Source organism: Leopardus geoffroyi, chromosome C1 (genome assembly GCF_018350155.1).
Source record: "Leopardus geoffroyi isolate Oge1 chromosome C1, O.geoffroyi_Oge1_pat1.0, whole genome shotgun sequence".
NCBI classification, from domain to species: domain Eukaryota; kingdom Metazoa; phylum Chordata; class Mammalia; order Carnivora; family Felidae; genus Leopardus; species Leopardus geoffroyi.
This window is the reverse complement of record NC_059328.1, coordinates 91,078,335-91,200,230: the sequence shown is the minus strand read 5'-3', so window position 1 is coordinate 91,200,230 and position 121,896 is coordinate 91,078,335. Positions and strand designations below refer to the sequence as shown.

Below are 121,896 nucleotides of genomic sequence, written 5' to 3'. Positions count from 1 at the left end.
TGGACCTCCACAATGGGAGGCTCCTGTCTTTGGAATGTTCTCTCTGCTCACTGTTCCCACAGGTGGAGCTATTTTATTTTATTTTATTATTTTATGATTTTTTAAAATGTTTATATATTTGTTTTGAGAAAGAGAGAGAGAGAGTGCGAGTGGAAGGACAGAGAGAGAGAGGGACAGAGAGAGAATCCCAAGCAGCCTCAGCTCTGTCAGTGCAGAGCCCCACGTGGGCTCATAAACTGTGAGATCATAACCTGAGCCAAGCTAACTACCCAGGCATCTCTAGGTAGAACCATTTTAAAAGGACAGAGCCTTGAGCAATGTGTTGCTGAAAGCATCTGGAGGGGACAGATGAAGAAACCCAGTTAAGGCCTCTATACAAATTTTCAGATTCTGGAAGGCAGGTAAGGAGATCTGTTCATTTCACAGCAACACAAGAAAAACCTTATAAGGTCTCTTGCTTATTCAACCTGCCATCTACCAATCTGGAGTGGCTGGCCTGTTTCTTCAGTCTTTCCTTGGGCTCTATGAATGGGGGCCATTGTCAGGTTTCCCCTGAGAAGCTGCCACAAGTGCAAACCAACAATACCAAGAACTCACTGTCCACTGTTCAGTTTTTTAACCCAGGCTCATCTATGGTTTGCAAATGATGCTGAGTGCCTTTTCAAAAAGGCGAGGATAATTCTTGTATTATCCAGATATCTTTCCTACATCTCTGCAGATATTTAATTGGCATTGAACCTTGTTGCTGTTTTGAGGAACTATTGTGCTACTCTTGTGATGAATACTGTTATGGGGTCTGCTTAGTTTTATATGCCTTAGGATATAATTGGATAGTGTAATGGCCGTACTTAAGAATTCACTTTTATGTATATTAAAGCCCTTTGTAAAGTGCTATGAAATGACAACATAATTGTTATTGTTGTTACTCCCAACAACTGTTGAGTTGATGCTTTCTCAGCATAGTCACCAGGAGGAAATACCTGGATGATTGAATCCATTCTTTGTTTTTAAAATGTCCATTGACTTGAAGACTTTTTCCAAGGACAGGAAGCAAAATTTAACACATGCTTCTAGGCTTCTCTTTATATTCTCAAGTATGGTTTACAGCCTCGAGCATGGTTGTCCTTTCTGACAGAACTATCTTTTATCTTCTTTTTACAAGATAAGATTGATCTATTTTTTAAGCTAATACACCACTGGCTTTATATCCTTGTTGTAGGCTTTGGGAATAGGTTAAAGCTTCTTTGTGTTGCATTATTTACTGTGCAGCTACATTCAAAAACACAATGAGTATACTGAAATTAATAACTCTAGAAGGGTGCAAAGTGATAGTATTCACAGTCAATTATAGAGATGATCTATTACATTAATATAATACTGATGCTATTTGAATGCAATATAGTGAAGAAAAATAAAGTGGCAGGCTAACAGAATTTCAGTTTTTGAGTTCAGAAAAAAAAAAGATAAATGGTTAGCGGGTGTGGTTTAATAGCTCAAATGCATATGCTATAAGCTCTTATTTCAATGTCAGCTCTTAGCAAAGGACACCAGGCAAATGAACTTGAATATCCATTTGATTTACTAGCTTCTTAAAAACTGAATAAGGTTTTATATACTTTGTAAAGACTTACTAGCAAAAAGGATAAGAGGGTGGGCTTTAATGGAGGTAATCCTCTAAGAAATTACTCCTTAGCGGTTAGAAATACAGAAAAGCAAGATAAACTTGAAATAAGCCTGATAAATCCTATCTTACTCATTGTCTTCACTTAATAGGTACCTTGGATCTGGATTAAGCTGTGCTCAGTAGTCACCCTGAGAAATTCTATTCTTTATGTATTCTCCTTCCACTCCTCCTCTTACTGAGCTAATGATTACTTTTCCACCTACAAGTTATGAATGAAGTTACTGAATGCAATTATTGGGTGGAGTTCTTGGTTTAAGATCACGGATCTTTAATGAGCCTTCATGGGTTCTATAAATGGTGATTCTCAGACCTGCCTGGGCACCAGAATCACCTATGTAGCTGGTTAGAAATACACATGCCTGGGTCTCCTTCCCATAGGATTGATTCTATATATCCGGGAGGACCCAGGATAGATGTAGTTTATGATACAGAAAGAGGATTGAGAACCCTTACCATTGTTGGTTCAAAGTACATTTTATTAAGAGGTGGGAATTGAAAAAAAATAAGTATGCTATAACATTAATTTGAATTTATATTATTTTATATATTTTATGCATATAAATTAATTTTTACTATGCAAGTATACCTGTATACTGTAGAAGCATAAGAAAATACAGAAGCACAAGGAGCAAAATAGTTTCAAATATGACCAGTTAATTTTTTAAAAATACAGATGGACACTGAGATTTTAACTATAGTAAGAGAGCATTTGCCTTTGAAATTAGAAATAGAAATCCAAGGGTGCTCCATAGAGTTGTTGTTCTTGTGTATTGGTTGATGTTCTTTACTGAAGGGAAGATCTTATCCACCCTTTCTTCCTCTACCCAAATATTTTTCTGTTTTTTTTTCTTCTTCAAGGAATTGGCATATATGAGTTTAATAAGGGGGTTCAGCAAAACTAATAATGGGCTTTTGGAATTATCAATTCTGGAGACAGACCAAGCTGGTGATGGCAGTTCACTCATTCATTCATTTATCTATTTGGCAGATATTTATTGAGCACCTACTAACATGCCAGACACTATGCTATGTGTTGGGAATATTCAATCCCTTCTCTGGAGAAACTTCAGACTCTAGTATAGGATATAGACAAACAGACAAACAGACTGTTTATGTGCTGTGAAAGATATGTATAGGATGTGTTTAGTACACAGATAAGAGATATCTAAATCAGAATGGAGAGTCAAGGGGGATGAATATAAAGAAGGGACATAAAAGCAGGGTATCAGAGGTAGAAGACACAGATGGCCATTTAGAGATTTTGGAAATCTTCATCAAGGGGTCTTCACTTACTCTATTTACTGGGAAAGCTCTTCTTTGTTCCCCGATACTATTATTATTTTTTGTAGTATTTTGGTTTCTTTTTCATAGATGCATTATCTTTTATTGTATTTCCAAACGTCTCAATAATATTTTGAAATTTTCTTTTCCTTGCAGAGTTTGTTTCTTCTGAGAAGCATTTTTAGTTTTGTTTGTTTTGGTTCCCATCTTTCACGGTAGAGGTCACATAGTTCTGAGAAGTCTCTTGCAATCTCCTGCCAGATGAATTATCTATCTGCCTGACTTTCAACTTCTGTGAAGGGCAGGGGGTAAGAACATTGGGGGTGCAGCACTCACAATGTAAACATTCACCAGGGAAAAGGGGTCACCTAGCTAATCTGGTTTTATAATGGTGGGATAACTGGTTCTTAAAAAGATTTTCCACCAATTTTCATATTTTGACTTTATTTTCACCTACACCTCAGGCAGGGGTGGGAGTGATGCAGTCACATGGTATAAATGAGGCTGCTTCTGAAAGCCCCCTTACCTGTTTTGCATTTTGCCTTCCTGTGCCTGCTGTCAGTTACCATTTGTCAGGTATTTACTTTCTGGCTTCAAAATGTTTGTTATTTTTCTCTAACTCTGCCGTTCTCTTTGTCTTTGTAGCTTTGTGTCTTAAAGCAAAGGAAAACAAATAAAACACCACCATTATGAGATGGTTTCAGGAAGGGGAGAAAGTGAATTCATGTATTCTGTTTGCCTTTTGACCTGCACCTAAGTACCTCGTTTTTGTAGGATACTGTGCTAAGAATTTAATTAATAATAATTCTAGGTAAAACAGGCATTATTATCGTATTACTTTTGCAGATTGGGGAACTGAATTTCAGAGTGATTAAGTGGCCAAAGAACAGACAAATGGCAGAGCTATGGCTAATAAGTGGCTCTCCAATCTGTGGAGTGGTTCACAAAGATGATAAGATTTTGGGCTAGCATTGCTTCACAGACAAGCTCTTTACCCTGTCCCTTATCAGGGTTAACCCTGATCCCAAACCCAGTTTTGGGGACTATGATAATGAGGGCCTGTGAAGAGAACATTGGGCGTGGTATGCCATGCGAGAGGCCCTGTTCCTTAAAGAGCTGACTTTTATCAGGTCTATCATTAGTATGGATCGGACTGTTTTCTGATACAAATTCTTTCTTTTAGGAACTTGACAAAGTTGCATTTTGATGATCTATTTTAGTATTTTGCTAATTATGAAACGCAGACCACCTGCTTTCAAAATAAGGTGCTGGAATGGAGAATAATAGAGATGTAAATATGGTGCCTTTTATGGGCAAAAGCAGATTTTTTAGCAGCATGTTTTAAAAAATTAGAAATTTAACAGCTGTTTTGCAAAATAAGTGAAATGCTTCCATCTTGCTAAAGAATATGCACAGGTAATTAATTTTAAAGAAAAACTTGTGACCTCATTTGACAGTATTAGCATCACTAAATTAATTAATAAACTAATTTTATCTGTCAAATTATCAACTAGATTCTGAACCTCTGTTCACTAAAAGCACTGCGTTTTTTTTTTAATGAGAAGTAAATATAAATTAATAAGACCAATTTTCTGATGGAGTTTGTGAAATTGATATCATAGTTTTATGCACGTAACTGGTATGGAGTGGAATATACATTACTTTTGTGGTAGGGGCACTTGGGTGGCTCCATCAGTTCAGTATCCAGCTCTTGGTTTCGGCTCAGGTCATGACCTCAAGGTTCGTGGGATTGAGCCTCACATCAGGCTATGTGCTAGGGGCCTGCTTGGGATTCTCTTTCTCTCTCTCTCTGTCCCTCCCCTGCTCACACACCCTTTCTCTTAAAATAATAAGCTTTTTAAAACAAATACGCTTTGTGTTAGATGATTTTTTCCAAGTGTAGGCTAATGTAAATGTTCTGAGCAAAATTGAGGTAGACTATATTAAGCTATGATGTGTGGTAGGTTAGATGTATTAAGTGCATTCTTAAAAATGTTTTTTTAAATGTTTATTTATTTGAGAGAGAGAGAGAGAGAGAGAGGGAGGGAGAGAGAGGGAGAGAGAGAGGGAGGGAGGGAGGACCAGGGGAAGGGCAGAGAGAAAGGGAGACACAGAATCTGAAGCAGGCTCTAGGCTCCCAACTGCCATCACAGAGCCCAATGCAGGGCTCAGACTCCCAAAACGTGAGATCATGACCTGAGCTGACATCAGTCGCTTAACCAACTGAGACACCCAGGCCCCCCAAATGCATTTTTGAAGTATATTTTCTACTTATGATGAGGTTATTAGGTTGCAATCCCATTGTAAGTAAAAGAAGATCTGTACACCAAATTTAAAATACGAAAGAGCAAAAAGAGATACTTGAAAAATCCTATCTCTTCCTACCAGCTTTCCATAATTTCCATGCAAGTTTCTTAGCCAGCAAGCAGTTTACCTTGGCCCCTTGTGTGGACAGAATGTTTTTGTCCTCACAAATTCACCTGTTGAAGCCTTACCCCATGATGCCATGGTGTTTGGAGATGGAGCCTTTCAGAGGTAATTAGGTTTAGATTAATTCATGAGTGGTGAAAGTCTTATGTTGGGCTTAGTGCCTTATAAGAAGGGAAAGACAGACACGAGACAGACAGAGACAGATTGCCATCTCTTGCTCATGTGAGTTGACAGAACAAAGAAGAGAGCTTTTACCAACACCTTATCATCCTGGTACCCTGATCTCAGACTTTCAGCCTCCAGAGCTGTGAAAAAATAAATTACTGTATTTAAGTCATCCAGTTCATGCTATTTTGTTATGACAACCCAAGCTGACTAATAGACCTCTCAACATTGCTTTTTGTCTTGTTCTAAGCTTCCTCTGTTCTCAGGGTAAAATATATCCCATGGAACCTGAAAAACTTCCTCTTCTCAACACTTGGTAAACCTCTATGTCCCAAATTTTGAGGAGAAGTTTTGAAAATCCAGATTTTTGTATATATTTTGAATATAGAAATATTATCCTATAATGTATTTCTATGCTGGTCTACCCACAAACAGCACGTTTACAAATTTTGTTTCATTGTGTATGTCTTATCTCCTAAGATCTTTGAAGGGAGTGTCTGTGTCTTATTTTTATTCTATCATTCCCAAAGGTCTAAAATGATTGGTAATCAAATACTATATATTCTAGTTGATGCTGAATCTACTTTCTCTTTCTCTGATCACTTTCTTCTTTAGGTAAATTATTCTCAATTACATGCATTCCTCCATTCTTGTCCAATTTTTTTTTTTTTTTAATTTCATTTGGTTCTCCTTTGATTTTTCAGATTTTGGTGAACTTCTATTTGGAAACATAGTGGGGGAAATCTGATTGTCCATACTCACCACTTTTTAACCATATATACACTTTTGGACCCAAAGGTGGGAGCATTGGCGTGGAGATCTGTTTTTACATGAGGGCCTTGAATTGTACATAGAAAGGAATTGACAGATACGAAATATAAGGAAGGTTTTCTCCAGTTCTACATTTTCTTTCTGTTTTCATCACGCACTATCTTGATTGATATTTCAACAATAGTGCTGTGCTACTGCTCCGTGGTCCAATTTCTCTCGCTCTCAGTGGGAAGGCTTCTCTTTTATTTATCTATTTGTTCCTATTATGTAGAAATTAAGCTTTAAGTGGCTATACACCTGTTTATTCATTCTGAAAGTGGTATTGCTCACTGTTACTGGTTGTTTTTGATGCTAATACTGCTTCTTGCCTTGTTTTATTTGGAGTCCTGACATGTTTGCAGGTCTACAGTAGCTAATAAATAACAATAATGAATTCTTTACCAGTTCCTGTTCCTCCCTCACCACAATCTTCCTGGAGTCAAAATGGAGAAATGTTTTTTCCTCTCTGGTTTCATATTTGTTATCTACAAACTGTTCAATCAGGGTGTTTATAAAATGAAGTTAGTTGGCATTTCAATGATGTAGTGCTGATATGATTTTCTTATGATCTATTTTTCTGCAACTGTTTTCCATCATTTGATTTTTAGGATACATAATATGTTTTCATAGTTCAAAATTATATAAAAATGCAAAAAGATACACAGTGAAAAGCTTTATTCCCACCTTTTCTTCCTGTTTCCCCAATCCCTACCTCCAAAGTCTACAGGTAACTACTTTTATTAATTTTTTTATGTATCCTGCCATGTTTATGTACATGTAAGTAAATACAAATATAAATATTCTTATTTCTCCTTTTCTTAAACACAAGTTACCATTGTTCTACTTCTTTTACTTTACACTTAACATTACATCTTAGAGCTTTTGCCATATCAAAATACAGAGTTCTGTATTGTTTTGTACAGTTGAACGGTATTTCAGTTGATGGAGATGCCATCCTTTATGTGACTAAGGTCTTACTGATGAACATCTGGTTTGTGTCCAGTGTTTTACTAGGACATGCTACCTCCCAACAAAAAAACCTCTAACAGAACTTATGTCATATGTATCCAAACAGATTTGTATATTATAAATCCCCAGAAGTGATAATAATGAGGTCCAAAGGTCTATGCATTTGTGATTTTGTCAGATTTTGGTAAATTGCCTTCCACAGAAGTTTTACCAGTTTATACTTTCAGCAGTAATGTGTGAGAGTGCTATTAGGATTCTCAATTTATCAAGCTTTTGGATTTTGTCAGTCTGACGTGTAAATGTGGTATCTCAGGAAAGATTTAATTTGCATTATGAGAGTAGTTGGACACCTTTTCCTATGGTTAAAGCCATGATTATTTCCATTTATCTATGAACTATATGTTGATAGCCCTTACCTATTTTTTCACTGGGTTGTTAGATTTGTTTGACAAGAATAAACATTTATCTGTACTATAAAAATAAAATTGCTTTTTGGTGATTTGAGATTTTTCTTGGCTTATGGTGTTTTTCTATGCTTTTTTTTTTTTTTTTTTTTTTTTTTAGTATTCATTCACATTTATTTATCTTTGTATGGATTTGGGGTTTTGAGATACAATTGAAAGCCCTTTCCTACAAAAGCCCTGTCTCCTGCCCCCAGCCTAAAGCACAATTTTCTTCCACCATTTTATAATTTAATTTTTTTAACATTTAAATTTGTGTTTGATTGGTTGATTCATTCATTAAACAGATGTTTATTGAGTGTCTCTCATGTACTAGGAACTATTTTAAGTACTTGGAATGTATCAGTGATCAAGACAGACAAATATCTTTGCCTTTATAGAGTTCACCTTCTAGTGGAAGGAGATAGATTAGAAACAACAACAACAATAACAACAACAATAACAACAACAACAAAATGAGTAAATTACATAACATGTCAGAAAGTGATGAATGCTGTTAAAATTAAAATAGGAATAATCCATTGAGAGGAACCAGAATACAAAGTGGTGGGTATAAGTTGCAATTTCAAATAAGGTAACTGGTACAGACCTTATTGAGAAGGTAACATCTGAGCAAAGGAAGGAAGGGAGGGACTTTCATGCAGACCTCAGGGAGATGAAAGTGCTAGGTTGAGGCTCTAGGTCAGGAACATTCCTGAGAAAGAGCAAGAAGCCAGTGGGACTGGAGTGAAATGAATGGGAAAGAGAATAGTTGAAGAGGAAATCAGAGCTTTCTAGACCCTTGTAAAGGCTTTAGCTTTTACTTGAGTGAAATGAGGAATCACTGAAGAGGTTTGAGCAGAATGATAAATAGGGCATATTTTAAAAGGATAACATCAGGGGATGTAATTATTGAGAAATTAGGGGAAATAATCCAGTTCATACAATAGGTCAGCAAAAATGAGGAGTAATTAGTGATGTAGTCTGATGACAATAGGTTCAAAACTGGGGTGTTTAAGGAAGGAACAGTCTGAAAGCAGCAATAAGGACTGAGGGTGACCTCTATCACTCAGCTCACTGATAGCCTGGTGGCACTAGAGTTATGGGTCAAAACCAGCCATCACTTGAGAGAGCTGTAGAGAATGCAGGGTCCACTGGGCAGAGCCAGGTTTCAGTTAAGTGAAGAAGGTGAAGGGAAGAGGATTTTGCTGTTAACAGAGCAAGGAATTTCAAAGGGTGGAGTAGAAGAGTTTTGGCCACTGGATGGCCTGGGAGAATGAGACAGAGAAGGGAATGTAGGGATTCTGTGACTGGAGTGTGGGTATTCTGAGTGTGGTGGTAGTCATAAATAGAGATGCTTCATGAAGTAAGTTGAGAATGTTTAAGGCAGGGAGCCCCTTCAGGACTTAAGAGTTTAAACTGGAGAGCAGGGGGGTGAGTGAGTTTCTGATCAAGGGGATAGAGGCCCTAGGAGGTATATTTTTAGACTCTTGACCTTGATTGGACTGAAGGTGGTCTTATATTCAGAATGTGCTATGTCTTGACTCCACGTGGATAGTCTTGAGGGCTTCTGGGGAAGCAGAGTGTTACACAATATATTGACTGCTTCACTTCTGATTATTAGGAAATTAATCCTGTTTTAATGTGTGTAGTGTGGAACCAACTTCATTTTGTTCTAGACAATTACCAAGTTGGCTCAAAACCTTTTTTTGGATAATCTATATTTCCCCCATGGATTTGAGATGGCATTTTAACATACAAATTCCTGTATGTATTCTGGATTTTGTGCATCAATGTATTAATGTATTTACAGTTATTATGATTGATAAAATAAATGTCCTTTAAGAAGTGTTTACATAAGTTATAGAACCCTTTTCTTAACGTGATTTTCTCAAAATGGAAGTCATAAAAAGGTACAACTGTTATTTATCGGAGGGACATGTTAAGTCATTAACATTTCTTTGTTATAAAAGAACTCTTATACCAAAATGTTATGAGAATAACCTCCTTCATTATTTTCCTTCACTGAGTTTATAAATCTGCAGATGGTTGGTCACTGTTTGTTCTGTGCTAGCATGGCCTTCACCATCAAATAATGATACAGCAACACAGCATAATTCCCAGGATTAATCTTATCACAAATTGCCATCTGCCATAAGGTCAGTTAATAATGCAAGGTTGAGCAGGTCTTTCTCTAAAGTATCCAGTAGACCCTGGCAGGGGCCAGTATTACAGTTTCACCTGGGGCATGGTCTTTTTGTGCTGCTATCAACAAAGTGAGACTTACAAGTGATTAGTAATAGTGACAAGGGTAGTAAAAACTTACGATAGTAAAAAATTACTACCACTACTACTACTACTTAAATAGGCATCATTTTTTGAGTGCCTTATTAGATGTTTGTTAATGTGCCATGGCTGTTGATGGCGTATGTTTAAAACAATAAGGACTTGTTATTTTGGTTTTACCAAAGAGTACTAAGGCTCAGGTAAGTTCGGTACCTTGTGGAAGTCACGTAGCTGGTAAGTGGCAAGCCAGAACTACATAATGTCTGTAGTCTATTCTGAAGCAGAATTTTTTTTGTCTCTTCTCACTTTACTACCAAATATTGTTAATTAATTTATTTTTTAAAATGTTTATTTACTTATTTTGAGAGAGAGGGAGAGAGAAGGGGAGGGACAGAGAGAGGGAGAGAGAGAATCTTAAGCAGGCTCTGCACCATCAGCACAGAGACATAGACGGGGCTCAATCTCATGAACTGTGAGATCATGACCTGAGCTAAAATCAACAGTAGGATGCTCAACGAACTGAGCCACTCAGGCAACCCCTAAATATTCTTTAGATGAGATAAATGATAGAGAAAATCTCATAAAAGACTTTCAAAGCAATTAACATAAGTACACTTTATTTTAGTTTTGCAAAAATAATTATGATTGCCATTTAATGTTCATAAAATCAATGTACGTATACTTTAATTCATCTGTCATCTATTTATCTATCACCTGTCCATCTGTCTATCCATCTGTCCATCCATCACCTATGATAGAATAAATTTGTATAAATGATTATAAAGATAGCAAACACATGAAGTAAAATATATTATTTTATTTTTTTATATTTTAATGTTTGAGAGAGAAAGAGTGCACAAGCAGCAGGGAAGGGCAGAGGGAGAGAGAGAGAAAATCCCAAGCAGGTTCCATACTCAGCGTGGAGCCTGATGTGGGGCTCGATGCCATGACCCTAGGATCATGACCTGAACTGAAATCGAGTCAGATGCTCAACTGACTGAGCCACCCAGGCAACCCTAAAGTAAAGTATTCTAAAAAATTGTTTTTAAAAGTGTTTTTTTTTTGGACCTTGTAAAAACCAAGATTATGGAAACCCCAATGTCAAAATATATAATTGAGTGTCTTTTACCTGGTTATTATAAAACACACACTCAAGAGACAGCAGCTGTATTAATAATGGTTAAGGGAGCTTAAGAATGAGTCTAGTTTTATCAGATTCTGAGGTCTGTATTCTGATTTCTCACAAGTAATGAGAGGATTTGTAAGAATTTTTTTTTCATTTCACATTAAATATAACTTGGATTTTAATTTTTCAGAGAAAATGCTTTCATTTTCTAAGGCATCAGAAAAAAAAAAGCAGTGCCTTTGTTTTTGTTTTATAAATCACAGTACTCTTTTTTCCTTGACGTAAATGTGTTCTGCATATTGTTCAGATTATTGATTTTTACTCAGTATGCTTATGCATTTTGTTCAAAGGCTTTTCTCTTTTTGCATTGTGTTGGGCAATAGGCATTTTTGCCCAGTGTGGGGCAATGTAACAGTCATGGCGACATGAATTCTAATAGAAGATGGATTCCCCTTTGTGTTCTAGTTACAAGTGCCTCAGTTCTGTTCCTTGAATATGTTAATCACTCTCTGGCTTTAGAGAATTTGTATTCGTTTCCTGGTCCAAGAATCCATCTACCCCAGATACCCACATCTCTCTTTCCCTTACTTCAGTCAGGATTTCTTTAATCTTTTAACTTTCTGGAGTCTTTTTTGACTGGACTTTCTAAGAGTGTCTCCTTACTCTGCAGCCCCGAATCTTGCTCTTCTTTGTGAACATAGTACTATCTCATGCTTTATTTAGTGTATTTATTTGTGTGTTGATGTCTTTTCCACTAGAATATAAATTACCTTCTCTCACAGGGTATTTTTTGTACACCAATGTATCTATAGGACCTAAAACAGTGTCTGACACCCAGTGGACACTCCCATTACACGAGTTAATTGTGTTCTTTTTGAAATGTACAAGCACTTGTGGGTTCTCTTCCTTTCGTTTCCATTTCCCAAATATATGATCCATGGAGAGCAGCTTTTGATTTCTTTTTTCTTTCCTTAAAACAAAGTACTCATATATTGTATCTTTCTTCAGTGGTTCTTCTGCAGTGACATATGGAATCAAATGATTTCCTGAAACAAATTGTCAGAATTTCTACCAATCCTTATGTTCTACCCAACTTGTAAAGAATTGTAAACATGTCATTGAAAAGAAATAAAGAGAATATTTATCTCTGCATAAGAATCTTTAAAGCATCTATATTCCACTATTTATTGAAACATTTGAGATTCATTAGGATGAGTAATGCTTATGAAAGCAGTTGAAGTTCTTTTTAGTTATAAGATATTATTGTTATTTAACATTTTGGCTGTAGTAATTTAGAAAATGCCTCTTGAGCCAATATTAGCATTTTATGTCTGTTTTTAACAGAACACTTTATACTGCTAAAAGCTCACTTCTAAATATTTAAACTTAAAATCATACAAAGTATGTTCTTAAGAGATTTGAAATTTCGGGGCGCCTGGGTGGCGCAGTCGGTTAAGCGTCCGACTTCAGCCAGGTCACGATCTCGTGGTCCGTGAGTTCGAGCCCCGCATCAGGCTCTGGGCTGATGGCTCAGAGCCTGGAGCCTGTTTCCGATTCTGTGTCTCCCTCTCTCTCTGCCCCTCCCCCGCTCATGCTCTGTCTCTCTCTGTCCCAAAAATAAATAAACATTGAAAAAAAAATTAAAAAAAAAAGAAATTTCACTGTGTAGGTTATTTGCTTGTTTTGGTGGTATATTCTAAATATTTGAACTTAAAATCATGGGGGAAAACATTCTGAGGTTAGTAGTCTTTTTTACTGATAGGTAGTCTGTCTCTGTTGGGAGTTGGTCTTTGTGCAAAGTCATTTAGAGCATTTAACAAGAGAGCAAACCCATTAAAAATATGGAAGCTCTTGGAAAACAAAATCCAGTATACTAATTAGACCTATTATGGCAACTACAGAGCACTATAAATGATGCAAAAGTTATGTTGGGCTCCTCATGGTACCAATGACAAAAAGGCAAGGAGTTCCTATTTTTTCTAGAGATAAAGAGTGTGGATGATTAATTTCAGCACCATTGAGTTAATTTGCAATGAGTCAACAGCAGAAGACATTTCCATGGGCATAGAATAATGGTAGAAGATGGTTTGTTTTTATCACTTGATGGTAATACAGCTATTTGTCAGAGAATGCTTTAGTAATGAAGGGAAAAGTAAAACCACCTATTGACAAGAAAGAAGAAATATAAAAAGTTTCCTGAAACTGTGGTTTTTAGTTGCAACCAAATCTCTGAGGTTTCCTTGACTAGCATGCACATTTGAGAAGATTGTTAAATGCTACCTTAATATCTTTTGATGGGTGATCAAAACATTATGATCTCTGTTTCAGAAGACAACTTCAGGCTGATGAACTAGTAATAGGAATTTTAAATCTGTTCCTTGAATGGCACTGATAATTTGTGTGGTGCTATGGAAAACCACTTCATTTAAGGAATATAAAAATGAGGTTGTGGTCAATAAAACTCTAAAGGAAATTTTATCCCTATAGACTTGTGAGAGACTTTTTGAGTACTTAAAAAAAAAAAAAAGGAGAACCTCAGTTAATGTGTATAAGCACTCTGAAGCAACTGACACAGGGGATTTAACTCTTCAGATGAACAATTGAGGCAGAGAAATTAAGAGATATCATTCCCTAGGAGCTTTCAGTAAGGGAAGAGAAATATTAGATCAGGACCTGGCCTTCCAAACACCTAGTCTGGCACAAGATGGCTAAGATGTCTGCAGTGAGGTGGTCCCTGATACCAGGTGATTGTTTCCCCAATCTCAGTTGCCTAAATGATTTTTTAGTTGAGTGTGCCTTGAAGCATCACACATTGCAGAAGTGTATTTATTATTATTCACCAAATTACAACAGATGTGCAAAGTCAGCTAGGGCCGAATAAGCGTGAAGGAAGGACGGCCAACAGCGTATGTGCAGATGTAATATCTATTAGAGTCCTCCTCAGTGTTTTTGCCAGGGTATGGAGTCCATCAGCAGATCTGCTTGAGGCTGCAAAATCTCATACAATGCCCCCCTCCACAGCCAATCACAGCAGAGCAACTTAGTTGTTTTGGTTTTGCATTAGTGATTGTCATTTCCTTTTAATGTGTTCATAAAAACAATGTGTATGCATTTTAATTGGTATATGCCCCATGACAGAATAAAGTGGTATAGGAAGATGAACCCAAACTGAACATAATTAATGGACTGTTTTAACCTCGTAAGATCCAGGACTTAAGAATCCCCGTTGCAAAAACATAGCTAATTGAATTGTTTTTTCCCAGTTGCTGCAGCACACATTCCTTGAGTGGATATTTCTTAACTGAGGTCTTATGAAACCTAACAACTTTGTTTTATTCTTCCAACAAGATGCAGATTAATAACGTCATAAAATGAATTCCTCAGCCTATGGACTAAACAGTTCAGTTCTTGGTCTATCTTCAAATTGCCTGTCCCACAGAGTTCATAATCTTAAAATGTACTGGCCATATAAGGCTTTTTGCTAAGTTTCCACTGGAACTTAGGCTGAGAATCCACTGAAAGCGGAAACTTTCTATTTCCTCTTTTTAACACTCTTGCTTAGTATCACACCACAGGTATTGAATAAATGGTGCATGAACCAAACAACTTTATATCAGATTGATTAACAGTCAAAATATTGAACAAGAGAGTGCTAAATGCAGTTCTGAAATGGCTAACTAGAAAGAGGACTATGTCTTTGGAGCAATTACACAGGAGACATGGTGAAAGTTGTAGAAGATTATTCTGATTTTACTATTTTTTTTTAATGTTTATTTATTTTTGAGAGAGACAGAGACAGAGTGCGAGCTAGGAAGGGGAAGAGAGAGAGGGAGGCACAGAATCTGAAGCAGGCTCCAGGCTCTGAGCTGTCAGCACAGAGCCTGACACTGGGCTAGAACTCACAGACTGCAAGAACATGACCTGAGCTGAAGTTGGATACTTAACTGAGCCACCCAGGTGCCCTTAATTTTACTATTTTTAAAGGATGAGTAAAACTGCTGAAAAAGACCTAGGGAGACTGTCTAGAGTCTATGAAGCTTTGGGTTCTTATTTCTCCATATAAGGTATAGGCTATGAAAGAGAAAGGAGGATATGTTCATTTAAGAACTTGATTGCCAGGGCGCCTGGGTTGCTCAATTGGTTAAGCCGCTGACTTTAGCTCAGGTCATGGATTTGAGCCCTGCATTGACCCCTGCACTGACATTGCGAAGCCTGCTTGGGATTCTCTCTCTACCCCTCCCTCACTTGTGCTTTCTCTTTCTCTCTCTCTGAAAATGAATAAATAATGATAATAATAATAATAATAATAATAATAATAAATCCAGCTTGGTTGCTAGATGACGTTATTGCTAGGGAATGGTTTAAGATTATCAAAATTATGTGCTCATAATGGAAAAGTGGAGCTCCAAAGATTGAGAAAATCCACTTATTTATTTATTTTGAGAGATTGGGGCAGGGGGAGAGAGAGAGAGAAAGAGAGAGAGAGAGAGAGAGTGAGCATATGTTTGAGGGAGCAGGGGGAGGGGCAAAGAGAGAAGGAGAAAGAGAGAAATCCAAGCAGGGCCTGCACTGTCAGCCCAGAGTCCGACATGGGGCTCGAACTCACAAACCATGAGATCATGACCTGAGCTGAAATCAAGAGCTGGACACCTAACTGACTGACCCACCCAGATGCCCAAGATAATTCATTTACTAAGAGATGTGCCAGCTGGATCAGTTGAAAATAGATGAGGGTTTTTTTTTTTTTTCTGGTTGGAAATTATTTTATTTATTTTATTTTTTTTTCAATATATGAAGTTTATTATCAAATTGGTTTCCATACAACACCCAGTGCTCATCCCAACAGGTGCCCTCCTCAATACCCATCACCCAACCTCCCCTCCCTCCCACCCCCCATCAACCCTCAGTTTGTTCTCAGTTTTTAAGAGTCTCTTATGCTTTGGCTCTCTCCCACTCTAACCTGTTTTTTTTTTTTCTTCCCCTCCCCCATGGGTTTCTGTTAAGTTTCTCAGGATCCACATAAGAGTGAAACCATATGGTATCAGTCTTTCTCTGTATGGCGTATTTCACTTAGCATCACACTCTCCAGTTCCATCCATGTTGCTACAAAGGCCCATATTTCATTCTTTCTCATTGCCACGTAGTACTCCATTGTGTATATAAACCACAATTTCTTTATCCATTCATCAGTTGATGGACGTTTAGGCTCTTTCCATAATTTGGCTATTGTTGAGAGTGCTGCTATAAACATTGGGGTACAAGTGCCCCTATGCATCAGTACTCCTGTATCCCTTGGGTAAATTCCTAGTAGTGCTATTTCTGGGTCATAGGGTAGGTTTATTTTTAATTTTTTGAGGAACCTCCACACTGTTTTCCAGAGTGGCTGCACCAATTTGCATTCCCACCAACAGTGCAAGAGGGTTCCTGTTTCTCCACATCCTCTCCAGCATCTATAGTCTCCTGATTTGTTCATTTTGGCCACTCTGACTGGCGTGAGGTGATATCTGAGTGTGGTTTTGATTTGTATTTCCCTGATGAGGAGCGACGTTGAGCATCTTTTCATGTGCCTGTTGGCCATCCGGATGTCTTCTTTAGAGAAGTGTCTATTCATGTTTTTGCCCATTTCTTCACTGGGTTATTTGTTTTTCGGGTGTGGAGTTTGGTGAGCTCTTTATAGATTTTGGATACTAGCCCTTTGTCCGATATGTCATTTGCAAATATCTTTTCCCATTCCGTTGGTTGCCTTTTAGTTTTGTTGGTTGTTTCCTTTGCTGTGCCGAAGCTTTTGATCTTCATAAGGTCCCAGTAGTTCATTTTTGCTTTTAATTCCCTTGCCTTTGGGGATGTGTCAAGTAAGAAATTGCTACAGCTGAGGTCAGAGAGGTCTTTTCCTGCTTTCTCCTCTAAGGTTTTGATGGTTTCCTGTCTCACATTCAGGTCCTTTATCCATTTTGAGTTTATTTTTGTGAATGGTGTGAGAAAGTGGTCTAGTTTCAATCTTCTGCATGTTGCTGTCCAGTTCTCCCAGCACCATTTGTTAAAGAGACTGTCTTTTTTCCATTGGATATTCTTTTTTTTTTTTTTTTTTTTTTTTTTAAATTTTTTTTTTTTCAACATTTATTTATTTTTGGGACAGAGAGAGACAGAGCATGAACGGGGGAGGGTCAGAGAGAGAGGGAAACACAGAATCAGAAACAGGCTCCAGGCTCTGAGCCATCAGCCCAGAGCCCGACGCGGGGCTCGAACTCACGGACCGCGAGATCGTGACCTGGCTGAAGTCGGACGCTTAACCGACTGCGCCACCCAGGCGCCCCATCCATTGGATATTCTTTCCTGCTTTGTCAAAGATTAGTTGGCCATACGTTTGTGTGTCTAGTTCTGGGGTTTCTATTCGATTCCATTGGTCTATGTGTCTGTTTTTGTGCCAATACCATGATGTCTTGATGATTACAGCTTTGTAGTAGAGGCTAAAGTCTGGGATTGTGATGCTTAGATAAGGGATTTTAAAACATGTGAATATATTGTTACCCTAAACTGACCTAGAAAGAGGAATAATATGGAGAATCTTCCCAACAGGTCATATTGGAAAGGAAAAAAAAGAAAAAAAGAAGAAGAGAGAGAGAAATATTTAAGATGACAGAAAATGGCATAATATGATTATATGAATCTAAAGATATTACTGAGATTTAGTATGATAGGATTGACTGCTAGAATTCTGGCTATAGAAAGATAAAGATAAGTATTATTTAATAGAACTATAATATGAGCCACATATCAAATTTAACATTTGCTAGTAGCCACATTGTATAGTAAAGAATTTGGCATGGCTCCAGGAGAAGATTTGTCCTTTCTTCTAGGACTAATCTATGTTATACCTGATAGGAGTATCTTTGTTTAGGGTGGGGGCCAGCCACTCCAGATATAAGGTGAGACCAGCCATACCCAGTAGTCTGAGAGTGGGGGCTGGCCCTGCCAGAAAGACCAACCAGGTAATTTAGGGTGGAGACTTTGGGTCACATGGTATTTGTTTACCTGAAGCCTGAGTTCAACCATGTAGGACATCAGTTAATAAATCTTGCCTTTGTAATGAAGCCTCCATAAAAAATTCTGGACACCAAAGCATGGGTGAGCTCCCCTGGTTGGCAAAACTCGGTGTGTATTGTCATACACTGATGCCAGGAGGTGGTAGTACATCCTGACATGAATGGAAACTTCATCTTTGGAACTTCCTAGATTCTGCCCTATGAGTCTCATCCCCATTGCTAATTTCACTTTATATCTTTTCCATATAATAAACCATAACTGTGAACATGATAGCTTTCAGTGAATGTGCAAACTCTTTTAGTGAATTACCAAAGCTGGGATTGGGTTTTGGAAACCCTACAGATTGTAGTTGATGCCTGAAGTGAAGGCTGTTTCCCCTCTAACATTTAGTTGGACTGTAACTCCTTGCAGTTGGTGTCAGAAGTCTTGGGCACATTTGTCAGTCTGGAGGATTGTGCCTTCAACTTGATAGTTTTGCTAATTCTGGGTACACATTAATAAAGTAAAAAAGATAGAGGTGAATTAATATCACCAATATATTTTATTTGTCAATATGCCCAAAACATTATCATTTCAACAGGTAATCAAGTAAAAATTATTAATTGGCATATATATACTATAGTGTACTAGCTAAGTGTATTGGCTACTGGCTTACCATGTCGGACCAGGAAGTTATAGATAATTCAAAAATCACAGAGCTTTAAGCCAGTGATATCAAGTACTGTCATATGTTAAGACAACATTTACCTACCATAAAAACTCATGGACAGTATTGAGGCTCTGAGTAAAAGGGAAATAGAATATAAGTAACAGAGGACTGAGATGCTAGGTCAAGTACATGGATTGTATATCCTTGAATCTGATTATAAATCTGGCATGCAGATTGGGGGACTTTAGCTATCAGATCATCTGCTGATACTATCATTTAGCTAAATGCAGTAAATAGGATAAATTCTTGCTCTTCACAGGAATCTTTCTACGTCTCTGCCTCTCTCTTTCATCCTTTTCTCCCATTTTCCCTCTTCCCTCTCCTTCCCTCCCTTCCTTCATCCTTCACTTTTTAAAAATTAATTTCCATCCTTTCAAAAACTATTTATTGACTTCTTATTTTTTTAAAAAAATTTTTTTTTCAACGTTTATTCATTTTTGGGACAGAGAGAGACAGAGCATGAACGGGGGAGGGGCAGAGAGAGAGGGAGACACAGAATCGGAAACAGGCTCCAGGCTCTGAGCCATCAGCCCAGAGCCTGATGCGGGGCTCAAACTCACGGACCGCGAGATCGTGACCTGGCTGAAGTCGGACGCCTAACCGACTGCGCCACCCAGGCGCCCCAATTGACTTCTTATTTATGTGTCATGTATTATTTTTGCCCTAACAATTTCAAGCCCTGAACCTAGTGGACATCTGACTATATCTGAAGACATTTTTAGCTGTTGTTACTTGGAGCAAGAGTGCCCCAGGAATATAGTGAGTAAAAGGCAAGGACGGTGCTAAATGTCCTTACAATGTACAGGACAGTGCCCCCCTCCCCCACAAAAATTGATCCAACCCCAAGTGTTAATAGTGCTGAAGTTGAGAAGTCCTGTCCTAGAATATTTTAGAGATAAAGGGAACCAGTTTTTCAGGCATAATTTTGATTAATAAGGAAAAAAGTAGAAGTTTAAAAAGTCTTTAGAGAAAGTAGTAATTAATAGTAATAACTTATAATAGCTAACACTAGTGTGTTTACCATTTTACAGGAACTATGATATACATGTTACTCATAGTAACCTCTTTAATCTTTGCAACCTAGTAAATATGTATTCCTATTATCCTCATTTAATGGAAGAGGATCCTGAACCCTTGCCCACTACCTGAAGCTGCAAGTGGCGACATTACCATATTAGAACAGTGGGAGAAAAGGACGATTGAATCACCTGAGTGTTTACCATGGACACTAGAGATATCAGTTTCAAAAAATGGAAGGAAAGATAGTGGGATTCTGTGATCCGAGGCTGTAACAGGGGATGTCTTGGAAGGATTTGGAATCTCTGAAAACACATTCTAACAATGATTTAGAAAATGATCTCATCCAAATAAAGAATGGCTGTTTTCTTTTAAAAAAAAAAAATTTTTTTTTAACATTTATTTATTTTTGAGACAGAGACAGAGCACGAACGGGGGAGGGGCAGAGAGAAAGGGAGACACAGAATCGGAAACAGGCTCCAGGCTCTGAGCCATCAGCCCAGAACCTGACGCGGGGCTGGAACTCACGGACCGCGAGATGGTGACCTGGCTGAAGTCGGACGCTTAACCGACTGCGCCACCCAGGCGCCTCTAGAATGGCTGTTTTCTAAAGAGACATATTAATCCATCTTAGCATGTTGTAGTAGATGGATTCAGTATCCTTGTTCCTGTCTATGGGACACATATAGGTCCTGTGCTTGCAGACCTGACTCAAGAGCTCTCTACTATAAACCCCTGAAACTCTTTGCTTGGGACTTTTCTCGGGAAAGTGGAGAGTTCTTAGCCTACAAGATGCAGCCTAGACATGTTTTTACAATCAGTTTCTTTGGCAGAGCCTTCACTGGTAGCTGACAAGAGTGTGCATCACACGTCTGCTTCCTTGGCCCTCTGAGGTGGCCTCTATGCAGTTTCCTAAGCTCCTCAGCAAAATCGAGCCTGTGCTGTCCACCCACAGTGGTATCCTGCTTTTTTTTTTTTTTTTAAACACATCTTACATTGAATTACATCCTTTCCCTGCCTCATTTACTCTGTCTTCCATGGCTGCTTCCCAGGATGACCTTGTACTCACAACCTTTCTTAAGGTCTTCTGGCAGAACCCAGCCTAAGATGGGTGTTGTCAGATTGGGTCAGACTTTGGAAGAACATGACAAAACAAAAAGTGAGGGACAGCCATGTAAGGATGAATATGAATAAACCAAAGAACTGTAAAATCTAGAATAAATTAAGTCTTATGAAAATTGCTGTAGACAACTGAAATGGCTGTCTTAGGAACTAAAGGAAGAATGATAAAGATTTGAGAAATATAAGTTCCAATGTCAAAGAAACAACTAATGTTGCTTCTAAGAAAAAAAATAGCTTTATTTTTAATAAAAAATGTAGGACAGGGGCACCTGGGTGGCTCAGTTGGTTGGGTGTCCGACTTTAGCTCAGGTCATGATCTCACACCTCGTGAGTTAGAGCCCCGTGTCAGGCTCTGTGCTGACAGCTCAGAGCCTGGATCCTGCACTGAATTCTGTGTCTCCCCCTCTCTCTCTATCCTCCTCCACTCATGCTGTGTCTCTCTCTGTCTCAAAAATAAATAAACACTAAAAAAAAATTAAAACAAATGTAGGACAAATATCAATGAAAGGAATTGAAACCCAAATTCCTTGGAGAGGTGTAGACTTCTCAGTCTGAATGGGGCATTCCAGACAAATTTGAGTTAATCTATTTGGGGAAAACCTTCAACTAATGATTGACAAGAGTTTGTGCATAATGGCCCAGCTTTCTTGCACCTCTGAAATGCCCTCTGTGCAATCTCTGAGTGAGTTAGCAGTCTAAATTCAGAGAAATTATTTTTCAGGAAATAGGAATTTGAAAACGATATTGTTGAATCTCTGTCAGATATCTTACAAGAATCATGAAAAATATGTACAAATAGATATAATGTATATTTTCATAAGGGTAAAGATATTTTATTGATCAACTGTATTTCCCCTAATGCATCTGATCAGGATTCTAAAATGAATTATTAAAAGAATAGTTTGTGAGCGTTTGTCAAATAAACCTATAATCTTTTGGAATCTATGTGGATTATTTGACAATTTCTATTTTACCTGGATTTATAGAAAGTAAAGAGAACCAGAACTCTCCCTATCCAGTGTCAAAAATTTGGTAACACCAATTATCACCCCATTACTGTTTTTAAATGATGAGAAAATTAGAAGTATATATTAAACCACAGACCTGACCTTTACCTCACAGAAAAATGGCAGTATAAAGGGTCTGAAGTAGATGGACATAAGTCACTTACTTTAAAAAAAACAAAACAAAACAAGCTTCAAAAGAATTAAAAGGAGTGCACTTTGAAACTTTATTTCATTTCATTTTTTCCCTGTTGATTGCTCAGAGTTATACCCTAAAAGAACAAAGGAAATAAATTAACCCGGCAATGAAAGAACTACATTAATTATAAAATAAACCATTTGAAGTGATTCTCATTGTATTATCTTAAATATTAGTATAATGATGCAACTTAGAATGATGATTAATGTTTTCCAACATAACATTAGTGACTGGAATGTCTGGTGACAGAAATCATAAATAATGGTATTCTACTGTTACTTTTGTGCCCTGAGTTTTAAACTCATTTAGTTTAGACATCTTTGCATTTCTTTTGAACTGTGTGGAAGGAAGTTTCTGTGTGCATATTTATGATTTCGTATGAGCCCTCTATACATATTAAATATTAATCTACTTAAAAGAACACACTGTTCTCACATCTTGTCAGACATATTCCAAAAGAGGGGATCGAAGGAGTACAAACAGCTATGCTTCTCATTGCTACATTGTTTTCCCTATGACTTCCATCACAGTTTACTCATCTCTAAATGTCTATATTTTAGTTTTTAAATGTCTGTATTTTTAGTATTTCCTGGTGGTGGTGGAGATAGGAAAGAATGAGGCATGGGTGCTGGTGCACGTGGCGGCAGTTAGAGCTATCAGTAATATGTCAGTAATTTAAAAAATCAGGTAGAGGAAATTAATAATTTAGCCACAAAGGGTTCAGAGATCTGCTTCTCGTCAGCACATAACTCAGAGTGGGGCTGCAGCCAAGTTGGTATTCTCCTTTAATGTTAAGTCTCTAGTGGCTGAAAATCATCATCTCATGATTGCCTGCTAGTGGTTTTTAGAGCTCCATATTCCTCTTTAAGCTCCTCCCAAGACAGAGTATATGTAGATAGAAACTGGTTGTAAGCAATCCAACAATTTACTATCTCAAGTCAGTGTTTTGTAGGATCTTCTTCAGAGGTAAAATTGTTGAGCCAACAGGAAGGTCTTACTTTGTCAACACATTTCAGCTAATTAAGTGTTATTTGCCCTGTGGACATATTAAACATTATGTGGGTCAGTTGTTTTCTGTTTCACTTTTCATAACCTTTGTCAAAGCTCAATCTCAGATCAGCCTGGTAGCAGCTTTCTCAGCAGTGTGAGAAAATGGGGGGTTGGATTACAGGAGGAGTCTCTCCAAATGAAATTAACTCAAGTATCGATTTCCAAGTAACACAAAGGTAGAACAAGGCTTCCTTCCTCCCTCCCTCCTTCCCTCCCTTCCTTCCTTCCTTTTTTTGGAAACTTCTTTCCTTCCTTCCTTCCTTCCTTCCTTCCTTCCTTCCTTCCTTCCTTCCTTCCTTCCTTCCTTTTTTTGTCAATGTTGCAGTTTTAAAATTTTAAGACAAATTTCAAATGTTGAAATGTTTCAAATGTTCATCAAATAATTAAATCACTTTAAGAATCAAACTAATTCAATAAATTAGATTTGACGTAGAAAGCATTAGTCTTCCTCCTCTTTCTCTTGTCCATTTTCCCCTTTTCAGAAATGTCACTTTCACATCTTATGTCTAGAAGATAGATATTATTAAGACTAGGGAATTTTATCCAGAGCTGGACTGTAAAGTAAACTGTGAGTTACTGGAACACTACTGTTGAGAATCCAAGGCTATTCTGATTCCTGTTCCTTTGAATAAGAACTCTTTCTTTTTATCCCCTCTCTGGAAGCTTTTAGGATTTTGTCTTAGTCCTTGGTGTTTAGAAATTTCATGGTGATGTTCTGTAGTGTGCCTATATTTTTACCATTTTTCTGGGACTTGGTGGCCTTCTTAAGAAGTTCTGAAAATTTTTCTTTTATTCTTCCTGGATGATTTTTCTCTATGTTCTTTTTTTCTTTTTTTTTTTTTTTTTTTAAATTTTTTTTTCAACGTTTATTTATTTTTGGGACAGAGACAGACAGAGCATGAATGGGGGAGGGGCAGAGAGAGAGGGAGACACAGAATCGGAAACAGGCTCCAGGCTCTGAGCCATCAGCCCAGAGCCCGACGCGGGGCTCGAACTCACGGACTGCGAGATCGTGACCTGGCTGAAGTCGGACGCTTAACCGACTGCGCCACCCAGGCGCCCTATGTTCTTTTTTTCTATCATTTGAAATTTGGATCATCTAGATTGATCTCATTTTTCTTATCTTTTTTATCCTGTTTCTTTCCTTCCTCTTCCTTCCTTCCTTCTGCCTTTCTTTCCTTCCTTCCTTCCTTCCTTCCTTCCTTCCTTCCTTCCTTCCTTCCTTCTTTTCCCTTTTCTTTCTTTCTTTCTTTCTTTCTTTCTTTCTTTCTTTCTTTCTTTCTTTCTTTCTTTCTTCCTCCTTCCTTTTCCTTCCTTCCATTTGTGGCATAGGTACTCAGTGTTAGCTATTAAGTTTTGAACATCACCTATCATATATATTTTTTTATCCTTAAGGATTCTCTTTTTGCTCTGTGATTCCCCCCCCCCCCCTTTTTTTCCCCCAAAATGATATTCTATTCTTGTTTCATGGTTGTAATACCTTCTTTTATCTCTCTGAGGATATTGATGATAGAGTGTTTTGTTGTTTTTTTTTTTTTTTTTATCCTCTTTCCACTCTGTAGTCCATTTTCCTTCAAATGGCTTTTCCTGTTTGATTATTTTTTTTTTTCAACGTTTATTTATTTTTGGGACAGAGAGAGACAGAGCATGAACGGGGGAGGGGCAGAGAGAGAGGGAGACACAGAATCGGAAACAGGCTCCAGGCTCTGAGCCATCAGCCCAGAGCCTGACGCGGGGCTCGAACTCGTGGACCGCGAGATCGTGACCCAGCTGAAGTCGGACGCTTAACCGACTGCGCCACCCAGGCGCCCCTGTTTGATTATTTTGATCTCAACTTCTTATGTAAGACATTTTCCTTAGGTACCTGCTCTCTGTTGTTTCTTATTCAAAAGTAGTGACTTGAAACTCTGATTGGGAGCTTTGAGACTATGAAGGGAGTTTACCATTTGTGAGCTTTGCTGTAAGATGACCTGACTGGACTGTTTAGTTATGAAGACCCTGATATATCCATCTTTAAGGCTTTTACCTTAGGTTGTTCAGATTCTGCAGAAAATGAGCCTCTAGTCATCTGTGTGGAGATGAAGGATGGCTGTTAGCATCCTGAGATTTGGAGTTTTCCATTCCTAAACTCTCTGGAGATTCAGAGATATAAATGGGGTGGGCTTTCAGCTTTGCCCAGTTCCCATTTAGGATTCAGTTGTATGCCACTCTTCCATCTGTTTCTGGCCTCCAAACCTTACAGCTATTGTCCTCTCTCCCATACTCCTGGTTACTATGGGAAAATACTTGGGAAAAAAAATCTAGTTACTGCTGCCTTGGTGGGTTTTGGAAGAAAAAAATTAGATAGGTGTGTGCAATTTGATATTTTTTTTTTCTGGGATCTTACTCTTTCTGGAGTTATTCTTTAGAGACTGAAGTTAGAAATCCAGAGATTATCCAGGCCATGTTCAGGCTTTCTGAGGAAGCTGTTCATAAATACATCCAGTCAGATAGCCATTACTCAAAATTAAAACATATTCAAAAAGCAAGATTGTCTTTGTGATGATAATGGTTGAAATTGGGTAATACATATATGTGGGTTCATTGTACATACTCTTTACTCTTGTATCTATTTGAAATTTCCCATAATAAAAGGTTAAAAAAAGGTTATTGTACAGTCCTCAGTAAAAGTGTTTCTAAATCCAAGAATCAAGTTTTCTTGGATTTAGAGAAAAATCAAAATTTTTCTCTAAATTTTACTTGTCATATATGTTATGTATTCAAAAGAATTTAAATTATGTGCCCTAGGCTTTTGGGATGAGCACTGGGTGTTGTATGGAAACCAATTTGACAACAAATTTCATATATTGAAAAAAAAAATAAATTATGTGCCCTAGGAAAGCTGTGGACTTCAATCAAAACATCACCAGTCTTTTTGAAATAAATGAACTTCCTAATAGTCTAGTGTGCCACTGTTATTGGCTTAAGTAGACAGTTAATTGCTTACCAGTTCATCTTTTTAAGAACTACTATTTCTTTTTCTTCTCTTCTGCTTGTAACTCTAACTTAAGATAGTCTCCTTTTCAACTCAGTCCAGTATATTTCTAGTAGTCCAATTTAGGTGATCGATTTTTTTGCCATTCACTGCTTGCCTTCCATGCCAACTGACATATGCAAAAAATGAGCTTGGAAAGGGTTTGATTGTACCTTAATAAAATAAATTCAAGGTCACTTTAAAAAAATCTGTGGAATTACAATTTGTCTAGGAAAAAAAATCCTCGTCATGGAACACAATTTTACTTTAATATTTTATAAAATTTGATTTTTTTAAAATATGGAAGTTTTAGTATTCTACTCAGAATAGTACCAAAATGTAGTTATGATATTCTGTAGCACTATTGCTAAAAGTAACTCTTTAGACAATAATGCACCTGACTAAAATATGTCATGGAGATTAGGAAATTTTGGCTATTTATAGCAATTGCTTTAGGACTTGGAAATTAGAGGCAATCAGGCAGAAATTCAAGATAATAACAGTAGAAAGAAATGTCAAATTTATGAAAATGCTCTTACCAATCACACTATGTCAACATTTATTAACAAACATTCAGTTCCACTGGCTGCACTTAGAACTTTAGTTATGATCTATTGTTTTGTCTCTCCAATTTAGTTTGGTTTAATTGATCAAAGCCCAAGTATATTTATAAAATGACATTTTTTCAACATGAGAAGTCTGAGAATATTGATGATTCTACTTCAGGAGCATGTCTTATTGAAATGGAAGAATCAGGACAGGCTTTTTATTTGTTTTTTGTTTTTTGTTTGTTTTGTTTTGTTTTTGTTTTGTTCTGTTGTTTGTTTTTTCATTTGGTATGTGGGAGATGAAAGAATCATAAGATTAGAACAAACCATTAAAACCACTTAGTCAACTGATTCAAAGCCAGGGTTATTTGAAATGTATTTGGGCATTTTTCATGGTTAATATGACTGAATGGAAGGGGCCCAATAGGCAGTTAGTAGGTAGGGATTCAGAGATGATAGAAATCTCACAATGTTTGGGATAGTTCAGGATAATCAGGAATTGTCTTTCCAATTTCTGATCAGATCAGTTACCACCTGATACTTGAATTCTTTCTACATCATGGGCTCACTTTAAGAATGATAAATAGGAGGGGCATCTGGGTGGCTCAGTTGGTTAAGCGACTGACTTTGGCTCAGGTCATGATCTCATGCTCCTGAGTTCAAGCTTAGCATCAGGCCCTGTGCTGACAGCTCAGAGCCTGGAGCCTGCTTCAGATTCTGTGTCTCCCTCTCTCTCTGCCCCTCCCCTGCTCGTGCTCTGTCTCTCTGTTTCTCTCTCTCAAAAATAAACATTAAAAAAAGAATGATAAATAGGAAATTCAGGTTTTAAAAAAATATTGTTGAAGCATAATTGACACAGGATATTCTATTATTTTCAGGTGTACAATGTACTGATTTGACAGTTCTGTACATTACTCAATGCTTACCATGATAAATGTATCATCAAATAGCCAAAGCCATCTTGAGAAAGAAGAACAAAGCTGGAAATATCATAATCCCAGGTTTCAAGATATATTGCAAAGCCATAGCAATCAAAACAGTATGGTACTGGCACAAAAATAGACACATAAATCAACGGAACAGGATAGAAAGCTCAGAAATAAACCCACACCTATAAGGTCAATTAATCTATAACAAGGGAGGTAAGAATGTACAATGCGGAAAAGACAGCCTTCAATAAATGATGTTGGGAAAACAGGAACTTTAGTTATAAAATTACAACAATGCAATTCTGAGAAGTTGGGGAATAGCTGTTATAGCAGAGAGCAGCACAAATTTACTAGAATTGAAAGGTCACATAATAGAACAATATCATCTATCTACCTATTCCCAAGGTTTTCTGAATATCTTTGATTTAAATTTATTCAAATAGATTAAATAATTATTTCTTTCAAATGGAATTTCCTTTACTCTGATTAATAAAAAACAAAACAAGCACCTAGTTTCTATAAATAATCCAGAATACAGAAAATCACAAAGAAGGGACAGCAATGACTATTAATTTTATTACTCAGAAACATTATTATTAACAATAGAGATGAAGGTTTCTCAACATTAGCACTATTTCAATTTTGAACTGGATAATTATTTGTTATGGAGGTTGTTCTGTGCATTGTAGGGTGGTTAGCAGCACTCCTGGCCTCTACTTACTAGATTCCAGGAGCACCCATACAGTTTTGGCAACCAAATATTTCTCAAGAAATTGCCAAATGTGCCCTGGGGGAGAAAATCACCCCAAGTTGAGAACTGCTAGTTAAATGTATAATCTTTCATCCATGTGTGTGTGTGTGTGTGTGAATGGCATCAAGAATTCCAATATTTAACCAAACTAAACAAACTAGCTAGATGCCATAGTATATTTTGAAACATTTTTCAGGGCTGTGACTTACTTAATGGGACCCCTGTTGCCCAGTGAATTACATGCATTCTTTTACATATGTGACAGGAGGGCCTTCCTACGGTTTATTCTTTATCAGTTTCCTCACATTTTAGACGTGAACTAAGTCGGCAAGGATGATGATCTGCATAGGTGAGCCAGCTGAACTAACCTCAGGGAACATCGTGTCACACTAGAGTAATTTAGTTGAACTGCTATTGTTTTTCCTTTTCTCTGCATATTCTCTCCATTCTAGGCTGGCGTCCATTTTAACTCAGGCTGAATATCATCCATTGGTGGTTCTGGGTGCTACCCACATGAAATGAAGATGTTTTTAATATAACAGCACACATTTCCTCCTGTACTGTATTGGCAATTTCATATTCAGTTTTGCTTAAGCTGGTCGCTAGGCTGGTTGATGAGAATTCATTCTCTGAAAGAGCATGATAACTATTTTCTACTTTTTCCAAGAGACTCAGACTGTGAATGCTGTTTTGTGATTTATTAAAACATGAAAAATATATGTTGGCAAGTAATAACACGTGGTAGATTTACAGTGGTGCATTCTAACAATGTGCATCAGGACTTTGTCTTTTTTAACTCTTTTGCGTCCGTAGAGCTAGACTTACATGACAAACTCTTTAGATAAATTAAAAGAACCCCTCCTGCCTGAGCCCCACATTTCATTTCCTTTGTCCATGAAAAAGGAGGCAGCCAGGCTTCAACTGACAAGCTACTCACCTCCACCCTGTCTTCAGCCTAACTCAAATTATCTTGACAAAAGTAAACTTTACTAAAAACTGTGTTACCAGGTTACTGGGAAATTCAACGGACTCTAAGAGTAAGAGATTCTAAGATTGTAATGAAGCCACACACACACACGCACACACACACACACAATGCTCTTTCACAGTGAACAAAACTGTAACATTAGGAAATCTCAGGTTAAGAGAGAAAGTGTGAACATATCTTCAGAAGTTCACTCTTGTATCAGATATGAGGAGTTTTAGGGGCACCTGGGTGGCTCAGTTAGTTAAGTGTCTGACTTCAGCTCAGGTCATGATCTCACAGTTTGGAAGTTCGAGCCCCACATCTGGTTCCTCACTGATAGTGGAGAGCCTGCTCAGAATTCTCTATCTCTTCCTCTCTCTCTGCCCCTCCCCCCCAACTCTCTCTCTCTCTCTCTCTCTCTCTCTCAAAACAAGCTTAAAAAAAAAAAAGAAATGATGAGCTCTCCACTACTACTCATGCACTCCTCTATCCTTCCCAGCCTCTCTGGCATGTACAATCCTAGCCAGTGAGAGGTGAGTGTACCCCTTGCAGGATGAAAAAGAGCCAGTGAGCTACCTCATCCTTATGATTTCCTGCTGTGGTAACCTTAGAACCTGCATGTTGTGGATTACATGGCTATAAGATGGAAGCAACCTATGGGGCGCCTGGGTGACTCAGTCGGTTGATTATCCGACTTTGGCTCAGGTCATGATCTCAATGGCTTGTGAGTTTGAGCCTTGCCTCGGGCTCTGTGCTGACAGCTCAGAGCCTGGAGCCTGCTTTGGATTCTCTCTCACTCTCTCTCTGTCCGTCCCGTGCTTGTGCTCTCTCTCTCTCTCTCAAAATATAAATAAACATCAAAAAATAATTAAAAAAAAAGATGGAAGCAACCTAGATCTTTGAGTACCACATGGAAGAAAACTATGCCAATCCTGACCTAATACTGGAATAAGAAATATTTGTAATTGTGGTCTGGCCTCTCCTAGCATAAGATATCAGTCAACCTTAAAGGATTAGAAAATGAGAAGGAGGACATATGATTCAGACACAGCCAAATAAGTGATGTAAAGCAGAGCAGCAATGACTCAGTTTGAGAACTACAGAAACGTTTTAGGCAACAATTGTTTTCCTTGGAAGCAGAAACACTGATTTTGTCTCAATCTATTGTTTGTGGATGGAAATAAAATTTCCCAGAAAATTTCTGGGAGAAGAACTTCACTGTGTTGGTATTTAATGCTTCTGTTTAAATTTTAAACAATTTTTTTTTTGTTTTGTTTAGCATATCTATGTGAAAGAGTCCTCAAACAGAATCACAATCTCATAATCAATGATGACCTTTTGTGTCTATTTTGTTATGATTCTGTTTCTGTGTGCTGGGAACTTAAAGCAATGATTTACTTTCAAAATTCAAATCAATCCTCACTCTTATTACAAATCACACAAGTTAGAAAAAAATAGCTTAAATTTTTTTTTAGTTTATACTTGGTTGGGCTCTTTCTTTTCAACTTTGTTGTATCTTACACATAAGTGAAACCTCCAAGACTAGCTCCATTGTTATTTTACAGTTTTGTCAGGGATTTACTGGTATTGTAGCACTTGATTTCAACTAATTACAGAGACAGTCAGAAGATTGACAGATAATTTAGAGATCCCAGATATTTTCACTTTGATCTTCTTTAAAAACAATCTTACAACATTTCCAAAGTTACAAGAAGGAAGGATTCCCCTACTTTGTCCTTCTCAAAAGTTGACAGAAAGAGTTGGCAAATGGATTAGGCCTGGGAAGAAGGCCACCTGGCATTTGTACATTAGGCAAGAAGGAATAAGTCAAGCCAAAGGGATTTCCCCAGAAGGAGACTGTGGTAGTGAGGAGGATTCTTGAGGATGGATAGGGATAGGGAATATAAGAAGCTGGAATCTAGCCTAGATCCACACACAGTTTGAAGAGTTTAATTTCACACCAAAATGAGCCAAGGATTATTGGAAGCCTTATACTTTAGAAAATGTCAATTGAGTTTCAGATTTCAGAAAAGAGCCTAAAAGAAAAAACAGAACATTGGCAATGATGGTGACTGGCTGGTAATGGCTGCAGATAAGTGATGGCCACAAAAATTGCATTACCCTTCCTTCATCACTGAGTCAGTCCAGTGACTCAGGGGTCCATGTTTAATTTGTGAAAGTGTGTAGCACTAGAGAACATCATGTGTTCTTAGCTCTTTGGATGGTCTTCATATTAAAAAGCAAAGACTCCATTAATGATTTAAGAAATATAGAGGAAACTGAAGGCTTTTTAGAAAGCATCTATTTAGTTATCCATTTATTTTATAAAAAATATCTTGCCATCCACAATCAAACAATTAAAGATTCAGTCAGCTCTTGGCCATCAGCTATAAAAATCTTTCCCTACAGCAGCTGTATTGTAATAAGGTAAATTGGCCATTTGAAGACTTTTCCTGGGCAATAAGCAGGTGTGTTAAATTCAAGAATTTGGGTGTGTAAGAGTAGGTATAGGCAGGGAAATGTCAAGTGCAGGCGAGTAGGCACATCCTCTACTGAGAGAGGGACCAAAGTTTTAAAGAGAGAAGCAACGCTTTTAGATTTAACTCCCGTGTCTCGGCAGAACCGTTAAAAATACACTGGCAGGGGTGCCTGGGTGGCTTAGTCAGTTAAGCATCTGATTCTTGATTTTGGCTCAGGTCATGATCTCACAGTTCTTGAGATAGAGCCCTGAGTTGGGCTCTGCATTGGCAACATGGAACCTGCTTGGGATTCTCTCTCCCCTCTCTGTCTTTCTCTCTCTGCTCCTCCCCAGCTTGTGCTTTCTCTCAAAATAAATAAACAAACTTAAAAATGCACTGTCAAACAGACAACTTCCTGTTTATCATCTGTAAAATATTTGCTGCTTGTAGCCTATGAGGTACATCTTTAAGAAAGTGACTGGGACAGAGGAAAAAAAGTAAGAAATAGTTGGAGTATTAGATTCCAATGGATGTTCCACATTTTTTTCTGTTGATTAGAGCAAATTGCTATTCTTCAGTGTAATAAACATTTAATATCACATTTTAGGTTTTAATTCCAGTGTTTTTTAGGTTCCAATGTGATGGACCTTCTGTTTAGCAGACACATAAATATTGGTCCCTTCTCTTATGTGGCTGTTTTGTGGGTTTTCAGAGACTCTTCTTCATGAGGGAACTCTTCCTCCTCATGCCCTAACATAGGAAATGCTCTTTCTACCACCAGAGAGATGTTATCTCTCTCTCTTCAGGCTCTGTCTTCTGGTAGTTCATCCTTCACAGATTTTCCTGTTGGGTTACTTTGCCCCTCTTGAACCTCTAGGGTAAGGGGGGGGTTTGCTTAAAAAACCACACGAGTTTGGCTTTCCACAGATCCATGAGGCCAAGTGACAACTTGCTGCGCCAAAGCCCAATCTATGTGCCCTGACATCAGGGTGGCTCCATGTAGCATCCGCCTTCAGACTTCTCAAGAGAGAGTCAGGTTCCAGCAGCTTCATGATCTGCAAACTCCAAGTGTAACAAATTAGTTTTCCAAGTGTTTGTGTAAGTGGCCCCTAATTCCAACTCACTTGGCTTGGTAAAGATGGGGCAAAGGGAAAGTGAACAGCACTGCAAAGACAACATCTTCCAATGAACTTTCCAATTCTGATCTACTGCTAATGAATCCCTGGACTTCTCTCATATGGCCTGGAGGTAGCCTATGTGGTAGCAGAACAGGTTTACAGATTCTTCATAGATGATCTAACATATCTGTTTTTAAATATGGAGGTACTTGCATCTATTGCACTTGCACAGATTGGTGGGAATGCAAATTGGTGCCGCCACTGTGGAAAATAGTATGGAGGTTCCTCAAAAAATTAAAAATAGAATTACCATATGATTCAGTAATTCCACTACTGGCTGTTTACCCAAGGAAAATGAAAACACAAATTCAAAAAGATGTATGCATCGTTATGTCTATTGCAGCATTATTTACAAGAGCCAAAATATGGAAGAAACCCAACTGTCCATCAATAGATAAATGGATAAAGAAGATGTGGCATATATATATATGTGTGTGTGTCTGTGTATACACACACACACACACACACACACACACATATATATATATATATATATATACACATATACATATATATATGGATATTACTCAGCCATAAAAAAGAATGAAATCTTACCATTTGCAACAATATGAATGGACCTAGAAGACATAACACTAAGTGAGATAAGTCAGAGAAAGACAAATACCATATGATTTCACTCATATGTGGAATTTAATAAACAAAACAAATGAACAGAGGAAGAGACAAAAAACAGACTGTTAACTATAGAGAGCAAATTGATGGTTGTCAGTGAGGAGGTGGATGGGGGGATAGGTGAAATAGATAAAGGAGTTTAAGAGTACTCTTATTTTGATAAGCACTGAGAAATGTACAGAATCTATTATGGAAGTACTTGTGTCTATTGGCTGTGGTCTTGGGGTTTTCTAAGCTGAAATTCTAAAGAGAGAATGACTCCCAATTTAATCATTGGTTACACAAGTCAAACTGCTTAAAGGAGATTATAAACATGAAAATAATAAAAATGGAGGGAACAACTCTCAAACCAGGTGGGGAAGGAAATGGAATAATAATAGCTATAATTGTAGTAAAAAATAAAATTGATGAATCCAAAAGAAGGTAGGAAATGCCAAATACCAAAGAATAGAAATAAGGCTAATAGAAGTAACAAAATGAGACAATGTCCAAATATAACTATGATCACAATAAATGTGACTAGATTAACCTGCCAGTTAAAAAAGTAGTCAAACTTGAATTTGAAAAAAAACCAACTATATGTTATTTGTTATTGAGAAAAACAACATACTTAAACAGAAAGACAAATATTGGAGGTGAAATAATAAAAATGTACAATAGACAAATATTAAAAAAATGAGGCTGCTATATTAAAATCAGACAAAGTAGACTTCAAGGTAAAATATTATCAAGCTATTAAGACATTTATGTGTGGTGCTGGAATAGACAAATAGAATAGAGACCTCAGAATCAGACTCAGAAACCTGATTTATGACAAAGGTGGCATTTCCTATCAGTAAGAAAAGGTTAGAAAAAATGGTACTCAAACAATGATTCACCCCTAAGGAATAAAATATATATTGGATTCCTACCTGCCATCATACCCAAGAGTTAATATGAGTAGATTAATAAAACCTACTGTACAAATTAAATCTTTAGATCTTTTAGATGTTATCAAGAACTACTCTGTTAGAAAAATCTCTTCTAATAATTCTAGGAGTGGTATATAATAAATAGGACCCCAAAAGAATACACTATAAAGAAAAAATTAAGTTTTATTATGTACAAATTAAAATGTTAAAAAGTATATCATAATAATAATAACAGAAAAGGAAAAGTGTAAGCCATATACTAGAAGATAATTTCAATGCATATAACCAGAAGAGAATTAGGAAGCAGGATTTACAAAGACTGCCTATAAATCATTATAATAAAGATTAACAACCCAATAGAAAAACATGATAAGATATCTCAACTTAAGAAGAAATTAAAATGCCCAAACATGTAAAAATATGTTCAGCCTAACAAGTAATTGCAAAATGCAAATTAAAACCAGAATGAGATGTAATTTTGCACCTATTAGATAGATAAAAACCCTCGAAGATACCATGTGTTGGAGAGGATGCTGAACCACAGGAGCAGTCATAACTAGTAGTTGAAATACATATTGATAAACCACATAGGGGATTGTTATGGACTGAATGTTTTCCTCCCAATTCATATGCTGCAGCTGTAACCCCCAATGTGATGGCATTTGGAGGTGAGCCCTTTAGGAAGTACTCAGGTTTAGATGAGATGTTGACAATGCCCTCCCCACCCCCACACCATGGGATTAGAGTCCTTGTAAGAAGAGGAAGAGATACAAGGACTCTGCCATATGAAATCACAGTAAGAAGGTGTCCATCTATAAGATAGGAAGACAGCTCTTACCAAGAACCAAAAGGCTGGCACCTTCATCTTTGACTTGGCAGCCTCCAGAGCGGTGAGAAATAAATTTCTGTAGTTAAAATCACCCAAACTATTGTATTTTGTTATGATAGCTCACATTGATTAAGACGGAGATCTATTTCACAATGTGTGATCAAGTTTAAGATGCACAGATACTATGTGGTGGAAATAATGAAGGCGCCGCAACATTCATTTCCACGTTGGTGCACTGTGCCATTCTGTTCTGTCAAAGTTTGAGAGCCGAAATCAACATTTCTCAGACTCTCATGAAGTTAGACATCTAGAAGCACATTAGGTTTTGTCAACTGATATAGTTGGGCAATCTATAAAGAGTAGAAATGATAGGGGGGCAGTTCCTGAAGTACTGTTTCGGATGGCAGGCAAAATCATGCAGACATTGGTTCAGTTTTCGTTTTTTATTTTGTTGCAGCAGCAAATGTCAAGTCACTAGGTTCATCAGAGTTAAGAGATAGCTGTAGTTCAGAGGTTATGGTTTCCTGATCCTGGGACAGTGACAGTGGTTTGTTTTCCAATTTAATGGTTCCAGTAGTGGCCTATTGATTTCCTATCTTCTTGGTTGTAGCCATGGTGAAATTCTTTGGATGGGTTCATTCGATGGCATGGTTCTGAGTCATTCCCAGAGGTCTGGGGCCTAGTCTTTCTGCTCCTTCAATGATTTTGCAATCACTTAATACTCTATATCCCATACTTCTCTCCTTAAATAATTGGAGTTGTTTCTGTTTCCTACAATGGAACACTGACCAATATACCTTCAACCTATGAATTCCACATTTAGATACATACCCTAAGGAAACTTTTGCATATATACCCAACTTCTCGATAAGGAAAATGTTGTGTATGTGCCCAAGGAGACATGATGGAAGAATATTCATAGAGGCATGGTTTATAAAAGCAAAATATACTTGACAAGAAAATAGATAAAAAAGTAGTATAATCATGCAACCCCTTGCATATTTTATAATAAATTAAAAATAATAATGAAACACAAACACACAAGACATAATATCTGTTCTTGGTTAACTTAACAAGATAGTGGCCATTTTTAAGTGCAAGACTTTGGAATCAGATGATTTAAAATGAGTTTTCTCCTCCTTAGTTCTTAGTTACATATTCTTGAGGGTTTTTTTGTTTGTTTGTTTTTTAATCAACTTTCTTCTTTCCATGCACACTCTTCCAGGCCTTCTCATTCACTCGTATGGTTTTAAGTACATTGTATGTGTTGATGATTGTCAAAGATATATCCCTGAGTTTCCAACTCGTATGTCTAGCTGACTGCTGGGTAGCTCTCTACTCATGTGTGTTGAAGACATTTCAAATTCAGTGTGGCTGCAAATGATCTTTGTTCCAAGATCAGCTCTTTATTCTCCATTCCTTATCTCAGTTTAAGAAAAATGCTACTCTTTATTACCATAAACTAGAAACTTTGGGATTATCCTTGTCTACATTTTTTCCTGAACCCCAAAGACCCTCACATACAATCACTAAGTCTTGCCAGTTCCTTCTATTTCATATTGTTAAAGTTTTCCTCGTCAACTGTACTGTCATTTTCTTCACATATGTACTCTTGAAAAGCCTTTTAACTCATTGTCCCCTTGTTTTAAATCTTACCCTACCTATCCATTCCACACAACACAGTTTAAGTGTCATTTCTAAAGCAGAAACATCATTATGTCCTCCTCCTGGTTAAAATCCTCCAGTGGTTACTGATATTAGTGGTGAAATGGAGGTTAAAATCCTCCATTATGTCCTCTCCCTGGTTAAAATCACCCCTAATCATAATATTTAAGGCCCTTTATGACACAGTTTCCAATTACTTCTCAGTGTTCCCACTTACCTCTTGCCTTTCAAGCTCTGCAATACAGTTATACTGTATCTTTTGGTTTCTTGGCTACACTGTGGTCTTTCTCATATTCACAGCTTCCCATGTGCTATTTCTTTCATGTGGAGAATGCTTCCTTTCCCTTCCTACCCAGTTAGTAGGTCTCAGGTAAGACATTAATAATTTTCAGTAGCATGTATCCCTGACATTCTCCTCCTTCCTCACATTACATTCCCTTTTCCACAGTCTGTATTATAATAGATAAGCCCTTTAAAAAATCATCACCATTATCACATCTACTGTATTTAACAATTATTTCTCAATATCATCTAATGCCCAGTCTGTGTACAAATTTCCCTGATTAACTCAAAATAGTGTATGGTTGATTTGCTTGAATTAGGATGAAACGAGGTTTACATGTTATAATAGGCTAGTATATCTTAACTATAATAGTTCCCTTTCTCATTTTAATGACATTTTTTTTTTTTTGGAAGAAACCCGTTGATTTTTCTGATGGAATTTTCATATACTATATTTCACTAATTTGTCTCAGGGTGACATTTAACAAGTTTCTCTACCCACCACATTTTTTATTAGCTAGTAGTTAAATCTAAAAGCTTGATTAGATTCCCGTTATAATTTTGGTAAGAATATTGAACAGATTGTGCTGTGCATTTCCTATTGAGTTCATCAGGATCCATGTATTAATTGGTTGTCTCTCTTTCAGGGCTATTAAGGTTATCAATGCAGTTCAGATGGCTCCAGCTCCATATATCTTTTACAAAGTTTCCCACCAACCTTTCATCCAATGGTTTTCACAGTCGTTGATGATTATCGTCTAAACCCAGTATGCCATGAGAGCTGCAGTATGATGTTGCTTCTCATTCTTTCATTTTTCTGCATTTTTGTTATTCTGGAATATAACTGATATAGGGAAATGAGCATGAATGTTTGATTCTTTCTCTTCATTTACTGATTTTAAGAATATTGGCTTGGTGCCAATCATGGTCATCCCATGGGAAATGGGCTGAACTCCCTACTCATAATTTGATTTAATGTTGAGACTGATAATGCCACAAATGTGTCAAGAGGGTATGAAGAGTTTGTTATTCACAGTCTTTCTGAGGAGAGCAGAGCAAGCTCTCAAGCAGGTCTGAAAATAGCTTTAGGGAGAGCAAGGAGGGCGTGACTGGCTTTGAGTTCTGTTGCGGTTTGGGAGTGGGGCTGAAGTGAGGTAAAGAGTGAGTAAAGAGGCTGGGGCTTGCCTGGTGTAAGCATTGCAGGAAGGGACACCTGGGCTTGCTCAGAAGCGGGACGAGAGAAGAAGGCATGTGTGGGGGGAAGAGTAGGATTTGAAAGCTGTCAATAATCAAAAATAAAAGAATGGAGTCAGACTCTTTACTACCATTCACCTTTGATATTTGACTGACAATTGAAATATATCATGTTTTATTTAATTACATTTGAACTTATTCCAGCCAGGTCTGGCATTTATGAGGTCTGAAACCTGAGACTGCTAAGGGAGGTGAAATTTCTACTGAATGCCTTATTCAAGAACCCAATATTGTATATTCTGAGAAGTGAAATGAGTGTCTTTACTTCTTTTCTAAATAGGTCTTGTATAATACATTTCAATCCTTGAAGGCTCTGTTTTAATTTACATTGGACCATATTAATTATTTCTGACCAGGGGGTACATGGAATCCAATTTTATCAAGCTGATTGTAAGTTCTAAAGATTAATTTTATTTAAATTTATCACTTGCTGGATCTGAGTGCCCATGCCCATCCTGAAATATTTTAGGGCAATGGGTGCTATGGCTACAGAGAATTTAGGCATGCAATACTTCTGATGGCCAAGGTGAATCTTACCTGTTTGTCCTGTATTCTATGTATGGTGACTACCCTGACTGTATACAGTATACATTATTGAAACTTATTGGGTTCTCAGGTATAACTATAATTTGAATCCCAGTATAAATTAAGGTATGAAGATTTGTCAACTTGTAAATTTCATCATATGTTACACTTAACCCAGAACCTATGCTATGAAGACACAAAAGCCAATCAACATGCTTTTATATTGGGAGGAGGAGGATTTTTTAAAAATGAACTTTATCTATTTATTTATTTGAGAGACAGGAGAGAGAGAGAGAGAGAGAGAGAGAGAGAGAGAGAGAGAGAGAATGCATGCAAGTGGGGGAGAGGGGCAGAGGGAGAGACAGAGAGAGTATTAAGTAGGCTCCATACTGTGGAGCCCAACATGAGGCTTGATCTTATGACTGTGAGATCATGACTTGAGCCAAAATCAAGAGATGGACACTTAACTCACTGAACCACCCAGGAGCCCCTATATAAACTTTATTTTAAAAATTTTTTAACATTTATTTATATTTGAGAGAAAGAGAGACAGAGCATGGGCAGGGGAGGGGCAGAGAGAGACAGAGACACAGAATCTGAAGCAGGCTCCAGGCTCTGAGCTGTCAGCACAGAGCCCAATGCGGAGCTCCAACTCACAAACCATGAGATCATGATCTTAGCTGAAGTCCAAGGCTTAACTGGCTGAGCCACCCAGGCACCCCTTAAGCTTTATTTTTTAAAGCAGAATTAAACATAAGCCACAAGATTTCCTACTTCTCCTCCCCCAACACATGCATAGCCTCCCCCATTATCAATATCCCCTACCAAAGTGGTGCATATGTTAAATGATGAACCTATATTGATACATCTTTATCATTCAAAGTCCGTAGTTTATGTTTAATGTTGTATATTCTATGGGCTTTGGCAAATGTCCAATGACATGTACTGCTATTATAGTATCATACAGACTAGTTTTACTACCCTAAAAATTATCTGTGCTCTGTCAGTTCTTTCCTACTCACCACCCAACTCCTAGCAAGCACTAACCTTTAAAACGTTTCCATATTTTTGCCTTTTCCAGAAGGTCTTATAGTTGGAATCATACAGCATGTCAGCCTTATCAGACTGGCTTCTTTCACTTAATAATATGCACTTAAGATTTCTCTATGTCTTTTCATGGCTTAATAGTTCATTTTTATCACTAAGTAATATTCTGTTGTTTGGATCTACCACAATTTATTTACCTTCTCACCTACTGAAGGACATCTTGATGGCTTCCAAGTTTTGGCAGTTATGAATAAAGCTGCTATAAACCTCCATTGCAAATTTTTATGGATAAGTTTTTAACTCCTGTAAATAAATACCAAGAATCACACTTGTTGCACAGTATGTTAAGAGCATGTTTAATTTTGTAAGAAATTGTCAAGCTATCTTTCAAAGTGGCTATACCATTTTGTATTCCCACCAGCAATGAGTGAGAGATCCTGTTCCTCCACATCCTCACCAGCATTGGTGTTGTCAGTGTTTTTGATTTTGGCCATTCTAATAGGTGGACTGCGGTATATCATTATTGTCTTAATTTTCAATTCCCTAAGGACATATTATGTTGAGCATATTTTTGTATGCTCTTCCTTGGTGAGGCACTGCTCGGAACTTTGGCCCATTTTTTTAGTTGGGTTGTTTATTTTCTTATTAAGTTTTAAGAGTTCTTGGTATATTTTGGATAATAGTCCTTTATCGGATGTGTCTTGAACAAATATGTTCTACGAATATGTAGCTTGCCTTCTCATTCTTCTGACAGTGTGTTTTGCATAGCAGAAGTTTTTGATATTAATGAAGTCCAGCTTATTTATTTTTTCTTTCATGCATCTAACATTTTTCCTTCATTTTTCAAAAAAGTCATCGCCATGCCCAGGTTTTCTTATCATTTTGAAGTTTTATAGTTTTATATTTCACATTTAGGTGTAAGATCCATTTTGACTTAATTTTAACAAAGAATAGAAGTTCTGTGCCTAAGCTTTTTTTATTTGTTTGTTTGTTTTGTTTTGCATATGGAGGTCCTGTTGTTTCAGCACCATTTATTGAAAAGACTGTCTTTGCTCCAATATATTGCCTTTGTTCCTTTGTCAAAGCTGACAGATATTAAGACTCTATTTGTGTGGGTCTATTTCTGTGCTCTCTATTCTGTTCCATTGATCTATGTTGGCAATTCTTTTGCTAAATCTTTTGCTAACAGTCTTATCTTGGTTACTGGGGTTTTATAGTAAATATTGAAGTTGGGTAGTGTCAGTCTTCCAACTTTGTTCTTCTCTTTCAAAATTGTGTTGGCTATTCTGGCTCTTTTGTCTCTCCATATAAACTTTGGAACCAGTTTGTTGATGTCCACAAAATAACTTGCTGTGATTCTGAGATTACATTTAATTTGTAGATTATGTGGGAAGACATCTTGACAGTATTGTCTTCTTACCTACGGATGTGGAATATCTCTCCATTTACTTAGTTCTTCTTTGATTTATTTTATCAGAGTTTTGTAGTTTTCCTCATATAGATTTTGTGCATAGTTTGAAATCTGTTTCATTTTGGGATGTTAATATAAATAGTATTGTGTCTATGTTGATGATCATGTTGATTGCTAATAAACAGTTTTACTTCTTCCTTTCTTATCTAGATGACATTTATTTCTTTTTCTTATCTTAATGCAGTGGATAGAACTTCTGATACAATCTTGAATAAAAGGGATGAGAGTGGACATTCTTGCCTTTCAGTGTTTCACCATTAACTGTGATGTTATCTGTAGGTGTTTTGTAGATGTTCTTTATCAGGCTGAGGAAGTTCCCTTCTATTCTCAATTTGCTGTCATTTTAAAAATCAGAAATAGATGGATTTTTGTCAAATGCTTTTTCTGCATCTATTGAGATGATGTTTTATTTATCTATTGCTATCTAACAATAACATCACAAACTTAGCAGCTTAGAACAACACATATTTATTATCTCACAATTTGGGTGAATCAGGAGTATGGACCCTGCTGACTTAGCTTAGTCTTTTGCTTCAGAGGCTCACAAGACTGCAGTCAAAGTATCGGCCTGGGCTACTCTGATGTGAGGCTACAATCAGAAAGGATTGTATTCAAATTCAAATACAAAGTCAAATGTTTGCTGGAAGTATTCAGTTGCTTGCAGGTTGGAGGACAGAGGCCCCCACTTTCTTGCTGGCTGTTAGCTGAAAGCTGCCATAAGCATCTCTCTGAGTGGCCCTCTCCCAATGGCAACAAACAAGACGACAGTTTCTTCTTTGAAGCCAGCAGCGAAGAGTGTCTGTTAACTGATATCACAATTTTATGTGATGTAATCATATACACATAATCACATACATCCTTTCATCTGTGCGACATTCTATACATTAGAATGAAGCCACAGATTCTGTTCACACTCAAAGGTAGGGAATTACACACAGGTGTGAAATGTCTTCTGGTCAGGATATTGGGAACCATCCTAGAATCTGCTCATCACAGATGGTCATATGGATGATTTTATTTTTAATCAGTTACTGTGATGAATTACACTGATTGCTCTCAAAAGTGAAATTAACCTTGTATTCCTGGGACTACTCTACTCCATTATGATTTATTATCCTTTTATGTATTATTATATTTGATTTGCTAAAATTGTGTTTAGAATTTGTACCTTGTGTAGTTTTTTCCGTATTTCTGGTGTTTCAGATGCATGTGTGGGTTTATAGTTTTAAAATAATTCGAAATTTTGGACTTGTTGGGGGGGATTTTTTAATAACTCTCTGTCTCTGTCCTCTGCTTTGGGAATCCTGTTATATGTATATCACATCATGTGAATTTTCCCCACAGTTTACTAACACTGTGCTTATTCTTTTTATTTCTTTCGTTCCTTTGTGTTTTTCATTTTGGATAGTTTTATTGCTATATCTCCATGTTCTGATCTGCTAATTATCCCTTCCAGTATTTTTCTTCTCAACACTGTATTTTCATCTCTAGATGTTTACTTTGAGTCATTTAAATATTTCCTATTTTTGTACTTAATTTTTGGAACAAATAGAATACAGTTATTATAATGATTTTAGTGTCCTTGTCCATTAATTCTAACATTTGTGTCTGTTCTGGATCAGTTTTGATTTATCAATTTTTCTCCTCATTGTGAGTTATTTTCCCTGACTTCTTTGCAAGCTTATTATTACTTTTTAAAAAATTAGACTCCGGACATTGTAGATCTTTCCTTGCTGTGCACTGGATATTTTTGTACTGCTCTAAATATTCTTGAGGTGTGTTCTGGAATGCGATAAAATCACTTGAAACAGTTTCATCTTTTGGTCTTGTCTTTAAGATTTGTTGTATGGAAACAGAGCAGCATTTAGTCCAGGACTAATTTCGCTTCACTACTGAGAAAAAATCTTTATGAGCACTCTGTTAAATGTGAAGTTGCCCAGCTTGACTGGTGGGAACAGGCACTATTCCCAGCCTTCTGTGAGCTTTGGTACTGTCCCTTCTAGGCTAGCTCTTTCTTAGGCGTTAGGGCCTCAGTTTCCTCACACATTGTGGATCTCTGGAGTTTCTGCTCTCTGTGGCTCTTTTTACAGTGTTCCATCCCGTGAATTTTAGCTTTTTTGGTGCCCTGGACTCACAAATCCATGATTTTACCTTAGGGAAACATTGTCTTCTGCCTGGGCTCCTCCCCACCACCCCTTGTCATGCCTTGGAAACTTCTCAAGATAGTAAGCTGGGACAATCTTCAGGATCATCTCATTTAAGTTCTATTCTTCAGGAATTTATATCCTTCATTGTCTGATGCCCATTGTCTTCAAAACCATTATTTTATGTATTTTATTCAGTTGTCTTATTGCTTCAGGCAGTAGGATAAATCCAATATGTTATTTGAACTTGGCTGGAAGCAGAAGCTTCATAGGTTGTTTTAATAACTAAATGAAATAGCATGTTAAAATATGTTTGAATATAAAGCTCTCTACATATACTCATTATTTATAGAACAATGTATAAAGTGCAAATATCATGTTATTACTCAAAAAGCAAGTATGAAATTCTATTTTATATCGTTTTTTATTATAAAACCCACAATATACATATTGTAGATTATTTGGAAAATAGAAGCACAAAAAGAAATATTAAAATCACCTATAATCATACCACCCAAAGTATAATCACTGGTGATATTTTGCAATGTATGCTTCTAATGTATATTTTGTATACATCGGGATCCTTCTCCCCATAATTATGTAATGATATTTCTTTTGGTGATATGAACTATTTTTCAAAACATGATTTTCAATGGGTGGATGAAAATCTATTTATAGATCCACAATTCTTTATGTAACCATTATACTTTTATGGGGTTATTTGGAGAATTTTGAAATTTTGTTATTATAAATAACATATTTTACATAAATTTTTGTTCATAATTCTGATTATTTCTTTAAAAATGATTTTTAGATAGATAATTAGCAATTCAGTTTTTGTTAGAAAGAAAGGAAACTGATAACTTTTGTTTGTAAAAGTTACTTCTGCCTCACCTTAGTAGATGGAATATTTTATCTTGTGGGGTTGGAGTTGATTGATGCTAAAGATCATTTTGCCATACTGCATTGTAACACTATAGGTATAAATAAACTTCATTTAGTCAAGACACTTCTCCGTATTCATGCTAGTTAATTGAAAAATCCTATAACCAGGAGGAAGATTCTGAAAGATTAATGAAGGTTGTCAAAGCAGCTAGCAGACAGTGATCCAGATGCTGAGATAATTTGTCCTGCTTCCTTTTCTACTTTCACCATATTAGAATAAGTACATCAGTGGAAAAGAGATGACTTCAGCAAAAAATACATATTAAAAGACTTGTGTGTCTATAATGAATGGAGTTATGATCTATGATCACACCATCGGTATTCAAATTCTGGCCTTTTCATTTATTAGTTATGCCAACTATTAATCTCTTTGGGTCCCAGTTTTTGTTTCTGTAAAATGGGGATAGTGTAATACCTCAAATGGTTTTTAGGATTTTACTTTTTTTTTTTTTTTGTCAATTAGGTGTTCTAAATGTATAGCACTCAGAACACTGCTTGGCAAGTAGTGAAGACTTAAGATTTAGTAGATATTATTAGTATCCATCCTTTGTAATACTTTTATAAATAATTCACTTTTCTTTAGTAAATAATTATGAAATCTATATGGATGAAGCAACTGATTATTTTCTAGTACTATAAAAAAGAGAGTATATGGGGCGCCTGGGTGGCGCAGTCGGTTAAGCGTCCGACTTCAGCCAGGTCACGATGTCGCGGTCCATGAGTTCGAGCCCCGCATCGGGCTCTGGGCTAATGGCTCAGAGCCTGGAGCCTGTTCCTTCTTGAAATGGTATGCTTCATTGTGGGGCCGTGTAGATTAGAACAAAATGTTGCTCATGCTATATATCCCTAATCTCTACTTTGGCCTTTAGGTTCCACTTTGAGCAAATCAATAACCTCAACTTTTATCTACACTATAGCTTAGTTTCCACTCTCCAAGCAATTCATTAGATTTACTTAATCCTTTTCTAATATGGATAAGATTTCCTTATCTATTACCACCATCTGGATCAACTTTTCCCTGAGAAAAGCAACCTAACTCCATAGATAGTTTTTAGCTTCATCATCAAGTAAAAATGACAGAAAACTTAAATTTAGCTACAAAAGGCTTAAAATTGATCTATTAAAGAGACATTCTATTAAAATTATATATTCTTCATGTAAGTGAAATAGAGACTTATCATGGGTATAGTTAGTTAATATTCATGCATTTGTATTTTTGAATAGTCATTTTCAATTCCATAGTGATATATTTTATCACTAAATCTATTTTTAAAACTGAATTTTGTTTCTTAGAAATTGTTTTTTCTTTCAACAACATAAAATACTGGAACAAAAATTTTCTTTAAAAGTCAAATTCTTGCTACACACACAAGATGTTATATACAAACCTAATGGTATCCACAAATCAAAAACCTATTATAGATACACAAAAAATAAAGAGAAATGAATCCAAGCATAACACTAAAGAAAGCCATCAAACCACAAGAGAAGAGAGCAAGCGAAGAAAGGAACAGAGAAAAAACCCACAAAAACAACCATAAAACAAGTAACAAGATAGCAACAAGTACATACCTATCAATAATTACTTTAAATGTAAATGGACTAAATGCTCTAATCAAAAGACAGAGGGTGACTGAATGGATATAGAAGAAAGACCCAGCTATAGGCTGCCTACAAGAGACTCACTTCCTTCCTATTCTTTAATCTATTTTCAAATATTTAATTACTTGACTTCAAGGTTCTTTTCCCACACATCTTTTATAATAAATGTTAGCCTCTTCAACTTCTACTTTTTATGGACTCAACATACTTACTCTGAACATTCAATTTCATTTCTACAAACTCGGAACCTTGTCATCACTTATATTTCTGCACCTTTCTTTAACCAACACCTATGGCTCACCTATTTCCTCTTTTCCATTAGACCTTTTTTTTTTTGTTTTCATTGCATCTACTATATCTCTGTTCATATTTTGCTCTGTACCATCTGAATTCCATAATAAGCCATAGTAAATGTATTCTAACCCCCTCAACCATCTACCTTCAGGACTTTCCTATTAAGTAATAAACCCCACATTCATTTTCTTTATCCCTAATCCCATTTGGTCAGACAATGAATGTTGAGAGGTTTTTGTTTTTGTTTTTGTTTTTTTGAGTGCAATATGTACTTATAATTTTACTCTCAATCTCAGCAATGAGATGAAGGACATATCATTTTTTCATATGCTTTATCTCCTACCCAGGAGGAGTGGGACATGACATTGAAAGGGTATGCCAATTGCCAGTCAAATATTTGACATTATTTACATGCAAAAATCTACCACTACAATGCAGATACAAGATAATACCAGTACCTACAATGTTCCGTTGTGCTCCTTTCTGGTCAGTCTCCATCATCGATGCTTGGCGCTTAAAAATCTGCTTTCTGTCCTGTGAAATACTATATTTTCCTTTTTCTACATAAAATTCCTTATAATTCCATATAAGTGGAATGTAGCCTTTGTGTATGGCTTCATTTACTTAGCACAAATGTTTGAGATTCATTCATATTGCTGCATGTGTCAGTGACTAATTCCTTGTTAGGAATTAGTGCTGAAAGGCATTCCATTGTATATATCACAATTTGTTTATCCGTTAACCAGTAACTACATGTTTGGATTGCTTCCAGTTTTTGACTCTTATAAATAAAGTTTCTGTGAATATCTACAAAAAGTCAATTTTAGAATATTTAGATACAGAATAATGTTATATGTCTTATACTCGGTGCCATGAAATTGTAATAGTAGATCTAGGAATAAACCAATTTGATTCTCTTATTTCTTATAGCATCTACCTATTTTGGTTTTCAAACAATTAGTATTAGTCTCTTTGTTCACTTGGAGTTGGAAAAAAATCATTGCAAATTTTTTAAATTATCTAAGCCAATCCATTCATTTTACAGATGAAAAAAATGGAGGCTCACAGGAGTTACATAACTTGTCCAATGCCATCCAGCTCTTTGGAAGCAGAACATAAATCAGAAATTAGATTTGACACATACAGTTATCACTAATATTTTAGAGAAGATTTTGTTTTCAAATAGCTTGTTTGTAGCTATTCCAAAATAATTTTAAATTATTTTCAAGTTAATGAATCTTAAGTACTACTAATTGCTCAGCCTTAAAGGGGTACTCCAAGAAAGCCTAAGGAATTGTTTCCCTACACATAATACTCTTTAACAGGGAAGAGAGATGCACAAGTAAAATAATTAAGAAGGACTTTGAGGTAAAATATAGTGGCAGATGGAACTGGGATGTGGTAGGTTGAAGTGAGGATTAGTTGTAGAGAAAGGTGAGGATGATAGAGCAATCAACTTGAATTAAAGCAGTTGTTAGAGAAACCTTTGGGAAAAAGTTTGAATATTAATGGATGCATCTAACCACCAGCCTTTTTCTTATCCTCCTGGTGCTATGGAATAGAGCTGGAGGAAAACACCAAATAGGAGAAATGAGGTAATTATTTACTCTTTGACTCTAAGCTCAGCTGTAGATCAAGTTCCCAGCAATCTTTTAGATTCCAATCAACTTTTTTCTGCAGGTGCAATCAGGTGCTTTTCCAAACTTTTCTACACTCAGACCCCCAATTTTACACACCTCTCACAGTTGATTGATGCTGAAGATTAGTTTTGCGGTTTGGATTGTTATAACTACAGGTGTAAATGCACTTCAGCTAGAAAGAACAACACTGTATTCACACTAGCTAATTGAAGCGTTCATAAGCATTAGGAAGAATCTGAAGGACTAAGAAGGAATATATTCCTTTCATTTAATCCCAAGTAGGTGACACCGCCAGGACAGAACTCTTCACTTGCTGCCTTTTTGCCCCATCACTACCATTTGTTTTCTTTAACTTCATCTGTCTCTTACACCTCCTCTCTCATTGCAGAGGATGAGGTAATCCTTTTTATCTAAAGTGAATCCATCTACTTGCTTTTGAAAGCTGCTTCAAGGATCCAGACCCATTAATTATTTTCTCTCTTTCCTATGTTTTTAATTTCTTATTCTTTACTGGCTTCTTTGTACTACATTTGCTCAATGCTTTCTCAGTTTTATAAGGGAAAATAAATCTCCATCAAGCCTGTTTGCTTTCTATCTAATGCTGAGCTCTTTCCTTCCATAGTCAATTTTCAAGTTACAAACTCTGCATCCTTAGCAAATAGTCACTGTGTTTTAAAATAACTTTATTAAGATATAATTTACAGGCCAGAAAATTTACCTATTTTAAGTATATGGTTCTGTGAGTTTTAGTAAGTATATTGAGATGTGCAACCATTATCACATTCTAGTTTTAGAACACTTCCATCATCCCCCACCCCCACAAATTTCTCTCATGCCTTTTAGAGTTAACCCCATTCTCACTCCCAACCCTAGACACCACTGATCTGATTCTGTTTTCATAGTTTTGTATTTTCTAGAAATTTCAAATAATTGGATTTGTATAATAAGTATTTTTGGTATCTAGGTTATCTTGGATAGCATAGTCTTGTGAGGTTCTTTTGTGTTTTTACATGTATCACTTTTGTGTTCCTTTTTATTTCTGGGTGGTGTTTTATTATACAGATACACCACAGTTTATTTGTTTATTTATTGATAGACATTAGATTGTTTCCAGGTTTTGGCTATGACAAATAATACTTCTATAATCATTCATGTACAAGTCTTTATCTGGTCATATGCTTTCATTTACTTTGGAAGATACCTAGGAGTGGAATTGCTGCATTGTATGCTAAGTGTATGCTAACTTTTTAAAGAAACTAACAAACTTTTTCCAAAGAGCTTGTAACATTTTTACATTCCTACTAGCGGGTATGAGAATTTCAGTGTCTCCACATTCTTTCTGACATTTAGAAAGCCCTTTTGATTATATCCATTCTAGTGGGTGTTTAGGTATTTTTTTTAGTGTGTGGTTTTAATTTGCATTTTCCTAATTACTAATAATGTTGAGAATTATTTCATGTGTATATCTGTCATTTGTATATCTAATTTGGAGAAGTAATTATTCAAATCTTTTGTCAGTTTTTGCTATTGGGTTGTCTTCTTTCTATTGAGTTGTAAGTTTTTAAGTTTTTATATACAGTAAAATCTTGGATTGCAAGTAACTTGTTCTGCAAGACAAGCAAACATTTCTAATAAGTTTTAACTTGATAAATGAGCAATGTCTTGCAATACGATTAGTATGTTATGCTGAACATCACATGATCACAACTGAGCCAATGGTCCTTGAAATTTGCTTTGATGTACAAGTGCTTTGGATTACAAGCATATTTCTGGAATGAATTATGCTCACAAACCAAGGTTTTTGTATCACGAACACAACACAGCTTTAACATTTCTATGATTTGCAAATACTTTCTCCAAATCTATGGCTTGCCTTTCAATTTTTTCAACATTATATTTAGAAAAACATAAGTTCTTAATTTGGATTTATAAAAATTATAAAATGTTTGTTTTAAAGATTGTGATTTTTGTTGTCACGTTTATGAAATTTTGCCTAACCCAATGTCACCAAGATTTTATCCTTTGTTTTGTTCTAAAAGTTTTCTAGTTTTAGGTTTTACATTCAAGTATATGATCCATTTTGAATTATTTTTTGTATATGGTGTAAGGAATGGACCAAAATTTATTTTAATGTATAGAATATCTAATTTGAAACAATTTATAGAAATCTGTATTTTTTCCCCTGACACCTGTACTTTGAGAGGAAGTTTCAGTGCACAGCTAATTCTTAAGGAGAAATTATGCTCCCTCTTCTTTAGGGTAAAATATCTATAAATTATTTGGAATTTTTCTGCATGAACATTTTATCTGTTTCCCCCATTACTAATTTATTTAATCATTCATTTATATCACTATAGACTCATGAATATTTATTTTATACCCTGGGTTACAATCCATTACTGTTTTATTTCCTTCTTTTAATATGCCAATTATGGACAAGTTACACTTTTGGAAATTGTCTTGTATTTCCTAGATGCCTGTTCTATTTTTTTTAAGTTCTTTTATTTTCTTTTCATTTCAGTTTGGAAAATTTCTGATGACTTATCACAGTCACTGATTCTTTCCTCATTTGTGTTGCATCTGCTGATGAGACAATCAAAATCATCCTTCTTTTTTGTTAAATGTTACTGATTTCTCACATTTTCTTTTGTTTTTTTCCTAATTTTTTAAAAAAAATTTTAAAAAATGTTTATTTATTTGTTTTTGAGAGAGAGAAAGACAGAACACAAGTGGAGGAGGAGCAGAGAGAGAAGGGGACACAGAATCTGAAGCAGGCTTCAGGCTCTGAGCTATCAGCACAGAGCCCAATGTAGGGCTCCAGCCCACAAACTGTGACATCATGACCTGAGCTGAAGTCAAACACTTAACTGAACGAACCACCCAGGCACCCCTGTTTTGGTTCTTTCCTGAGAGTTTTCGTCTCTTACATTGGCCAGATGTTTGTTTTCTTTTACCACTAGATTAACATATTACTCATTAAGTTCTCCTTGTGATGATTCCAATATCTGTATCATATCAAGCCTGGTTCTGATGACTGCTTTGTCTCTTCATTCTGTAGTTTTTATTGCATTTGCCATGCCTTGTACATTTTTGTTAAAAGCTGTCCATCTTGTATTAGGTAATAGGAATTGAAGCAACTAGGTCTTTCATATGAAGACATCTGGCTAGAAGTCTGGCTAGCTAGAAGCGGGTGTGTTAATGTTTTCTGTAACTGTAGATGTCATAGGCTTCACCTTCTCTAGTGTCCTGCTTTTGTCTCCCTTCTTGACTTTGGGATTTCCTAATATCTCCTCCTTACAGAGAGTTTGTGTCTTACAGTTCTTCCAGCTGTAATTCACTGTCATTATACTGGATCCCTGCTGGTATGATGTTGGAGTGTGGGGAGAGAGGCATTCCGTAATCTTCCAATTAAAGCTCAGGGTTGTAATGGATTTGTGTCTTAGGTTTATGACTTTTCCAAGTTATTTCTCCAGTGGTACAGTATTTTTTAATTTATTTTTCCTTTTGTTTCTATCTACTCTCTTGAAATCTTGACTCATGTTGAGTACCTTTTTCTCTTTTTTTTCTGAGATAGAAAGGCTAGAATAGGCCTGGGGTAGAAAAGTATCCTTCCTCCAACTGGGATAGGCTTTGGCCAAATATTTTCCTCTGGAGAGGAGTTTGTTCTGATGAGGTTCTGGACATAGTTCACGAAGATTATTAGTACCCCTGCCTGAGGTATAAGATCAAAAACTAATTTATGTCCTTTCTTAGCAACTGGCAAAATCAGGAGGGCCTTGAATGGCCTAACCCAATTCGCCCTCTCTTTAAAGGTAGCTGGGATTTGTTTTAATCAGACATGGTGAGACATGCTGTCACCAACATGAGTGTCCTTCAGGAAGAAGCCTGTATACTCACAGATCCCTAGAAACAGGAGGCACTGCACACAACTCTGCACTCATGTGGAAGCACTAGGGTTGATCAGCAGACAGAGGGAGCAAGGGGAGGAATGTAGACAAGGGAGAAACAGGCAGGGCAGGGTAAACAGGCTTAGATTTGACTAGTTGGAATAATTACAATAGGCTTGGGGGTATCGAGCCTATCCTTAGTTGTCTGGCACCTGATCCTGGGGTGACTAGAGCTAGAGAATAATGGCCTGAAGTATAAGAATTTAACAAATTCAGAGAGCTGTGGGCTTTGAATGTGTTGGTTTGCATATAAAAGGTACACTCCCAGGCAAGTCCTTTACTATCTGTAGGAATTGGCTAGCCCTAGGAGGGACAGTGTCTCCAGGATCAGCAGGGCCCAGGTGTCAAAGCATCCAGTACAGAAACTAGAAAACCTGATTATATCCTCCTCATTCTGCTCCCTTGGATAAAATCCCCTACCCAACAACCCTCCCTATCAAACGGATCACATGCTGTTCCTGTTTATCTGGAGTAGTGGGTTTCAGTTCCCTGACAGCTCACAGACTTACTGAAACAAGCCAATTACATCCTTATGTAGGAACTCAGGGTCACTGCACCCTTTTACTCCTACAAAGCTGCCTCCTACAGCCCTTGATTTTTCACTCTTTTCCCAAGTGAAACCCCCATGAATTTCCACATTGCATGTGGTGTTCTCTACTCTTGGATTGTGAGAATATGTGACTAATAAATTGCAGTAAAATTCATATGTCAAGTGTCAGCTGTTGTGTGTTTGGCTATCCCCATAATCCTAGAGTGGAATCTCTCCCTCACCATGACTGGTTCAGGGAGAAATCTTTTTTTTTAACGTTTATTTATTTTTGAGAGAGAGACAGAGTGCAAGAGGGACAGGGACAGAGAGAAAGGGAGACACAGAATCCAAAGCAGGCTCCAGGCTCTGAGCTGTCAGCACAGAACCCTACGTGGGGCTCGAACTCACGAACCGTGAGATCACGACCTGAGCTGAAGTCCGGGCTCAACCGACTGAGCCATGTAGCCACTCCTCAGGTAGAAATCTTTCCTGGACCATCACCTGGAAGGAGTGCCCATGATATTATGTGTTATGTCCAGAATTCGTGATCCCCAAAGACCACCAGAGAGCCGAGTCCGATGCAAAAGCAAAAGAGCCTTTATTCAAGCTAGCTCGAGCTCAATCCCCTACCTGCACCGACGCAGCGGTGAGATGCTGGGGAGAGAGAGCGAGTTTCAAAAGGACAAAGGTTTTATTGGGGCCTAGGGGCAGTTGGTGAGGTAATGGCTGTGGCCTCAGCCGATTGGCTGGGAAGGGTCCGAGTCCTGTTAGGCAGGTGAGCCAGAGGTTACTCAAGGGGAGGAGGCGTGGTCAAGGTGAAGGACACAGAACAAGATGGAGTCAGTGGGCGTAGGCCCGCCCTCTCATTATGGACGTTCCCAGGGGTTTCTCACACTCATGCTAGTCCATTGTCATCTTCCAGCAATTTTCCAAAATTACTTTTTAAGTGTTCCTATCAGTTTATGTCTCCAGTGGCTTCTACTTCAGATAAATATATCTGGTATCTGTCTTCCTAAATGATCCTTCTCTCCCAATTTTGAGGTAATGATTTTCCCTGAAACCTCAGTTCTCTGGTAAGTTCAACAAAAGTTATTTATTTTTAGTTTGTCCAATTTTTTGGTTGTAAGAATAAGAGTGATGAATTGTAAGCTTTTACATGTTGGAGCTGAAACCAGAAGTCCTAATTCATTCATTTTTTTCTCCTACTATAATCTCATTTGTTTGCCAATGAAATTTCTCTTAGCAAAGTTATAACTATCTTCATTTTTAAAGGTAATGGGCATATTTCTCTCCTTATATTAATCTCTTTGTGACATTTATTATTTCTTTTAAATTTTTTGTTTATTTAAGTAATCTCTACCTCCAATGTGGGGCTTGAACCCATGACCTTTAGATGAAGAGTCTTCTGACTAAGCCAGCCAGGTGCCCATCTTTGTGACATTTATAATTGTTGATTAATTCTTCCTTCTTGTAACGATTGCCTGGCTGAATTTTTAAAATACCATGATTATGTTTTTCCTCTTCCAGGTTCTGCCATTATCTATTCTTTAAATGTTGAGTGTTTTCCAGATTCCATCTTCAGTTTCTGTCCCTTCTTCTCAGATTCTCCTTGGGTGACGTCCACCTGTTTTTCTTTTTTTACTGAAGTATAATTAATATAGAATGTTAGTTTTGAGTGTATGACATAGTGATTTGACAGTTCTATATATTACAAACTGCCCACAATGACAGGTGTAGTCACCATTTGTCACCATACAATATTATTATAATATTATTGACTATATTCTCTATGTTGTACTTTTCATGCCTGTGACTTATTTATTTTATAACTGGAAGTTTTTACTTCTTAATCCCCTTTATCTATTTTTCTCATTCCTCCCCCCTCCCCCCAGCCTGCCTACTTTCTCTCTAGCAATCACCAGTTTGCTCTCTGTATTTATGAGTCTGTTTTTTTTTAATGTTTATTTGAGTATAGATGACATACATTGTTACATTAATTTCAGATGTACAACACAGTGATCCAACATCTCTATGTGTTATGCTATGCTCACCACAAGTCTCGCTACCATCTATCACCGCACAATGCTATTACAATATCATTGACTGTATTCCCTATCAGACAGACCTTTACTTCTGCTCAGATCTCTCTATTGTCCTGCTATTCTGAACATTTCCATGTAAATGTCCACCTTTTATTCCCATGACATATTCATTCCATAAATGGAAGCCTGTATCTCCCACTCCCCTTCTCCCATTTTGTCCATCCCTCTACCCCTCTTCCCACTGGCAATAGTTTGTTCTCTACATTTATAGATTTGATTCTGCATATTGTTTGTGTATTCACTTGTTTTGTTTTTAAGATTCCACATATGAGTGAAATCACATGATATTTGTCTTTCTCAGTCTGATTTATTTCAGATCTGTCCCAAGTGACAAGATCTCATCCCTTTTTTATGGTGCATAATATTCCATTGTATATCTATACCATGTCTTCTTTATTTATCCACCAATGGGCACTTAGGTTGCTTCCATATCTTGGCTATTATAAATAATGCTGCAACAAACAATTGGAGAAACTGGATATTTCTTTGGGTAAATATCCAGTAGTGGAATTATTGGATCATATAGTATTTCTATTTTTAATTTTTTGAGGAACCTCTATACTGGTTTCCACAGTGGCTACACCAATTTTCATTCCCATGAACATAAGGTTTCCTTTTCTCTACATCCTCGCCAACAGTTGTTATTTCTTGTGTTTTTGATTTTAGCCATTCTGCCAGGTGTAAGGTGGTACCTCATTATGGTTTGTGTTTATTGTTTGTCCACTTGTTTAGCTTACTAATATTCTACGTATAAGTGAAATCATATCTTCCTCCCTCCCTTTTTTTATTAGCTCTTCAACTTTAATCACTCCTAAGATCACCTTTCTCTTAATCCCTTTACTTCTGCTCAGATCTCTCTATTGTCCTGCTATTCTGGACATCTTCACTTAAATGTCCAATATGTCAGATTTGACACATCTCAACATGAAGCAACCATCTATTTTATATACTGACCACCCCAAACCTGATATTTTCTTATATTTCTATGTCTGTGAAAGGCTCCACTAGGCATTAATCACACAAATCATAAACCTCAAATGTTATTTCACTTTTTCCTTGTCATCTTCAGGTCAGTAACATCTGGAAAATGTGTTTTCTGCTCTCCAAATCCACAGCCACTAATCTTGTCTCCTACTATTCTTCTGCTAAGTCAGTGGTTCACAAACTTTAGTGTGCATCAATTGCACCACCATCTCCTGGAAGGCTTGCTACAGTGTAGACTTCTGGGATGGTGCCTGTGTTTTGTGATGTGGTAGGTCTGAAATGGGGCAGGAAATTTGCATTTCTAACAAGTTGCTAGGTGATTCTGATTTTGCTGATTTGGAGACCACACTTTGACAATCATTGTCCTAGATTATTGCAATAACCTCTAATGAAGCTCCATGTTTCTATTCAAGACTTATTTCAGGCTATATTTCACACCTGTAATACAATTCGCTTAAAGGTTATATTTGCCGTTCATTGCCCTATGGAACCTAGCAAGTGCCTGGCACATACTAAGTGTTCAGTGTTTGTGCAAACAAGATAGGCATTAGAGAATGATCAGGATTTGCACTGGACGAGTTAAGACACAGTTTGTGGTAGCACTGGAGTTGGGGGAAGGGTGGGACAGGGTATACAGCTTTAGTTGCAATAATATGTATAAGGAAGCAAAGCCTATCATGCAAATCAATTAATAAATAAGGAAAAAAGTTGTATATAGACCAGTGAAGAAATCAGCTAGATTAGAGCAAAAAATGATATTAGACTGATCTATTCAAGGACAGATAGGAACTCAGTCTCCTAAACATTTTATTTTACTTCACAGTGTTAAAGAAATCTGGGTTTACTTTTACACTTTCACCCATCTCACACAATTTGAGTATTTGTTCTAGCATTCCCCCATGTAGCTTTTTAGAGCTCAAGAAATATATATTTATAGAGTATGTCTACTTACTCAGTGTGTACGTGGAAACTTTTTCCATTAAAATTAGCTCAAGGACTTTATTTAGCTTGCCACCACAGTCGAGAATATATTTGTTATATCCCTAGAGTTTTCATATTATGATTTCTTTATGAAAAGAACTGTCGTTTGCTTGAAGCTTCCCCTTCAAAGATCTTTTTTATGTGCAGCATAGAAACTTGTTTCCTGAAATATTATTCCTCTTATTTAGGAAACTGCATTGCAAAATATTTGTCTCCTGTCCACAGAGGTGAATGCATTCAAGAAAAAGACAAAAGTAAAGAAGATATGGGTCTTCCAAGGATGATAGTTGATCATACTCTCCTGAGAACTGTGGATGTCAATTAGGGTCTGTATCAGAATCATATAAAAATACATATCTCCCTTCCTCTTCCTTCCACTTTCCTTTTGAGAGCTCACAACAGAAGGGGAGTGGCAGTGTCTATTTTGAAACTACTTCTAAGGGAATTCTGATTCACCTCTGGAAAAGGACTGATTTAGTTGCTGTATATGTGTGTGTGTATATATATATATATTGATTGGGGGAGAACATGGTGTTGTGGAGCCTTAATTTTGAGCAGTAAGGGCTTTGGAATGAAAAAATAAACTCTCATATGATATCACCATCTCTTCCAATTAAAGGATATTTTAATACAAAACAAAGCTAATAGAGCACACTCCCAGAATAAGGAATAATTCTTTAAATTAAAAAAAAAATACACATAATGAAGAAACTCACCACTTTGTCCTCACTTTGTGGGGAACCATCGAAAACATCATTATGTACCAGTGCTTATTCTAGCATCAGAGAGCCATTGCCCTAGATAAATTCGCAGCCTCCAGGAAAGAAAGTTAACGTCACCTTTACTTTCTTTGCCCTTTATTTTAATTTGTCATTTTAAAGCTTTGCTTTCCATGGGTATCATAGTAGACTCTTTTGGTTCAATTAAGCATTTCCTTTCCTGTTTTTCACTGTTCTGCTCCAGGGAACCATCCTCAGTGCTAAGAATTCATGGCATTAGATCAGATGGTCCTTTTTCTGTCCTTCATCCAGTGGCAGGTTTAAAACCCTTTGATGATTCAGCTCTATAATATTTAAAGTTCTATTTCAAATCCTTCAAACTTAGGGTTTTAGGAAATAGCTAGCTGCGTGGGAAGGCAAGAGAAGAGTCTATTAAAATCTACAATCCTCTTAGTGACCCATTCACTGAGTCTCTCAACAAATCTGTTCAAGTTTTTTCGTCTTCTGAAAACAAAAGAAAAAGCAAATGGGAAACTAAAACTCGACCAAGACAAATCTAAGAAAAGCCCACTCAGAAATAAGCCTTATTAAGAGACAATATTGCAAGTGCTAGCTTTTTGTACAGTATGAACACCAGAATCTCAGTTTAACAGCTGAGTGAGGTCCAACCTATTTGGGCGACTTTCTTTTACAACAGCTGAAAGGACTTTTAGATTTAAGATTCTGTGAATATGGACAATAACTAAGGCTACATTCTGCACTAAGAGCTATATACTGTTTATAAACAGATGATAAACTTAAAAAAGGTTTTTTCGCGTTTATATTTTTGAGAGAGAGAGAGAGAGAGAGCAAGTGGGAGAGGGGCGGAGAGAGAGGGAGACACAGAATCTGAAGCAGGTTCCAGGCTCCACGCTGTCAACATGGAGCCCGACATGAGGCTTGAATTCACGAACTGTGAGATCATGACCTGAGCTGAAGTCAGACGCTTAACTGACTAAGCCATCCAGGCACCCCCCCAAAATTTTTTTTAATGCTTATTTTTGAGAGAGACAGAGTGCGAGCAGGAGAGGGGCAGAGAGAGAGGGAGACACAGAATCCGAAGCAGGCTCCAGCCTCTGAGCTGTCAGCACAGAGCCCGATGAGGGGCTTGAGAGATCATGACCTGAGTGGAAGGCGGAAGCTTAACTGAGCCACCCAGGCGGTCCCAGATGACAAACTTTTAAGACTATATAAGATTTCTGAAATCAGGTTTCTCTTCTTCTTTGCTCATTGCTTTCCATAGGCTTTGACCAGGTGTGGCCAAGGGGATGCCTCTGTTCCAGTCTTCACCTCCTGCACATGACATTTTTCTCATCCTTCCAGGTCAGTCAGACCTCTGCCATTCAGTTTTAGTTTTTTGTTTATGTACTTGATCAAGACTAGTTATTAAATAATGACTCTTTAACAGCTAGTTTCTGTGGAAAGCTTTGCCTCCTTTTAACATTTTTATTTTTAGTTGGGCCTGTATAATCCCCAGCTGTGTGTATCTCTAAGCTGAACATTTTAAGTGTCTTTCTTCAGGCATCAATGTCCTTAACACTAGAGCAATGGTTTGTAAAGAAGGAAGATTAAATCCCTTTGACAAGAAGAATGACTTTCTATTTGAATGAAAGCTGGAAACACATTTACTTATTTCTGTGGGACCATAATTATATTAATGAAGTACCATCAAGCATCTCTTCTCTAACATGGCCATCCCAGGCCTCCTGAATAGTAGTAGTTATGATAAGTGTGTTAACAAGAAACATTTCTACAGTGCTTCCTATGTGCCAGGTACTATTCTAATGCTTTATTTATTTATTTATTTATTTTTTAAGTTTATTTTGAGAGAGCGAGAGAGAGAGAGAGAGAGAGCATGTGCATGCACACAAATTGGGGAGGGACAGAGAGAGAGCGGGAGAGAGAGAATCCTGAGGAGGATCCATGCTGTCAGCACATAGCCCAGTGCGGGGCTCCATCCCATAAACCATGAGATCCTGATCTGAGCTGAAATCAAGAGTTGGACGCTTAACTGATTGAACCACCCAGGCACTCCTCTAATGCTTTATTTTTCTTAATTAATTTAATATTTAAATAACCTTCCCCACGGTCATGCAGACAGTGGTAGTGCTGATATTGTGAACATAGGCAGTCTTGCTCTAGAATCTGGTTCTGCCATCCATATATTCTTTATTGTGAGAAGGCAAACATTTGCTTTTCAGTTACCTCATGCACAAAAATTATGCTTGTTACAATGAATTTAGAGCCAAGACATATTATAATAGGGTTGATAATCAGCTTGCAAAATCTCTAGGTACCTTGGGGAAGCAGAGTTGAGATAGCACAGATTTGAAATTGGACATATAAGGATTTAAATAGTGAGTGTTACTGATTAGCTGAGACTGTGGGCAAGTTTCTTAACTTCACTACTTCTTTTCCTCACAGTTATATAGAACAAACCCATTTGTTAGGGGTGTATGAGCTGGAGTACAAAGAGAGCACATCAGCTGAATACTGAATTAATAGAGAATTTGAGTTCATATGCTGTACTTTCTCACATGTGTTTATTTCACCAATACATGTATCACCTTTACTCTTCTGCACTGTTCTAGGTGCTTCATTTGTATCCACTGATCAAAGCCTCGTATAATAACTCCATGAGAAATTACCATTATCATCAAGCCTGTTTTACAGAGGAAGGTGAAGCACAGAGTGGTTAAATCATTTGCCCAGGGTCACACAGAGCTGGGATTAGCAGAGCTGGGATTCATGTTCAAGCACACAAATACCAGTCTGTTTTTAACTGCTATGCCATGCTGCTTAATACTAGTTAAGCCATGGAATGAGGCTGTTTGGTGTTCTAGCATTCATGCCTTTGCATAAAAAGGGGGGTAGGGACTGCAACCCAAAGTGCTTAAGAAACATTTTTGAGCACAAACTGAGTGGTATAGCTGGAACTAGAAGTGTTCTCTTATCCAGGGACAGCTTTTTGTTTTATAGTCAAGTAGTGACCTTAACTTTGGAACCTAAAGATAACATATAGAATTGATCAAGTAGGAATTTGGGAGTTTTCCAGAAAATGCAGGAACTAAGCTCACCATGATTATAGCATGCTGCAAATGATATAATCATTCCAATATCATATCACTGCACAATAACAGATAAGCTAAGCTCATATTGCACTGTATTCTTAGGTGGAGAGAGAGAGAGAGAGAGAGAGAGAGAGAGAGAGAGGCAGTGAATAAGACTGAAAGACTGAAATAAGATTTTCTGCTTGGTTTGTTAATGAAATATCTTGAAAGCACTTTCCGCAACAATAACGAAATGCTCCTGTTTTGGTAACGTAGACAAATTCCAGCTGAGTGATTACATTCCACCTAATTAAAAATTCTTTCTCTAATTTCAGATTCTCCATGTTTACGATGCTCTTTACCTTCTGTCCTAAATTGTTGTTTACTGTGTTTTCCTGCTGCTAAATTCCTTACTGCATTTCTCCCTGGAGGTAGTTGTATACTGACAATGGTTAAAATAATTCTATATGTAAAATATGCTCAGAATATGTAAATATTTGTACTTTAACGCTGGAATAAATCTAAATTAAAATGTATAAATATATTGTTTTCAGAAACCCTCTCAAATGCCTCACACAGTCAAAGCTCCTTTTGAATATGGAGCTAAAGATTGGACACATAGTTGTAATTATTTATTAATCATACATTTAATATTCCCCAAGCTGCCATAAAATGTCTGAGGAGACGTGCTGCTAAGAATAACTTGCTCAGCATTGCAGTACAATGCAGACAATTTTCCACAGGGAAAGAAAAAAAGAAACATATCTTTTCACCTATTGCCAAGCAAATTGCTAACGATTTTGCCCATTTGAGCTAAGAAGTAATTAGTGGTATGGGATAGAGGCCAAGCATATCAAGAAACTTGAAAATGTGTTCCTACTTATGTACTGATATGCCCATTTTGGATTTAGCTGTATTTCTGTACATTTTATGAATTTTATTTACTTCTGTCACAATGCTAATATTGATAACTTGCCTTTCCAAAATAGCAATTTAAAAATAATGGCCATATTTTCTATAGACACAAATTGTAATTGTATGAATAATAATAATAATAAACTAAGCCAATTAGGTGCACATGTTAATTTTGTGGGTCTGACAGCTTAATCTGACTTTTCTTTTTTCCATAGTAACTAAGCCCTGAACAGTACAGAGGCTCATATCAGCCTCAGAATATCATAATGCTTACAGCCAGTGGCAGTGGCTTAACAGGCTAATCCCTGGCATCAAAACCTTAGCAGTATTTTAAGGCTCTAAGTGGCTTCAAGGTCATTTGATTTCCTTTCCTGACGTGATATACAAGCATTCAAATAGTTCCTCAATCCAGTATTTCAAACCTCCAGTGTAATGTGTCTCCCTGGGCAATTTTTTTCTGGGGTTCAACTACTCTGAAAGTGGAATAAATATATAATTAAATGTATAATTTTGTCCTCTGTTTCAGGAAAGCTGACAAGTCGGCTCATGCCCACTTTTGTGCATTTGTGTAATGTGTTAACTGGCATGGGTCACCGGAGAATCGTGGAGTCTGAGAACCAGGGAGGGTAGAGAGCAACTATTCTGGACACTTGAACAGCAGTCATCTAACCTAAGGGAGGAGGGACAGGAACGTGATGGAGAAAGGTGGTCATGATCTCATCAGTCAGTCATGCTTGGACTTACTGCCATTTCATAAGTGTATGGTCTTGACCCTGTCTGCCACTAATGGTGAGTCATTCTTGCAAAAAAAAAAAAAAAAAAAAGGCATAAGTTTATACTTAACAACACACAATACACAAAACTTATGTGTGGAGTTTCAAGACAGCTAAATGGCATTCCAAGAAACAGCAAATTCTGAAAACAAAAGTTATTAAATTAGCAATTTTGACGTGTGATATTCTGTGTAGTGCTGTCGCTTTGCTAGGCCATCTGAATAATCTGGTACTTGAATACAGCTCAATAATCTTTACTGTCATTTCCCAGGGTTTGAATGTTCTCTGTAGGCCACAGTTCTTTTAAATACTTTATTATTAAAAAAAACTTTTTTTAAATGTTTACTTATTTTTGAGAGAGAGAGAGAAAGAGAGAGGCAGAGAGAGAGGGAGAGACAGAATCCAAAGCAGGCTCCAGGCTCTGAGCTGTCAGCACAGAGCCCGATGTGAGGCTTGAACCCACAAACCACGAGATCATGACCTGAGCCGAAGTTGGATACCCAACCGACTGAGCCACCCAGGTGCACCTTAAATACCTTAAAGGAGGACAGGTGAAGAGAAAAAGTTGTGAACATTGTGTGGAATTCTCTAAATGAAATCAGAAATTGATTTAAACTCTGAATTAGCAAAAGCAGTATTAACTTCAATGACAAAACCAAAATCAGAGCAAGGAGAAAAGAGATTTTCACTTTTACAAAAGGAAATAAACTTCTATGAAAGAATATATACTACAATGTCTAACTTGAAGATACTTTTAGAGCCACTCTTAAAAATCCAATCAAGAAAAATGCAAAATGAAACATGTTTTATGTCTGGAATATTTTTACATAAAACAAAGGTCAAGATTATCAAGGAATTACTGCTTTGTGTATTTTATTTTATTCTCTTATTTTTTTAAAGTTTATTTATTTTGAGAGACAGAGAGAGAGGGAGAGGGAACATGAGTGGGGGAGGGGCAGAGAGAGAGAGACAGAGAGAGAGAGAGAACCCCAAGAAGACTCCATGCTGTCAGCACAGAGTTTGACACAGGGCTGGAACTCACAAAACCATGAGCTCATGACCTGAGCTGAAATCAAGAGTTGAATGCTTCACCAACTGAGTCACCCAGATGCCCCTGCTTTGTGTATTTTAAAATTTCATTTTAAGAATAACAGCTTAAAGGAGCTTAAAGGATGACATCATCAAGATGTAATATAGGTCATTATACTAGTTCCTAACTTCAGTCCTTTTAATATGAAGACCAACTAGCCAGTATGCATAGAAAGGGCACCATTGTGAAACTGCAGCATCCAGGGATGGGGCTGTAGCACTCGCCTGTACCCCTGTACAATAGAGCCTGAGCCGGACTGCATTTGAAAGGTAAGAGGAATGGTTTCACTTTAATCACATTGCCCCTCCCCGGAAGGGCACAGTGCCATACTGGGAGGGCCTCCTTGGCCCTACAGTATCTCCAGGGGGAAAAAGAGGAACTAAGATGGACATCCAACTTCCCCAGCATTGTGGGATGCTTCCTAGGAGGCCCACTTGGGTCCTTCCTCACAGGGATCATGAGGAGAATCTGTGAAGCTCAGCTACTGGGGTTAAGGTAGAGGCAGATAAGCAGAATGTGGCTTAAAGCATCCAGCATTTACATCTTGGCAGGTTTCATTCCTGCTTGCAGCAGCACCTGAGCAGAGATCCCAGCCAGCAGCTCTGTGGATCAGCAGACTCAAGCCAGTGACCCTGTCAGGCCAGGAAGGTTGGTTGGCATTTCAGCCTAATTTGGTTCTCCAGCCACAGGGCCACATTGGCTGTGAAGCACATTTTATGGCCTCGCCTGAACAGAAGAATAAATTCAAAGTTCTGCTCAACCACTGAGCATAGCATCCAGACCCACTGCTCTGGGGATAGTGGCCACAACACCCTAAATCAGCAGAAGATATCTTAGGGCTCTGCCTGGCAGGGAGCCATGCCAACATCCCTGCCCAACTGTTGAACATAGCCTCTAACCCCACATAGGCAGGGAGCCTGAAATTCCCTGAGGAGCTTTGGAGCCCAGCTTATGGTAACCACCCAGCTGCCAGGCCCAACCTACAAGCCTACTCAGTATTAGAGACACAGTCTGCTGCCCTAATTGCAGAACACAAACTGAGGCCCATCTGACCATGAAGTCCATACCTGTGGCTGTGCCTAAATGCAGAGTCTAGGCAGCTATAACATCCAGGTTGGTGAGGACAGCCTGAGGTGCATTACCTGAACAGGGAGGATTGCAGAGTGTAGCCCAAAACCCTATCCCATTGCAAAATCTCACCAGTGGCACTGTCCTGTGGGGAACACAGCCTACAACCGTACCCAAATAGAGGTGACTGCAGACCCCAGAGAATGGCATCATCTAAACATGGAAAACAACCCAGAAGTCTTGCCCAACCAGGTAGTACCCATAGCAGCACTACTTGAATACAGAGTCCAGCCTGAAGGCCAACTCAACCAGCGACAAACTCTATCCCGCCAAGGGCAAGGGCAAGGGCAGTGGCCTCACTCAACTAGACCACAGTGGCAAGCTCCATTTGCTCACAGATGCTACGAGCTGATCCAGTACCCTAAGCTGAGCTGGTTGGTGAAGGCCTTTCCTGGATGAAACAAAACCTACAAAATCTGGATGAGGAGACTGTTTACTAATATGCAGATTGTAAGGGTTAAATTGTACTGTAGGGCTAACGCTTAGCTTGAAAGATAACAATTTTGTTCTGACACTGAAGGTCAAAAGATAACAACCTTGCTTTTACTCTTGTAAATCATACTTCATACTCTTGTGAATCAGGCTTTACCAATGAAGGAAACAAAAGCTCAAAAAAGAGCATCAGACACAAGGTCAAGGAGATCCACTGGTTGCAACTTAGCGGCAGAAAATCTAAAATAATCACCTCATTCGATAACTGTTTCTGACTCATCTGGCAACTGTTTCTAACTCATCTGGGAACTGTTGCTCTGTTCTGTTCCCAGATAATGATAAAACGATGTGCTCAGCTTTAAAAACTGTACCCCGGCTGTTCGGGGCCACACTCTTATCAAGAGTGTTGGTCCCGATCGGTCGGCCTTGCCTCTCATTGTAATAAACTTTGTTGCAACTGTCACTGGTGCCCGTAGCATTCTGTTTCAGGAGTCGCGTGGATGCAACACAGATGCCAACACAAGGATATGAGGTAAGAGTCAAGTAAATATGACGCCACCAATGAGAACTAATATCAAAACACCCCCAAAAGTTTCAATCCTAAAAGGGCTAAACTGAGACACATTATAATTAAATTGTCAAAAGTCAGATAAAAAGGAAAATTTGAAAGCAGCCATAGGAAAACAACTCATCACCTATGTGGGCACACCCAATAGGCCATGAGAGGATTTATCAGCATAAACTTTGCAGGCCAGGGTGGGTGAGATGATTTATTCAAAATATTGAAAGAAAAGAAATCCTATCAACCAAGAATGCTATGTCCAGCAAAGTTATCTTTCAGAAATGAAAGAGAGAAAAATACTTTCCCAGACAAATAAAACTGAGGGAGTTTATCACCATTAGACTTGCCATATAAGAAATACTGAGCAGTGTTCTGCTAGTTAAATTGAAGTGATGTTAATTAACATTGGAAAAACAAATGTATAAAAATCATCAGTAAAGGTAAATATAGTTAAATCAGATTCCCTAACATGGTAATGGTGGTGTGTAAATCACAACTCTAGTTTAAAAGTTAAAGAAAAATAAACACTAAAAATAGGTACAACTGCAATCATTCGTTATTGTATACAAAGGATGTAAACTGTAACATTAATAGCCTAAAATGTGATGAAAGGGACAGAAGTAAAAGTATATAGTTTTCATATGCTATAGAAATTAAGTTGTTATCAGGTTGAAATGGGTTGTTATAACTATAAGATATTTATATAAACCTCATGGTAACCACAGAAGAAAAACCTGTAGTAGATACACAAAAGACCACTCTCTAATAATGTTTCCAAGTCCCAAAGTGATATTAATCTTTGGGATTAAGGAACTAGAAATAATAATTCATGGTAATTTTCACAAAAATCCTAAATTATTCTGTATTTTTCATAACATGTTATTTTGTGTTTTTAAGTAATAATAAGTGACCATAATGGTAAATCAGTTTTCTGTGATAGGATTATACTAAAATTTTCATAGATTTTCTGTGGCAAGAAACTGTTATAATAAATACATGTTTATTATTATTATAAAGCAATAAGTTATGATAAGTTTATATAATTCAATCCCATGTAAAAATGGTCTCTACCATATAGACATTTGAGAACAGAGAACCTTAAATTAAAGCAATATTAATTTAAACAGTTATTTAGAAGGGTGCCTGGGTGGCTCAGTCGGTTAGGCGTCTGACTTTGTCTCAGGTCATGATTTCACGGTCCGTGAGTTCGAGTCCCGCGTCGGGCTCTGTGCTGACAGCTCAGAGCCTGGAGCCTGTTTCAGATTCTGTGTCTCCCTCTCTCTCTCTGCCCCTCCCCTACTCACACTCTGTTTCTGCCTATCAAAAAATGAGTAAATATTAAAAAATTAAAAAAAAATAAATTATTTAGATGTTGAAACATAGTGCCAGAAATATTTAAAATTAAAATTTATTATTTTTTCCAATTTTATTTAGATATAATTGACATATAACATTAAGTCTAACATGTACCAGAAAATTATTTAACATGCATATATTTTGTGAAATGATTACTACAATAAGGTCATATCTCAGTTATATTTTTGTATGTGTGACGAGAAATTTTAAAATTTATTCTCTTAGCAACTTCCAAAATACAATACACTATTGTTAAATATAGTCACCATACTGTATATTAGACTCCCAGAACTTACTGGTCATATAACAGAACATCGTACTTTGACCACCTTCACCCGTTTCCCACACACTTTTGCCCCAGCAACCACCAATCTACAATGTTTCTATGAATTTTATTTTTTAAATGACCATATATGAGGTCATACAGTATTTGCTTTTCTCTGACTTATTTCAGTTAGCATAATGCCCTGAAGTTTTGTCCATATTGTTACAACTGACAAGCATTTGACAAAATTGAATGCGCTTTGATGATAAAAATCCCAACAAATTGAGTACAGATGGAACATACTTCAACACAGTAAGGGCCCTGTATTATAAACCCACAGCTAACATCAGACTCAACAGTGAGTAGTTGAAAGCTTTCCTTCTAAGATCAAGACTAAGACAAGGGTGCCCGCTATCACCATCTCCATTCAACCCATCACTGGAAGTCCTGGCGAGAACAGTCAGACAAGACAAAGAAATAAACAACATCCAAACTGGAAAGGAAGAAGTAAAATTATCTCTGTCATATAAGGTACCTAGCCATAAGGACAAAGAGCAGAATAGAGGGTATTAGGGGTCCAGAAGAGGGAAAATGGTAGTTATTGTTTAATGGGCACAGAATTTCTGTTTGGAATGATGAAAAAGTATTGGATAATAGTTATGGTTGCAGAACATTGTGAATGTACTTAATGTCACTAAATTGATGGTTAAAAATAGTTAAATGGTAAATCCTATGTTGTGCACATTATGCCACAATAAGAATAACCTCCCATATTATTAGTTTACAAATGCTGGGCCAAAATATGATTTAACACATATAGCTATAGAAGGTACACTTATTTTTTTTTTTTTTTTTAAATTTTTTTTTTTTTCAACGTTTATTTATTTTTGGGACAGAGAGAGACAGAGCATGAACAGGGGAGGGGCAGAGAGAGAGGGAGACACAGAATCGGAAACAGGCTCCAGGCTCCGAGCCATCAGCCCAGAGCCCGACGCGGGGCTCGAACTCACGGACCGCGAGATCGTGACCTGGCTGAAGTCGGACGCTTAACCGACTGCGCCACCCAGGCGCCCCTAGAAGGTACACTTATGTGTCACTTTGAGACACATGAGTTTTCATCTAGATCACATGATTCTTGTAAATTAAGTTTGCTGTTGGGGACTCTGGGTGGCTCAGTCCATTAAGCATTTGTTTCTTGGTTTAACCTCAGGTTATGATCTCATGGTTCACAGAGCCCCATGTTGGGCTCTGTGCTGATGGTGCAGAGCCTGCTTGGGATTCTCTGTCTCCCTCTCTCGCTGCCCCCCTTTCTCTCTTGCTCTCAAAAATGAATAAATAAACTTAAAAAAAAAACTTTGCTGTGGAAATTCTAAGATTTCCTGTATGCCTATGAAATGTGCAGTGATAGCTGTTCCCATGTTGCTTTCATAGTAGAATTTCATTCCCATTTAAACAGACACAGATATTTCTATAGTAGAATAAGCTCGTATACATTTATATCAGTCATCAAATTTCAAATTTAGAAATCAGCTATATTCCGGGAATGGATTGATTCTTTTTCAATCCAATTCACAGAATTTAAGTAAAACTTCTGGAAGTTCATTATATTGAAAGTGAAATAACATTATTTCGAACATCTTTGTTAATTTATTTAACAAAAATTGTTTTGATGTCCATTTATTTTTGAGAGAGAGAGAGAGAGTGAGGGAAAGAGAGAGAGCGAGCAGGGGAGGGGCAGAGAGAGTGAGACACAGAATCCAAAGCAGGCCCCAGGCTCTGAGCTGTCAGCACGGGCCCTGACAAGGGCTTGAACTCACAGAGTTCATGACCTGAGTGGAAGTCAGATGCTTAACCGACTGAGCCACCCAGGCAGCCCACATCTTGTTAATTTATTTGTAAAGCTGAACACTGAAGAGGTATTTTTTCATGGAGATAATACGATTACAAATTTTGTGTAGTATAATTATATGGTAAAAAAAATGTTTCCCAATTAATTAAGAAATTTATGGAGGAGCTATATACAGGAAATCGTTATGGTACATTCATAATTTATAATTCAAATAAGCTATATAGCATTCTATTCTTTGAAATAAAGCAATAATTATCCAAATTTACAAATATTCTATACATACACAGGGAACTGAATTACAAAAATTTTTTGAATGGGGCTCCTGGGTGGCTCAGTCGGTTAGGCATCTGACTTCGGCTCAGGTCATGATCTCATGGTTTGTGAGTTTGAGCCCTGCGTTGGACTCTGTGCTACAGCTCAGAGTTTGGAACCTGCTTAGGACTCTGTGCCTCCCTCTCTCTGCCCCTCCCCTGCTCATGCTCTCTCTCTCTTTCTCAAAAATAAATAAACATTAAATAAAAAAAACCAAAAAAATTTTTTGAAAGAGTTGATACTGAACACACACACATCATGACAGTCTATATTTTCTCTTCCTATGACACATCACAAATTCAATTTCAGGTATGTTTGAGCTTAAATTGAATAATTTTGTAAATCATTCTAATTGTCCTTTAGTTATATTGCTTTTCTTGTAACCAATTTTTCTAATATTTCATGTTGTTAAAAAACAATTAGAAGTAGTTAACCACAGCATTAGAGTGGAATTGCAACTTTTGAAGCTTTGAAGGGAACTGCAATTTTTGAAGACAAAACATGAAAACAGGTAGTAATTGCATTTTATTCCTACGAAGGAAACAACTGGAAAGATTAAATGATGAGAATGTAAATGTTGTACATGATTTTGTTTTAAAATCCTATAATTGTATTTTAGAATATCTCATCTGGTGGGAAGAATCTTTTGACGGAGCTTCTAGTTTGTTTAAATTTATATTCTGTATCACAATAAAATGAGATTGAGAGGATCAGTGATTTTGGAGAATCCAAGTTTGGTGAAACAATCAAATGAATAATAAAAAGAGTCAACTTGTTGACTATTTTCAACTATTTGTTGAACTTGTTACTTTGTTTATTTTGTTGTTTAAAAAAAACCTTTTTTTAATGTTTATTTATTTTTTAGAGAGAGTGAGACAGAGCATGAGCAGGGAAGGGGCAGAGAGAGAGGGAGACACAGAATCCGAAGACAGGCTCCAGGCTCTGAGCTGTCAGCACAGAGCCCAATGTGGAGCTCAAACTCACAAACCATGAAATCATGACCTGAGCTGAAGTCAGATGCTTAACCAGCTGAGTCACCCCAGTGCCCCTGAACTTGTTACTTTGAATGGAGGCAAGAGATATTTGAGATGAAATATTTCCACACTTGAATATGAAAAAATAAAATTCAGACCATCCACATTTAGCAGAATTTGCTCTAAACAGACCATATCTCTTAGTGCTTATAGACAGAATATTTTCTCAAATATTATGTTCTACATAGAACAATCAATTAGAGGTATCAACAATTTCAAATTTATTGGCCAAAAAATGTAATTTTGAGGATGCTTCTAGGAGATACTATGAAAAAAACATTTTACTTTGGTTTAAAAACACAAATATATATTATTTAGTTTTAGAAATAATTTATTTTTATACTATTTTTGTACTGAACTATTTTCTAGGTCTACCATTATAAATGAAACTAATTTTAGTGAATATTTCATAACTCATATTATGTGAGTTATTTTGATGCCTTTTTTCATTCTCAAAACTATCCCAATTTGAACAAAAATTAATTTGGACAAAATGATTAGGCAGATAATAATATTATAATTGCTATTTTAGATAAATGGAAATGGAGCCTGGAGAGGTTAAGTAACCTCAAATTCTACAGCTAACAAGTGCCAAAGTGATAGTAAAAAAAACTTTTTAAGTGTAATAACAACTATTGCCTCTATTGGGCATCTCCTATGGACTGGGGACCATATTTGCTACATGATATGCACGACTTATTTCTCAAAGGAAGCCATAAAGTGGCTTATAATTATTGTTATTCTTGTTTTATGGACAAGGAAATTGAGGCTTATTGAAGTAAGATAATGTGCCTGAGATCAACAGCTGGTAAGTGAAGAAATTGGATTTCATGCTTCTATCTGACCACATGCTCATAGCTCACTCATTTCCTTTTTTTTTTTTCTTCCCAAGCTTTATTGAGATATAATTGACATATAACATTATGGAATTTTAAGTTGTACAGTGTGATGATATGATATATGCATGTAATGCAAGGTGTTTACCACATTCAAGTTAGTTAGCACATCATTTACCTCATATAATTACCATCTTGTTGTTGCTATTGTTAGTTAAACATACAGGGCAATGTTGGTTTCAGGAGTAGAATTCGGTGAGTCATCACTTACATACAACACCCAGTGCTCATCACAAGTGCCCTCCTTCGTGCCCATCACCTGTCTAGCCCATCTCTTACCCACCTCCCTCCATCAACCCTAAGTTTGTTCTCTATCATTAAGAGTCTCTTGCAGTTTGTTTCCCTCTATTCTCTTTTGTTCCCCATTCCCAACTATATGGTAAACTAATCTTTGACAAAGCAAGAAAGAATATCAGTGGAAAAAGTCTCTTCAACAAATGGTGTTGGAAGGCAACATGCAGAAGAATGATACTGGACTACACGCATTCTTAATGGAAGTTTTAAAAGATTCTTAAGAAAACGTGAGATGCACAGGAAAAGAACAATAATAACAAATGATAAACAAACAAAATCATTACCTTAAAAGTAAAGAAACTAAGGTTAGCTAATCAAAAAGGACAAAGGGTGGCCAACATAGTAACCCACCCCCTCCTTATCTCTGTTTCACACTTTGTGGCTACAGTTACTCACATTCAGCATCAACAGTGGGGTCCAGAAGCAGATGATCCTCCCCTTGAATGGTCAGAAAGTCAGTAGTCGCCTAATGCTACGTCACAATGTCTATGTCATTCATCTCACTTCATCTCATCTCGTAGGCATTTTATCATCTCACATCATCACAAGAAGAAGGGTGAGTATAGTATAAAGTTATTTTCAGAGAGAGACCAAGGTCACATAACTTTTATTTACAGAATATTGTTATAATTATTGTATTTTATTATCATCTCTTGCTCTGCTAATTAGGCACAGTAAGTTTAATTAATAAATTAAGCTTTATCATAGGTATGTCTATATGGGGAAAAAAAACAGTGTACATTGAGTCTGATACTGTATGCAGTTTCAGGCACCCACTGAGGGCCTTGGAACATATCCCCATGGCTAAGGACAGACTTCTGTGTTGCCAGCATGTAAAGAAAGTGAGTCTTAAGTAGATAAACATGAGTTAACATTTCAGCTCTACAACATACCAGCTGAGCAATTTTGAAACCCATTTTCATGATCCATGACTTTCAGTCTTTTTATAAACAAAATGGCAAAAATAATGTCTATCTTAAAGAGTCATTTGAGAATAAAATAAAATAGGGTTTAGAGAATAAAATAAGGTAGCACTTTAAGAAATCTAGAATAGTGCTTCGACCATTGTAAGTATTCAGTAAATGTTATCTATTACTATTATTGTTCACATTAACAATAAGGTAAAGCAGTAATTCTTTGAGAGATTACTCCATGTGAGCCCGTTTGCTAATACCACAAAACCTGTCTGCATCACTGTATAAATAAGACTTTGCTGCCTGTATGTGTACACTTGGAAAATAACTATCAAAATAAATATGTGGTTTACCTGATGAGTGGAGAAGTATGTAGAAGACGGTGTTTTAATAGATAGGCCAAACCAGCTACAATGCTTATCATACTTCCCCCTAAAAATTAAGGGGATTCCTCCTATAGCACATTATCCTATTTTAATGAGTGAATGGAAGCAGAGAATCAAGATGGTATACTTTGTCCCTAGATAGAATAATTTTAAATGTTTTTATTCTGATGCCAAGTTATTTGGTGGTGGGAGGGGGGTGTGGGGGCAAATTTGAAAATGTGATCTTATTACTGGTATCAAAGTTAATGTTTCTTGTGATTGTCTTTCAAGGGAATAAATGGCAAAGTTGTGCTTCTGCCCTATTTCTCTAAAGGTTTAAAGTTTATTTTTTTAATATTAAAATCTTTTTTTTGTTTATTTATTTTTGAGACAGAGAGAGAGCACAAACAGGAGAGGGGTAGAGAGAGAGGTAGACACAGAATCTGAAGCAGGCTCCAGGCTCCTAGCTATCAGCACAGAACCCAATGTGAGGCTCGAACTCATGAACCATGAGATCGTGACCTGAGCTGAAGTCAGATGCTTAAGCAACTAAGCCACCCAGGCACCCCAAAAATTTATTCTTGAAGCAATGTAATACAATGCAAGGAACACTAGGCATGAGAATCTGACTATCTGCTATCTTATTAGAAATATGAATTTTACTCATTTCTTAGGTTTCTTTTTTTATTTTTTAATTTTAATTTTTATTTGTTTTTTGATTTACATCCAAGTTAGTTAGCATATAGTGCAACAATGGTTTCAGGAGTAGATTCCTTAATGCCCCTTAGCCATTTAGCCCATCCCCCCTCCCACAACCCCTCCAGTAACCCTCTGTTTGTTCTCCATATTTTTTTTTAAATTTTTTTTTCAACGTTTATTTATTTTTGGGACAGAGAGAGACAGAGCATGAACGGGGGAGGGGCAGAGAGAGAGAGGGAGACACAGAATCGGAAACAGGCTCCAGGCTCTGAGCCATCAGCCCAGAGCCTGACGCGGGGCTCGAACTCACGGACCGCGAGATCGTGACCTGGCTGAAGTCGGACGCTTAACCGACTGCGCCACCCAGGCGCCCCTGTTCTCCATATTTAAGAGTCTCTTATGTTTTCTCCCCCTCCCTGTTTTTATATTATTTTTGTTTCCCTTCCCTTATGTTCACCTGTTTTGTGTCCTAAAGTCCTCATATGAGTTAAGTCATATGATTTTTGTCTTTCTCTGACTGACTAAATTCACTTAGCATAATACCCTCTAGTTCCATCCACGTAGTTGCAAATGACAAGATTTCATTCTTTTTGATTTGCCGAGTAATACTCCATTGTATTTCTTCAATATCCATTTATCCATCGATGAACATTTGGGCTCTTTCCCAACTTTGGCTATTGTTGATAGTGCTGCTATAAACATGGGAGTGCATGGGTCCCTTCGAAACAGCATACCTGTATCCCTTGGATAAATACCTAGTAGAGCAATTGCTGGGTCATAGGGTATTCTATTTTTAATTTTTTGAGGAACCTCCATACTGTTTTTCAGAGTGCTGCACCAGGTTGCATTCCCATCAGCAATGCAAAAGAGATTCTCTTTCTCTGCATCCTTGCCAACATTTGTTGTTTTCTGATTTGTTCATTTTAGCCACTCTGAACGGTGTAAAGTGGTATCTCAGTGTGGCTTTTATTTGTGTTTCCCTGATGATCAGTGATGTTGAGCATTTTTTCATGTGTTGGTTGGCCATCTGGATGTCTTCTTTGGAGAAGTGTCTATTCATGTCTTTTGCCCATTTCTTCATCGGATTCTTTGTTTTTTGAATGTTGAGTTTGATCAGTTCTTTATAGATTTTGGATACTAACCCTTTATCTGATATGTCGTTTGTAAATATCTTCTCCCATTCTGTCAGTTGCCTTTTAGTTTTGCTGATTGTTCCCTTTGCTGTGCAGAAGCTTTTTATTTTGATGAGGTCCCAATGGTCACTTTTGCTTAAGTTTCCTTTGCCTCCGGAGACATGTTGAGTAAGAAGTTGCTGCGGCTGAGGTCAAACAGGTTTCTGCCTGGTTTCTCGTCTAGGATTTTGGTGGCTTCCTGTCTTAATTTAGGTCTTTCATCCATTTTGAGTTTATTTGTGTGGATGGTGTCAGAAAGTGGTCCAAGTACATTTTTCTGCATGTCGCTGTCCAGTTTTCCCAGCACCACTTGCTGAAGAGACTATCTTTATTCCATTGGATATTCTTTCCTGCTTTGTCCAAGATTAGTTGGCCATACATTCGTGGGTCCATTTCTGGATTCTCTATTCTGTTCCATTGATCTGAGTGTCTGTTTTTGTGCGAGTACTATACTGTCTTGATGACTACAGCTTTGTGATACAGCTTGAAGTCTGGGATTGTGATGTCTCCTACTTTGGTTTCCTTTTTCAAGATTGCTCTGGCTATTCAGGGTCTTTGCTGGTTCCATACAAGTTTCAGGATTGTTTGTTCTGGTTCTGTGAAGAATGCTGGCATTATTTTGATAAGTATTGCAATGAATATGTAGATTGCTTTCGGTAGTATTGATATTTTAACAAAATTTGTTCTTTCTATCCAGGAACATGGAATCTTTTTCCATTTTTTTTGTATCTTCAATTTCTTTCATTAGCTTTCAATAGTTTACAGTGTATAGATTTTTCACCTCTTTGGTTAGATTTATTCTTAGGTATTTTATGGGTTTTGGTGTAATTGAAAATGGGACCAATGCCTTGATTTCTCTTTCTGTTGCTTCATTATTGGTGTATAAGGATGCAACCAATTTCTGTGCATTGATTTAAATCATGTAACTTTGCTGAATTCATGGATCAGTTCTAGCAGTTTTTGGTCAGAATCTTTTGGGTTTTCCATGTAGAGTATCATGTCATCTGCAAAGAGTTTAAGTTTGACTTCATCCTGGCTGACTTGGAGGACTTTTATTCCTTTGTGTTGTCTGATTGCTGACTAAGACTTCCAATACTATGCTGAATAACAGTGGCGAGAGTGGACCTCCCTGTCATGTACCTGACCTTAGCGAGAAAGCTCTCAGATTTTCCCCATTGAGGATGATATTAGCGGTGGGTCTTTCACATATGGCTTTTATGATCTTGAGGTATGATCCTTCTATCCCTACTTTGTTGAGAGTTTTTATCAAGAAAGGATGCTGTATTTTGTTAAATGCTTTCTCTGCATTTATTGAGAGGATCATGTGGTTCTTGTCCTTTCTTTTATTGATGTGATGGATCATATTGATTGTTTTGCAGATATTGAACCAGCCTCACATCCCAGGTATAAATCCTACTTGGTCGTGGTGAATAATTTTTTTAATGTATTGTTAGATCCAGTTGGCTAATATCTTGTTGAGGATTTTTACAGCCATGTTCATCAGGGAAATTGGTCTATAGTTCTCCTTTTTAGTAGGGTCTCTGTCTGGTTTTGGAATCAAGGTAATGTTGGCTTCATAGAAAGAGTTTGGAAGTTTTCCTTTTGTTTCTATTTTTTGGAACAGCTTCAAGAGAATAGGTGTTAACTCTTCCTTAAATGTTTGGTATAATTCCCCTGGAAAGCCATCTGACCCTGGACTCTTGTTTTTGGGGAGATTTTTGATTACTAATTCAATTTATTTACTGGTTATGGGTCTGTTCAAATTTTCTATTTCTTCCTGCTTCAGTTTTGGTAGTTTATATGTTTCTAGGAATTTGTCCATTTCTTCAGATTGCCCATTTTATTGATGTATAATTGCTCATAATATTCTCTTATTATTATTTTTATTTCTGCTGTGTTGGTTGTGATCTCTCCTCTTTAATTCTTGATTGTATTTATTTGGGCCTTTCCTTTTTCTTTTTGATCAAACTGGCTAGTGGTTTATCAATTTTGTTAATTCTTCAAAGAACCAGCTTCTGATTTCATTGATCTGTTCTACTGTTTTTTTTTTGGTTTCGATAGCACTAATTTCTGCTCTAATCTTTATGATTTCCTGTCTCTGCTGGTTTTGGGTTTTATTTGCTGTTCTTTTTCCAGCTCTTTAAGGTGTAAGGTTAGGTTGTGTATCTGAGATCTTCCTTCTTTAGGAAGGCTTGGATTGCTATATACTTCCCTTTCATGACCGCCTCTGCTGCATCCCAGAGGTTTTGGGCTGTGGTGTTATCATTTTCATTGCCTTCCATGTGCTTTTTAATTTCCTCTTTGACTTCTTGGTTAGCCCATTCATTCTTTAGTAGGATGTTCTTTAGTCTCCAAGTGTTTGTTATCTTTCCAAATTTTTCCTTTGGTTCATTTGGAGTTTCATGGCATTGTGGTCTGAAAATATGCATGGTATGATCTCCATTTTTTGTACTTGCTGAGGGCTGATTTGTGTCCCAGTATGTGATCTATTCTGGAGAATGTTCCATGTGCACTGGAGAAGAATGTATATTCTGCTGCTTTAGGATGAAATGTTCTGAATATATCCGTTAGGTCCATCTGGTCCAGTGTGTCATTCAAAGCCATGGTTTCCTTGTTGATATTTTGATTAGATGATCTGTCCATTGTTGTAAGTGGGGTGTTGATGTTTCCTACTATTAGCGTATTACCATCAATGAGTTTCTTTATATTTGTGTTTAATTGATTTACGTATTTGGGTTCTCCCACATTTGGCACATAGATGTTTACAATTGTTAGGTCTTCTTGGTGGATAGACCCCTTGATTATGATATAATGCCCTTCTTCATCTCTTGATACAGTCTTCATTTTAAAGTCTAGATTGTCTGATATAAGTATTATTGTGATTCCAAAGAAGGCGACTCCTTCTTTCTTTTTTTGACCATTAGCATGATAGATGCTTCTCCATCCCCTTACTTTCAATCTGAAGGTGTCTTTAGGTCTAAAGTGGGTCTCTTGTAAACAGCATCTAGATGGATCTTGTTTTCCTATCCATCTGTTACCCTATGCCTTTTGATTGGAGAATTTAGTCCGTTGACACTTAGAGTGAGTACTGAAAGATATGAATTTATTGCCATTATGTTGCTTGTAGAGTTGGAGTTTCTGGTGGTGTTCTCTGGTCCTTTCTGGTCTTTGTTGCTTTAGGTCTTTATTTATTTGTTTTTTTTTTTTTTTTTCATCTTTTCTCCCTTCAGAAAGTCCCCCTTAAAATTTCTTACAGGGCTGGTTTAGTGGTCACCAATTCCTTTACTTTTTGTTTGTCTGGGAAACTTTTAATCTCTCCTTTTATTTTGAATGACAGCCTTGCTGGGTAAAGAATTCTTGGCTGCATATTTTTCCAGAGCAGCACATGGCATATATCCTGCCACTCCTTCCTGGCCTGCTAAGTTTCTGTGGATAGGTCTGCTGCGAACCTGATCTCTCTTCCCTTGTAGGTTAAGGACTTTTCTTTTCCCCTTTCTGCTTTCATGATTCTATCCTTGCCCCAGTATTTTGTGAATTTAACTATGATATGCCTTGTTGATGGTCAGTTTTTGTTGAATCTAATGGGAGTCCTCTGTGCTCCCTGTATTTTGATGTCTGTGTCTTTCCCTAGGTTAGGAAAGTTTTCCACTATGATTTGCTCACATAACCCTTCTACCCCTTTAAAACTCTCTTCATCTTCTGGGACCCGTATGATTCTGATGTTCTTTTATAATGAGTCACTGATTTCTCTAATTCTTAAATCATGCTCTTTTGCCTTAGTCTCCCTCTTTTTTTTCTGCATCATTATTCTCCATAAGTTTATATACATGCTATAATCCTCTATATATGCTAATTTGCTGTTCTGCCTCATCCTTCGAATGCAATCCATTCTAGATTGTAGCTCAGTCATAGCATTTTTTATTTCATCCTGACTAGCTTTTACTTCTTTTATCTCTGCATAAAGGGATTCTAATCTATTTTCAACCACAGCAAGTATTATTATTATTGTGATTCCAAATTCTGGTTCAGACATCTCACTTGTATCTGTGTTGGTTAATTCCCTGGCTGTTGTTTCTTCCTGCTCTTTCTTTTGGGGTGAATTTCTTTGTTTCATCATTTTGAAGGGAGAAAAGGAATTAATGAGGTCAAAAAAATTAAAATAAAAAAATTATAAAGAACACACACACACACACACACACACACACACAAATCAAATAAATGATGCTAGATCCTAGGTGTGTTTTGGTCTGGGTGTTGAAATGGCTTGACATATTAGATAAAAAAAGGGGGGAAGGAAATCATTTGAAAATTTGAAAAAATGAATACACTGAAATAGAATAAAATGAAGTGATGGAAGTGAAATAGAATTTGAAAAAAATTACAAAAAAAGGAAAAAATATAGTAGAAAAAATTAAAGAAAATATTTTTAATAAAAATTGGAAATAAAAATAAATTTTTTCTCCTTCTGTATTGAAGAAAAAGAAAAGAAACAAACAAACAAAAATGAACCTTGACTAGAGGGACCAGCGAACAGACTGAAACATGATTGAAATTATTTCGTTTTCCCCAGGAAGTCAAACTATGTAGCACTTACAGCACAGTCTGTAAACTGAGCAGGTGGAGAGACTTCTGTTCCTGAAGATCAGATAGAGGTTGGGCCAGTTGGGCAGAGCTTAGTGTAACGGCTCCGTTTTCCACTAGATGGCGCTGCTTAGCCCACTGGGGTAGATTGTTGTGGTGCTTGTAGGTGTGTATGCGCATGTGTGGGAGGGGTGAAAATGCCGTCACCCAGATACCCGGTCTCAGAACCCTGTTCTCTCGGATCTACATCGGCACACCAGTCCTTTGTCTCTGGCTTCCGTCCACGCCCCCATTTTTACCCTGTCCGTGACCAGGCCCTAGGCAGCACCTCCCTCCTGAGTTTCAACTCAGATGTGGCTGTTTTTCCTGACCCCTTATTTCTGAGGGACTGTGGCTTTGACCGGTTCTGCTCCTCTTCAGGAGGGTCTCACCGAGCACTGCCGGGTGCCGACTGCACCCAGGAACGTTCACAGGACCGTGCTGCTGCAAATGCCCAGAGGCTGTTGCTGGGTGCTATCCCGCCCCAGAAAATGTTCACACAATCGTGTAGTAGCAGCGTTTCAGCGATTATGGAAAATCACAACACACATCTGGCACCAGGATTCATCCTTAAGGACCTTATTCCAACACCAGCAAATGTGGTTGTTCTCCAGGGTCCACTGGGGCCTTTGCCTGGGGCAGTGTCACACAGCCTCTACCAGATGTCCTCCCATCAGGGGAACTGCCTCTCCCGTGTGGCCTGAGGACCCCCACGGACTCACTCTGCTCCTGAGGATTCACCCTTCTCACCAGAGCATCGCCAGGTATCAAGCTGCAGAGTTTCAGACTCTGTGCTCCCTATGTATAGAGTCTTAATGGAATTTAAATCCTCTACTTTCTCCTTTCTCCCTTTTTATTTCAGTCCTGTAGCTGTTTCCACTTTCTCTCCAGCTACTTTAAGGGGGAGGGGTGCTTTTCCCAAACTTCCCCCCCCCAACCGCTGCCCGACTCTGTTCTCTCTATGCTCACAAAAATAGCTCCCTGTCCTCTGCGGCTTCTCTCTTCCCCAGTTCACCTTTCCGAGCCACGTACCTGATGAGTTCTGTGGTTCAGGTTGTGCAGATTGTTGTGTTAATCCTCAAATCAGTTTTCTGGGTATGCAGGATGGTTTAGTGTTGATCTGGCTGTATTTCATGGACGCGAGACCCCCCAAAAAAACTTCCGTGCTGTTCCACCATCTTGGCTCCTCCCCCTCCTCATCTCAGTTTTCTAAGCCTCAGCTGCATTATCGGCTAACAGAAATGATGTTTGGGAGTTCAAATGCAATAATTCAAATGGAGACTCTCTCTAGCCTGGAGAATGTAGTGAGGTAGTTATGCCATGTCACACACCTTGTGTAAATTTGGATATTATATGAGATACAAATACTAAATGTTTTATATTTCTAATACATGACCACCATTATGTACATCATTATGTACAATCATTACGAAGATGAAACGGCTTAATCTAAGTAGCTAATAATGAACTTTTATTCATTGGGTTCAGGAACTCACATATATTGAACCAGACAATTATGTTACTTTGGTAAATAAACAGAAAATGTCCCTGCTTTATGGTATTTGCCATCTACTAGAGAAGTTGGACATAAACAAACACGTAATTATATAATTAAACCTTGTGATAACTTCTATGAAGCAAATTAACTGGTTTCCAAGAGACAGAGTAACAGCTGGGGAGTGGGAGCTAAGTTGGATTGGAGAGTTAATGTGTATAATATTTTAACTGAATCTCAATAGATGAATTGATGTTAGCCAAGTGAAGACTGTTAATGGGTGGGTGAGAAGAAGTGAAGGAGCTGTCTGAATGGAGGAAATAACATATGCAAAACCTGAGGCAGGCAGAAAGTTTGGTGTTTTCCAGAAACCTTTCTAAAATTGGCTCAGTGAAATTGCCAGAGGAAGACATGACATGGAGTTTTAAGATCTGGACAGAGGCCAAATCCTGAATATCTTTGAGGGCCATGTTAAAGAGACTGGATTTTATTCTAACTGAAATGGAAATCCCATTGAAAGGGATAGAGGAGGGGAACTTGTTCATATTGGACAAGTTGTTTTGCAATGACCCTGAGGCATTTAAATAGCTGAGTCAAGTAGTTAATTGGGTATGAGTCTATCATTCTGGGGGGTTAGGACTGGCATATCAATTTGGGCATCATTAGCACAGACAGCATTTTTAAAATCATGAGAATGAATGAGACCGCCTAGGTAGAGAGTCTAAGAAAAGAACCCAGGGAACTTCAACATTGAGCTGTTGAAAAAAAGAGTAACTAGCAAAGGAGACTGAGCATTGACAGAGATGTAGGAGGAACTGTGGTATCAAGGAGTCGACGAAACCCATGTTTTTGAGAAATAGTGGCCATTTGGGTTAGATCTTAAAAATCCATTATGGAGGTCAGTGTCAACTTTAGCAAGAGTGAGTTGGAGTGTTGCAGGCAGATGACAGATTCAAGTGAGTTGAAAGGTAAACAGAAGGTGCAGAAGTAAAGCCAAGGCAAGAAGAAAGTTTTTTAAAGATTTGGATACAAACAGAGAAATTTAGAGCAGTAATTATGGGGAGATGAGATGCTTGAAAATTTTTTTAACGATCCAAAAATAATAGAAGACACTTACTTATATGTTTATAGAAATAATCCAATTGAGAGAAGTTTGAGATGACGGGGAAAGAATAACCAAAGAAGTAAATTCCTTGAGAAGGCAAGAAAGCCTAGGATTCAGAATAGAAGCAGAGGACTCTGTTAGCCCAAGAGGTTAATAATCATAAAAATATGGGGATATAAATTTACCCAGCTGTATAAATCTCTTCATTGATGCCCAGCCTCAAGGACAGCTTAGAGGCAGGTAACGAACTCCAATGTAGAGTTTTGCCAGAGCAGGTTCAAGAGATGGAGAGGGACCAACAATGGCAATTTACAAGGGAGTTCTTATGGCTGGTTGAACTTGGGACTTTCGATAGTAGACTGCTACAGACTTTGTGTAGCAGCATGTGGCCTAACTACTTTTGAGATGTGCTCTGTGATGTGTATTCAATTTGAGGGCTAATACCTGTTTCTTTATTGCTATTTCTGAGAAACACCTAGATATGAACATTTTAGTAGGTAAAAAGTTGTGCCAAGTTTTCTCCTTGCCATTCTTCTCTTCAGCAAAGTAAGTACTTTAAGTTGTAAGAATACGTGTTTTTATGGATCTATATAAACATTATTTTCACTTTGAATTCTAAAAGTGGGTCTTGTAAAAATCCTTTAAAAATTTTATTCTGAGGGGTCCCTGGGTGGCTCAGTTGGTTAAGCGTCCAGCTCTTGATTTCAGACCAGGTCTTGATCTCACTGGGTTCATGGGATTGAGCCCCCCGACAGCGACAGCTCCATGCTGTCAACGTGGGGCCTGCTCAGGGTTCTCTCTTTCTCTGCTCCTCCCCCGCTTGTGCACACAGGTGCTTGCTCTCTCTCTCTCTCTCTCTCTCTGTCTCTCTCTCTCTCTCTAAATGAATAGGCTTAAAAATTATTCTGAGTTGGTCTTCATGCAAAAATTTAGCTTACTACTGAGACTGAGGGCATGGTCGCTGTTAAGAACAACCACAGGCTCAGAGGAGAAGTGGGCAATGACTTTGGGGAAGCCACTTTCACTTAGAACACATTTCTGAAAGGGCTGCTTCCAGAAACTTCTTGTCACTGGATATCACAAATGCTTATTTTGCCTACTACGTGAAAAATGTTACAAATCAGCTTCAAGAAATTTAAAAATATAAGTCTAAATATGAATATCAGAGTGCACACATAAAGGAACGGATTTTTAACATTTTTGGATATTTTCCTGCTCACAATCTACTCTCCCTTAAGAAGTACATTTGATAGATTTTTTTTTTTGTAAGATACACTAATTTCCCTCTTAGATACACGTCCCTCCTGCAAGTCTCCCTCCATTCTGTCTGTGAAAATCCATCCAGCAGATACCCCTCTCCCATCCAGCCCTGACTGACCTCTATCTCAGCCACCATTACCTCCTTTGAGGTGACAGCATGCAGTGGAGGCAGTGAGGATGTACGTACAACAGAGCGGGCCTCCTCATGTAACTAGCATTTCCAGATGTCTATTATTTAATGGTGTGATTTGGTGTTTTACCCTCCTTCCCATTACAATGAAAAATTTAAAAGAGAGGTAATTTTCTGTGGTTGCTCTAAGTAAGATTAAGATAATTCTTTTCCATAAATAAATAATCATATATTCATTAAAAAATAAGCATGTTATCCGTGGAAATAAGCAAGCAGTTTAATATTTATTTATACACATACATATGTCTGTATTTTAGCTTCCCCCATTCTTCCCCTCACCTATTGGTGGCTTAGTTCAATTTTGGAATATGTATAAGAGCTGTTCACAAATTCTGGGAGAAGTACTTGATAATGATTGAATAAATGAATAACACTGTATGGCATACCCACGAATTTTCTTATGTAGTTTTCACAATAATCCCTGAGAAATGGGTGTGTTATCATCAAATGAAGATAGGAAGAGTTTAGGGGCTTGAGTCACAAACCTCAAGTGACAGAGGTGCTAAGTAGTAAAGGCAGGAGTGAAGCCCAGAACTCCACATTCAAATTTCTTTGTTCTTTTTATTATCTGCACTCCCCTTCTGAATGCTGTATTGTAGGAGCCGGGACAAGTCATGTGACAAGATTTGGTTGCAATGGGAATATAGTAGATGAGAGTTGTGGCCTGTGCACGTGCTTTGTTTTGAAAGTACTTTTGGAGGAAGTAAACACAGCAAACACACGTATGATTTAAACCTCTTGGTATAGCCTTGCTTTGTCTGTCACTCATTTTACAGTATCTTACAAGATTTTAGGAGCATAATATCTTTACTAACATATCATGAAGAGAGCATGTTATGATGAAAGAGTATTATAATGTAGCAGTTTAGCCCTAAGTTAATAACCCTCAACTGTAAATGTTACATCATTTATATGTTGTTTTTTTTTTTACCAGGGGAAAAGTATTTGTGTTTGTCATATAAACATGTGTGATGTACATAGTTAGTAAAACTGATAGTATTAATAAAAATCTTAATAGGCTTCATGATTAGAATAAAATGATATTTTGATCCAAATCCCTAATTAGAACAGTACATTTACCAACTGTTCTCATGGGAAATGGAGCCAGAACTCATCATTTAAAGTAATACCTAATTAATCCTTTTTTTGTAACAGATGTCAACCTTATTTTCAAATCTTTTGTAGACAATGACTTGCTGTATGAATCTTTTAATTGTGTATCTTGGGTTATTTATTTTTTAGCACTGTAATATATGGTTAAATAAAGAAGATATAGATAATGAGTTTCACTTTAGTTTGAGTCTGTTTAGCTACTATAGTAGAGATATAGAAGGTTGAACACAAAAAACATATTTATGACTCCATCAGAATCAATTTTAAGTAAAATCTAATAGTAAATATGTCAATCATAGTATAGTGCAGAAACCCTGGGCTGGGAGACCAACATCCTATCGTGACCCTGACATGTATTATTGCATGATCTCAAGCAATGTATCCCCTCTTTTGGACTTCAGATACTACATCTGCATGATGGGGTCCCTGGACTGTGTGACTTTTAGGGTCCCTTCCAGGGCAGAGATTCATTACCTTTTAAAAACTATTCTGTTTTTATCATTCACATTCCATTTTAATTTACTCTATCCATATGTATATGGGTATGTGTATGAGAATATGTATGTGTGTGTATGTACACATCCACACACACACTTCTATCCATATCTTTACTTACACTTAGCATTTTGCTCCATTCCGTAGTGTCTTTTTGATGAAGGAAAGGAGCAAGATAATGACAGTTGATAAAGCTACTTATCCTTTTAGATACATATTATCTATTATAGTTAAAAAGGGAATCACTTATTCAGTGGCAGATTTCAGTGTATACCTCTGGGAAGCATAATAGTACATTTTGAATGCTTTTTTTTAATTGATTGGTCAGGAAAATAATTATGACAGGAATTTAGGATATGTAGATTTAATTTCTTACTAAAGAAATGCATATTCATATTCCAGTAACTAATTACTAAAGATGACAAGAGCATAATCTGATGAACAGAATAAATATAAAATAGGATATATCAAAAATGGTATCAGTACATGCTGTTACAATTAAAGACATCAGCCTGTAAAGAAGAATTTAGGTATTCAACACTATTGTTGAAGATTTGAACTATGTGATTTATATTTGGATGAAGTCTATAAAAACTTAACCTGTGAGATTCTGTTGGCTTTGCATTATCTCTGTAACATTTAACAAAAATCTCTGAATGCCAAAGGGCTAATAATGGCTAAGAATTGTTAACATCATTAAGAGTTCACTCTATATGAGGCTATCTTTTATGCTCATGACTCATTTTATCTCATTTCACTTTTAAAACAATCCAGTGAGGTGGATCCTTTTTTAAATTTATTTTTCAGATGAGAAAACTGACATTTGCAGGTAATAAGTAACTTGGCTGAGACCATTCAGCAACAGTGGTGCTGACCTAAGATTCCAATTCAGACCATTTGACTCCAGACCCTTATCAATACACAGTGAAAACAAATCCAGCCAACTAAACAACAATAATACAGATCACTCTTAAATGTGTTTACCTTTACCTTGAGATCTAGGCCTGTATGACCATCTTCCTATTAGACTTATCTACTAGAAAGTCTCAGAGTGCTCCCCCCACCCCAACTCCCACAGAGTCACTGAACTCTCACCCTGTGCACCAAATGTGCTCAGTCTCCAGTGATTTTCCTCCTTAGGCAATGGCTCCATCATTCATCTACGGCTCAAGGCTAAGAATCAATGCGGCCTTCTCTCTCTTCACTTGCTACACCCAATTATCTATTACATCAATTCAATTCTATTACTCAAATACTTTCTAAATCCAATTGCTTTTCTCTATTGCCATGGCCTCCACCCTGGTCCAAGAGACTGTCATTTCTCATGTGGACAACTGTAACTTTTTCTAATACTGGCTACTCTTCTTTGAGTTTTGCTCTTCTTCTATCCATTCTCTATACTTCAGCTAGAGCAATGTTTCAAAATCACATATTGGATCATATAACACAGCTGCTTAAAATTTACGTCTTTTCATTACTTTTGGGTAAAGCCCAATTTCCTTAACCGGTTCTGCTCTCTTGCTTACTCATTTGCCCCTAACCCCAAATTACCTTATGCCATTATCTCTTTCCATCTTATGTCACAGACATAGTGCCTTTCTTGTAGTGTCCTGCTTTTGTCTTTTTTGCTTCAAGACCTTCACACATTCATTTAGAAGTCCATAATCAATCACTTCCTAAATAATAGCCACTCTTCTAAGCTCTCAAGTATAGTAGTAAGCAAGACAGACCAAGTCCTGCTCTCATGAAATTTTTCTTTTAATGGTTTAGAGAGACAGACCATAAACAAAGAAAATTATGTATTTTCAGATGGTTGTCAGTTATATGAAGAGAATGGGACAATGGGACAGAGAGTGAGTGGATGTCTGGGGTAGAGGGTAGGATATACACGCGTTTATAGATGCCTGAAATATTCTCACATTCTTCCCTCACTATCCCATCCCACTTTCTACCCCATGCCTGACTAACTTGTACTTATATTTTGGGTCTTAACTTAGTTATCACTTGATTGGAAGGCTTTTTGTGACCTCTCCTCTATCCAGACTAGAATAGGTGCCTTCCTATTCTCATGTCCCTAGAGTTTTCTTTTGTAATTTCTCAATTTTGTGATTTCTCTTTTGTAATACTCATCATACTTTAAATTACTTAAAGTTTTTTAATAACTATTTAAAATAATTATTTTAAGTATGAAATACTTGAAATAATTATACTCATAATAAGCATAAATTATATATTTTATATATAATAAATAATAATAAATAATTACTTAAAATAATAATTACTCTAAATAGCTATTTCAAACTTATTTCCTACACTCAAAATTCCATGAAAAAGAATAATTCTCTACAGTCTACACTTGGAGGACCTCCCTTCTCTGTAGTTTTAGGGATGGCTTCTCTAAGGAAGTGACAATTAGGCTAAGACCTGGGTACAAAGAATTAGCTAGGTGAAGATCGGATTTGGTTAGCTGAGAAAACATGTGAGGATAGTACAGTGGGAATGACAGGGATCTAGGTAGGAGGGCTGTTTCTGACCAGGAGTCAGAAAAAGTAGAAGTTGAGTTGAGACCTGACCAGCAAGAAGGATGCAGCCATGTATATGAAAGCAAGGACAGCAGAGTTTCCAAAGGGAAGGAGCTTGGCATAGCCTAGGAGAATTAAGAGGATGAGCATGCCTGAGGCATAGTGATCAAAAGGGATTGTGGTAGGAGTTGAGGTCTGAGAAGTAGGTGGAGGCCAGATCACAGAAGGCCTTTTTGGCCATTGGAATTTGCACTTCATTCTAGACATTAAAAAAAGCTGGGAGATACCAGGCAGGAGAGTGACAGGCTTGATTTATATTTTAAGAAGATTACTCTGGCTGTAGTATAGACAAAGGATTTTAGGAGGTGGGAGGGTATGCAAAGAGACACCAATTAAAAGCTCATAAATAACATAAATGATCTCTGTAATGTGAAAGAAAAGTCAAAAAGGAATGTCTTGTAGTCTGTCATGATGATTATTTTCTTTTTTTTAATATAGTTAAAAAAATTTAACATTTATTTATTTTTGAGAGAGAGGGAGAGAGAGAGAGGGAGCTGAGAAGGGGCAGAGAGAGACACACACACACACACACAGAACCTGAAGCAGGCTCTAGGCTCTGAGCTGTCAGCACAGAGCCCAACGTGGGGCTTGAACCCACGAACTGAGAGATCATGACCAGAGCTGAAGTCCAGCACTTAACCAACTGAGCCACCCAGGAGCCCCATGGTGATTAGTTTCTTTGGGAACAAAAGAAGTAAGATGTAGCAAAAATACTTAGGAATCAGCCAGATTTGGGTTTAAGCCCTAGCCTAGCTATATGACTTCAAATAAGGAACTCACATGAGAAAAATCTATTCCTCAGAGGTTTATGGAGAGGACCAATGAGGTAAGGCTTGATCCTATCATAGTGTTGACACATGAAGAAGCCAAAACACATGCTTCCCTTCTCTTTCTTTAAGGGAAAAATACTCCATGTGAAGAATAATATATGAAATCACCAGTGACTAATGACTTGACAGCAGTGATGCGAATTTTGTGAGGGCCTACTATTCCAGGCACTGTGCTAGGTGCTGAAGGCATGCACAGCAGGAAACAAGACAAACCAAGTTCCCTTTATCAGTCAGTTTATAGGACAGTAGGAAAGACAGACATTACACAAATAATTACATAAATATTTACATGGTCATACTTGGGGTTAGTCCTGCAAAGGACAAGGTCTTCAGAGCACGTGATAGTAAGAGCTCATACAATCTGAAATTTTAGGAAAGTTTAGTTTCCTGGAATGGAATTTAATTAGAGACCTGAAGGTTGAGTGCTAGCCTGTTGATGATTTACTTGATCTCGTCTTTGCCAAGGTGACAGCTTACAGAAAATAATTTTTTTTATAAGGATCAGAAGGAGAAACCAAGAAATGGAAACGGAGAGGAGAAATCCAATGCCAGGGATCCAGAGTGATGAGTTGTGGGGGTATGTGATCCATGATGGGAAAGAGGAAGCATGCAAGTTCGATGCTCAGCACCGATGATAGACATTGTCAGTGTCACAGAGGGCAGAGGGAAGTATCATGCTTAAAACTTCACACTTTTCCTTTCCTGCTTCCAAGATGTTGTGGACATAGATGGTGAGGAGGAATTAGACTGAGGAAAGTTGGGTGAGTGGACAGTTTAGGAGTTTGGGCAGCTTCTGCAGTCAAGGAGAACTGAACAGATTCAGGAACAAACAATGAAATGATAATTTCTCCTTGCTGGTATCCATTAAAAGTGAAAGATCTGTTCAGAACTCATCTACAAATCGACAACTGCCCTAATTATCAAATATCAAAATATAAATCATGAGCCAAAATCTAAATTGATTTGTGAATAAAAAGACCTTAAAAGATAGCAAAGTATTTTTGATCTATTTGTGCATAATGATCTCACAAATAGTTTACTTGAAAACCTTATAGAAGTTCAGGGATGATGAGAAAATTCAGAATGTAAGGAGGCCATGTCTATAAGCTCAATCCTGTTTTGTCCAAATTTTTAGATTGAAATGAAGGCAGAAAGTGCTTAAAATACAGCCTTTGAACAAATGCCTTTTTGTATTGAACAAACCTTTAGAAAAATACTATTAGAACAAAAGTGTAAAGTCCATGCTCTCATTTGGCAAATTGATGGGAATACATTAAAAAACAAACAAACAAACAAACAAACAAACAAACAGAAAACAAAGAGCAACAGCAACAAACAAAGAAAAGCCCGAGTCCCACTTGGGAGAAAAATAGTCTTGGTATTCAAACACTGCTCAGAGGATCTGCCCCTGTTTTTTAAAGCTATGTTCATTTTCCATCTCTGTCCATTACATTTAGAGAAGGACAGGTTGACAGTGTTCTTTCCTGCGTGTGCTGATGTGGCTGAAAGTCCCAGTGGCCAATCAGCAATGTTTGCACACTCCAGATTCCAGTCCACCCTGTCCTTTGAGCAAGGATTCTAAGTGCAGCTTGCCAAGAGCGCTCTGTTGGTGGTCTTGGCCTCAAAGTCAGAGTGATGTCAAACTGAATTGTTTCACCTCTGATCAAGGAACTTTCACTTGTCCTGCAGGCTGTTGTGTCTTCTCTGTGCCCTACAAGGTTATAGTCTTTTAAATTGGGTCATTGGAAACATTTTTCTTGCCTGCTGCATACCAGCGAAAACTCCTTCAGATTCCTCTAGTTATTCTTCTGATCCCTTGGAGTATTCCATCCTTTTCCTGGGAGAGGAAGTTCAACTTTAAAAGAATGAGTCAGGATGGAACTCCGCCATTTGGAGACAAGGCTTTTGCAAAGGGAGCCAGAATGTCAGAGCGCTTTCCTTCATTGCCCTCACACTATCTGGAGAGTGTAAGTCACCGCAAGCCTATGGCTTGATGGATTTGGAACAGGGGTTAATTTTTCCCATGTACTTTCCAAGGACAGTCTATGCCTTCTGCCTGTGGAGTTGGTGCATACATTATGTTATACAAAACTATATAAAAGCATTCTTCAATGGCAATGTTGAATTTTACTCTGATCTGGAGCTTTCACCAGATCTTAACCCCTTAGAGAAAGCATCTGCTTCAACTGGAACTCTTTTGCCTTTGTTATGTAAACAAGTGTAATATGTAAATGTAAAATGCCTAGCAAACTTCCTGACACATAATAGATGCTGATTAAATGGTAACGTTATTTCATTTCTTCCAGTTTGCTCATCTTTTAAAATAACTAAAATAATAACTTTTCTCTTTTTCTCTGAAGGATTTCCATAATACATCCTTTACCTTTCAAATTGTTTTAAATTAATGGAAATAAAATAGCATGGTTAATAGGGAAAGATGTACAGTTCATCAGAGAAAAGATTTAGGACTGGATTTCCTTGTTTACAGTGTTTACAGAAATAGAGAAACCAACATATTTAAAGAATTTCTCTTTTTTGTTAATCATATTTGTTTGCAATTTCAAGGGAGAAGTTTTTTAATTCATAAATGGATCTTCATACATTTTAAAATCTTCTTCAAGTGAGAGCTCATGTAAAGCAAATGCCATCTAATGATTGGAGACTTTATAAGGGCTTTATCTGAAGAAACTGCTGTTAACAATAGTTTGTAGCTCCTCTATCTGAAAAAATACATCCATCCTTCTGATTCCATTGTTTTAGGATGGACTCTTTCCTTCCAAAGGAAAACTTTTTTACCATCGAGAACAGCCAAAGTAACTGTGTGTGTGTGTGTGTGTGTGTGTGTGTGTGTGTGTGTGTGTGTTTAAGTTTTTAATGTTTATTTATTTTTGAGAGAGAGACAGAGACAGAGTGCGAGTGGGAGAAGGGGAGACAGCGGGAGACACAGAGTCTGAAATAGGCTCCAGGATCTGAGCTGTCAGCACAGAGCCCGACTCAGGGCTCAAACCAATAAACTGAGATCATGACCTGAGCTGAAGTCAGGCGCTTAACCGACTGAGCCTTGCTTGCATCAGAAGCTTTTATTCAGGGGTAAGAAGAGCATAAAAATAAATATTTTAGAGCCTTAAACATCATAGATTATTGAAATTCAATAAACCCATAGAAAATGTGTATATATAAAGCAGATTTATTTTCATTATATGAGAACGAAGACTAAAAAAAAAAAAAAAAAAAAAAACAAAACAGTTTCTATAACCTTAAGAGCTGAAATAATTTTCTCTACAAAAATTGTGTTCTCAAGTTTCATTGCCTTGTGCTAGTTTTCAGCCTAGAGTGAATTTTTACAGCTGAGTCATAAACCCCTGAAAATAATACCACTGGTTTATAGTGGAAGGCTGACACCACTTTAATTACAACGTGGCAAGGGCCAGGGCGAGAAGTCTGGCATTAATGCCACTCACACTCGCCTTCAGATGTACGTGGGCTACGTGATTCAATCGTGAAAATGTGTCTTTCGAAGTCATTGAGTTTGTACATTGAGTTTGTTCTGTTTTATTTCAGTTTCTTTGCCCCTACCAAGAAATACTATCTTTAGAGTTATAATGAATAGTTTCATTCCTCAGATTTGGATCAAAGAAATCTGCCATCTCTGAGTTAACCAACCTTCCTAGGCTGTGGTAGCAAATATCAGACTTGGATTTATGAGCTGCTTTTGGACTCTTATCACTGGGATCTTTCTTTGGCTAACAAATGAGGAATAAGGAGTTCGGTCTTCTAATCTGCAACTGAGAAATGACTTCAAAAACTCATGCCCTACACAAGGAAAATCCAAAGCTTTTGACCACAATTGTTTCTTTGGTGACGTCTATATTTTGATGAAGAAGGAAATGACCAAGCAACTGTTTAAGAGGATCAATGAACCATAAGTGGCCTGAAATAACTGACTCATGAAAGCAGTAAACCTTTTTGCAGGCATCTTACAGATCTCTAATATGGAGGCTGGGTGTTTGTTTGTTTGTTTTTTTGTTTTCTGTTTGTTTGGTTGGTTGTTTTTAATTCACCAGGAAGGCACATTTAGAATATAAACTGCTAAGGGATTACAACCATGTATTACATCACATTGAGTACATCGTGAGCCATTAAAAAACATGAATCAATTGTAATGACATGTTGAAAAAATGGAGAAAAGGAAGACAGACATCTTCTTTGTAGTAAGATACGTAGGAAATTTCATCCTAAAATGGCTGAGGAAACAGCCCTAATGAAATAAGCTAAGCTGGGAGAGATCCATCAAGTCAATAACTACATTAGCAATTACATCCTTTTAGTGAAAAAGCAATCCTGGGCCATGTCTCCATAGCTATTGAGGGGATGTCTCCTCAGCTGTGCTGGGAGAGTCCAATACCTTTGGCTGCCTCAGCTCTCCAGGGCTTCCAGTTAAAGCAGTTGATGGATTAAGTTGGCAGCTAACAAGGGCTAGCCACCAGAGTGTATTGGGACTGTGTCTGTAAGCTCATGGAAAATTCTGAGAGTTTATATCCAAACAAAGTGTAGAAGTGGATTTGATGGCCCCTCGGAAGTTTCTTTCTTTCTTTCTTTCTTTTCTTTCTTTCTTTCTTTCTTTCTTTCTTTCTTTCTTTCTTTCTTTCTTTCTTTTCTTCCTTCCTCCTTTCCTTCCTTTCTCCCTCCCTCATTTCTTTTCTTTTCTTTTTTCTTTTCTTTTCTTTTCTTTTCTTTTCTTTTCTTTTCTTTCTTTCTTTCACTGGTCATTCTATTTTCTGTTAATAATTGACAAAGTAAACAACTACATGCTACTCTAGATGGTGATAAACATGCCGATAAACCATGTTTTCAAGGTGTTCTTTACTGAATCATAATCTATTAATGCTGCAAGGGATCTTATAGGAAAACCTTGTCCAATGACTTAAGCTATTTCTTTTCTAAATCATACACTTGCAATGCTTAAAAAAATGAACCTAATAGGTGGTTTGCTCACTATCTGTACTAATTTTATTTTCCACTTACTATTTTATGCTGTGTATGTAGCCTATTTTTGTGTGTGTGTGTGTTTTAAAATCCCCCACACCCAATGTGGTCCCAGATTGTCTATCTCCTGGGCTCATAGCTTTCAAAATCTGGTAAGATACAGACAATGACTTTAAAGTCAATATAACCAGTTGGAGTTGAAAAACCTTTGTTTACTTGTTTGGCTGGCTGCTGTTGTGAAAACTGAATCAATCAATCTTGGCTAAAAGTGGTTCCAGCTGATCCCTGTACATTTAGTCCTGCTTAGAATTGCTATTACATTACTTACACTGTTGAATTCTCAGCCATTTAAATGGACAGCCTTTGTCTTCTGTTGATAACCTGCATGCTGCTTGATTAATACTGGTTTGATTCTCCTCTGGGCACTTTTCCTTTAATTAAACCTGATAGTTTTTTTTTTTTTTTTTTTGACTTGGAACTTCTAGAAGCACCCTAGGATCGCTTAATGTATGTCCTTTCCATTTATAAAAGTCAGCTCCTGGTTTCCACAGGATAATATAGGTAAAAGTGCTTTGAAAAAGTTAAAAGCATCATACAAATACAAAGTACTGATATTTTCTTATTTGGGAAAGTAACCTTGGTGAAGCAGGTTTGATACAGCACAGTAGTTCAACTTTTGTTCTAGATCTTTCTTTCTTTCCTCCCTTTCCTTTGAAGCACTTCAAGAGTTTTCCCTTTTGGATCCCTGAAGCCCTGAAGTTACTTTGCCACTAGCATAAGGAATAAGCAAAGCAAGGAATAAATATTTCAAAGCTAGCATTTTGGGAAAAACAACCCACTGATATCTTTCTGCTCTTGGAAATAGATAAATCAACTTTTGGGTATTGGGATGGTTGGGTTGGGGGTTATTGAAAATAAGGATATGGACAGAGGCAATACCATTGACAAGGATACTGTCAGGCAGCTGAAAGGAGAAGTCGGGGAGTGGAGTCCCAGAATTTTCAAGACTCAGGTTGATTCCATAGTGTCAGCTGCTTAATGCCCTTCCTTAAGCCCATTCATAGGCTTACTTCTATTGAAATTCAGAGATCCACTCACAAATAGAGGCATTCTGTAGGGAAAAACAGTTATAACTTATACAAATTAATTTTAGATTTCTGGCTTCTATAGTTCTCTAGTGCTTCTTATCTGGAGCTTCTTCCACAATCAAACGGCAAGAGAGGTGAATAGCTATTATAAATAATACACCCCAAAGATTCAAAGATCACTCTAACAGGTTTTGGTAACTCTGGGTGAAATTGCTAACAGAAAAGAAAAGTGGGATGTTCTTTAATCTCCAAGAAGTCACGGTCTTCCCAAAGTTTTTCTTGGGTTGATTTCAAGTTTCACCGTTGTGGTCCAAAAATATGCATGGTATGATCTCGATCCTTTTGTACTTGTGGAGGGATGATTTGTGGCCCAGTATGTGATCTGTTCTGGAGAATTTTCCATGTTTATTCTGCGGCTTTAGGATGTGAATGTTCTGAATATATATTTTAAAAACGATAGCAGAGAAAAGAGGAGGCAGCTCAAAAACCTCAGTTAACAATGTTAACACCATGTTGGCTAATGCACAGACAGCTTCAATTTCCTTAATTAGTTCAGTGTTAGGTGACAACATATTTAATCAGCGAGCTAACAAGTACAGCAGCTGATTGCTCTCACTGCCCTATGTGTATGTTTTGACTGAAAAAGTAAATAAAATTACTTTAACTGCAATAATAAAGTGACATCCTAATTTTATTACCGTAGCAACGTTTTAGAAGTACCATACAGCAGTGAAAATTGGTTATTTCCTAGGAACTTGTTTCCCCTTTAGCATGTCACTGTGGTTAACCCTTTGGGGATGTGATGGCTACACTGGAGTCCATCAGTCAGAGACGGACCACATTGACCCCATGTTCTGTGTCTCTTCTGCAAGGCATTGATTGAACTTGAACTCACATTGCTTGAACTCACATTAGCAGCTGTATTCCTGGGTGGCAAAACGTGGCCTTTGGCAGACAGAGGGATCTGTTCAAAATTCAGTGTTTTTCCAATTAGTTAAACACACCTATAAGCCAGCAGTGTGTCTGCTTGTTTTTTTTTTTTTTTAAGGTGTTTTTGTCACTGAGATAGGGAATAGGTGTCATTTTTCTCATCTTCTTACTGACCTATATAGGGATTTTCACGTACTTATATTAACTAGCTTGAATTTTGCTGTGATTTTCCTAGGTTAGCAAAGAATTCTCAAAAGCAGGACTACTCACTCAGGAAATATTTCTTCTTATATCGTTGGTCCTTTGGGGGCTACAATATTTAGAGTACATTGTTCTTCAAACTGCTGTACAATTTAAACCAATAAATGTAATTAGAATAGCCAGTAGTAACCTGGGCCTTTGGCTGTCATTATTTACACATGGTGAGGGACTCAGTTTGTCTATATTAGATCTTCTTGCCTTTAGTCTTCACCAAAAATACTGAGATTAAGGTCTTACTGGAAAGACTTTTGTTACCCCCTTATAAAAACTCCCGATCCAACACATCAGGAGGAATTTTAATTAAAGAAAAATCCAAACACGAAGATCCAGGACACTTTTTTTTTTTTTTTATGTCAGATGGAGTAGTGATGTTGTATATTATAGTCTTCATCACTAGCTTTATTTGGTGTGAATATGCCAACTAACCTAGCTGCTTTACCTCATTTAATCCACACAAGCCCTGTGGGATTTTCCTCATCATTTTTCAGACAAGGAAACAGGCAGAGAGAAGTATATATCGCAGTGACTTCTGAACCCAGACTTTCACTGTGTGCCTCAAGGTGATCTTAACCACATTGCTAACTTCCTTCTCATCCTGAATTATTAGGGTTACCCCAACTAGTTTTGGGTATCCTATATATTATAGGAAAGACTCAAAGTTCTCTTTCTTTGAGCCCAGGGAGACTCATAGTTTTCTCCATAAGACAGGTCTATACAAAGGCCTCTCACTGACCAACTTCTTCTCAGCCTTAGAGATTGATTCCGGTGGAGGGTGGGGGAGACTTCATTGTTTTTCTTTCTAAAATTACATACTTCCTCTCTTTTGAGCTAATTAAAAAACAAAAAACAAAAAACAAAAAACAAAAACAAAAACAGGATACCCATAGGCCTTGCAGTCAGGTAAGCATGAATTCAATCCCTGACTCTGTCTCTTATTATCTATGTGACTCTTGAACAAGTTACTTAACTTTTGAACCTAAATTTTCTCATTGGTAAAGTGGAGATACAGATACCTACTATATACACTTCTTGTGAGCATTAAATGAAATCATAGTGCTATTTTTATGCAATTCAAGATATATTTGAAACCCACCAAACAAAAGAACTGTGAACAACCACCAAAACCCTCACAATTAGATACAGTCAACAAAATGTTGCATAGTATAGGCTTACTTCTCATGCTTATTGTTTATAGACTACTTGTGTTATCAATATCTGGTCTCTTGGCTTTCTTTGGTCTCTTGGCTTTGGGTTTCTGCTACCATTGGATTCATTTAGTTGTGGATTACCTCATCACAGCAAATATGTTGCAACTGTTTTCCAATGGCTCCCCACAACTGGGTAACAGTTTGACCCTTCTTGTGCCAGGTATCAGTGACCCAAGAGTATGTGATTAGCCATCATTTCCTGAGGTCTGTGGGCCGTGGATTACATTGCAACCCATATACAAACAATTTAAAATTGAGATTTTACCATATTCTCAAAAGTCCTTGAACTCTTCTTAATGGCTATTCCATAGAGAGCTTGGTTTTCATTCTGAGAAGTTTAGCTTCTCAGTTCCTTTCTGCAAACTTCTTGCTTCCTCTCTCCACTTTCCCAATCCTCCTGGAAACACCCAAACTTGTACCTAATTATGCAGAGAAAAATAATTTAGTTCTCATTTCTCCCCTCTATCTTCTGAGCTTTTTTTTTCTCCCACAACCAAATGGCTCATCAATGTGTTTTGCTATGTTCCAGAGAGAATTTATGCTGCTCTCTTGGGAGGCAGAAGCTTCTGTAGGGTAGTTAGAGTTTCAAATCACATTCTCCCTCCCTTCACCCATTATATATTCATTCATAAAGTTTTTATTAAAATACTTATTGTATGCCTAGTAATGGTAAGCAAAAATGGTAAAGAATGCCTGCCTCTGAAGTGCTTGCTTAGGTCACCTTTACTATTCTTGTCTATTAATAACTGTTGTGACTTGGGGAAATAGCAATAGAAATGAAAATTGAGATAAAACATACTATCTCTTCATCATATGGAATTACCAAGATGCTCCTTCTAACTCATTGTCTTCACAATTAGAGAGTCAAAGTACTATATTAGCACTGATATTCTGGGTAGTAATAAGGTAGAAAGAAAAATAGTATGGACATCATGGCATAATCTGAGAAAAGCCAACATGAGAGCTAAGAGTAAAATAGATAAAGAAATGAGAAACAGAATTTGGGTTAGAATTTAGATTCTTCTCTTTTTCACTTCTGGATTCACAATTCTACTTCCCTTGCCACTCATGGGGCAATGCCTCCATATTTCCTTGTCCCCCTGGAACATTCATTTAGAAGACATTAAAAGAAGGTTGGCAGGTGATTACTTATTGCAGAGTTTTAAAAGGAACTGGAAGAGTCAACAATGTTGGAACGCAATGGGATGGGAGTATTAAAATCTCTATCAAGGGGGTGCCTGGGTGGCTCAGTTGGTTAAACATTCGACTCTTGATTTTGGTCCAGGTCATGATCTCACGGTTTGTGGGTATGAGCCCTGAGTCGGGCTCTGCGCTGACAGTGCAGAGCCTGCTTGGGATTCTCTCTCTCCCTCTTTCTCTCTCTCTCTCTCTCAATCTGTCTCTCTGCCCCTCCATCATTGGTGTGTTCTCTGTCTCCGTCTCTCAAAAATAAACTTTAAAAAATTAAAAAAAAATAACCTCTATCAGGTAGCCAATAGATACATTCATCTGTGACTTTAAGATTATCCATTTTGTAATAGTGAGAATTTAGCATTTTAATATGTCACCCATGAACTCTCAAAATCCTGTTTTTAATGGCACCAATGATTGAAGTGAAGTTATATAAAGGCATCTAAAACAGGCTGTGAAAATAAAACTTCAACTGCGATCTGAAAGAATTAATTTAGAAACCTAACATATGTACCAGGTGCGTTCCTACCTAAAACACTCTAAAAATAATACAGGATTCTCAGAACAAGGGCCAAAATGGACATTTAGCACTAGGATATTTTGTTTCCCTCCTAATATTTTCTGTAAAAAAAAACAAAAACATTAAGCCGTCTTAGATGGACATCAATTTTGCTTTCCCGCCCCTGTGGACTAGGCTATTTTATCATCTGCAGGAAATCAGATAAAAATAATTGTATTGTAAAAATGATTTTGGCTAGCTTCAAAGTTTTTAATTGCTTTATTTTTCCCCTTGAAACACACCTGATATTTAATAGGCAGAAAAAAAAAGTACATGGAGAATAAACATTTTTATAAATAAACAATAAGCACCAAAGAGTATTATTGACTGCAGTTGAAGCCTCCCACAAAAATAGATTAATAGAAAAAAAATAAGGCTCTCTTCCATAAATTGGCTTAACAGGATGTGCTGTCTTGAGGATCTCTCTAGGACTGTGAAATACTGTCACTTCAGTGATGAGAGGAAGCTAAGTAAATTGTACTCAGAGTGACATTTCTGTGTAATGCAGACATTTCACTCCTCCTTGCTCAGAGTCCAGATGCTGGGCAGAACTAGCCAGAATGGACAAGAGCATGGAAATGTTTCTCCAAAGCAACTCTACTGGCATTTTCCTGAAGTTTTAGTATAGAATGGGGCTTTTCCTTGCTAACAGGAAAGTTCCATTTTTCATTCTCCAGAGAGCCATGATTACATCCTGTTTTTAATGCCTCCGAAGGAACTGGAGCCTTTCTTCAGATTAAAGTCATCGTCTCAGTGACATCAGGAAGGAATCCATCAGTTATCATCCAGAGAACAGACTTGTCACCAAGGGAACTGTCTTGGAGGGCCAAAGGCAGAAGGGGTATTTATAAGATGGAGGAATTGGCTCTTTCCAGGATTAAAAAAAATTTTTTTAATGCTTATTTATTATTTTGAGAAAGAGAGACAGAGAGAGACAGAGTGCAAATGGGAGAGGGGCAGAGAGCAAGCGAGACACAGAATCCAAAGCAGGCTCCAGGCTCTGGACTGTCAGCACAGAGCCTGACGCAGGGCTTGAACCCACGAAGAGTGAGATCATGACCTGAGCCGAAGTTGGATGCTTAACGGACTGAGCCACCCAGGCGCCCCATCTTTCCAGGATTTTTAACGGATAAGGTCACAGGCTGGGATAATTCTAGGGTGGGGGAGTTGGTCACCCTTTAAAAAAAGTAATTAAACCACATCATTCACCATTTGGACTAAAGCCAACCTAGGATATATTAAATTTTCCTTGTAAATACTCCTATTTCTTTTATCCTGGTGTGAATCCTGCAACACACACACACACACACACACACACACACACACACTGCTGTTTCTGTCATTCACAATCTTGGACCAGCAAGAATGCCAAGCAGGGAAGCCAGTGTAGAGGGCAGCAAAGGAGAAATCTTACATGTTCATATTTAAAACAAACAAAACAAGCTGAAGCAGCTGGAAGAGATGGAAGAGGCATGCTGCAATTTATTCCTGTCTGTGGCTTAATGTCCCGCAGAAACTGAAAACACATTTTCCCCTTTCAGCATGGCATGGCAGGGGCAACTGTCAATGGAAATTACAAATGCAGAGGAAAACTATATACTTGGGTCAGCGTGAAACAGTAACAATGGATAGACCCACTTCTAACAAAACACATGCTTCCTGATGCCTCTCCCCACCCCACAAAGTGTAACTGACCTCCTCTGGTGAGGGAACAGAATAGAGGATTGTTTAAGAATATGGGCCAGGGGAACCTGAAACGCTTTGCTTTGAATCTCAGTTTTATGAATCTGTGACCTTGAGTGATTCAGGTTCCTATTTATAAAATGGGGATGATAACTGCATTGCATTATATAGTTGCCATAAAGATAAGGTGTGTGTGGTGAGCCTAGCATAATGTATGGAATGTTGTATACCTGAAATCACTATGTTGTATACCTGAAACTAGAGTAACACCATGTGTCAACTATAATAATAATAATAATAATAATAATAATAATAATAATAAAAAGATAAGGTATGTGACATGCTTAGCACAGTGCCTGGCACATAATAAGTGGCTAAAATATGACAGCCATTGATTAGCACAGAAATGTGGAAATGCAGCTGCTTGATTATGGAGAAGTAAATGGAATTTACTAATGGATTAATTCCACAAAGCACAGCTACTATATATAGATGCCGTTGAGGCTTGGAGATGCAAAATGGCAAACAAAAGAGCCAGTGTCCACTATCATGGTGCTTAGGGTACAGTGGTGGAGACAGGCATTATATCAATAATCACACAAATAGCTCTATACAATTATACTAAGTGACTCAAAGAAAATATAACTAATGCCATGAGAAAATATAATAGGGACCCTAAACTAGGCTCCAGTGTCAGGAAAGATCTCCCTGAGAAGGTAACATTCAAAGAAAAACTTGAAGGATCAGTAGGAGTTAGCCAGATAAAAGAGGTTGGAACTGGTGGCGTGTGCTTCAAATAGAGAGAACAGTGTGTACCAAAGGGCTGATGCAGTAATGAATTTGGCCTATTTGAGGGACACAGAGTAGGTCAGTGAGAAGAAGTCCTGTAAGAGAGGGGGAGGAGGAGAGAAGATAGGAAGTTGCAGAGGCAAGTAATGGCCAGGTCATGCAGACACTTCTAGGCTTTTGTTGACATTTTGACATTTTTTATAAAAAATACCATGAAGCAGTTAAAGGGATTTAAGCCTAGCAAGCGACAAAATTAGACTTGTATTTTAAAGAGATCATTCTGGCTACTGTTTGAGAATGGATAGGGCAGGGAAAGAATGGATGTACAGAGAGAAGGTAGACCTTCACTGTAGACGGTAAAAAGCAACAGAGAGGGTGGTGAGAGTGTAGACAAGGGACATGGATTGGATTAGAGATGTGTTTGCAAATTGGAGAAAGAGGAGTTGGTGGTGCATTGGGGTGATGGGGGTGAAAGAGAGGCAGACCCATTGATGTCTTAAGCAAGTGGATAGATGTACGTGTCAATTCCTGATGAGCTAGTGTATTCACTTAATAATATCGCTGTTGATGAGGTTTGTTGATGGCCAGTAAGGATTTGCTGTTTTATTATATGAATAGATTAATGTCATTTGATACGAACATTGCCAATTTAAATTTGGGAAAGCATAAGCAAATATTTCCTAATAACATTTTGTAATAAGGTGCCAAATATATAGATTTCCAGTGCAAAAGCTCTTTCCTTTCATGTACACCCTACTGCACTTCTGGTGTTTTTGCTGGATTTTATACATACAGATATTTTTTGGTATTTAGAGATGTCTCTGTCTTCCTCCTTCTTATCCTCTTTCTCTGCCCCCTTTCTCTCTCACAGCATATAGGTCTTCATCATGGGCATTTACCTCCATGATAGCTCTCATAAGTGAGACAATAAAAGATGGATAATAAAACTAGACCATGAAATAGATGCCAGCCAGGGGTGCCTAGGTGGCTCAGTCAGATAAGCATCTGACTTCAGTTCAGGTCATGATCTCATGGTCCATGGGTTTGAGCCCCATGTTGGGCTCTGTGCTGACATCTCGGAGCCTGGAGCCTGCTTCGGATTCTGTGTCTCCCTCTCTCTGTCCCTCCCCCATTCATATTCTGTCTCTCTTCATCTCTCAAAAATGAATAAACGTTAAAAAAAATTAAAAAGAAAAAAAGAAATAGACACCAGACACTGAAATGTGGTTAAGGGAAGAGGAGTCTTTCTCAGTGGCTTGCTGGGTTAGTGGAATGGGAACAGTAAAAGAGATTTCTCAATTCCAGAAGATGGAGAACACTGGGATTGTCAACATTGCTGTAACCTCCTACTCAAGGGTAAATAAATATGGAGTAAAATACCATTTTTCTGCTGCTTCATTCCAGCTGTCCTAATGGTGACTGTAGCATTTTGAGGTATTTTGACATCATTACCCAAGGTAATGGGGAAATAAGGAGCTGCATTATCTCTTTCAATCTGTTTTTGTTCTATTCGTCTATTGTGCCTCTATCATTTTTGAAATACAAATTCAGTTAAAAACTAAATCAGAGCAACCTCTTAATTTGTTTGACTTTACAAAGAAAACTCTCTGTGTTAATTTATAAATTAAGGGTTGGAGAAATAATTTCTGCTTTAAATTATCAATGATAAAATATTCATAATGTTCATAAATAATAAGCCAATAAAATGATGGCTTACTGGTAAAAATAAGTATATAACACTTTCAGTGTCATGAAACATGATGGCATGGCTATATTTTATGGATTTATGAGAAATACTTATATGGCATTTGCTGTGGATTGAATGTGTCCCCCCAAATCCATATGTTGAAGAACTAATCCCCAATATGATGGTATTTGGAGGTGAGTCGTTTGGGAGGGAATTGGGGTTAGATTAGGTCATGTGAGTGGGGCCCTCATGATGAGCTTAATGTCTTTATAAAAAGGGGAGGGGACACAAATCTCTCTCTTGGCCATGTGAGGATCCTGCAAGAAGGTAGCTGTCTATAAGCCAGGGAGGGGGCTCTCAGCAGAACCCAATATGCTGGAACTCTGATCTTGAACTTCCAGCCTCCAGAACTGGGAGAAAAAATGTTTGTTGTTCAAACCACTCAGCCTATGGTGTTTTGTTACAGTATCCCGAACAGACTAAGACAGCATGGCTCTAAGACTTTTGTGTATTTGTGTAACTTTTACCCTGAGAAGATTGAGATGATATTAAAACAAGATATTTTATTAGGTCAGGTGTATACTCTGTACATTGTTGTTGGTTTCAATGCTGATGTTTCTTTTCCTGTGCATACTTTTTACACAGGTATCAACTTCTGGGCATTATGTTTGTGTGAGGCTGAGAGTGTGTATGTGTGCATGTGAAATGTGTATGTGCGTATCAATTAGAGACAGACGGAGAGAGATTGAGATTCTAGATTCTGGTCTTTTCACTGGATCATTCAAAAAGGAAGTGGGGGGGCGCCTGGGTGGCTCAGTCGGTTAACCATACGACTTCAGCTCAGGTCATGACCTCACAGTTCGTGAGTTTGAGCCCTTTGTTGGACTCTGTGCTGACAGCTCAGAGCCTGGAGCCTGTTTCAGATTCTGTGTCTCCCTCTCTCTGACCCTCCCCTGTTCATGCTCTGTCATTCTCTGTCTCAAAAATAAATAAACGTTAAAAAAAAAAAAAGGAAGTGGGAACAGACTTTTATTGAGTCTTTGCTCTGTGCCAGGCTTCTCATGTACATTATTTTTCTTGGTCCTTGCAAGAACTTCCTTTCATACACAAAGAACCCGGGGCTCAAAGAGGTTAAATAATTTGCCCACAGTTATGCAACTGGTAGACGTATGAGTAGTAATTTCAAAGTTGGCTCTGGACTTCCGATTCCAAGTCCTTTTCTGGATTTCTCGTGGCCTCTGTGAGGATTTTTTCCATCTTCACCCAGTTCATCAACTATGGAATTTATGAGACAGCCTTCACGCAGGCCTTGCCTGATTCAGCTGGGGAGGTGGGCCATGAAACAACCAGATGACACTGCATGTAACACAACGGTGTGCAGTGTAGAAGATACGGACATTCATATTTGGAGAAGAGAAGTGCACTGTGGTTAGGGTTAGCTGTGAGGGAACACACACACGCTCATGCATGCACGCACGCACCTTGAGAGGAACACGTTTAGGCTGCCAGAGAAGAGGGTGGGGGCCATGATGCAATGCAGGAGTGATCCTGAGCACTGAGTGGCAGAAGCTGGTGAGGGGTTTCTCTGCTGTGCAGGCAAGACCTGCAAGGCCTGAAGACCTCAGGCCACATTGAAGAATGTGGCATTGATCCCATTAACAGCTCATTTTAGCACAACACTCAGCTCAGCTCAACTCAACACTTGGAGTAGGGTCTGGGAGCTGCTCGTTCAAGTCCCCAGTGCCAATTTGATGGGATTTTCAAGAAGCAGAAACAGTTTGACCAAGCGATGCAAAACTTGTTCTGGGCTTATAGTGCAAATAAGACTGAGTTCTAGTCCTTTTGTTTTCTGGTTTGGCTTGGATGAACAAAAGCTCTGTTTTCTTCAAAGCTGATGATAAATTAAGCATGTTTTCTGTCACAAAAATTGACAAGATTAAGTGTCCCGTGGTCATCACATTTCTGATTATGGAACCATCATTAACAAGCAAACATCTGGCCATTATTCCTGATGAATCTGTTCCTTGATATCTGTTGACAAGGAGAGTGGGAGGGGTCAGTGAATTCAAGCACAGATGAGCCACATTTCAATGACCCTGGCTATTGACTCTAGTAGTTATTGTTAATGAAGCATTCTGCATAATTGATTATTTGATACTGAACGATATATCCGTCATATTGTGCCATAGGGCACTTGCATTGGCGCAGAGGCAGAAAAATCCTTAGAACAATGTGTGTTTGGAGCTCTGGTTGGTGACTCGGCACAGTGAATACAGGCGACCACGGGAGCTGGGTGTGAGCATTGATTAGTTAGTTACAGGGTCCTGACACCAAGCTATGGATAGCAGAATGAAAAGTAAAGGTCTTTCCCAATACTCAGAAAGCCTGATCTTCAAGGAGGCATGCTCACAGACACCCTTTTCCTGAGCTCGGAGGACAACTCCCTGATTGACTACCTGCCATGGCAGGTGACACATCAGAGACTTGCTGAGCGAACTGTCAAGAAGGGCATGCGCCAGGTAGCCTCCTACATGGGATGTGCTATTTCTGGCCTTTGCTGCATACAGGCAAGCTGCTAAGTTACATCTTTCTGGAGCTTCTTCTGCTACCTCGTCAGGCCATGTGTTTACCTTCAGTGTTCAGGGAGGATGATGAACAACCAAGCAGGATTCTCCTTGAGCTCAGACAGAAGAGCAACTTCTTCTTCCAGCCTGTGCCCCTCCAGCTCCAAAGATGTGTGTGCCCATTTTCTTCCAAGCAGATGTATACAACATGCTTCCAAGTTTCATGGCTACCTGGCAGGCCTTGTCCTCTGGGTTTTTTTCACACAGCTGAGAATGCATAGAGCCACTAACATGGGAGCTGGGAGGGGCATCGTCCAGCAATGCCTCCCATTATAGGATGGGACAATGAGAGCACTGAGAAGTGACTGGCTAGAGGCTGTGCAGAGTCGGCAGCAGGTCTGGGATGGAGCCCAGAGTTCTCTCTACTCTACTCTGTCTCCTCTATTTACAATAGGGTAATGTATTAGGTCTGCAGCGATAAGATAATGCAGAGAAGAAGGGCAGAAGCAATTTCTCTTTCTTACTTCACACACAGGAGGCATTCAGAGGTCACCCAATTTGTCCACAGGGACACAGCCGGTGTGACATTTTCTCCTCTCCCATTTCCCTGTTCTGCTTTTCCTTCTTCCGGTTGTTTTGGCTTTCTTCCAATGGTGACTCTGCTATCTGGCCCATCCAAGGCTTTCCCAGGACCACTACCCTGGTTCAGGCCCCCAGCAAGCCCAGCAATGTTTGGCCTTTCTCCCTGCCCCCAGCCTCTTTCTTCTTCTGGTTCCCTTTAGCGGGGCTGCTTAAATCAGAGGTTTACATCCCTGACCATGGCACCCTGCTGCTCAGAGATTTCCAGTGTCAAATCACTTCTAACAGAGGAAATCCAAGAAGCTGTGTGGTATTCAATTTCATCCATTATCTGTCCCCAACTATTAGGTCATGAAAAGTGAACCGGCCTGGAAAGCTGGGTGGCTGAGGGACCTCTCGGCTCAGCCATTAGCGGCGCAACATGGGAAATGCGCTTAATCTCTCTGCGATTCAGTTTCATCGTGTGCAGGGTGAGAATTTAGGACTGAAAGAACACGCACGTACTTTCAGGTTGCCCCAGTTCCAGCCTCAGCACTTAACTACTCTCCATCCTGATCCCTGGGCTTCGGTCAACTGTACTTCTTGCTGTTATGTAGCTCAATCCATTCTTATGATTTGATTTCATCCTGTTGAAATCCTATCCGTCTTTGAAGATACAGCCAAAAAACCTTCTTAGAACCACTTGTCATTGCTCAGAGTAGCTTTGCAAACTCCTGACTGTGTGCTCCTACACCTCATTTTTTTTTCTACAACACCTTTTATCACGACTGGGGACCCACCTTCTTTTTTCTTCCTCCCTTACAGGTAGAGCTGCGTCTTGTTCCTCTCTGTTTCCTCTGTAAAGCCTGGATCAATGCTTTTCACAAAATAGATGTCCAATAAATATTCATTGAATTGAAAAACTGCAGTTTGTGCCAAGAGAAAAATGTGCCTTTTTATCACTGGAAACTGATTGGGGTAGTACCTAAATTCAGCAAGAAATTACGTAATGAGATTTAGCTATAACTCACCTTGACTTTTATGCTAATTGGTTCATTCGGATGTCATTGGGGCATTCAGAACTCAACCAGCCTGTTCATTATTGGATAATTTGCCACACACGTATTAATTGGTGATATCCATCTTATCTATTTCTATCTACTTTCATTCTTGTAGGAGGAGTCTTAGCCTAGGTCTAAGCACATTCCGTAGTGGAAGTAAACACATCTGGACATATCTGGCAGATGGATGGGAAGGTCCATAAAGATTCAATTTGCATAAGGGAACAAGGAAAGTCCTGGAAGAGAATTTATCCTAAAGGCATATGAAGTCAGTCAGAGTTGGTCAGTAATAAAGACCCAGCGGTCAGGGAGATGTCCGTCTGACAAGTCATAATATCGATAAGTAACATTTATTGAGTACTTACCAAATGTCAGACATGGTACTAAGAACTTCTTTGTAAGCATTATCTTGCTTAATCTCCATTTTGCCCTATTAAGGTAGTAACTAATATCCATCTTTCAGAAATGGGGAAATTTAGGGAGATCAAACCTGTCTGTTCTATATTTAGTGGGTGGCGGAGACAGAACCAAACCCAGGTTGGTCTGACTCTAGAGCAGGGTTTAATAAACTATAGGCCAAAGCTGGCTCATGGTCCATTTTTATATGACCCTCAAACTAAGAATGTCTGTACATTTTTTGGTTTTGTAGGAAAAAAACAAAACAAAAGCAAAGAATATGTGACATCAGCTATACGAAGTTTGCAAAGCCTGATGTAATTACTATCTGGCCCTTTATAGAAAACCTTTGCTGAGCTCTGGGTCACAGCACCAAACCCATTGCCACTCAGTAAGCCCAGGCCTCAAGAATCATTGACGGGCCAGCTTTCCCACGGAACCTACCTTTCAGTAGTAAGGAGAGAAACTGTGCGGAGTAACACTTGCAAAAGTGATTTTCCTAAAGATTCATTAAGACCTTGGGGGATAAGACAACCACTTTTGTCCACATGTGACCAAATACAGCACAAGAAAAGGGCAGAGGCAGGAAACTCGGTGACTTTTCTTTCCCAAAGATTAGGGAGACTTTGCTGAGCTCTGCGGGCAGCGGGCTATAGTTCGGATCTGCAGGACTGTGCCACGTGTTGGCACTAGATCTTTGTGAAGTGAGGCAGCTTGTGACCACAGACCTGCCTGAGAGAAGATGAAACAGGAGAATAAAAAAAAAGCCACCAATGGCAGCTGACAATAGATGTTTATGAATAAGTATTACTTAAAACCTAATTGTATCTAAGAGGAAGGGATGAATAAGTGGAACACAGGGAATTTTTAGGGCAGTGACACTATTCCATATGATACTGTAATAGTGGACATATGATATGCAGTTTTCTGAAAGCCACAGAACAATACAGCACAGAGAGTGCACCTTAGTGCAAACTACGGGCTTTGGTTAATAACAGCTATATCAACATTGGCTCATCGATTGTCACAAACGCCACACACCAGTGTGAGGTTAGTAACAGGACAAACTGTACAGCAGGATGGGCTGGGAGATGTATGGAAACTCTGAACTCTGCCCAATTTTTCTATAAGTCTAAAACTGCTCTAAAAATAAACGTTATTAATTAAAAAAAAACTCACCTAGATTCTATCATTCTACAGTCAATTTTATTTGTTGGAGGAGATATTTCATAGGGCTATGATCTCATAATAACAGGTGAGGCTGAGTCATGAAATACTATTTATTCTCTGAAGAGAAGCTCATTAGTGTCCCTCTTCCCAGAAGACTTGTGTGGCCTGGTAAAAACCATTTATTACCAGTAATTTATTATTTAACTGCACACTTGTCAGTTTGAGTGAAAATTATCAGACATGTCTCTTATTGAGAAAAGTGGTTAGTAGTTAATGGAAAAAGACTCAAAAATGGAAAAAGTGCTCAAGGAAGAAGTCGTTAGAAAAACCTGAACAAATGTATCAACAAGAGCAAATGTTTATTAACTTCTCATCAAGTGGCAAATTTTATGGGTACGTTAAAAGAAGTATAAGATGTGACTCTTACCCATAAAATGACAATCTCAGTGATAAGCTCAGATGTATATACATATGAGTAAGACTGCATTTGTCATTTAAAAATGAATTACTGAATACTCATTAGGTGCCAGACACTGATTAAGTCCCTGAAGAAAAAACCTCTTACTCTTGTGGAGGTTACGTTTTAATGGTAAAAATCAGACAGTAGGCTAGAGAAAAAATAAAATAATTTTATTAGTAATAAATGCTATGAAGGAAATAAGATAGGGCAGTGTGATAGCAATCTGGAGTGAGAACTGGCTTAGATTTTGTGCTCAGGAAAGGCCTCACAGAGCAGGTGACATCTGAATGAGATCTGCATGTAAAACAGATTATATATCAGTATTATAGGCTACATCGTGGGTGGGGTGGGAAGGGAGTTTCTCATTTTTTCCCCCTCATTGCTATGACCACAGGGAGAGAATTGAAGCCAGAACCCTACGGCCTCTACTTTTTCCTCTCCACAGTGGAGAGGGGTGACTTATCTGATTCCTTATGATCTAAGAGTTAAGAACTTCCTTGACTAATATTTACTTGTGGGAGGAATCACTGTACCTAAAGGCAGGAAATGGATTCTACAAGACCTCTTTCACTATCTGAGCCTGAGAATGGCAGGCTTTTCCAGTTGGCTGGAAGGAACCACATGTCACCAGAATCTTCCCTCTAATTCTCTCTGCATGTCAGCCTCTCTGTTGGCGATGGCAGGTAAGTCAGGCTGGGTCTATCCCGTGAGTCTCGCTCTTTTTTCTTTTCTTTTCTTTTCTTTTCTTTTCTTTTCTTTTCTTTTCTTTTCTTTCCTTTTTTCTTTTCTTTTCCTTTTCCTTTCTTTTCTTTTCTCTTTTTTTAAGATTTATTTATTTTTGAGAGAGAAAGCACAAGTGGGGAAGGGGCAGAGAGATGGGAGGACAGAAAATCCGAAGTGGACTCTGTGCTGACAGCAGAGAGCCCCATGTGGGGCTCAAACTCACAAGCCATGGGATCATGACTTGAGCCGAAGTAGGGCTCAATCCACTGAGCCACCCAAGTGCCCCCCATTTCCCTCTGTTTTCAATTAAGGGGGAGGAACAGGAAATCCCAGTTCAGACTCAGGCCTAAATGCCTGCTTATACACCATAGCTTATCAATGCAGTTTATATAACACAGTTTGCTAAGTTGAACTTTATTTCCTGTTTGGCTAGTAAAACTTTGCATATATTTCTGGAAAGGAGGAGTAGTGAGTAATACCCTGAGTCCTGAGAAATAAAGGAAGCTTTTAAAGAAAGAAAGAACAAAAATTGCCAACAAGAAAAGAATGGTTTGAAGATACAACACTTACTTTCCAATTGTCGGCAAGTACTTTACTGACACTACATTAATCTTCATACATTATGTCTATCAATTATAAATTTGGGTAATACTAACAATACACTTTGAGAGAAAAAAAAAAGAGACTTTCTTTACAATGCCATCTTAAGACCACAAACTTTGAATTTAGACCATGGTTTGTTGTTTACTAGTTGTGTTGAGCAAGGTACACAATCTCTCTATGCCCATTTTCCATTAGGAAAACAGGGCTAATACTCTTATTTTGAAAGATTTATGTGAGGATTAAAAATTGTGATGATTGTCCAGGGTGCCTGGTTAGCTCAGTCTGTTGAACATTTGATTATTGATTTTGGCTCAAGTCACAATCCCAGGGATGTGGGATTGAGCCCTACATGGGGCTCAGGCATTGAGCCTGCTTGAGATTCTCTCTCTTTCCCTCTGCCCCTCCCTCAGGCACACACATATTCTCTCCTTCCCTCTCTCTCTCGCAAAAGTTGTCATGATTATCTTAACATTGCCTGACACTATTACTCAGCAAATGGTAGCTAGTGATAAGTTATCAGGAATTGGCTCAAGAGTCCCCAGCTCCTGAATATGCTGGCTCCATGTATATTAGAAAGATGTGCATAAATTGACTGGAATAGAATTCTAGGGGCTATCACTCTTCAGGAATGCACAGACCATCCATCTATCTATTCACTTATTCACTCTTTCATTCAAGAAATGGTGAGTATCTACTAAGCATGGTGTAGACTCAAAGCTCAAGAAGGCGTGATCAGTTATCTTCAGGAATTTCGAAGCCAGTAGGGAAGTTATAGGCTCACAACCAATGACAGAATGCAGAATGCATTAAGAATTTTAATATTAAGAATGAAAATGCTATAAGATATCTGAAAACAGGAAAACAACTTCTTTGTGGCCAACATCTATAGCAGGAGTTAATGTTTGTGGTGAGCCACTGTATATCACTCAAGAGGATTAGGTATCCTCCCTTAAAAACTCCTGGTGCCAATCCTAGAGGTCAGAACAGTGGGTTTCAAATAGCACACAGGTATTCACAACAAATAGAGGAAAGCCTGGGTGGTTCAGTCTGTTGGGCGTCTGACTTTGGCTCAGGTCATGACCTTGCATCTCCTGGGGTTGAGCCCCGCATCGGGCTGTGTGCTGACAGCTCAGAGTCTGGAGCCTGCTTCTCTGCCCCATTCTCTCTCTGCCCCTTCCCAACTCGCACTGTCTCTCTCTCTCTCTCTCTCTCTCAAAAATAAATAAACATTTTAAAAAATTAAAAAAAAAACAAACAAGTAGAACCATAACTTTTTTCCTCCATGTCACTGTTGTACAATACTTCATTCCAGTTTTTCTCAGAACCAGCAGTAAGTCAGGAGTCCTTTGGAGTCTTTGAGGTATTTTATTACCAATGAAATTCTAAATTTAAATACTTTGTCATGTTACATTTTCAAATTTTATTTCATGGGTAATTTGTTACAATGAGTGCTTTAGTTTGAGTTTCTTGGAGAAGTGAGCTATGTAAATATGAAAAGTTATTTTTGAGAAAGATTTACTTAGTAACAAAAAAAGAAGACACCTCCAATTCCTTATGTTTTAAAAAATGAAAATTTTAAATGAAGGATTGGACTTTATCTTTCACTTCTTAGGAGTCACAAAGAAAGAATACATTGAAACTGAAACTGTACTTGGAAAAAAAAATTCTCTCATTCAAAACTTTAGTCCTTGGGAGATTTTTTATTCATGTCATAAGCCATGATTGATTTGACTTGTTATCCTTATAATGTTAATATTTATATCATTTCCATTAAGTTATTTATATTTTAAATAAAGCAATCTTGGGGCACCTGGGTAGCTCCATCAATTGAGCATCTGGCTCTTGATTTTGGTTCAGGTCATGATCCCAGAATCATGAGATCAAGCCCTGCATTGGGTTCCCTGCTGAGCATGGAACTTACTTGAGATTCTCTCTCTCTCTCTCTCTGCTCTTCTTCTGCATGTTCTTTCTCTCTTTCTAAAATAAAAATAAAAATTTTAAAAAGAAATAGAGAAAGCTATCTTAAAATTACCTGTTGGATTCATACAGAATAATTTCTAGGAGAATAAACTGAGCCTGCGGGTAAACTTCTAGCTGTATGTATTTGTATCATCATCATTATTGGAGAATTCAAAGGATTTTGAACACGTAGATTTTCCACTGCTGATATTAACTCAGACAGGCAAGCAAAAGCACAGGTCTGGAGGCAGTAAGTTATAGATGTCACTTAGGTTTCCATTCTGTGACACAGAGTGATAGTTTGCCTAACAGGGGTGTTTTAAGTGACCCTGAATCAATTAGCTACAATTCTCAGTATAGAGTGTATTGGTTGAAAGTGTTATTTCTGGAGTCAGACTGGCTGGACTCAGATTTTGGCCTTGTCCATAGTATGAGTAAGACCTTTGGAGAGTTACTTAAAATTTCTGTGCGTCACTTTTCTTATCTATAAAACAGGAGACAGGGGGATAACTGATTTCACCTCATGCAGTTTAGGTATACAAGAACTAAATGAGAAAACCACTAGGAGCAGTAGCAGGCACATAACGAGTGTTAAATCTCAACGGTCGCCAAAAGCTCTACATGATGGTAGACCAAAATGTTCTGGTCACCAATTCCAATGTTCGGGAGGTGTTTTTTGTTTTGTTTTGTTTTGTTTTGTTTTTTTCCTACATATCAACTAGCAATTCTTGGACTCCAGCTTGGTGTTCTACAATTCACCTCGCTCCTGACACTATCTATGCAGAGATAGCATCAGATTAGGTTAAGGTTAAGGGTTAGGGGTTCAGTCCTACAAGACTTGTCCCCCACTCGACCCCACAGATTATTACCTGTGCTTCTGACTAAAGGCTATAAATCAAAGCTTCCAAAGATTCTCTCCTTGGGCTTGATTAATTTATTAGAGCAAATCACAGAACTCAGAGAAACATTTTACTTAGCAGATCACTGGTTTACCATAAAAGAATATAACTTAGGAACAACAATATGGAAGAGGTGCATAGGGCAAGTTATGGGGAAAGGATGTAGAGTTTCTGTGCATTCTCCAAGTACATCTCCCTGCATCTCCAAGTGTTCACCATCCTGGAAGTTCTCTGAGCTCTGGGGTTGTAGGAGACTTCATTACCCAGGCATGACTGGTTAAATCATTGACCATTGGCAATTGATTCCATCTTCAGGCCCTCTACCCTCTCAGGAGTTCAGGAGGGTGACTGAAAGTTCCAGCCCTTTAATCACTTGGCTGGGTCCTCTGGCAACCAACACCCATCTTTAGATGCTTTCCAAAAGTCACTTCATTAACATACAAAAAGACACCCTAGAAGCTGTAGGCCCTTAGATAATTCCAATGGTTTTATGAGCTCTGTGCCAGAAACTGAAACAAAGACCAAATATATATTTCTTATTATAAATCACAATATCACATTATCATTACCTCTGTTCTTTTTTATATTGATTTATTTATATTGAGAGAGACAGAGAGAATGAGTGGGGTCAGGGCAGAGAGAGAGGGAGAGAGAGAATCTCAAATGGGATCCCACTATCAGCACAGAGTCAGACAGGGACTCAGTCTCAGGAACCAATCTCACGAACCATGAGATCATGACCTGAACCAAAACTGAGTCGGATGCTCAACTGACTGAGCCATCCAAGCATTCCATTACCCCTGTTCTATAGATAAAAAGACTGAAGAGTGTAAAGGTAAAATGATTTGCCCCTACCTACACACAGTGTTTAGAAGGTAGCAACATATGGACCTGAAGAGTCTGACCCTAAAGCTCATTCAAGGCAGAAAGAGGAGAAATAACAAGTTTGAGTTTTTCAAGTTGCTTTTACTGCAGCGCTGGTTCCCTCGTATGAAACAATCCCTGGATGTCTCATACTTGTTAATACACATTTCATGCTACAGTTGGAAGAGGAAAGTGCTGGAATGATACACATAGAGGATAAAAAGTGTCAGGATGTTATTTTAGAAATATAGCGATTTAAGTGAAGGAGAGAAGTGGCTGTATAGTATAGCTCAAGGAAATAAGCATGCCAGCATGGTATATTATTGTATGCCAGCCCATCTGAGCTAGAGATAAGTCCAAAAAGTAAGTAATGTATTCCTTTTCCTGCTAGCTTTAGGATAAATGTTGATTAGAAACTTAGAATTTTATGAATATAAAATTGTGGTATTTACTATGTTCTTGCCACTTGCCCTTTACTCACTGAAGAATTTTCAGTAGTGTATATTGTAGTGTTTCCAGTAGTAAGCACTGATGGTGATACCCTCTTAACTCATGGCCCCAAACTCTAAAAAGTCTAACCAAAAGAAGAAAAAGTATGGTTATCTTTGTAAGAGAGTATTACTGTAAATAGACCAAATGTTGTACAGTATAATTTTTTTGGAAGGAGAGCACTGGGGAAGAAGGACAGACTTGAGATAAATGAGTACAATAAACATACACTTTTGACCAATCATTTTAATCATTTTAATCATTTAAAGTGCATTTAAATGCGTAAATGCACTTACACATTTTCTAAGTTCTGTTGAAGTCCTGGTCAGTCATTAGGTCTCCCTGATCTCAAAGATGCCATTTACTACTAAGGAATTCCATGTATGCTGAGTTCCATGCTGAATCATCTGGAAAACACATTGCATAGTACAATAAAAAGACAGAAAAATTAGTATTATTGAGAAAGTCCTTTCAGCAAAGACTGGCTAGCTGTGTCAAAATGCATTTCTCTTTCTTTCTGAGCACACAGATTAACTACATTTTCTAGTTTCCCTTTCAGGTAAGTATGTTCATGTGACTTCTGCCCCCTGGAAGATGGGCAAGAGTGATATATGTTACTTCCAACCTTGGTTTATGGCGATCTCCTTTTTGATTCTCTACTCTTTCCTCCCCCTCTGCTGGATGAATGGAAAGGTAGGAGAAGCCACAGACAGAATGACCCTAGGTTCAAGAATGATGGCATGGCCAGAGCAACCACTGAATCCCAATGCCAATTGGACTTCATGTGAAAAAGAAATTAATTCCTCTTGTGTTAAGTCTTTGAGATTTGGGGGTTAATCTGTTACCTGTGGTGGAAATGGTGATAAGCCTTTTTTGAGAAGATTCTTCTTTAGCAATGAAGGACTTATTTCCAGGGAGTGCTACCAACAGACAGTCCCCAGTTGTCAGCCACCTTTGAGAATACCTGAACTGAAGAGTTTTCTGTGTCCAAGGTCATACTCCTTCTAGGACTAGATCCCATCCAATGACTGGTGAACAAGTGGGTAAAAAGTCTCCTGGTCCCCTCAATTCAAGTTGCGATAACTCTAAAAGCCATCTTGGCGGCAAAGCACTCTAAGGCGTGAGCTGAGGACTTTTTTGTGACTTCATTATAGAAAAATTTCTTGTACCCAATCCCTCTTTTATCTTTTTCCTTCCATAGGTGTTGATGCCAAGAACACTCCCTATATAGGAATGTCCTGCACGGTAATCTCCATCAGAGTGTGCAAGGAGTTAATGGCAATAAAAGCATCCCAGATACACATTCTTTTATATGGGCTTGGCACCTTTTTCCAAATAGTATCTCTTTGCATAGCAAGGATTTTAATACTTATTTAGAACTCAAATCTTTCCTTTTTTTGGGCCTTAGCTATATAACACAAATGAAAAATGAAAATCTTAAATTAATTCAAGACTAATTTCAGGCAGTGTCTTATAGGTTTCATCTGAGACTAGTTTCTGAGTCACCTAACTGAAAACCCAAATCTCCTACTTGCTAATGGGGGACATTAGAGATCTTCTTAACCTCTTTGACCTTCAGCATCTTCATCTACAAAAAAGGGATAATATTAGTACCTATTCACAGGGCTATTGTGAGAATTAAATACAAGAATATATTTAGAACAGTCAGCACAGTGCCTAGAGCATAATATATGCTTAATTATGACAAGCTATTCGTATCTAGTCTTAGTTTACCTTTTAGCCTGATTTATTCTTACTTCCCATATTGACAAACTTGGCTAACTTGCTGCCCAATTACACAATCCTGTGCTCTCACACTGGAAACATTTTTCCTTTACGTACTTTGCTCATCCTTCAGGATCTACCTCAACTGCATTCTCCTTAGGAATTCTTGGTACCTCTATCTGGGTAAAAGATGTCCCTCTCCCGAGTCCCATAACAATTTACCTTCACTTGTTATACGACATCTTCATGTCATCTGTGCTACTAGATTGTAAGCAGCTCAAAGTCAAGTCCCATGTCTGGTTTATCTTTATATTCACTGAAGCACTTGCACAGTTCTCTGCATAAACTAAAAGCTCGATAAATATTCATTGCATAACTGCATGAATGAGTTAGGTCAACACAGTGGCCTCACCTGAAATTTGCATATATGCAAAACCGAATTCCAACCCATAATTATCAAGAGCAGAGTCTTATATCAGAGTTGCATTGTTGGATAGGATATCATGGTTTCCAACAGAAAAAATCCTCGTAGAGTGCCAACATACTGCTATTATTACTCTTTTAGAAGGAATCTAAATGCAGATAAAGTTAGAATCAAGCAAATATGAAATACAAGTAAAATCATTTATTTACCTATCACATACTTATATTGGCTTGTATTATGTAACAGACATTTTTCTGAGAACTTCATAAATATTAAATCATTTCATCTTTGTGACAACCCTGTTGTTAATCTCTTTACATAGATGAACAAACTGAGGTACAGAGAGGTTAAGTAATTTGCTTAAGAATACTCAGACAAAAAAATGGCAGAGCCAGGTACTAAAGCCTGTGTCTTTCACTGTTACAATGTGCAGCCTTTTACCTCTTTAGAGTCAATGTCATGGTACTACATTAAGATTTGCTGTTGCTTTCCCTGCTTTTGTCTCATGCTAAAATCATTTTCTATTGGGTATGAGAATTATATATCAGCCACCGTACACTAGATTACTGACAGGTAGAGTTCATCGTTTATGTGATTGGTTGGTAAAAGGTAAGTCAGGAAAATGACCAAACAAAAGGAGTACCTGAAATTATAATCAGTGCCAGGTGCACAGTAGGCAGGCTAAAAATATGCTTCTTGAAAGTACAAATTAGACAAGAAGAGATTGTGTTCTTGTTAGTGAGCCATAAAGTAATCCCAGATGTATTTGGGTAGTTAGCTACAGACTCATATGCTTAAAACTTTATGTCTTATTTAAAAAAATAAATCAATGAGCAATGTGCTTAGAGTTTAGATATAACCTTTAAGTCTCAATCTAAAAATATACTAATTTTATCACTGAATAAGTGTTTGGAAATCACATGTCTAAGAGGAGTCAGGCTTCTCAGAAAGGAGACATTGCTCTCCTATAACTAATAATATAATTATAATACAATGGATTTTAATCATTCCAGAAGAAAAAAATATAACTGTAGGAAAAACAGGAATGTAATGCTCAGGAAACAAAGAAATTCCCAAAAGAATATATACAGTATGACACACTTTTTATATAGTTCTAAAGCAAGTGTTCATCTATATGTGAGAAAGGAGAAACAAAAAACAGCAAAGCAAGGGAATGATAAAAACAAAATTCAGTATAGAGGTTACTGTGGCACAGTGAGGAAGGGGAGGTGTAGAATAAGAAGTAATGCAGAGATAGATATAAGTCACTGGCAATATTCTATCCTTAGTTGGTTTGATGGATTCATTGAAACCCATTCAGTAAATAAATGTACAAATAATCAGACAAATCAAATTCAAAAGGACATTAATAACCGATAATGATAATGTTCATGAACCAAGGATTATGATTAATCCATTTCTATGCCCCTAATATAATAACAATAAAAAGTAAACTTCCCCAAAATAAATTTATAAATATATTTTACATATTTACATATTACATAAATATAAATATATTCAGCATATTTTTGAATGTGTCAGGGGCCCATAAAGCTGAGACAGGTCAGTGTCTTATCAATTTTAACGGTTAATAACAATTTCATATGGGAAGGGGAGTGGTTTGATAAAGCCTAGACAAAGAAAAATGTAATAAACACATTCATTTATCCCTCTGTTGATCTACTCAACAACTTTTTGTTGAGCACTAACTCTTGCTCTGGAACAATTTTGTGGGTAGTGGATAAAGTGGAAGACATGTAAAGATGAATACAACGAATTCATTCATTCCTTCTGCTATTCATTCAATGAGGCTTTACAGGTTATCTATTATATAATAGGCAGTCACTTCCATGCTGGTGATATAGTGATTAATAAGATAGACTGTATATGCTTGCATTCTGGTGGTTAAGTCAGATATTCTTTAGGTCATTACTATAAAGTATGATGTGTGTTATGATACAGAACAACAGGGTGCTAACAGAATGCCATGGGAACAGAAAGAATGTTACTATTCACCTAATGCCTATGAAAATCACAAGGAAGATGATATTAGAGAAAGATCTTAAAGGCTGAACACAAGTTTACTAGGTAGAGATGAAAACAGATATTCCAGGTAGGTAGGCCAGAATGTAGAAAGCATGAAAATGAGACAAAAAGGTAGCAGATTGTTTTTTAGTAAATGCTTAGTTTGATACAGCTAGGACATGGAACACATAGGGGAAAATAAGGGTTCTGAGAGAAGCTGAAACTGGAGAGAGGATTTGGGGTACATTTTTGAAACAGATTATATGCTATGCTAAAGGATGATGTGTCACGCCAAAGTGATGAACTTTATATTCCAGACAATAGAGAAATACAGATATTTAAAAAGAGAGAAGTTTGGAGTGGGGGAGAAACAGAGAACTCAGGAAGCAGTGGAAATTATCCAGGAAAGACTTGTAAATAATTCATATTTCTGGGTCTTTGCTATTTAAGGGTATGTCTACAGAGACAATGTCCCTAACATTTTAAGAAAGAGTTCACATTCTAAGAAATCAATTGTATGTGTGCCCATGTATGTATGTGTGTGTTTGGGTAGGGGAGGTATGTAAAGTGAACAATTACCCAAAACAAACAAACAAAAAATTATTCAGCCACAACACGATGCTATGTGTCTAAATGCCTCATTTAAGAAATACAACCAGTCCTGGGGCACCTGGATGGCTCAGTCAGTTAAGTATCTGACTTCAGCTCAGGTCATGATCTCACGGCTCATGGGTTCAAGCTCCATGTTGGGCTCTGTGCTGACAGCTCAGAGCCTGGAGCCTGCTTTAGATTCTGTGTCTCCCTCTCTCTCTGCCCCTCCCCTGCTCACACCCTGTCTCTCTCTGTCTCTCAAAAATGAATAAAAACTTAAAAAAATATACAAAAAAAGAAATATAGCCAGTCCTTCCATAGGATCAGGAAGAGAGAAGTTTAGGCTGGAAGGATGATTTGAGTGCAAAAATTATTTTCAAGATGAGAGAAGACTTAAGTATGCTTGAAGAAAAACCCAATGAAGACAGAGAAACAGGAGCCACTAAGAGAGATGAGATAAAATGGGAGCAACTTTCTCAGGAATTGAAAGTTTTGGGATTTATTACTGAGGTGAAGTTAGATATGAGAAAAGATTTCTGCTCCCGTGAAGTGATAAAAGGATGAGTAGATAGGGATAATGATCAACATTTGGGAAATTGAGGGGCAGGGTGGTTACGGAGCTCAATATCCTTAATAAAGTCTGAAATGAGGCTGTCTGCTAAGACAGAAGTGGTAAGATTTTAGATGTTGAAGAATTCCTTGACTATGGTGTCAAGGTGTCAATAGCAATCAAGTTTCTTAATAGTTTATTCTTTGAGCTATTGAACAACCAGTGACAGTGAAAAGTAGCAGGGCTGATGAATGGGAGGAAGTAGCAGAATACATTGTAAAGAAGTTATTAGAGGCCTCTAAAGAAGAAAACCATGAGACAATGAGGTCTAGGATATGGTGAAGCTTGTGCATGAATGACACAAGGCACGGGAAGCTGTTGGCTGATTCATGGAAGGGTCACTAAGTGACATCGAAAGTTGAATTGATCATGATGTGGATGTAAAAATCAATACAAATGTAAGGAAAGATTAGGCTGGAAAGAAAATGTGTATACAGTTTGTTCAATTAAAATTAGTTCCTGTGTGGTTTTAGGAAAGTGTGGTAATAAAGTAAGACCATTGTAAAATGTATTGGAATATTAAAAGGAATTGTGGATCACACAAATTTTCAAAAGTTGAGAGTAGCTAAGTTTTTTTATGTTTTGAGAGAGAGAGAGAGAGAGAGAGAGAGAGAGAGAGAGCGCGAGTGAGCATGGACTCAGGGGAGGGGAAGAGGGAGAGAGGATCTTAATCTGGCTTCATGCTCAGTGCCTCAGTGTGGAGCCCAATGTGGGGCTCCATCCCATGGCCCTGGGATCATAACCTGAGCCCAAATCATGAGTTAGACACTCAGCCAACTAAGCCACCCAGGTGCCCTGAGAGTAGCTGTTTTTAATCTCTGTTCATATCTAGCTTCCTTACCCCTCAAACTAGATTCTTCTTTATATAATCAAGATCATATGTTTAAATGGACTTCTATTTTAATTTCTTTAATAAAATTTTCATTAATGAAACCTATGTAAATACATAGGCAGGTGATGAGTAGTACGGTTAACTACTTATCTCATGGTTCACTGTCACCTTTGATCCATACACATCCCCTTCCATGTTTCATTTATTTAATGATTCTATTGTATCTCCATTCCAAACTCCCATCTTCCTCCCTTTCTCCACCATAGGCAAATTTTCACACGTATACATGTATCTTTTTGTTGGCACATACTCTTGCAAAATGTGTGTTTTTGTTTTGTTAGTATACAATTTTAATTAGTATAAGTAGCATTGTATAACATATTTTATTCAGCCTCTGCTTTTCAGTCTGAGCAATGCCTTTAAATCTATCCATGTTGCTATGATTACATCAAAGACGTTGCTTTTAACGGTGCATTAAACTCCATGGTGTGCATTCAAAACATTTTACCTATTGCTCTCCCAGTAATAGACACTCAAGTTTGCCTCCACAAACAACACTGCAGGGAATATCCTTGCACATGTCCCCTTTGGGACTTATGTACAAGCTTCTTGGGGATATATAGCCAAAATAGAATTGGAAATGGTAAGTTGTACACATACTATTTTGACTGTGCAGAGCCAGATTGTTCTCCAGAATAGCTGCTCTAGTTCACACTCCCAACAATAATGCTGAAGATTCCTGCAGCCCCACATTACTGCCAACACTTGGCATTACCACCTTTCTAATTTGTGCTGAACTAATAGGTTTAGATTGATTTCTTATTCTGGCTTTAATTTGCATGTCTGATTACTAGAATGTTTTAACATCTCTTCATATGCTTCATAAATTTTGGGATTTTCTGTTTCGTATTACTTGTATCCTTTTTCCTATTAGATAATTTTTTTCTTAGCTAATTTTTAGGAGTTCCTTGTGTATTCTAAGTGTCTTGTCAGTTTTGGACATTGCAAACATTTTTTCCCATTCTATCATCTCTTTCTTGA

At 37.7% G+C, this 121,896-nt stretch overlaps 1 long non-coding RNA gene across 2 annotated transcripts; it reads left to right on the top strand.

The window, feature by feature from the left end:
- The first annotated feature begins 222 nt into the window (after positions 1–222).
- LOC123598349 lies at positions 223–62,645 on the top strand. Of its 2 annotated transcripts, none has more exons than XR_006712562.1 (4): positions 223–401; positions 57,155–57,292; positions 58,968–59,047; positions 62,216–62,645. It is a non-coding gene; the product is annotated as an uncharacterized LOC123598349 (long non-coding RNA). The 2 variants fall into 2 exon arrangements; XR_006712563.1 differs by lacking the exon at positions 62,216–62,645 and adding an exon at positions 61,110–61,200.
- Positions 62,646–121,896: the final 59,251 nt, after the last annotated feature.